At 36.6% G+C, this 136,300-nt stretch overlaps 5 protein-coding genes and 1 long non-coding RNA gene across 13 annotated transcripts; 4 read left to right on the top strand and 2 right to left on the bottom strand.

The window, feature by feature from the left end:
* Positions 1-32,868: 32,868 nt before the first annotated feature.
* LOC132151634 (protein CFAP20DC-like) lies at positions 32,869-59,489 on the top strand. 2 transcript variants are annotated; one of them, XM_059559890.1, is made up of 17 exons: positions 33,060-33,306; positions 33,417-33,506; positions 34,249-34,342; positions 34,594-34,666; positions 34,959-35,073; positions 35,229-35,382; positions 36,264-36,401; positions 42,859-43,038; positions 43,181-43,294; positions 43,981-44,112; positions 47,954-48,267; positions 51,719-52,054; positions 53,764-53,919; positions 54,454-54,525; positions 55,933-55,994; positions 58,675-58,766; positions 59,228-59,489. In XM_059559890.1, the coding sequence occupies exons 1-17, from the start codon at positions 33,286-33,288 to the stop codon at positions 59,338-59,340; spliced, it is 2,256 nt and encodes a 751-aa protein (XP_059415873.1). In that variant the 5' UTR covers positions 33,060-33,285; the 3' UTR covers positions 59,341-59,489. The 2 variants fall into 2 exon arrangements, with proteins under 2 accessions (XP_059415874.1, XP_059415873.1); XM_059559891.1 differs by lacking the exons at positions 58,675-58,766; positions 59,228-59,489 and adding an exon at positions 58,288-58,596 and having other exon boundaries at positions 32,869-33,306.
* Positions 59,490-59,977: 488 nt separating this feature from the next.
* LOC132151247 (protein FAM3D-like) lies at positions 59,978-63,414 on the top strand. 2 transcript variants are annotated; one of them, XM_059559358.1, is made up of 10 exons: positions 59,978-60,349; positions 60,433-60,485; positions 60,559-60,651; positions 60,767-60,805; positions 60,911-61,034; positions 62,263-62,321; positions 62,490-62,540; positions 62,640-62,724; positions 62,829-62,955; positions 63,088-63,414. In XM_059559358.1, the coding sequence occupies exons 2-10, from the start codon at positions 60,473-60,475 to the stop codon at positions 63,181-63,183; spliced, it is 687 nt and encodes a 228-aa protein (XP_059415341.1). In that variant the 5' UTR covers positions 59,978-60,349; positions 60,433-60,472; the 3' UTR covers positions 63,184-63,414. The 2 variants fall into 2 exon arrangements, with proteins under 2 accessions (XP_059415341.1, XP_059415339.1); XM_059559356.1 differs by having other exon boundaries at positions 59,988-60,349; positions 60,559-60,663.
* Positions 63,415-71,733: 8,319 nt separating this feature from the next.
* On the bottom strand, positions 71,734-73,027 carry LOC132151633 (uncharacterized). The gene is made up of 2 exons (XR_009436432.1): positions 72,903-73,027; positions 71,734-72,868 (listed from the first exon to the last, which is right to left on the bottom strand). It is a non-coding gene; the product is annotated as an uncharacterized LOC132151633 (long non-coding RNA).
* A 1,419-nt stretch (positions 73,028-74,446) lies between these two features.
* On the bottom strand, positions 74,447-96,371 carry LOC132151632 (calcium/calmodulin-dependent protein kinase type 1-like). The gene is made up of 12 exons (XM_059559889.1): positions 96,170-96,371; positions 94,333-94,443; positions 81,451-81,582; positions 80,029-80,103; positions 79,750-79,888; positions 78,767-78,893; positions 78,481-78,556; positions 77,840-77,952; positions 77,537-77,615; positions 77,347-77,434; positions 76,063-76,234; positions 74,447-74,856 (listed from the first exon to the last, which is right to left on the bottom strand). The coding sequence occupies exons 2-12, from the start codon at positions 94,416-94,418 to the stop codon at positions 74,765-74,767; spliced, it is 1,179 nt and encodes a 392-aa protein (XP_059415872.1). The 5' UTR covers positions 94,419-94,443; positions 96,170-96,371; the 3' UTR covers positions 74,447-74,764.
* An 830-nt stretch (positions 96,372-97,201) lies between these two features.
* Positions 97,202-114,898, top strand: LOC132151631 (protein polybromo-1-like). 5 transcript variants are annotated; one of them, XM_059559886.1, is made up of 30 exons: positions 97,202-97,353; positions 98,199-98,344; positions 98,470-98,567; positions 99,349-99,496; positions 99,693-99,845; positions 99,993-100,109; positions 100,746-100,814; positions 101,084-101,182; positions 101,274-101,359; positions 101,433-101,524; positions 101,689-101,896; positions 101,988-102,129; positions 102,258-102,340; positions 102,445-102,724; positions 103,417-103,522; positions 103,631-104,294; positions 105,194-105,405; positions 105,563-105,757; positions 105,862-106,019; positions 106,142-106,384; positions 106,471-106,616; positions 106,740-106,897; positions 107,392-107,575; positions 107,769-107,976; positions 108,297-108,495; positions 109,330-109,410; positions 109,948-110,112; positions 113,313-113,380; positions 113,471-113,672; positions 114,554-114,898. In XM_059559886.1, exons 2-30 carry the CDS (start codon positions 98,210-98,212, stop codon positions 114,715-114,717), a joined length of 4,863 nt encoding a protein of 1,620 aa, XP_059415869.1. In that variant the 5' UTR covers positions 97,202-97,353; positions 98,199-98,209; the 3' UTR covers positions 114,718-114,898. The 5 variants fall into 5 exon arrangements, with proteins under 5 accessions (XP_059415869.1, XP_059415867.1, XP_059415871.1 ...); XM_059559884.1 differs by having other exon boundaries at positions 109,330-109,494; XM_059559885.1 differs by lacking the exon at positions 97,202-97,353 and adding an exon at positions 97,406-97,564 and having other exon boundaries at positions 109,330-109,494.
* Positions 114,899-115,561: 663 nt separating this feature from the next.
* Positions 115,562-130,185, top strand: LOC132151630 (double-stranded RNA-binding protein Staufen homolog 1-like). 2 transcript variants are annotated; one of them, XM_059559882.1, is made up of 15 exons: positions 115,562-115,750; positions 117,276-117,620; positions 120,745-120,866; positions 120,958-121,114; positions 122,802-122,952; positions 123,085-123,256; positions 125,038-125,133; positions 125,298-125,510; positions 125,767-125,910; positions 126,102-126,248; positions 127,734-127,809; positions 127,926-128,248; positions 128,338-128,460; positions 129,007-129,086; positions 129,253-130,185. In XM_059559882.1, the coding sequence occupies exons 2-15, from the start codon at positions 117,431-117,433 to the stop codon at positions 129,338-129,340; spliced, it is 2,082 nt and encodes a 693-aa protein (XP_059415865.1). In that variant the 5' UTR covers positions 115,562-115,750; positions 117,276-117,430; the 3' UTR covers positions 129,341-130,185. The 2 variants fall into 2 exon arrangements, with proteins under 2 accessions (XP_059415865.1, XP_059415864.1); XM_059559881.1 differs by having other exon boundaries at positions 120,958-121,138.
* The last annotated feature ends 6,115 nt before the right edge of the window (positions 130,186-136,300 follow it).

Here is a 136,300-nt window from a genome sequence, read left to right as displayed (position 1 = left end):
ATATAGTTCAGAATGCGGATGCCCTGCATACGGAGGGATACCAGAGCCGCATCTACACATTTCGTGAACGTGCGGGGTGAGAGTGCGAGGCCAAAGGGAAGTACTCAGTATTGGTAGGCTTTGCCCCCAAAAGCGAACCTCAGAAACTTCCTGTGTTGTGGAAGGATGGATATGGAAGTATGCGTCTTGAGATCTATTGTGACAAACCAGTCCTCGGATCTGATTTGAGCTACAATCTGTTTGACAGTGAGCATTTTGAACTTCAGTGACATTACTGAGAGGTTTAGATGACATAAGTCTAAGATCGAACGCAACTCCCCATCCTTCTTTGGAACTATGAAATACCGGCTATAAAACCCGGACTCCCTGACTAGAGGAGGGACCACCTCGATGGCCTCCTTCCTAAAAAGGGTATTCACTTTTTTGTTCCATAACCAGAGCCTGCAGGAGGCCGACTATTGTCTTTCCACTGTGCGCAGGACCCATTGAGATACATTGGCAGTAGTTTCCACGCTGCTAGCTAATGTACTAAGGGAATCAGTCTCTCGAGACTGATCTCTGGAGTAAGAGGCCCCCGAAGGGGAGGCGAGCATCCCAGCTCCGCTACGCTCACGGGCGGAAATAACTGAGTAGTGCTCGCTGGAGGCCGCTGCACCCTGAAACTCCGGCAGGGTTGGCAGACCCACCTCCCGAGGGCACTGAGGTGAGCCGGGCACCGTGTAATGAGGTGGACACCGCTCTACCCCAGTAGGGGCTGCCCTCTGTAGTCGTGACTGTTTGTACGCGGAGGGGGCTGCTCCCGCCCAGCAGTCCCTCCAGTACATCTAACTTCATGAGTCAAATAACTGTCATTATATTCCTCAGAATTTAATGAAATCAAGCAATCAGACAAGTAAATACGGTCTGGATTGTGATACAATACACATTGAAGTGATATATTGAACTTCTCGAAGTTAGATAACAGTCGTTAGATTCCTCAGAATCTAATGCAATCCAAATTCCTCAGAATTTAGTGAAATCAAACAATCAGGCAAGTAAACACGGTCTAGATTGTGATAAGGTACACATATAGTGATATATTGACTTCTCAGAGTCATATTCCTCAGAATTTAAAAATAATTAAACAATCAGACAAGTAAACACGGTCTAGATTGTGATAAAGTACACATTGAAGTGCTAGAACCAACTCCTGCTTATTAAATGGAGTTAAAATAACCAGACACGCGGTCGGGTATGGAAAAATTCACATCAAAACTGAAAATGATGTAATACACGCGTTGCCTCGACGGCGCGCGAATAGCTTAGTCACACAAACAATATTAATCCCCTTGGAGATTAAATAGCTGCTCACTAACGCTGCCCGTATAATGACACTGTTTGTTTTATACTGTGCTTATGCAACTTTGTTTGTGCAACTACAAGCTCGCCGACGCTCTCCGTGTCAATCTCCCCGGAGAAAGAAAGGCGGAGCGTCAAGCCCGACGCTCGGGGGGAAGAGCCGAAGCTCGGGCTTCCAAACCCCGGAATCAGGCAGATCTGGTGGAAACGTAGGAGATAAGGACGTGCCCGTCTCCATACCTTCCAGCAGATCGAGCTGCGAAACCCAACGAATGCCGGCGCGGCTTCGCCTCGGCGAAAGCGGAACCGGCATCGCGAGGAACGCTTGCGAAGGCTCACTTCTCGAAGAGAGCCCTGCGGGATCGCCCTTCATATGTTAGGTCTTTTGCTTTTGTTTTGGCATATTAAGCTGTTTTAGCGATCTTTTAATGGCTAAGGGACAGACAACAATAAATAGGACCAACAGGACAGACTTTGACATGCACACACAGAGCGCTTGCTGACAGATTCGAAGCTGAAGCCAGCTGCACGGCACGTGCTTTTATAGCTTCCTGGTCGCTACGTCACCCCGCCCGTGACGTCACGCCTTTCCGATGGACTGATTGCACACGATATTCAGAGTCGGTCTCGTCAGGGACGTTCCCCAAAAGCGTTTCGACGCAGCTCGAGTTCCTGAAAAGGAACTTTACTTTCTTAGACGTGGAGCCACAGTGAAAAGGCCTATTGCAGAAGATTGTTTCCCAGCTCTTCTGTGTCAAATATATATCAACAAGTGGAAACGAGACTGCAATATGGTTATTGAATGCCTCACTGTGCACTTTTCTTCACATTGGATGCTTATTTATGATGACTGATCACAGACCATATGTCTCAGCTCTTAATGATCTGTAAAATGCATGCAGACAGAATATTATGACATAACGTCTAGATCTGTGAAATCTGGAACTGTAATTGGGATTGTGTAAGGAGAGGTTGTGCATCCCAGTGGTCATATTAACACACGGAGTATAAATTACTTTAACAAGCTTCACAAATAACTACCATTTTAAAATGGGTCAAAGAACAAAGTGTTTGATGTAAAAATAACAGTTCAGGATGAGGAGCTCATTAAAACAGGTGTGCTGATAAATTACAGTTATGCCTTTTTCGATATCCAGCACATTAAGCAAGGTAATACACGAGACACTTTCCCCACCTTGGGTTTATTCCAAAATACCCTTAAAATATGAATGTGTGGAGGTAATATAAGAGGTTAGTTTCCATTTTGTAATGAGAACAAGATCATCATGAATATATAATATTGCTAGATTTAAAGCAAAAATAATAGATGTGCAAACATTGGTGCTTTTTACCCATCATTAATCCTGGTAAAGCAATACTTTTGTAAAGTGATGATGCTTATGGGTTATCTTTCACAGACAAACTATACATCTACCATCTTCAAGAATATCCTGGTTGTTTGATAAAAGTGAAAGGCCACTAGGACTGCAAAGCTCTAAAAATCACAAGGAATGCATCATGAAACGAGTAAAAAATGAAAAAAATGCTGGGAAATGCTGGGAAAAAAATGAAAGGACTCTAATTACCGGAATGACCATGAGCTGTGTGAACTTTGTGTTAAAGCCGATCAAATGATTTGGTCAAGAAATCCAAAGGCAGTATATGGGTCATCGGAAAAACAATTAGAGTGTGAAAAAGCACCTGAAAACATACAGTACAAAGACTGTTGATCCTGTTCTCACAGAGCTGCATTCCCAAACCAAGGTCAGGGGCGGATTTAGTGAATTGGGGGCCTCAGGCTAAATATAGGAATGGGGCCTATACGTTTGCACACATATACCTAGATCAACCTTGAGGTTCCTTTTTTGTTGTGATGCTTGCTGCTGCACAATGGTGCCCCCCATAGCTGTGTCTATGTTTTTAATGTACATGTTGTAATGGCTTTCTTTCATGTTGTAGGCTACGAAATAGCAACTGATTTACAGTTGAGATACAGGTTTTCACAAAAACTAAATAAATCAACTGAGCTATAAGGGTTTCTCTACATAATCCATTCACAATTTGAGCTGTGCATTAAATGACTCAGACTAAATTCAGCAGCAACAAGTCTGTCTGAAGTTTTTTAAATAAATGTAAAATATTTATAAATATATACGTATAAATCAAAATATTTAATGCATTATTATTTAATTGTTATACCATTAATAATTAACTTATTTAATTTGTAGTTAACTAAGTACTTAAATAATTAACCCTTCTAATTTGTTTGTGTCTTGGCTTATTTATTTACTTACCTATATATGCACCACAACATCAAATGACACTTCACTGGAAGATTATGAGCTGTATTATCTTTATGTGGAAGTTCTAAAAAATGCTCCGTACATAAGGTCAATTGTATTTACCTTTGAAAACAAACAAAGCTGGTAAAAGACATGAGGTTTTGAGGAGAAAAACGAGAGATCCTTCTTGCATTCCAGCGAATTGTTAATGATATATATCGTAAATGAAATCGGGAGAACAGACCACAAATGTGCAGTATTTGTTGTCCTTTTCATACAATGACAGCAGAATGTAAAGGGCAAAAAGAAAATAATCAAGAGGAAAAGAATGCAGTGACTGAAAAGAGTTCTTGCCATATATATTCTTATTATAACATGTCATGGTTAAGTACCATGCATTACATTATTCTCACAATGTCTGAAAAGGGAAAATTGACAGCTCATTCAGTCAAACAGATGGATGAGCTTTATTTGAAGGGCAACCTTATGATTTGAAATGATTTGTTTCAGTCTTTATGAATGGAAGTTCTCCAAACCGGAAGTGCCACCCATAATTCAAAATGCAGTAGGCTTGTTATAAATAGGGTGGATATGAAAAGCATTTTAGGGGGCCCTTCACTTTTGATGATTTACTCATGTTGCTCCAAACTTGTGTGACTTACTTTCTTCTGTGGAACACAAAAGAGTATTTTCCACATAGTTACACTAAATAGGGACTGAGGCTTTCAAGGTTCAGAAAAAAAAAAGATGCAAAAGCACCATAATATTATCACAAGTGGCCATACAAGTAATCTGAACCCATAGAGAAACAGACACAGATAACAATTTGTGAAAAAAGACCTGAAATTAGTAAATAACTAACAGAATTCTCCTTTTAGGGTGAACTATTCTGTTAGTTTGTACTTTACTAATTTAAAGTGACTTAAAGTATGCAGTACATATTCCCCCAGTTTCACAGACAAGGCTCAAGCCTAGTCCTAGACAAATCTGAGTTGTTTCAACTGAAAGAAACTTGCACTAACTGATCTTAAAACAGGCCAGTGCCTTTGCTTTGTCTTAAGATGAACACTAGTAATGCTTATTTCAAAGGCATGTTTATAAAAATTGCTTAAATGTCCTAATTGAACTATGGCTTAATCCTAGGCTTAGGCTAAGCCCTGTCTATGAAACCAGGCCATAATATATAAAATTACATTACTGGATACAATCTGATCTGGATCTGATCCAGTGACTCCAACTTCTGCACAGATTTTACAATAAGCCTCAGAGAGAATACTGTTAATTGTTCGTTAATCTTGTTCAGTCTGTTTCCATATTCCTGTGACGCTAACAATGGAGGACAGGAGGCAGATGCAAGTAAAGGTAGTTTATTGACAGGAGTTGTGATGGATGAATGCTGGTGAGTGACGCAGGAACCACGATGGCAGCACAGACAGGTGGGTAGGTGATTTGAGTGCGTTGGTAGAGATGACGGTGGTGGTAGATCGGTGATCCGTGGTGATAATCCGTGAGTGACTGTGATAATCCAAAGTAGACCGAACAGGAAACAGGGCAAGGACAGGAACACAGGAGCACGAACAGACATCAACACATGGACCTCAAACAACGATCTGACAAACAGGAGACGAAAGACAGGGCGTTATATAGGCGGTTGGAATGAGATGCACCTGCCGCTGATCAGGCGATCAGTGGCCACACCCACATGAACCAATCAACATGACATAACATGACTACAGCTGGAGACGGTGCGTTCACGAACCGTGACAGTACCCCTCCTCCTAAGGACGCCTCCTGGCGTCCCCAGAATCTCTTACCTGTCGATTGTAATCATCGATAAGGGAGTGATCCAGGATGTCCCTGGCAGGTACCCAACTTCTCTCCTCCGGACCGTAACCCTCCCAGTCCACCAAGTACTGAAATCCGCGTCCCCTCCTTCTAGAGTCCAGAATACGATTTACCAAATAGGTGGTCTCCCCATCTACGAGACGCGGCGGGGGAGGGACCGGGGTAGGCGGATTAATGGGAGAATGAAATACGGGCTTAATTTTGGACACATGAAAGGCGGGATGACTTCTCCTGTACGTAGGAGGGAGTTTAAGGCGGACTGCCACCGGACTAATGATTTTGGTGACAGTAAACGGGCCAATAAATTTGGGAGCCAATTTATTAGATACGGACCGGAGAGGAATATTCTTGGTTGAAAGCCACACCTTTTGACCCACGACGTATACGGGAGGCCTAGACCGGTGGCGATCGGCCTTGGCCTTGGTGCGCGCCCCCGCTTGGAGTAGAGTCTCACGGGCTCTGGTCCAAGTGCGGTGGCACCTCTGGACGAAGGCGTGAGCGGAGGGGACCGCAACTTCGGATTCCATACTGGGAAAAATAGGTGGCTGGTAACCTACACTACACTCAAAAGGAGATAGGCCCGTAGCTGATACTGGTAAGGTATTGTGGGCGTACTCCACCATAGACAATTGTTGGCTCCAGGAGGAAGGATTCTTGGAGACCAAACATCGCAACACCCTTTCCAAATCTTGGTTGGCTCTCTCGGTTTGACCATTGCTCTGGGGGTGAAACCCTGAGGACAGACTTACAGTCGCTCCCAGTAGTCTACAGAATTCTTGCCAAAATTTAGCCACAAATTGGGGTCCCCTGTCGGAAACCACGTCTATCGGGAGGCCATGTAAACGAAAGACGTGGTCTACGACGGTCAACGCTGTCTCCTTGGCTGAGGGTAATTTGGGCAAGGGAATAAAGTGGGCCGCCTTCGAGAACCGGTCCACCACGGTTAAAACTACCGTGTTTCCCTGGGAGGGTGGGAGGGCGGTAATAAAATCTAGAGCGATGTGGGACCAGGGTCTCGAAGGAACCGGCAGCGGTTGGAGTAACCCATCAGGGGGCCGATTGGAAGTCTTACCAGTGGCACAAACCGAGCAAGCCAAAACAAAACTGTGAATGTCGCGAGCCATAAGTGGCCACCAGAATCGTTGCTTGACTAAAAATCTAGTACGGTTAACCCCTGGATGGCAAGCTACATTCGAGCAATGTCCCCACTGGATAACGTTGGACCTTAATCCCTCCGGCACAAATAAACGGTTCGGTGGGCACCCGGGCGGAGGCGTTACCCCTTCTAAGGCCGTTCTGACCTTCGATTCGATCTCCCATGTGAGAGTGGAGACCACTAATGTCTCAGGAAAAATACACTCGGGAGTGGACGGGCGTTCGGAATGGTCAAAAATACGCGACAAAGAATCGGGTTTGATATTTTTGGAACCCGGGCGGTACGAGATAGTAAAGTCAAAACGTCCGAAAAAAAGTGCCCACCGAGCCTGCCTGGAGTTCAACCTCTTGGCGGTGCTAATGTACTCTAAATTCTTGTGGTCAGTCCATACTATAAAAGGAACCCCCGATCCCTCTAACCAGTGTCGCCATTCCTCTAATGCCATCTTAACTGCCAACAATTCTCGGTTACCAATATCATAATTTCGTTCTGCCGGAGATAAACGATATGAAAAATACGCGCAAGGGTGGACCTTGTCGTCTAAGGGAGAACGTTGAGATAACACCGCTCCTACCCCCACCTCTGATGCGTCGACCTTCACCACGAACTGACGTGTAGGGTCAGGGGTAATCAGAATAGGGGCTGAAATGAAACGGCTCTTCTGTTTGGCAAACACAGCCTCAGCTGTGTCCGACCACCTGAACGCAGTCTTGGCGGAGGTCAAGGCGGTCAGAGGTGCGGCTAGTTGGCTGAAGTTGCGAATAAAACGCCGGTAGAAGTTAGCGAACCCCAGAAACCTCTGTAGGGCCTTACGGGAATCTGGGCTTGGCCATTCTACCACAGCCTTAACCTTCTCGGGATCCATGCGTATTCCCTCAGTCGACACGATATACCCCAAAAATGGAATTGACTGTGCATGAAATTCGCATTTCTCCGCCTTGACAAAAAGCCCATTCTCTAGCAACCTCTGAAGCACTCGTTGGACGTGCTGCACATGTTCCTGGAGAGAAGAAGAAAAAATCAATATGTCGTCCAGGTAGACATAAATGAACTGATCGATCATATCTCGCAGCACGTCGTTGACAAGTGCCTGGAAGACCGCTGGGGAGTTGGAGAGCCCAAAGGGCATAACCAAGTATTCAAAGTGCCCTCTGGGGGTGTTAAAAGCGGTCTTCCATTCATCCCCCTCCCTGATCCGAACCAAATGATACGCATTGCGTAAGTCCAGTTTTGTGAAAATTGACGCTCCCTGCAACCTCTCGAAGGCCGAAGACATCAACGGCAAAGGATAAGTATTCTTTACCGTGATGTTGTTCAGTCCCCGGTAATCAATACAAGGTCGCAGAGATCCGTCCTTCTTTCCCACAAAAAAGAACCCCGCCCCCGCAGGAGAAGAGGAAGGGCGGATGAATTTAGAAGCTAGAGAATCAGAAATATATTTCTCCATAGCCTCCCTCTCTGGAACAGAAAGTGAATAGAGTTTGCCCTTAGGCGGAGACTTACCTGATAGTAAATCTATGGCACAGTCGTAAGGACGATGCGGAGGAAGAGAAGCAGCCCGAGACTTACTGAACACTTCCTTCAGATGGAGGTACTCAGCGGGCACGTTAGACAAATCCACCGCCTCCTCCTGCAACACAGACACAGACGGACAGGCAGACACTAGACAAGACTCATGACATCTTTTACACCAAGACAAAACGGAGTTAGAGAGCCAGTCAATGCTAGGGTTGTGGAGGAGGAGCCAAGGGTGTCCGAGGACAATGGGTGCCAGGGGAGAGTCAAGGATGTGAAAAGAGATGGTCTCAGAGTGATTGCCAGAGGTGATGAGTGTAATGTCTTCAGTGATGTATGATATGGTGGGAAGTTGCTGACCAGTGAGGGCGTGAACCGTGATGTGGTGCGGAAGAGGTCTGAGGGGAATGTGGAGCTTGTGGGCTAATGTGCTGTCCATGAAGTTACCCTCAGCCCCGGAATCCAGTAGTGCCTGACAGTGATGTGTCTGTGCTGACCACCGCAGCCATACCGGGAGGAGCGTAGAAGATGATGGTGATGATGATGATGATGATGATGAGGTCTTCTCGGCGGAGATCCCACCCGATAGTAGCCTCATGCGTACTACCGGGCCTGGCCCTTTTACCGGACAGGCGTGGGCTTGATGTCCGGCTCCCCCGCAGTAAAGGCAAAGGCCCAGGGACCTCCGCCTCTCCTTCTCCTCCCGGGAAAGCCGAGCTCGCCCTACCTGCATGGGCTCGTGATCGTAGACGGGGCTGGCCACGTCCCCGCCGCTGAACCGCACGTCTGCCGGTCCCCTGGATGGGGTGTTGAGTAGCCCCCTCCTCTCCATCCGTGCCAGACGTGCATCGACCCGAAGGGCCAGCTCAATAAGTCCATTGAACGACGGGGGAAGGTCCAGGGCGTAGATCTCCCTCTGGACGCGGTCAGCCAGCCCATGCAGGAACATGTCCCACTGCGCCTCCTCGTTCCAATGGCACTCCGCCGCCAGGGTCCGGAACTCGATGGAATAGTCCGAAACGGATCTCTCGTGCTGGCGTAACTCCGCCAGCCTCCTGGCCGCCTCCCGTCCTGCGGCGGCCCGATCAAAGACCCGTCTCATCTCGGCGGAGAGCGCCTGGAACGAGGCGCAGCAAGGGTCCTGGTTCTCCCACACCGCTGTTCCCCACAATGCCGCCCTCCCAGAGAGCAGGGTCAGAACGAAGGCCACCTTGGCCCTCTCACTGGCGAAGGTTCTAGGCTGGAGGGCAAAATGCATATCACAATGGTTAAGGAAAGCTCTACAATAGTCGGGCTCACCCGAGTACGCTTCCGGAATCGGGAGGCGTGGTTCCGGCTGGGAGGGGACCTCCGATGGGGCTGGTGGAGCAGGCGGTGTGAGTGGCGCAGTGGGAGCTCGTAATAGCTGGAACTGTTGGGTGAGCTCGGACACCTGCGTCACTAAAGCCTGAACCGCGCGACCAGTGTCGTTAAGAGTCCGCTCCTGGGAGTCCATCCTCCGAACACTGGCGCTGAGGAAAACTTCGAGGGAGGAAGGTTGATTACTCGCTGCCTCCATGTTGGTCAGATCGTTCTGTGACGCTAACAATGGAGGACAGGAGGCAGGTGCAAGTAAAGGTAGTTTATTGACAGGAGTTGTGATGGATGAATGCTGGTGAGTGACGCAGGAACCACGATGGCAGCACAGACAGGTGGGTAGGTGATTTGAGTGCGTTGGTAGAGATGACGGTGGTGGTAGATCGGTGATCCGTGGTGATAATCCGTGAGTGAGTGTGATAATCCAAAGTAGACCGAACAGGAAACAGGGCAAGGACAGGAACACAGGAGCACGAACAGACATCAACACATGGACCTCAAACAACGATCTGACAAACAGGAGACGAAAGACAGGGCGTTACATAGGCGGTTGGAATGAGATGCACCTGCCGCTGATCAGGCGATCAGTGGCCACACCCACATGAACCAATCAACATGACATAACATGACTACAGCTGGAGACGGTGCGTTCACGAACCGTGACAATTCCAGTCTGAGTTGTCTTATGCAAGTCTGGCATAGAGTGTTAGGCCTTGAATTTAGAGCATTATCTCTTTGGGTGCATACAAACGGCAAGGAAATATTGAAATGTTTTCAAAAGACAAAATATTGCGAGAATAAATCACAGGTTCACTGAGATTCACATACCGCTCAAAATAAAGCAAATGAGTGACATAATGAGACCATCAATAATATATCTGGCAGCAGTAAACACACTGACCTATATATATATCGCTTTTTGAAAAGTGATAAGGCAGAGACGGAAATAACAGACCATGAACATCTCATTCCCTGGAGCTCCATGAGATTGAATTTGCATTTCAAAATGTCACTTTATAAAATCTATCACACCTCAGCAGCAAGTCTGCAATAAAACATTGCCAACAAGACCATGGAAGAGAAATATGGATGTATAAATGGCACCAAATGCAAGATTATGCCAAGCATTGTCTGTGAAGGCTATGCAGAAATCAAAGAAACAAATTTTCCCTAATAGCTGCTACAGGAGGCCAGAAGTCAAATGGACTGAAATGTTGCTGTGGTGGCATCAAGTCAAGCAGCTGGCTTGAACAGAAGTAACTGAGGTCAGAAACAATTTGTTCTTACATTTCTGCTTAAACATAACCACAAAACTCTGGTATGCATCCTCTACACTGGAAGCACTGGGTCAGTTGCATTATCCATATTCAGATTTAATTAGAACAACCCCCCTCGCTGTGGCGCAGATTTATTATTGGCCATTGACTGATGTAATGGGCCTATCTGAATGCAGCTTCTCCGGGATTCTACACATTCTACACCATCTCAAATGGACTGATGGGATGTTTTAGAGCCTGAAGGGATAGCTCATAAAATCCAATTAAGGCCATGCCTTAAGGAGGCGGGGCGGGGGAGTGGTGGTCACGCTCCAATCACTTTCAGTCGCTTAATGTGTGTTTTTCTAGAATAAATGTCTGCAGGTGCTGAGACAAGACTTCCCTTGTGTTTAGTGAAAATGGCGAGGTTGGTTCAAGCACACCCATGGGCTAATATGCAACAATTCATTTTTAAGCAAAGAAAAAAAAAATGCTGCCGATCCAAATAACATGGAGACTTCAACCGCATTCATTGTTTGTTATATTCACAAATCTTCACCTGCTGAAATATGTCCGAACTGATCAAATATGACAGTTTTAAACTGATTTAAAGTTGGATGATGAAGTTAGAACTGTGAGATATAAACTCACAACTGCAAAAAAAAAAAAATAATAATAATAAAACTTTGAGAATTCTGTATATATCAGTATATATAGTTCATATCTAGCAATTGTTACTCTTTTTCTCAGAATTCTGAGAAAGTCTTGAGATAAAACGTCCTTATGATCTTTTGAATTTCTTTTTAATTATATAGATATTTTTTTATCCTGTGTTGGAAACAGGCTTCCACAGGTTGCACAGTGTTTTTATTAATATTATTAATTAATTCATTAATTTAGTTTTTAGTTAAATCAATAATGATTAATAGGCAACAATTTATTTAAAAGCTAAGCAAAAAATACTGCTGATGGCAACATCACGAAGACTTTGCCTACATTTTTTGTTAGGTGCATTCATAAATGGTTACCTGTAACCTAAGAATCAGCATATTCAAATGAGCTGCTTCGCCTCCTAGCAACAACACTTTTTAGAAGCATACAGCTGCATACTGATTGGCCCCCTGTGCTGCGCTTACCCTAGGTGAGTGTTCATTTGAGAGGCGATTTGCATGTGCGGGCCATCCTCAGCCGGACTCTAAAGACAGGTGCTCCACTGACTGCTTTTCTATTACTACAACAATATAGCACTCCCCCATGGTGTCAGCTTCTGAAGACTATTCATCTGTGCCTTACAACCCTGCATTTTGTTAACAACACTTAGCAGTCAGCTCCCAAAGGTCTTTCTAGAATCAAGCTATTATTAATCTTGTTTTTGTTTTTTTCACTCCCTTACTGGTACCACTGACACTTAATTCCCAGAGGTCCCTGCGATCTATGGATCAGTGTAATCAATGATTTATCTACATGCAGTTGGTGATTGTGACCCATGTAGGACATGCAACAGAGGGCTGCACTGCTGTCCTTTAGCTCTAATGGGTTCCTTGTTGTCTGTGATCCTTGTAACATTCAAAATGAAAGTAAAGAATAAAGTCCTGGGCAGATTACTTACAAATTGTAGTCCATTACTGATTACAAATTACAAGACAAAATCTGTAGTTTCAACAAAATCCATTACATTATACATTTCATTTCATTTCATTTAATCAGACTACTGTTTGATTACTTTTTAAGTAGGACAATCGATATAAAAATACAAGATTGATGTAAAATACAATAAGAAAGAAAATATATTCCATTCATTGTTGTTAAAAACATGACATTACATTTATAACAATAAAAATAAAACACTTTACCAAAAATATGAAATATTATACTTGCATCTCACATGATGTGAATAATATGTAATCAATGAAAAAGTAGCCGTAGTCTGATTATGTGTATTTTAGATTGTAATGTAATCTAATTACAAGCACTTTTGGAATTTTTGGAATCTGAAAACGCAATCCAGATTACATGTAATCAGGTATTACCTAGCACTGGTTATGAAATATGACTGAATTGATAAAATAAAAATAAATGTGATGGCTTTAAACGGACCACACAAAAGGTGAAAAACAAAGTAAGTATTAGGTATTTATTAAAACGTATAATTCATATTTCAAAAAGGCAGTTTTGTTGTTGTTTTTTCCTACTCAAATTCAGCCCTATCTATATAATATTTGATATTAACAAATTCTAAGAGTTCAATTCTGTTGTACACAGTCTTCTAAATGCCTTCTGATTGATAGTTTAAAAAAAGATATATTATTGGGAGACATAAAATGATATTCATGATCATCATATTTGATTAACTGATATTTATATGCATTTTATGCAAGTAGTCTGCTATACTATTATATAACATATTATAAGAACTCAGTAATTTACATCAGGATCTCATCTTAGTCTTTAGCCATAGAAATATCAGCAGCTGCACCAAATTGCATGTTTCTGCTCAGTTTGGGCCTCTGAATAAGAACAAGTGATTTTTTCCCCCTCGTTGGGTGTAAAGAAAAATCTCCTTATGTTTCTATAACATAGGGTCATAAAAGCCAGATGTCTCAAATATAATACTTGGCTCAATAAACTGCTCCTTTTCCAAAAAAATGATTTCAAAGTGAGACTTTAAAATCAAATCTGGCACACTGATGCTTAAAGTGTTTGGTATTTCTATAACTGACCAAAAGCTGCATATTTACATAATAACACATTGTGGACATTCTAAAGTGAACAGTTATTTTCTGGAATCAAATGCACTCTGATGTGAAACATTCTGAGACAACATGTTGCATGGCTGAATACGTGTCTTCATTTTTCCAGCATTCATTGCAACAAGAAAAGTAAGCTATACCTCAGCACATAATGCAGTCAGCGTTACCCACCCGTTGCTGTTGCCATTTGAATACACTGACTTAATTTAAATATATTTGAATAATACATTCCATGTACGCATTTGATTTGCTGCTTTTGCAGTGGTGGAAAAGAACAGAATCCACAAGCTCATGGATAAAATTGGTTTTCAAGTTCATTATAGTTTGCCTGTCACACCATTGTCAAATTAATAATGTGTATAATATAGTTTGCCTGTTGTTTATTATTCCGAACTGGCAAAAGTAACAATACACTAAGGAGGAAATTATAAAATGTGAGACAACAGGTTGATTAAACTTAATTTTACAGCTAACACAGAATGAAGATGTTATTCTAAGAGCATTTTTATGCACTAGAAAGGTTCAACGAAGCCTGAGCTAAAATGTGTGAAAAAACAAATACAGTATAATTCTCTGCAAGAATCAGACTTTGCATTATATTATTCAAATTGTTCCATATAAACATTCCTAGTGTCTTCAAAAAAAAAAGAAGAAAGAAATAAAAAAGACACCTTCCTGTAATTCCAAACCAGTATGACTTTCTTCATATGGAACACAAAATGAGATGTTTAGCTGGATGTTATGTTCGATGCAAACGATGGCTTCAATTTTGGGCATTTCTTCACACAAAGTTATGGGTTAAAATAAATAAATAGGATTTGCTGTATTGACTACTAATATGATGCTTCTATGATATTATAGACAGAACTTGATCACCATCTACTTTCACTGTTTGGCAAAGAAAAACTACCTGCCTGAAATCTTATGTTCAGTTCAACAAAATATATTGGTTTGACATCATACGAGGGTGTGTAAAGGATGGTAGGCTTTTAATTTTGGGGTGAACTATCCCTTTAAGTTAGGACTCCAACATGAAGTACACACTTAACTAATGTATGAAAACGACTGGCAATTATAATCAGCAGATTTCCTATTACAGTAATGTGCATATCATAAACAAACTGAATACTAATTGTAAACTCACAAGAGAGATACAAGCTATTGCAATGTTCCCATAAACTCTGCGTTTATTAATGTCTTTGAGTAAGTACTTCTAGTAAGGGCTTTAATCATAGTATTATGGGGTGAAGCAGTTTTGGTGGTCTGATCAGAACATGAAAAAAAAACACAATTATTACAATTATAAACAATTGTTTGGCCCCAGAGAGAGCTCTTGTGGATGTACATTTATGTTTTTGACAGATGCTGTCTTCTCAGCTTAATGATTTAATTGAAATGTAGAAATGCTGATAAGTTGTAGTGCTGCATACAAGTACTTCCAGTGAAACAAAAGCAATTAACAGGGATGTCATTATCTGTAATGGTCACTACCATCAAGAGGCCTTTTTATTAAAATCTAAATTGCAGAAAAGCAAAAGCAAAAAAACTCCAAAGGCGTGGATTTTCATGTCCTTCTGTTCTTAGTTTTTATTATAGACAATTATTGATAGAAATCTTAATTCTGAATTCAAATAATCAATATTTAAGAAATGTATTAACTACATGATATACAGATTAATTATTCAAATGATGATAATAATATTCATGACAACCAACAAATCACGATTTTGTGTCATTCTAGGTTGGGGAACATTCCTGGCTGACCCTATACCTCTTACTGGGCTGCTAAATAAAAACCAAAGGCTCGTTATCAATCTTCATTTAATTAGTCTCCACACAAAATCTGGCATGACAGATTGTGATGGGTAATTATGCATGCTGATGAACAAATATCACGCATGCCAAGAGACACACGAACATGTCTATGTATGAGACAACTCAATGAGTGAGCGACATGACACGGGGATCTCAATGGCCTGTTCTCACAGTTTGCTTCACGAGCACTCTGAACATTATTTTAAAGGAAAAAAAATAAGTCTTCATAAGCTTTCATCAAAAAATAATAACTTGCTGCACCTCTGAAAAGAGCTTCCATTTTAAAGATATCACCCAGGCCACATAATATAAAGAATAACGTTACATTAAACCAGCAAATAACAGCAGATGTGACATCATTGGGATACATCACAATGCTCAAGGGTGAATTTAAAAGTTAGGCTTGACACATCCATGACAAAAAGCCTTTTGCACCGGAACAAAATCGCTCCTCAAAGACATGTTTCAAAAATTAACTTTAAGGAAAAGTTATTTATTAAATGTCCACTCACACGAACCTGGCAGCTCCACACATCTTTATATGTTCTAAATGAAAAGGATATTAGAAATATCAAAAAAGCAAAACAAGGATATACATGAAACTGCGTTTATTCTTTCAAATTAATTCTCGCCCCGTTCCCACGGCTCTCTGCCCCGCCCCACTCGTCACAATCCACTATCTGTTAATTTATGTAGAATTGTTCTATATTCTACATACTATTTAATGCAATTAAATCAGAAGTAATTGTAGTTAAATTACAGGAAAAAATAAGAATAATCCCTTACTCTTACTCAAGGGAAAAGAAATTAAATTACAGTCATTAATTAGTAATGCATTACACCCAACACTATCACTGTATATGTGTGTGTAAATGTTTTTCTTTCGGGGATTTAAACTTGAATACACACTGACTCATGCAGGGGACTCATGTCACAGAGGTCCCCATGGGGAAATTTAAATCATACAGAAGGTTTTTTTTTTTTTTTTTTTTTTTTGAGAATGTAAAATGTCACGGACGAACTGCTTCTGCTCTCTCGGACAAATAAAGATTTCTCCCACTCTGCTGCTCTGTGTTTCACGGAAACTTGGCTGAATGACACCATACCGGACAGCGCGCTCCATCTGCCGGACTTTCAGCTGTTTAGAGCGGATCGCGACGCAGAATCAACGGGGAAATCGCGCGGCGGCGGGACATGCTTTTACATCAATGAACGGTGGTGTACAGATGTAACTGTGTTAAAGAAGACGTGCTGCTCAAATCTCGAAACGCTCTTCATTAACTGCAAGCCGTTCTATTCGCCGCGGGAGTTTCATTCGTTCATTCTGGTTAGTGTTTACATCCCTCCTCAAGCGCACGTGAGCTCAGCTTTACAGAAACTCGCTGAGCAGATCACAGAGACAGAACAACAACACCCAGACTCTGTTTTAATCATTCTTGGGGACTTTAATAAAGCCAATCTCTCCCGTGAACTGCCAAAATACAGACAGCATGTTACTTGTCCCACAAGAGACAGTAATATATTGGATCACTGTTACACAACAATAAAGGATGCATTTCACTCTGTTCCACGAGCAGCTTTGGGACATTCTGATCACCTTCTGGTTCATCTTATACCGACCTACAGGCAGAAACTAAAATCAGCTAAACCTGTATTAAGGACTGTAAAAAGATGGACTAATGAAGCAGAGCAGGATTTACAATCTTGTTTTGACCTCACTGACTGGAGTGTTTTTGAAGCTGCTGCCACCGATCTGGACGAACTCACAGAGACCGTAACATCATATATCAGTTTCTGTGAGGATATGTGTATTCCTACCAAGACTCAACTAAATTACAACAATGACAAACCGTGGTTCACTGCAAAACTCAGACAGCTCCGTCAGGCCAAAGAAGATGCTTACGTGAAGGGGGACAATGTCTTGTATAAACAGGCTAAATACACACTGGAAAAGGAGATCAAAGTGGCAAAGAGGAATTATTCTGAAAAAATAAGGACTCAGTTCACTTCGAACGACTCCGCATCAGTGTGGAAAAGCCTAAAGAAGATCACCAATTACAAGACACCACCCCCCAGCACTGTGGAAAATCAACGACTGGCAGACGATCTGAACGAGTTTTACTGCAGGTTTGAAAGAACACCCATCACCTGCCCTGAACACCTCTCCACACAACCGTTCACACCAATAACAACTCCTGCAACCAACCCTGAATGCCTCTCCAAACAAACGTTCACACCATTCACAGCTCCTGCAACCAACCCTGAATGCCTCTCCACACAACCGTTCACACCATTAACAGCTCCTGCAACCCATCCTGATCACCTCTCCAATCAACCGCTCTCACCATTCACAACTCCTGCAACCAACCCTGAATGCCTCTCCAAACAACTGTTCACACCACTCACAACTCCTGCAACCCACCCTGAACACCTCTCCAATCGAGCGCTCTCACCATTCACACCTCCTGCATCCCCCCTCTCCCCCACACCTGCAATACAGATCAGCGAGGATGCGGTGCGCCAGGTCTTCAGGAAGCAGAAAAGGAAAAAAGCACCAGGCCCAGATTGTGTTACACCAGCCTGTCTGAAATCCTGTGCTGACCAGCTGGCCCCCATCTTCACAAAGATCTTCAACAGATCGCTGGAGCTGTGCGAAGTCCCTTCATGCTTCAAACGCTCCACCATCATCCCCATCCCAAAGAAATCCAAAATTACAGGACTAAATGACTACAGGCCTGTGGCTCTAACGTCTGTAGTCATGAAGTCATTTGAAAAACTGGTGCTGGCCCACCTGAAGGACATCACTGGACCCTTGCTGGATCCTCTTCAGTTTGCCTACAGAGCAAACAGGTCTGTGGACGATGCAGTAAACATCGGACTGCATTATGTTCTGCAACACCTAGACAGACCGGGGACCTATGTGAGGATCCTGTTTGTGGACTTCAGCTCTGCCTTCAACACGATCATCCCAAACCTCCTCCTGCCCAAACTAACTCAGCTCTCCGTGCCCACCTCCGTCTGTCAGTGGATCAACAGCTTCCTGACAGACAGGCAGCAGCTAGTGAGGCTGGGAAAATACACATCCAGCACCCGTACAATCAGCACCGGAGCTCCCCAGGGCTGTGTTCTCTCCCCACTGCTCTTCTCCCTGTACACTAATGACTGCACATCTAAGGACCCCTCTGTCAAGCTCCTGAAGTTTGCAGATGACACCACACTCATCGGCCTCATTCAGGACGGTGACGAGTCTGCTTACAGACAGGAGGTTAAAGAGCTGGCTGTCTGGTGCAGTCTCAACAACCTGGAGCTTAACACACTCAAAACAGTGGAGATGATTGTGGACTTCAGGAGAAACCCCCCTGCACTCCCCCCACTCACCATCATGAACAGCACTGTGACTGCAGTGGAGTCATTCAGGTTCCTGGGCACCACTATCTCTCAGGACCTGAAGTGGGACATTCACATTGACTCCATTGTGAAAAAGGCCCAGCAGAGGTTGTACTTCCTTCGCCAGCTGAGGAAGTTTAACCTGCCACAGGATCTGCTGAAACAGTTCTACTCCACCATCATCGAATCCATCCTCTGCACTTCAGTAACTGTCTGGTTCAGCTCAGCTTCTAAATCGGACCTCAGAAGACTACAGAGGGTAGTCCGGACTGCTGAGCGAATTATCGGTACAACCCTCCCATCTATTCAAGAACTGTACTTATCCAGAGTGAGCAAAAGGGCTGTTAAAATCACTCTGGACCCCTCACATCCAGCACACTCCCTCTTTGAACTGTTGCCATCTGGTCGACGCTACAGAGCACTGAGCACCAGAACGACCAGACATAGGAACAGTTTCTTCCCTCAGGCAATCCATCTTATGAACAGCTGATAATAACTGTGGGACACACTACACTATTTATATTTATATACACTACACTTTTTATCCAACACACATACTTAGCGTACACGTAAATCTTTTGCACATAATATACATGTACATACATGGAACACACTATACTACTTATATTTATATTTATATACACATACACTTATTTATCCAAACACACATACTTAGCGTACAGTTACAATTTTTCCACATAATATACATGTACATACATAAATGCTCTTTTTAATATACCTGCCATACACTGTCAATTTGTATATTGTCAATCCTTACCCACCTATTTGTATTTTTTTGTATTTTTTATTCCTTATTGTGTTTTTTGTTCTGTCGCTGTTATGTTGCACTGCGGAGCTCTGTCACGAAAACAAATTCCTCGTATGTGTGAACATACCTGGCAATAAAGCTCATTCTGATTCTGATTCTGATTCTGATTCTGATTCTTCTTCTAAAAATAAGGATAGTAAAAAAAACTCATGCTCATGATAGTAAACCAGTGTGTGTGTGTGTGTGTGTGTGTGTGTGTGTGTGTGTGTGTGTGTGTGTGTGTGTGTGTAAATGTAAGTGCATGCAATCTCAATTCTCACTGAGAAAATAATGTGACATTTAAATGCTACGCGTACTGTTTGTTAATTGAAGCTTGTTAAAATGACACATAAGAAAAACACATGGATTAGGAAGTGAAAAGTACATTTGGTGATACCTGGCTTCCTTTTGTGAAAGCTGTTGATTTTCTTTGATGATATATTCCCTTAACAATAGGATTGTTTTGAATCTATCTGCAACACAAAGAGCTTTTTGTACAGCTAAATATTGGCTTTGCATTGAATTACATTATTGTTCTCCTAAATCACTGTCAATTAATGAAGAACACATAATAGCTATAAGCACGTTTTCTCAGCGTAAATGTTTTGCTTCAGCCCAATTTTGTAGCAACTGCATGAACAATCAACTGTGGCCTTCAAATGGCATTTAGAGCTGGCTTATATTTACCTCATGCATAAACAGTAATTACACTTCACCACTTTTTCAAACAACAGCGTGGGCGAAGATTCAATACCACTTCAAGTAAATAAATAAATATTATTAGATAAATAATAACTCTACCTTGGAATGAAACAGAATACTGAATAAAGAAAGGTATTATTAGCAAGTTTCAACATTTTAGTCAAACTAGCTCACAGAACTAATGTCTGCTTGTGCTTCTTCCGCCAATCATTTGGTCATATTATATTTTCTGTCCCGAAAAAGCAGGCATTAATCATGGATGGTGTGAATATGACAGAGGTGCACAGCATAGATGTATATAGGAGGACTTCACACAGCTTGTGTTTCAGCTGAGTGCTCAAAGTTGCCGACATGTTATTCATGAGATCTACAGCTCACAGTGTGCTGAACTGCGTGCACGGCAGCCTTGCGGCAGATGACTCTTATTGATAATGTAATCCTTTAGAGGTCAGAAACATGCATCATGGCTAAGAGAGCTGGTGTATCCATCAAGCCTGCTCCTCAGATAAATGATCTAAGAGTGAGGTGTGCTCTAATGACTGCTTTTAATGGGAGTTCCTTCTACAGAATAGTACATAGGTTGAATCTTAAATTTCAGGTACGTTTACAAAAACACAACTTTAAATGAATGTTTCAGGTTAAATGTGATTTTATTAGTAATCGCAGGTACCGTTTTCTATGTAAGCAAAGAGACTGAAACATGATTATGTTATATTATGTATTACCATATTGACTTTAGAGAAATTGTTTATGAAGGTTAATAGAATGTTTAATAATTGAAATGGATATGTTGATTTTACTTTATTTGAACATTTGGATGAAATGACCCACTTGTTTCGCTATAGTGAATAAATAAGCATTTTTTAAACAAACTGGTTTGGTGAATAATTCAACGACTCGCTCATTAAGATGGTCACTTGTTTCACTCTTGATTGAATCAGCATATTTTGAGTGAATCATTTGAATGAATGATTAAGAGATTCTAGTCACTTGTAAAGATTTTAACTTGCTGCCCCCTACTGGCATAGTAATGTAATCCGCAGAAGGAGATGCGGAAAAATCGGCCGATAATTAATGCGCATCTCGTCAGTTAAAGCCGGTTATCTAATCAGCGGTAAATTCCATCAGGTGCGTGCCTGTTACTACACAGAGCTGTTGTTAACTGACGAGCTGTGCAAATCCACGCCGATAATGCACGGCTCGGTGTAGTAATAGCTGCTTTATGTGAAATCAAGCTCCTGATGGAATTAGATAACCTGCTTTACTGACGAGATGCACATTAATTATTGGCTGATATTTATCGTGCACCCCTAACAACCTTCATAGAAGATGGACATCACAACAGAAATGTTATTCCCATTCCTTTTTGGAGACAAATAATTAAACACACTTTGTACTCCAAACTCCAAAGAAAGTTTTTGCATCTGACAAATGTTTTGTTTGCTTCTTCACCTTAATATTCCATCACCGACTTACTGGGAAAACACAAACGGAACTCATTAACTGCAAAGCCAAAGGTCCTCGAGCAGTCGGCACTCTCTTACTCTTCTGATTTGTACAGTAATCTAAAACTGTACAGTAATCCAGGGGAGTGGGAAAAGGTCAGTATATGAGGGGGAGCTGTCGCAAAGCCTGAGGCTCCAGACAGAGGGATTAGTCATTGCTATATGAGAGCAAAAGCGAGTGAGGGAAACAGATTCAGCAGCTTGTTTAAGATGAGTGGGGGAGTTCGGGAACAGGAGAGATAGCAGTGAGAGTGAGAAAGAGAATGAAAGAGAATTAGAGTGATGGACTTGCCAGCCTATTTAATTAAGGTGGACGAGTGCAGAGATATGATACAAGCCTCCAGCAAACTGAAATCCTATTTCACACAACTTACAAAACAATTCACTCACTTTTTCTTTACTTTACTTTTTTCTTTTTCTTTTTTGCATTAGTGCATTATTGAAAGACACTTTTCCATCTGTAACAAAAGCCACAGTTGAGATTGGTACATTTAATTTAGTTTCTTAAAAAACACAGATGAGTTTGGTACATTTAATTTAGTTTCTTAAAAAACACAGTTGAGTTTGGTACATTTAATTTACTTTCTTAATAAATGTTCCAGCACACATTGCCCACATTTAATCAGCGCTCATTATTCAGAAGAAAAAGATTTGTTTTAATAAGCTTTTAACATAATCTTTTGTTTTGGTGGTCCTAAGCAAGTGTTTATGTGGGGCCCCCCTCAGTGGAAATCACAAGCGTGGATTGTGTGGTGCCTAAACATGCTACTGCTAAGTTGTATTCTAAATTTCTAAAATCTATTAATAAACACTAAAACTATAAAAAGTATTTTGTTAATTGAAGTAAAACTGACATCAAAATATATAAATATTAGATGAAAATTGTACACATTTAAAAACTTAGAAATGTTGCCTTTCCAACTAACTGAAGTAAAATAAGTTTATGCAGAAAAATTGCTAAAACTGAAATAAATATAAATGAAAGCTAAATAGAAATGTTTAAAAAAAAAATACAAAAGAACACAAAATTACTAAAACGGAAACGGAAAATATAAAAACAAAAGGCAATTAAAATGTTTTAAAATACTAATAAATACATAATAATATATAAAAAACACTAAAATAACATTTTTCTGAAAACAGCTAAGACACTAAGATACTTTTACCCCCGGTTTCACAGACAAGGCTTAAGCCTAGTCCTAGACTAAAATGTAAATCTGAGCTGTTTTATCGAAAAGAAACTTGCACCGACTGATCTTAAAACATGTCAGTGCTTTTATTTTGTCTTAAGATGCACACCAGTAATACTTTTTTCGAAGGAATGTTTATAAAAATTACTTAAATGTCCTAATTGAACTATGGCCTAATCCTGGTTTAGGCTAAGCCCCGTCTATGAAACCGGGCCTTAGTTTAGTGCTCCCAAACAAAGTGAAAACTGGTTATAATTCTCTAGTTTATTCCCAAGTGCATTGGCAAATCAGGATCAATTATATTGTTAAAACACTGTATAATGATATCCTTGAGCAAATTCCACCGTTTATGCTCCCTCTGAGAGAACAGTGAGAGCTGTGTTTGTTACTGCAGCATATTTCATGTGAGTGAGCAAGAGTTTCAGTGTGCTCCTGGCCTGCCAAAAGGTCAGTTTAATTCTCCTTGAGAAATCTGTGATTAATGTCCTCTTCCCTGTATTGGTTTTTCAGCGACCTTTCCTGTCCTATTTTGGGAGCTTGCAAAATTAATCCTATATTTAGCGGCCTATTAATAAAGAACAATATCTTGCAACATTATGTGCTTTGGTAAAGTTACTCATGCTCATGACTGTTGTTTTAACCAATGGAAAATATATTTGCATTTTCTGTGCAACAACATGTTTGCATTGATTTTTCGATGGGAAGTAAATTAAGATGAATGATCATTATTAGAGGTTTGTGGGATGAAAAAATGACTTCAATCATTTGGTTAGACACTCAATACTGTACAGAGAGAGGTGCCTTCTTATGACTTTGCCGCTGCTTCTGTGTTTCCAAGAACCGTTGCGTGTGCAATTCAAATTGTCTAGTAGTGCCTACTGTGGATTTTATATACCATGTTAAATAATACATCAAATTCCTCTGAAGTAGAGAAACAGTCTTGTAGTTCCCATTCCGAAGGACAAGAGTTATTTTGGAATGCTACTATGAGATGAAAAATCTCAGTCCTAAACTGTTCCCTTTGTATTTATTGTGCTTTTCCCCCTTTTGCAAATAACTGTCTTCATAATTCTGAATTTTATAAATCCCATAATTTCTTGTAACAAAATGTTCTTCTATACAAGGTTTTTATGACACACTGCTTCTGAATCCACAGATATACTTAGATACCTGTATGTCTATTTATATAATGTATAAATATGCATAAACAAACTGCTGCAGCAGTGAATCATTACAAAAGCATAAAATAGAAACACATTAAAAAAATTACTTTTTTGCTTTAAATTTATATTACAGAAATGTAAAATAATAATAATAATAATAATAAATAAATAATTGCACACCAAAGATAAAATGTGGACTGGAGGTCCACTAGTACTATAACTCTCTAATAAATTTTTCAAAACAAGTATTAGCGCACAACTCCCCAATCTGTGTGCCAGGATCAGTCTCTGTGTTCCATTATCAACCACAGCTATGTGAACATCGCATACAGTTAAAATGTGAAGAGATTTTAATGCATCTAATGAATAGAAACAAACATAATGTCTATACTAAATGACTGTAAACTGAAGTGGAAGCTGTTTATTGATTTTCTGTGCTTGGCAGGCCATGCTAACACCAAGGCAATCCAGAGCATTTTACTCCACTGGGTGAAACACTGCATGGGCACTTAATAGATTCCAGGTAAAACTCTTCTAAAATTTACATTTTTAGGGTGTTTTAAAGGTGTTCAATAGCAAATGTTATTTATTAATCTCTTGTCATTTCTCCGAAAACACCTGAGAAACCATGCAGAAACATGCTGAAAAGCCTCTCAAAACACCTTAGTAACTGCATAGCAATGCCCTGTAAAATAAAATGCCATAGTCCTATTTGTTATTTTGGATATACTGAATATATTCATATTCATTAAAGCAATCCATCAGTCTTGAACATTCCTTAGGCTGTGTAAAAGACATTCATAGAAATATCAGAACACTTTTCCATTAGCCCTCCACAGCTCATGCTTTTGGACATGCGGTAATGGTATCGTCATAACAAAGAAATATCACACACTCACTCGGTGAGCAACAATGTCCATGACATGCGTCACAATTCATGGCAGGGCCACTAACATTGCATGCCAAGGCAGATTGCTTAGAGAGCTTTCTAATGTATTTTGGCCTCTGAGTTTCCCTCCACTCAACTGAACCTTTGACATTTGTAGAAAACTATAACTGCAGTTCCCTTACCAGTAGGCGCACTGACACATGCTCATATTTATTTAAAGAAGACCAAAAGGAAGGATATTACAAATTAATGGATTTTCACAATGCATTTTCTGCTGTAATATTAAAGCTTTTATCTTGTGCTTTGGATAAAAGTGTCTACTAAATGCATAAATGTAATATGAATTTAGAACAAGTCTAAATCAATATGAGCAAATCACATGCCATATTTCCTCTTTAACATGTCCAGACATAACTAGGTCGTTTATGATAAAGAGGAATCAAAAGAGATGTGATGTAGAACAACGTTTCATTAATACTAGTTAGCAGTCTTAAGATATGACCTTCTTTTATGACTTTCCAAATGAACTTCTATACTTAGAAACATATTACAGTAAAGGTGCGATTACATTTACCTTTGTAAAGCACATTTCCGCAGACAAAATGCAATCACATCAATATAAACCCACACAATTGGTAATTTTGTGTGACGGACATGTGACATGAAACTTTCCCCAAACACTTGCAAAATCATTAGCCTAATTAGGGATGGTCAAGATTCAGTTATAAAATCGTAAACATAAAATAAATAAATAAATAGCTTTTGTCCTGTTATCTTGATTGAACTCATTATTTTAAGGCAACCATGAAACTTTTTGGTAATTGTTAAACTAATTGTAACTGATCGAATTTAAATTAGAAATTTTACTTAAAGGTACAGGTTGTATGACCTGCCACGAGAGGGCGCACTACCAAAACAATGACAATCGCATGGTTTGATGACGCTAGGAAGGAGTGTGGAATGATGGGATTTGTTGTCTTCTACCCAGCCGCTGACGGACATCAATCAGACCGAAATATAAATCAAGGATTTTAACGGATGAGGTAAAGTTTTTTATAAATGTTGTGCTTGATGTCATAATTTTCAAACACGAGTTCAACGATTTGCAAGAGTAGATTACATACAAAATCGATGCAAAGACGTGATCATACTATGGATCAGACGTTGCCTCGCGCGGGTCTAGAGACGCGATGCCCCGCGTTTGGTCTGTATGCCCCATAATACTAATCTTGCTGGTCGTTATAATAGCATACGTTTTCTGTAAAGATACGAATCAAAACAACTCACCTGTCGAGTAAAACACAAGTTTACGGGAGCTGTCCTTGTCGACAGAACCAGCGATAGATGGTAAACAGTAATTATGTTCCATAAATAAGTAACACAATCCACCATAAAATGTGCAAGAAGAAGTAAATAAGGAACTGCTTGATACAAGCTAGTGGTTTGCTGGACGCTAGACACTACTTCCGCATTTGTCCATGACACTGTTGTCATGTGGTTTCTACGTCAGTAAAGGCGGTAACAAAGGGTCACTAACGTCACTGACAGGCGACTGCACTGCCCCGTGTCACTGTTTAGAATGGGAATTTTCTCATAATTTACAAGTAGTTGAAAACATTAGAGATATTGTTAGTAATCAGCTGGACAAAATATATAACACTAGCCCAGTGGTTTTTGGATATTTTACTGCAAATATCTTAAAAATTGTACCTTTAATCCTCTTGTTTAGAACAAAACAACGTTAAGTATTTTAGATTTTATATAACAGTTCAATAAAAAATAGTTTCATATTAAGTAACTTACATTACATACACAATATTTGTCTCAAAGCAAGGTTTAGTTCCTGAGCTTGTTTTTGAACTAATCGGTTGAGTGAATGTCATTCAAATACAGTAGATGACCTTTGTTCCTGAATGAATCAGTGTGTGGGAGCAAATCGGTTGAATTAATGGTTTAATGATTCACTCAAAAGCCCAGCAAGTAACCGTGTAACATCCAGAATGGTATGGTTGAGATAACTTAAATATCCAACTTTACTAAAGTTATTTAAACTCATCAGTCAAGCATGAACACTTACTTTTTAAAACATTTTTACTTATTCTAATGTTACATTTTAAGTTGTGACAAGTAATTGCAGCAATTTCTTTATTAATTTCTATAGTGCGAAGCTATACCGGGGCAGACAAATGAAATTGGAAACCAAAGTTATTCTGAATACAATTCAAAATTTATGAAAAATGAATGTGTTTTTTCTCCTTACAGGTCATAAAGCACAGATGTTTGAAATAAGTTTGTCATCATTTAATTAGAGGAAAACTTTTCACCTCAATCATAAAAACAAGACAGTCATTAATTGTTCAATGGGACTTGTTTCCCTGTTGAGCCACACTCCTATTGACTTTCTGTCTGTGAATAATTAGCTGTTTATTAGCAGGTTGTTTACATGTTTATGACACATGAAAAAAAAAAAACACTTTCTACACCAGCGACGGACAAACTAAAATATTTTTACAGTGCAATTATGTTCTGTATAATTGGTTTACTTACTTACATGGTTTCTTACATGTTTACTTGGAAAAATTGTTGCCACACATAGAAATCTTGAGGTTCCTGTCAAATTTCTTTGACAGTGAAATGATGGTTAGAAAGTCTATGGTTTATAAGTTAATTGCTGAGGCCATTCTCTCTAAAGCAAAGACAACATTTTTAAGGCAAATATTTTTATACAGTTTGCATCTCATGCAGCCAGCTGAACCTCAAGAGACATGTTTAAGTAGATACAAAGATAAAACAGAAGCTTATGTGCAAATTACTAGCAAAGAGACTGGATTCATCACCATTACAGTGAATGTGACATTTAAAGTTCATTGGTTATCTTTGCCTTCTGTGGTACTGAAAGTTCTATATTAATGGTAAACAATAATAACTCCAATATAGAAACATTGTGGCCTCCTTAGACATTTCAGTTTTATCAGAGTAATAAAATCAACCTTACACTGAACAGAGTAAATGTAACTGAAGCCTCTGTGCTCTCTGGAGGTTACATTTCTATAGATATGAATATATAGTGATAATAATGAACTTTATATAGTGATAATAATGAAAAATTTTGCATTGAAGTCAGTTTCTCTTATAATGGCTTATATTTAACATAGATTTATTGAATGCTTAACCAAAGGCATGCATTTGTTTAAAAAAAAAAAAAAAAAAAAAGAACCAAGTTATTTTTAAAGAAATAGTTCACCCTAAAATGAAATGATTTGAGTAATATTAGAGATATTAAAAAAAATCAATATTCAAAAATTAATTACAAATTAAACAACTCATCATTATGCAAACATGTCCACACCAAAACAAGCTCATAATGCTTTCATTTCATTGAAAGCGTAAATTTCATTTACTGTATGCACATATGCTGAAGTAAATTAACATTGGCAACAGCAGTAATTTTAAGTGCGGTATGCACTCAATAAAAATCTTAATATGAACTCTGCAAATGCATTAAGACAGAAGATGATGTAAATGTCTGTTTGCATCCATAGGGCTAAATAATGCATATCTGTTAGATCTGAAATGACAGCTCAGTGGGGATTACAGAAAACTGGGGTAATAATTCTCAGTATTCAACAAATTGCCTGCATTCATTATGAAATGGCACACTTTGTGGTTTCAAATATGTTGTTAGCTTATTGATAATATGAGTGTGTCTATTCAGGTATGTTCCAAGATGCCATCAAATTACATATTTGACCTTCAGTGACAATAGCCTTAATTTGCATTGCTTAGTAATAGACTTATTAAAAACCTTCCAAAATCCAATTTTGGGAGCAGTTTGCAGTTGCATCATTAGTATTGAAATGCATGTAAAGCTTCACCATCTGCTTTGTCACACAAACGCACGACACACTTCTCTTTCCAAATTATCATGGATAGGAACTCAACGGTTAATATATCATTTTTTTTTTTTTTTTTGCACATTGAACAATGAATACTAATTCTCTGTTGATGCCGCTCTCCCGAGTCACAAGGTAAAATACTAAAAGATTAATCTCTGACTTACAAAAACACATGGATTTGACATTCACCATTCAAAAACGATGAATGATTCACAATGCACTTACAGTTTTTCTCGATTGGTTTGGCTCATTTCTTGAAACCGAGATGACATTCTCAAAATAACATGGACAAATCTCCAAACCACCTTGCAATGGTTCACAACAGAATATCATTTTTCATTGGTTTTATCAAATTGCAAATGCTTTAGTACATGTCTCAAGTGACTCTGTGCTTTTTTTCAAATGATTATGTACAAGTAGCTACAGTTAGCACAATGAGCCCACATTTAGCACATTTTCCAAATAAATAGATCTTGCTGATCTAAACTGATTAGTTGATTTTTCAGTGAAATGGTTACTCTCTCCAAAACATATCAGCATGGTTTCATTGTGTAAGTCATCATATGCACAATTGTCTGTTCAACTGTCAAAATTAGTCAAAGATATAATACCATGAAAGAATTTCTTGGAACATTTGATAAATTTATGACAGTACTTGACAATCAATCAGGTGAAATTAGAACTAACGAAGGAGCAGTTTCCCACATCTCAGATGACCAATCAAACAGTTTGTTTAGTTACCTGACAGGTGTTGTCTATGATTATGACTGCTGCCAAAAGTATATAGACAGAGCTTGGCCCGGGGCCAGTTTCATTTGCAGTGTGAACATGGAAGCACCTCGCCAAGTACAACAGCAACTTCCTGCTCGAGGAAGAGGAGGAAGAAGAGGAAGAGGAGGAGTGAGAATGCGTGGAGGAATAGAGGGAAGAGGCCGAGGAGCACGGAGGCACCATGATGTCCCAGATGAAATCCGGGCCACCCTTATTGACCACGTTATAAACCATCGCCTCACAATGGCAGAGGCAGGTCGCCGAGTGCAGCCTAATGTGCCTCGGTCTACAGTCTCCTCCATCATCCAAACCTTTCGCAGGGAAAACAGGTACAGAACTATTCTATTGAACTATTCAGTGTTGGTGTGTGTGTAGGCCTAGAGTACTGTAATATCTTCATGTGATGTTATATGATACTATAAAAATGACAAAGAAAAAAAAATGGAGAAAATACTGTGAATAGTATTCAAGTCACTGTGCAGTGCATCACACTTTTAGTACCATAAAACAGCAGTACAATTACATTGGTAACTCATTTTGTAACAAATTTACAGTGTTGACCTTTGAGTTGTATGTCTAGGATTGGACGACAGCCTCAAGTGGGTGGCAGAAGAAAACTTCTAAATGAACAACAAGAACGAGAAATATGCAACATGGTCATTGCAAATAATGCCATCACACTGAGACAGATTCGTAATGCAATCCTTCTAGACAATGTAATGTTCCAAAATATAAACTCTAACAGCATCTCCACAATAGACCGGGTATTGAAGAAACATCAGATGACCATGAAACAGATTTACGGGGTACCATTTGAGAGAAACTCTGAAAGAGTGAAAGAGCTGCGGTACCAGTATGTGCATGTAAGTCAACTACTGGTTGTCTATCATTGTAACACTATTACAGTAAGACATGGTTACCACTTTTTTTTGTTTTGCTTTATCCTTTTTACCTTCAGAATCCAGCTTTGTGTGACTAGAGCATTTTGCCTAGAAATTGTCTTCAGTTTTTCACTCCCTCTTTTTACAGTACTTTAGATCCTCCCTGCAGTATCTGTCTCTACTTGACTGATTAGATTTATTTTTATTCTATTGTAGAGAATAATGGCATTAGAAGGCAACGAAACCTCTCACATCCTAGTGTTCGTTGATGAAGCTGGCTTCAACCTGGCCAAAGGTCGAAGGCGTGGCCGTAACATCATTGGCCACCGAGCCACTGTGGATGTCCCAGGCCAGCGAGGAGCAAATATAACAATGTGTGCCGCTATATCAGAAAGAGGTGTGGCCACACACATTCCCAGTTTAGGGCCCTACAATACACAAAAGCTCCTCAATTTTTTGGACCACCTTTATACTGATCTGATCCCGGAAAATGAGAGAGGTGAAGAAGGACCTCAGCTACCACATTATGTCATTGTGTGGGATAATGTGAACTTCCACCGTGGCCCACGCATCAGAACCTTGTTCACCACCCATCCCCGGATGCTAATGGAGTTTCTTCCACCTTACTCTCCTTTCCTAAATCCAATTGAGGAGTTTTTTTCAGCTTGGAGGTGGAGGGTGTATGAGCATCAGGCTCAAGACCAGAGGCCCCTGCTGCATGCAATGGATGCTGCATGTGAGGACATCACAGGGGATCAATGTAGGGGATGGTTGAGACATTCACACCGTTTCTTCCCTCGCTGCATCACAAGAGAAAATATCTGTTGCGATGTGGATGAGAATTTATGGCCTAACAGAGAGCAGCGCGTCGATGGCCAGGAGGATGAGGATTGTGGCCAGGAAAGAGAGGGTGACAATGGCGACCACTGAAAATATTACTGTACTATAGTTCTGAAACTTTATTTACAGTATGGTAGGATAGAGTTTTTTTTGTTTGTGTTTATAACTGTTCACATTTACAGAATCCTGTATATGTTTTCTTTTCACAGTATGTTCTCTAATGTTAACATTTCTTTGTACGAATAAAAAGGTTTACAGTTTCCTTGAGTATGAGTGGTTTATTGGAGGCTGATTTTACTGTAAAATCTTTTAGTTTTATTCATAGTGGTATTCTGTTGCTAGACCTGTGCCTCAGTGACAAAACGTCTAAGCATTTTGACTTGCAGTGCTTAAACAATGCCAAAGGTATAATGCATTTTGGGGGCATTGACTATTTATATGAGAAGGATATTTAGTTTTGACACATGGATAAACTGTTTTGGGAGAGATATGAGCTTTTGCAGGGGATCCATGGTGTTGTGCTAAACCATCCAGGTTATTTTGACAAAAGCACTAAATGAATGCACATGTGCCAAGGCAATTGAGAAGGATCTGTGCTATTTTGACTGTACTGACCTTTTATATGGGAAAGGAATCTGCTTTTGAAGCATGGAAGAAGAGTTTGGGGAAAGATATTTGATTTTGCTAGTGAGCTATAATGTTGAGCAGAACTGTAAGACTGTTTGGCCAAATGACCTTATGGTTTTGAGAATGTCATCTCGGTTTCAAGAAATGAGCCAAACCAATCGAGAAAAACTGTAAAACAGCGGGTCTAAGGTGTTGCAAGACTTTGAGGAAGATGTTATTACTAACACATGCAATTGCACAGTCATTCAAAATGCACTATAGTCCACTTTCTGTGTCTACAATATTAAGACATTCTGCATGAGTGAAGAGAGGCATATTCACCATGACACAGAGTAGTTCAGATAAAATCAAGTTAATTAACAATTAGCACAGGCCATGATACCATGGCATAATGTCAAGGTATTTTTATTTAGGCCTACCTTGGAGTACACTATAAATACCATGGTACATGAATATGGTAAACATTCAGTATTATAATAGAATATACTTTAAGGCAGTTCTAATATATAATATATATAATATATATAGAAATATATATCATTACATACAGTATAATATATATAGTATAATAGTATAATACATACAGTGTATATACCAGTATATATGCATAAACATTTCATTAATTGAGCTGAATTCTTTTATATTATACAATAGCATATATTTAAGCAATATAATTAAAATCAAAAGTAGTATTCAAAATATTCTATTCACATACATCAGAGTAATTTTTATTAGTCAAACTGAAGTTCAGCAACAAAACATTCATATTTTATTTGTCTCTCACATTTCTAAATAGATAGATAGATATATAGACAGACAGACAGACAGACAGACAGACAGATAGATAGATAGATAGATAGATAGATAGATAGATAGATAGATAAACAAACTACACATAGCAATACATATATGAATTTCTTTGAATTTCATTCCGTTTCAGTTTAACTTCCGATTTATTTAAATTCGCTTTACATTTTGCATAAACTGGAATTAAATTAAATTCAGACTGCCACTGCCAAGGTGATAGCGTCCCGTTGTCATAGCAACGACCTACCGCCGCGTCTTGCCAATGTTATAGCTTAACAGCTACCAACTGTTTTAATTAATTACAGCTAATAAATGAACAAACGAACCGAGACGTGGTTAAAATATGTTTTGCGCTAGTCAGTTACAATTACCATTAGCAACTGCTGCAGTATAAGTTAGCTTAGTTCTGTATTATGAATCAGCTTTTGTTCTTTTCGAATTCGACAGAGTAACGTGAAGCAGCCATCATATTTCAGTCTTTTTTCATATCTCAATCGTTTGGAAGCATGTTCAGGAACGATTATCAGGTAATGTGAGCATTAAACATTCGCTAAGTATCTGCGGTTCGTTTCAGTGGTTCTCATTGAGCGTGTGTGTGTGTGTGTGTGTGTGTGTGTGTGTGTGTGTGTGTGTGAAGGGTGGCCTCGCGGTGGATATCTTCAGTGCACAAGGAAAAGATCCCGTGGCAAAATGGAAACTATATGGCAGGAAATCTTCAATATCTAAAGTATGTTTCAGTAATGACAGATTTTAGCATAATGAAAGAGGGATTGTTGTTTTTAAAATTGTTGTTTTTAGCTGATCTTAGAAAAAAAAAGATTCTATATAAATTTCCATACCTGTTTCACAATATTTTTACTTTGAATTTAGCTTAAAAGACTACTATAGACAATTTAATCAAGGCCTCCAATTTGACAGCTTACCTCATACAGTGTCACAATATGTCTCACTAATGGGGCATGTTGTCACAAATTCAGCATGTTCAATGAACTGTATCTTTTTTTTCTGGGCAATAATGGTGAAACTGTTCAATTGCTTTTTTTGTAGCCAAGACTGGCATGTCAAAAAAGAAGTTGGCCTTCAAAAATTCATGTAAAAAGAAAAGAAAAACATTACAAGTAATAATAATAATAAAAAAAACTTGGAAATACAGTATTCACTGGCATAATACAGAACACATATTCTTAGAGACAGTTTGTGTAGCACTGTAAATAATCTCAAATAGAACTGGACGAAGGGTTATTATTTTACTTTCTCAACTGAAACAATTCAACTAGCAGCAAAAACTAATTAAACCAATACCCCGAATCCAGCCCAAATAGCTTAACACAACAGAATGTGCATAAATCCATGCAATGGTTTTTTTTTTTTTCTGTGGGTAGCATATATATTAAGAGTAATACTTCTGAGGAGGAATATTTGAAGCATTTCTGTCTTTTCATTGATTTTATTTTCTCTTTTTTTAACAGGTGTTTGATAAAGAAGTGAAGGGCTTTGTATACAGTCTTGAAGGCAGCAGTCAAACACATAAGATGCAATTACCTAAGGATAGCAAGATGACTCGTAAGTGCTAACAAAACCAGAAGAAATCCCATATTACAAAAAATATTTTATATGTCTATAACACGTGAACATATATCTGAATACAAATCTACTATATTACAACATATTACCAAATTTAAGGTTACTGAATCATTATAAATCTAAGTTTGAGCTCAAGTTGGCTATTCCATCACTATTTGCATTTAGCCATAGCCCTGTGCTTGTGCGTATCTCTTTCACATCTTCTAATCTCACGTTTCTTGTCCCTACAGTTGGTCTGGTTCAGAAGTTTCTGATCCTACAGGTCAACGTTCCTTTGGGAAAAGATTTTTCCACTGAGATTTTGTAAGTCTGGGCTTTTCTTTTTTAAAATTCATTTCAAATTTAGTGTCATTGTTAACAGGTTCCTTACGACATCTATTTTCAATCTACTGAAAACAGTCTTGTTGTGCTACTTTGATATAGTTGAAATTCAGAGAAAGTGTGGAGGGTTTATTTGTGAATTAATTCACACTTTCACACATGCAGATTCCACTCCTACACATTCTTCTACACACACACACACACTGGAAAATGGTTTAAGATCTTTCCATGTGCTACATAGAGCAAGCGGTTTCTTTTCAATGCTATCTTCCAGAGTGACTGATGAAGAGCATCTAAAGAAGAGACTCTACTTGTCTACTGTGCATAAGGAGCTCTCAGCAACCCCTTTGCATGCGAGAATACCTCTATCGTGTCTCAAACGCAATACAGTAAGTCCCAACTGCTGCATTCTCCACGACTGTCTACAGATGATCAGTCAAATCAGTTGATCTTAACTTAGTGAGATTCTTTGTAACATGACCACAGAAATGTCCTGAAAAATGTTCTTGAGCTAGTATGATAAGGTAGCCCTGTCTGTGTGCAGTGGTGTAATCTGTGTATCGATCTGGACTCTCTCACCGCTGAGATATTCAGAGGGACGCGCTTCCTGTCTCTGGATGGCATCATCATCTCTGCCTGCTGTAAGGTCCGCCGCATCTTCACGATGAAGAATGAACCTGCAGGCTGCATGGATGGAGGTTAGAAGAAAATGCATCCTGTGCTTTACTTCATGTATACCATTTTGTGGCCCAATTTTGAGTTCACTTTGCTGTCCAAGTACTTTAATTAGAGCATTAGAGTCACAGACTGTTTTAATGAGATATTTGGATATGTTAGATTATCTATTATCTAATTATGATAAATGTAATGCTTAGCTGTGTTCCACATTTTGTTCCACAAACCTGCTAGTGCATGATTTTCCTCTTAATATAAATATATATGAATATTATATATTATATATATATTTAAAGAAATGTGACTAATATAGCTTGTAAATACAGACAAATAAAGTTTAGCAATAACAAAAAAAGCAGCTAGTTTGTCCCTAGCTTAATTTATGCTACATTTGCAATATAATAATAATAATAATAATAATTTATTCAATAATAAATTAAATTAACATTATAAATTATTTTAAAATACGTATTTAAAATCATTTTTATATTATATTACTATTAATTTTACAATGAATGTTAATAATATTTAAACAATTTAGTTAATAAGCTAAGCAATTAATTAAAAAAATTAATTTTAAAAAATCAGAGTTAAACTGTATTCAAACATTCATAAACTCAAACTCACACAACAGAGTTGCAAAAAACTGCAAAATACAATAGCGTATGAAATACAGCGTTTGACCTTGGTTGAAAGTCTGAAAGTTAAGCACATCTTTTCACTGACCATTTGTTGAAAAGGATAAATAATTCACGGAAAGTGCCCAATGCTTCGCCTTAATATTCTATTTTTTACATTTTAGCCTAGATCTGTTTCTTAACTTGGTGAAGCATCTTCACAACATTGTTTACTCATTCCCTGAAAACATTCGACTTTAAAAAAAAAAAAATTATTCAATGTTTAGAAATAAGTTATGGTCCAAAAGAAGAGATTCCGAGGAACTGTCAGTTTCCTAGTGAAGTTCAGAACGTTGTCCAGCTGGTGAACATGAAGACATTGGGACAGAGTGATTTAAAGAGTGGACCAACAAACTCAGATGCAGGTCAGTTCCACAAGCAAAAAATCCATTCTTTACTTACCTTTTATTTGTAGTTTTGTGTGATTTCCTCCTGTTCTTTGCTAAACAGAAGGTCAGACCCTCTGCAGAACTCTCCTGCTATTTGCTGTCTGTTAGTTTGCTGACAAGAGACACCTCTTGCCAAGAGAGCTCTAATCATCTCTGTTTAGTCACATACCTGTCCACTCTGCCAGCCCAGTGAAACCTTCATAGCTGTTCTAACAGTTTTTATTCATTCAGACATCTGTTGGCCTCACAGTGCCAGACTACTGTCATCTCACCTTTAATTTTTCGAAAAAGACTCAAGTAATGCCCTAGCAAGTTATTAATATAACAGTAGTTCAGTCTCTAACAAGAGGTGTTGGACTGTAAAGCTATCATATAAAATGTTTCTACATGTACAAATATTGCAACAAAAGACCACAATCTCTTGTTCTATATTTTTTCCCGGTTTCATCACTTAGCAACAACGTATCAAAACACTGTGGGCCTCGTGTATAAAATCGTGTAGTCGTAGCTAACAGCCTTGGATCCGGAGCTGGCTGTTATATTGAAATGACAAATGGCAGTATTTTGTGTTTTGTTGCCGGGTTGCCATGACCTTAACGCTGCTTTTTCTTGCAGCACTGTGCTAAATAACAATTGAAAATATGCCAATTCCAAACCAACAGATGGCAAGGGCCTCACCATTACAAGGATTAGGAATATGAAAACAGTCTATTGTTATAGAGGATGTTGTGATATTGTTAGTCTAAATACAAACAATATTACATTATCTACTTTAATACATCATCACTTTGCTTGAATGGCAGATGCTTGAATACTCAGGGATTCAATATTTTTTTTTTGGAGCTTCATATTTGATACATCAAGTATTTATGGCTCATATTGTATACTCAAGGAGGAAAAATATATATATTTTTAAATATGACGTTTGGTGCAGTTGCTGATGTTAATATGGGCAAAAAGTGAGATAAAATTCTGATAACTTGCATTATAAATTGATGAGATCTTTAATAGCAGACTACTATAAGAGTATAGCAGACTACTTACATAAAATGTATGTAAATATTAGTTTCCACTCTATATCTCCCTATTGTAACGACTGGGTGAAGGAGTGGCAGGAAGCAAGTGCGAGATTAATGATATTTAATGAAGACAATGATACAGACAGTACTTGAGACACAAACAACGCTGGGAGGAATGCACAGTCCAAGATGGTGGTGATGAGTGACGAATCCGGAAGGCGGAGGTGAGTAGGCAGCAGGAGAGGGTGACACAGGAACTGCGGGGAAGCGAGCCGAAGGTAAGTGGTGTTGCTTGGTGGTGGGTTGCGCAGAGTGGACGGGGTTCCGGGGAGAGACGGACATCCAACGCAGAAACACACAAGAAAGCAAAGCATAGGTCATAAACATGAAACAACGCTCTCACAAACACAAGACGCTAGACAAGCCAATATATAGGGATGAGTAATGAGTGACAGCTGTTGCTGATGACAATTAACGGAGACGCCCACAAACTAATCAGTGCTGATGCATAACACACAGACTTCACCCACAAAGTGCAAAACCCAGAGATCACAGTTTACCAACCGTGACAGTACCCCCCCCCCCCCCCCTCTAAGAATGACTCCTGGAGTTCCCAGAAGGGCCTACCTGCTGATTGTAATCATCAATAAGGGAGTGATCCAGTATGTCCCTAGCAGGTACCCAACTCAGGTACCCTAGCAGGTAACCTTCCCAGTCCACCAAGTACTGGTATCCTCGTCCCCTCCGTCTCGAGTCCAGAATACGATTAACCGAATAGGTCGGTTCCCCATCTACGAGACGTGGCGGCGGGGGAACCGGGGTAGGCGGATTAATACGTGAATAAGACACGGGTTTAATTTTGGACACATGAAAGGCGGGATGTATTCTCCTGTACGCTGGAGGTAGTTTGAGGTGGACTGTCACCGGACTAATGATCTTGGTGACAGTAAACGGGCCAATGAATTTGGGAGCTAATTTGTTAGAAACGGAACGGAGAGGAATATTGTTAGTACAAAGCCACACTTTTTGACCCACGACCTAAACGGGAGGCTTTGACCGGTGGTGATCGGCCTTGGCCTTAGTGCGCTCCCTCATCCGGAGCAGAGTCTCGCGGGCTCTGTTCCAGGTGCGGTGGCACCTCTGGACAAATGCGTGAGCGGAGGGGACCGCGACTTCAGATTCCGGACTAGGAAAAGCTGGTGGCTGGTAACCTACGCTGCACTGAAATTGTTATTGTTATTGAACTATTGGCTTCAGGAAGAAGGATTCTTGGAGACCAAACATCGCAACGTTGTCTCTAAATCTTGTTTGGCTCGCTCAGACTGCCCGTTACTCTGGGGATGATAACCCGAAGACAGACTAACCGTCGCTCCTAGCAATTTACAAAATTCCTTCCAAAATTTGGATATGAATTGGGATCCCCTGTCAGAAACCACGTCTACCGGGAGGCCATGTAACCGAAAGACGTGATCTAGGGCAGTGACGGCTGTCTCCTTGGCTGTAGGTAATTTGGGCAAGGGAATGAAATGTGCCTCCTTCGAGAACCGGTCCACTACGGTCAAAATGACCGTCATGCCATTAGAGGGCGGGAGGGCGGTAACAAAATCTAGTGCGATATGTGACCAGGGTCTCGAAGGGACAGACAGCGGTTGAAGAAGCCCATTAGGAGGCCGGTTAGACGACTTACCACTGGTGCAAACTGAGCAAGCCAAAACAAAATCGTGGACGTCACGATAAGTGGCCACCAGAATCGTTGTTTAACTAGCCCCCTTGGTTCCGCTTATCCCTGGATGACAAGCAAAATTAGAGCAGTGACCCCAATGAATAACTTCGGACCGTAACTCTTCCGGCACAAATAAACGATTCGGTGGGCAACCGGGCGGAGGCGTTACCCCTTCTAAGGCCGTCTTGACCTTCGATTCAACCTCCCCTATGAGTGCTGAGACGACTATTTTCTCAGGTAAAATACACTCGGGAGTCACCGGGCGGGCGGAGGGATCAAAAAGACGTGACAAAGAATCGGGTTTGACATTTTTGGAACCCGGGCGGTACGAAATCAAAGTAAAATAAAATCGACCGAAAAAAGTGCCCACCGAGCCTGCCTGGAATTGAGTCTTTTGGCAGTTCTAATGTACTCTAAATTCTTGTGATCGGTCCAAACAATGAAGGGTACCCCTGACCCTTCCAACCAGTGACGCCACTACTCTAAAGCTAATTTGACGGCCAACAATTCTCTGTTATCAATGTCATAATTGCGTTCAGCAGGAGATAAACGATGTGAGAAAAACGCGCAGGGATGCATCTTATCGTCCGAGGCAGCACGTTGGGAAAGAACTGCTCCTACCCCCACCTCTGATGCGTCGACCTCCACCATGAACTGCCGTGTGGGATCAGGAGCTACAAGGATGGGAGCCTAAACGAAGCGGCTCTTGAGGTTGGTAAATGCAGATTCGGCTGCATCCGACCACCTGAATGGAGTACTGGGGGAGGTCAAGGCCGTCAGAGATGAGACTAGTTGGCTGAAATTACGAATGAAACGTCGATAAAAATTGGTGAACCCCAGAAACCGCTGTATGGCCTTACGGGAATCTGGAGATGGCCAATCTATCACAGCCTTAACCTTGTCAGGATCCATACGTATTCCCTCGGACGAGACGATATACCCTAGGAAGGGGACAGACTGTGCATGGAATACGCATTTCTCCGCCTTGACAAAAAGCCCATTCTCGAGTAACCTCTGGAGCACTCGTCTGACGTGTTGAACATGTTCCTGGAGAGATGAAGAAAAAATCAGTATGTCATCCAGGTAAACATATATAAACTGATCTACCATGTCTCTCAACACGTCATTAACGGGTGCTTGGAAAACCCCTGGTGAGTTGGAGAGCCCGAACGGCATCACCAAATATTCAAAGTGCCCTCTAGGGGTGTTAAAGGTGGTTTTCCATTCATCCCCCTTCCTGATGCGGACCAAATGATAAGCGTTACGTAAATCCAATTTTGTGAATACAGATGCTCCCTGTAACCTCTCGAAAGCTAAAGACATCAATGGTAATGGATAGGTGTTCTATATCGTGATGTTGTTCAGCTCTCGGTAGTCAATACAGGGTCGCAGAGAACCATCCTTCTTACCCACAAAAAAGAATCCCGCCCCCGCTGGAGAAGAGGAAGGGCGGATGAACCTCGATGCCAAGGAATCAGAAATGTATTTCTCCATGGCCTCCCTCTCCGGAATAGAAAGAGTAAAGATTGCCTTTAGGCGGAGACTTACCTGGCACTAAATCTATAGCACAGTCATAGGGACGATGCGGAGGAAGAGAAGCAGCACGGGACTTACTAAACACCTCCTTCAGGTCCAAGTACTCTGCGGGCACGTTTGATAACACCATGGTCTCTTTCTGAAAGACAGAAACAGGCACAACAGGACAAGCAGAAACCAGACAAGACTCATGACAACTTTCACTCCACAAGGTGACTGTGTTGGAACCCCAATCCACTCGTGGATTATGTTTGATTAACCAGGGGTGACCTAAAACAATGGGAGTTACAGGGGAGTCCATGAGGTAAAAGGATATGGTTTCACTGTGGTTGCCTGACGTGAGCAGAGTTATGGGTTCAGTGTAGTGGGTGACGTGTGGCAGTTCCTGACCATTGAGTGCGGTGACATGGATGGGATGAGACACAGGAAGGACTGGAAGCTTCAAGTGACGTGCAAGGAGAGAGTCAATGAAATTACCTTCGGCCCCAGAGTCCTGAAGGGCGTGACAGTCGTGAGTGTGGTTTTCCCACCGCAGTTTCACCGGAAGGAGAGTCGATGATGTGGTTGAAGACTTCCCGGCGGAGATCCCACCCGATAGTAGCCTCGTTCCACTGGCACGCGGCCGCCAGGGTGCATAACTGAATGAAATAGTCCGCCACCGATGATTCTCATTGTTTGAGGTCCGAGAGCTGGTGAGCGGCCTCCCTGCTGGACGCGGCTCAATCGAACACCCGTTACATCTCTTCGGAGAGGGCGTGGAACGAGGCGCAACACGGATGTTGATTCTCCGCCGTCCCCCATAAGGTGGCCCTGCCAGAGAGTAGGGTAAGAGCAAACGCAACCATGGACTCCTCTGTCGCGAAGGTGCGGGGCTGCAATGCAAAATGCATGGAACATTTGTTAAGGACAGTCTTGCAAAAGTTTGGCTCACCGGAGTAACTCTCTGGCGCCGGAAGTCGCGGCTCTGGCCGGAAGTGGTCCTGGGAGGTCTCCCGGGGGACGGGCGGCGAAGGGGCAGTGGGAGAGGTGAGTTGATGAATCCGCTGGATGAGCTCGGACACCTGTGTCACCAGCGCTTGGATCGCGCGTCCGGTGTTCATGATGCTCTCTTGCTGATCCATGCGGTTGACGCTGTGGTGAATGAATTCAGACAGTGAAGTGGTGCTCGCTGCTTCCATGTTTGGTGAGAGCGTTCTGTAACGACGATGTTAATATGGACAAAAAGTGAGATAAAATTCTGATAACTTGCATTATAAATCGATGATCTTTAATAGTAGACTACTATAAGAATATAGCAGACTACTTACATAAAATGTATGTAAATATTAGTTTCCACTCTATATCTCCCGCTTGTAACGACTGGGTGAAGGAGTGGCAGGAAGCAAGTTCGAGAAATGCAGTCCAAGATGGTGGTGATGAGTGACGAATCCGGAAGGCGGAGGTGAGTAGGCAGCAGGAGAGGGTGAAACAGGTACTGCGGGGAAGCGAGCCGAGGGTAAGTGGTGGGTTGCGTAGAGTGGAAGGGGTTCCGGGGAGAGACGGACATCCAACGCAGAAACACACAAGAAAGCAAAGCATAGGTCATAAACATGAAACAACGCTCTCACAAACACAAGACGCTAGACAAGCCAATATATAGGGATGAGTAATGAGTGACAGCTGTTGCTGATGACAATTAACGGAGACGCCCATAAACTAATCAGTGCTGACGCGTAACACACAGACTTCACCCACAAAGTGCAAAACCCAGAGATCACGGTTTACCAACCGTGACACCGATAAAATGTTTTAGTTATATGATATTTAAATGCTTAGTTTTATAATCAAAGTTCTGTAGTTTTTATTGTTGGGGGGAATCATATAATGCAATACAATACAATGATGATTGAGAGATTTGTAAACGCCTCCAAAACCTGATATATCATGTACAATATGATATTCACATTTTAATATTTTTCTAAATGATGTATGGATAATCAAATTAGGTCACTTCAGTCCAGTAAGTGAAATATTACTTACAATATAAATATATTTTATTATATTTCATATCATTTAGAGGTCTTAGAAATGTGCATATCAAATATGAAGGTAGGCTTTATAGGATTAAGTACTCATCGATGCTTTGGTAAGTGTTTTGTGCATGACTGTTTACTAGAAGAGACAGGTGGTGTCAAAGAATCCATCACAAGGGGTCCTACACCGCGGGACTCCTCCCATATTGCTTTCGGTTCAAAAGTTATCGGACCCCCTCCGCTCACCGCCAGGAAGAGCAGCACATCTGCAAACAGGAAAGAAGAAAGAGCGAAGTCAGAACTGAGCCTCAATATACCGTCAGGCAAATACACTTTCATTTGTTTTCTTGACACATAACATTATCTAGTATACTGTGGAGTTAATGAAAATTTTGGTAGAAAAATTTGATTTTACTAATAACAATGTGGTTTGTTATTATACACTTATTGTGTTTCTAAATATAGACAGAACTGAAAATGTACAGCCACGACCACCACTTGAAAGGCCATCTGCTGAGAAAATAGGCTCTAGGAGACCACAGAGAATCCAATATGTGAGGAGAGGAAAATCAAACACAGGTGAGATTATTAAATACACCGTATATATTAAATATATACAGTATATACACTATTCTTCAAAAGTTTGGTGTCAGTAAGAGTTTTAAAATGTTTTTGAAAGTCTCTTATGCTCACCAATGCTGCATTTACAATAACACAGTAATATTGTGAAATATTATTAGTATTTTAAATAATTAGTTTACAGCAGCCATTACTGCAGTGATCAGTGTAATATGATCCTTCAGAAATCATTCTAATATGCTGATTTAGTACTCAATCAACATTTCTTATTGCTTAATAAAGTTGTGCAGTTCTTAGAATTTTTATGGAAACCGTGATACATTTTCAGGATTCTTTGATGTACAAAGAACAGCATTTATTTGAAATAGAAAACTTTTGTAGCATTTAAAATGTATTTACCATCACCTTTATTCTTTAGTTATTATTTATTTATTTAGTTATTTAAAAATGTTGATTAAAACATGATTTTTCATGTTCTCAGTACTGATATTTTGCATTTGGCCATCAAAATCAGCACTTTTTTTATTATTTTTAAATGTAAATTTTAAATGTTAAACAGACAGATGATTTTTCCCTAGAGATTCATGCCATTAGTTCTCTTGAAATTAATTCCATGTTGACCTTTGAAGTCTGCTGCTACAACAATGTCACTGTATTTTATTTTGGTCTCATATGTTCTCTCAAAGATAAAGAAGGTGGCAAAATTAGCCTGAACCCAGAGGGACCTGAGCTTCAAGGAAAAATTGCATCATCCTCACTTCAGACTCTGGGCTCTGACTTACCAGTAGAAGATAAATTAACCGATCCAGTTCTACGGGGTGAGTAATTATGTTCCTTACATGTTATAGTGGGGAATCTTAAACTGCTGGTTTGACCTGACATCCAACTTGGATGTATAAGACTAACGGGTGGTTCTCACTATGGCAACCACCACTATTATTATTACCGTACTCATATCAGTGAAGAAAATGCTAACTGTTTTTATTAAGTAACTCGACCCACACCATTTGTTTTGCTACTGTAAAAGAAACTCAAATTGTGTGGCATGTGCTGTGGTCTGTTTATTTTTTAATTATTAATGACATTTTTTAAGTGATGTGGTTTTCACCTGATGGGTGATACAATCAGATGAGAACAAAACTGAATTAGGCTAAAAATAACACTTTTGTCTTCTGTAGGGATACTTTATTGAATCAAATTCATTCACGACTGACAAATTTTGTAACATTGAACTGACTCGAGTTGAATAACATTACTACTGTTTTCACCTGAGCTGCTTATCAATAATTTTAACTTGTTTCATAATTGATTAATTTAACATTGTCTTGTTAGAGCTGCTTAATAGCAGAAATTGAATATTTTATGAAGTTTGGATCATTGATTCTTTTACTTTTCTGTTTCATTTTGTGAGTAAGGCTACTTTAAAACAATCTCTATCATAAAAAGCATTATATAAATAAAGGTGACTTGACCAAAGGTCTAGCAAACCAAACATACTGGAATCTGTCTTGATGCCGACAGAGAACACGAGCAGTTGTTCCACGTTAACAATCCTTTCCCACGGAGTAGGTCTAACTGGAACTTCCCTTTAGCAGAGGAAAGAGAGTTCATTAGTGGTAATGGGACATTAAATACACTGTGTAGGTCAGAAAGAAGTCTCCGGGGTTCAGGCAAGCTTGCAGCGTGGGCAATTAGAAAAGGTGATTACAATATAAGCTTGTTCAAAAACGTGCCAGGAATCGAAATATGCTTAACCCTTCGGAATGGAAAGAGCGAAGGCAACTCTTGAGAGGTGCTCTGTGAGCGTGCATGCTTTAATTAGATGAAACACTACTCTGTGAAGAGCTTAATAGAGCCTTTACATCACTTTATCTGACATGGCTACTAAGTTGTTGTATCATATTTCATTTTAATATGTAATCAGTTGTTTTGTCGATAATGTCTTTATGATCCATGCATGTGAGCAAAACAAACAATAAAACACAGGTGGTTCAAAACAACCAGTAAGAAAGGAAATCACAAATGAGATCTCTGTATCTCAGTTGGACAGCAATGAGACTAAATAGAGAAAAAAAATGTAGACAGGTAAAGAATCTAGCTTTTGATGAGAAAAAGTGATCTCAGAAAATCATCCACAAATAAAAATGTGCTAAAACTCACCCTTAGGCCATAATTGTTTCTTCATTGGAACAGATATGGAAAACATTTAGCAATACATAACTTGCTCAATGGATCTGCTGCAGTGAATGGGTGCTGTCAGAATGAGAGTCCAAAAAGCTGATAAAAACATCACAATAATCCACAAGTAATCAACAACATTAAAATCTTGTGAAGCAAAAAGGTGCGTGTTTGTAGTAAACAAATCCATCATAAAGATGCTTTTAACTTAAAATAAGAGTCTTCTATCCATAACACTGCTTTCTCCTTAAATGACAGTTTAAATTTAAAACCTCTAATTATAGATTTCTTTCATCCAAACACACAGCTGACGTCACCCATTCACTGCAAAGGAGACATTGGTGAGCAAGTTATGTAATGCTACATTTTTCTAAATCTGCTCCAATATAGAAACAAACTCCTCTACATCTTGGATGGCCTGAAGGTGAGTAATGTTTTAGCAAACTGTCATTTCTGGGTGAACTATCTCTTTAAATGAAACCTAGCTGGGAAGTCTTAGTTATGAGCTACAAAAGAGCAACCACTGAGCAATAAAAAAATATTTGCTGTAATATTACAACATTAATCTAAATACGTTCCTCTAATAGTCCACATGACGTTATGGGAAATGTAGAGTTATCAAAATGACCTGTGCGTTTGTGGACAATGACAGTTATGAGCCAGAGTAATTTAAAGCGCAAAACAATTCGTTCGGCTCTCCACTGCCCTTTCTTTGTCCTTGTCTCAAGTTACAAGAAGTACAGCTTAGGTTCACAGTTCACACAACTTCCCAGCGGTTTAGACTTTTTGCTGCTGTGCATTTTGCTGAAGTAGATCAAAGCGCTGTACGCTCACATGGCAAATTCATCACTTGGTCTCTGTGGTGTCTTTTGCTCCCTGCTCTCTGGGTGTCTTCTCTTTAGTATGAGAGCATGTGGACCCCACAGGCGCACATCGCCTTATCTGAATTATGATCTTACTGTACCATTGCTCCCTATCTACTAATGATGCTGTTTTTGTGTAAGTGGGAAACCCAGAAGTGGCTCTGTTCTCCATTCCCTATCCACACACACACATACTGTACACAGCAAGTTAATGCTATTTTTCCATTATTCTCTTAGGACCGCAGATGTAAATTTCTGCCATCTACATCTTTAAAATATTGTTTCAGTGAGTCTCCCCCATTTATGTATATTTTAAGGCATAATTAAAGCATAATGCCGCAGTTATCAAATGAAAACGCTGGTAAGCGTAGATGAATTCATCTCAATCTTCAAGGCATATGCTCATTAAAATGAATGCAGGCAAGAAACACGAGTGCTGCTATAAAAAAATGGAAGACGAAACATTATGTTTAGTAATTAGATCTCTATTATTGATCTTTATAGAAACAGTAAGTCAGTCGAAGAAAGAGAAACAGGCAGAAATTGTTTTCTCTGCATTATTTCCACCAGGCATTGTTTTCAACACAGCTTTTTTTCACAGAAATGGTGCACTTTGGCAAATAAACAAAAGCAAAATCTCTCTCTTTAAATGATTGTATGTATCGTCTCTACTGTTATAAATATATATATATATATATATGTTTTTAAAAGAAGTCACTTTTGCTCACCTCGGCTGCTTTTATTTGATCAAAGTTCAAATAAAACAATATTATTATGATATATTATTTAATATTTGAACATATTTTAAAATGTAATTTATTCTAGTGATAACAAAGCTGAATTTTCAGCATCATTACTCCAGTCTTCGGTGTCACATGATCCTTCGGAAATCATGAAAATATGCTGATATGCTGCTTAAGTAACACTTCTTATCATTATCAATGTAGAAAACATTCGTGCCGCTTAATATTTTTGTGGAAATTTATATTATTTATTTATTATTAAAAAAAAAATTTAATACAAATGTGAACGTCTTTACTCTTACTCTACTCTTTTTAATGTGTCCTAACTCATTAAAAGAAGTATTTTATTATTATTATTATTACTAACCCCTAAACTTTTGAATGGTAGTGAATACAGTTGTACTGGGACAATATTTGACACTTAGGCAAACAAATATATGAATTTCAGTGCATTATACTTGGTTTTACAACTAGAAAGTGTCCAAATAAATTTTGTCTTATTTTCAAACAATATATATCTATTGTTTTATCATTAAAATGTATATTTATAATATAAAATATTTGCTTAATTAAATACTGTAAATGGCACTTTGTGTTTTTTATATAATGCACAGATATTCATATATTTGTATGTGTGGCCTAAGGCATGTCAATCAGACAAAAAATAAAGCCAGACAGCATTTAAGAACGAGACTAAACACTAACATAAAGTACAGCATATTTAATATTGTAACAAATGGTAATATGACCTGTAAATCTCCCTGTCCCTTTTTACCCTTTAAGCTGCTAACTGTGTGATTGATGTAATCTTAATTTCGTTGTGTAGAGATATGCAATGACAATAAAAACTAAACTAAACTGTCATATTTCTGCAGACTGTGCTTCTAGTGCGGATACATCTGGGTCATCCTTCAAGCCTCCATGTGCTTCTTCACCTCCAGAATGTGTTCTGACTACAGATGATGCTGACCTTTGTGACACAGAAACTGAGCTCTCTCTCTGTGATGAGGAATATGAAGAGGAAATCTTCACTTTCTCCTCATGCCCTCACTCAGCCAGACGGAATCAGGCTAGCAGCAACCCTGTTGAGGATTTGACCTTTGGCCTTAAAGGTCACAAGCTGGTAACAGAAGGAGATCGCAAAGATGCACGTCTGGAGGATGATTTTGTCGGTAGTGAGAGTGAAGAGGTATGCATGCAGGCAGCACTCACTTTAACATGCAGAGACAGCAGTATGTTTATAGCTTTGACATAAATTGATTTTACACAGGACTTGAGACTTGCTTCTCACATACAACAGATTTGAGGACATTCAGAAACTTGCTAAAGTAATTTGAGCATTTAATCTATTGGGAAATCAAGTGGCTAGTAGAGCTGCAAAACATATATGTATAGCTAAACTGTGATAAGTTGTGTACAATATAGATATAAAAAAATTAAGTTTAAAATTAAAATTAAAAATTAAGTAAGCTCTTGATCAAGAAAAAAATGCATAATTTCTGACAGATTGGATAAGTCGATGGTATTCCTATTTAATTGGGAATTATAAATTGACGTAATTAAAGCATAATGCTGCAGTTATCAAATGAAAAAGATTGGATTAATTCATACTTGCCCTCAGTTGGCAAGCGTAGTTGAATTCTTCTTGATCTTCAAGAATTCTGCTTCTGCACTTATTTGCATATACTCATTAAAATGAACGCAGGCGAGAAACACATGTGCTGCTATAAAAAATGAAAGACAAAACATTATGTTTAGTAATTACAGTAGATATCCATTATTGATCTTTATAGAAACTATGAATCAGTGGAAGAAAGAAACAAACAGAAATGGTTTTCTCAACACTATTACCATTAGGCCTTGTTTTCTTTATTTTTTCTTTTTTAAGTTGGAATTTCATATTCTTAAAATTCATAAATATTCATTTAATTTAATAGTTGATACTACTACTACTACTACTACTACTACTAATAATAATACATTTAATTGAATTAATTTTAATTAAATTATATTTTATCCATCCATCTAACCATTTTTCAAACTGCTTATTCTATCTAGGTTCACAGTGATATTGAAGATTTTTTTTTTTTTTTTTCAAATAAAATCAAATAATTTTGTACAAAATATATTTTTGTCATTGTTTACTCATCCTTATGTTGTTCCAAACCAGCATGAATCTCTTTCTTCTGTGGAACATAAAACATTTTTTGAAAATGTCTTCTCAATGAAAGTAAAGATTAAATCAAATAAAAATGTCCTTACAATAAGTAATTTTTAAGCAAATAAAATAAAATCCAATTAAATAATCAAAGTTTATATCCAAAGGTACTTTAAAATTGGTTAATACTTTAATTTTGTTAAACTTATACACTTTTGTTGAAACCCTCCTTAATCGCCACAGATGCATGTACTGTAGACATATTCAAACACAACTTAACACATGTTGCTTGCATTGTTTTTCTTCCAAGTTCCCTCTCAAGGAAATACGATCTAGTGGAGTCACCTGTTAATGATACACACAGAACCTGACTGAGCCCCCCAGGGGCCCTCCCTTTCAGCTAAATCCATGAAGAAAACCATCAGTTTTCTTCAGTTCAGTTCATTTCTGATGAGACGGCATTGAGCTCCATGGTGCTCTCAGGTTCTGCGTCCACTGAGAGGAACATCGTTCATTTATTCGCAGTCTGTTTCGTCTCCTACTGGGAAATCAGTCTCATCTTTGGCATATATGTTCTGCTGCACTTAATTAGAGATTTTTGATTGATACCGCTGACAGTTTTATTAGTTGTTTATTTCCACTTCTGTCCCCGTCCTTGATAAATATCTTTTTCATGTTTTTTTTTTTTTCTTTGATTCTTTGTTTTTCATCTGCATTCTCTTTAGTGGCAAATATCTGCATTTGTCTTCTTATTACTAATGGGAGATGACAAAAAAATAAATAATGACTTCTGAACATTATGTTTATGTTGTACCTCAATAACTTGCACCTATGTAAATCATTTCCACTAGAAGCAGAGGTGATTATATTTGCCTAATGACTTTCATTAATGCCACAGAGTTGTCATCAGAAGATAGATGAATCAGTAATATATTTAAATTCATCTGTAACACAGCTTAATAACCACCGAACACATTCAGTTTCATAGATAACCTGCCCAGTTTAAATAAATTCACTGCAAATAGATATAGGGCCGTGCCAGACTTATGTGTGTTTACCAAATGTCAGCATTTCTCATAGTGAGAGATGACACTTTTTTTAATCCAAAAAACCCCTGATATATTAAAACTGGTCCCTTCAGGGGATATGAGGATGGAAAGAAAAGAGAGAAAAACTCTGATCTGATGGTTCGGCTGGTCGTGCCCTTTTAGTGAGGTTGTCATCATTAGTGTGAAGCTTGCGGTTTAAGACCATTAGTGTAGATCAAAGCCTCACTAGTTTAAAGACCTTAACTTTTCCAAAACAGAGCAAAGATGGACAACTTTCCGTGCACAGTGTCGCCCTGATTAATTACAGGTAACTCTGATGTTACTCTGCACGTGCCAGACTGTCTCACATCATGGCTATTAATGCGTTTCATCTGTGACAGCGTTGGCGTCCGAGATCCTTGCCAGAGATTTCATCATTTTCTTTATGACTCTATCAAAAGTTTGTTGATAAAGTTAATATTTGTGTTTTTAGGGAAGATTTGATTTAATAATGCATTTCCTTCCTTGTGTTAACAACCCAGGCAGAAAGAAAATAATTGAGTGTTGTGGCGTTTTTCATTTCAATATGTCATAATTAGTGATGCTTGCTACAGAAGTTTATTTGAAAAATGAAAGACAGACAGACAAGCTATTCCTTAAAGGAATAGTGCATCCAAAAATGTTCATTTACTGAAAATGTACTCACCCTCAGGCCATTCAAGATGTAGATGACTTTGTTTATTCATCAAAACAGATTTGGAAAAATTCAGCATTCCATCACTTGCTCACCTCTGCAGTGAATGGGTGCCGTCAGAATGAGAGCAGATAAAAACATCAAAATGATCCACAAGTAATCCACATGATTTGTTTCTTACAAATCCATCACATTTGTTTCTTAAAAACATGGAGCTTTTCACTTCAAAAGATATTAACTGATGGCCTGGAGTTGTATGGATTACTTGTGAATTATGGTGATGTTTTTGGACTCATTCTGATGGCACCCATTCACTGCAGAGGATCCATTAGTGAGCAAGTGATGTAATGCTAAATTCTCTAAATCTGTTCTGATGATGAAACAAACTCATCTATTTCTACATTTTTAGCAAATTTTCATTTTTGTGTGAACCATTCCTTTAAAAGTCCTTTGTGTTACAGCCACGAGGACAGGTGTGCTATTTAATGATTTTTACATGTTACATGATAAAACAAGCAGAAAATCCCAAAGATTTACGTTAAAGGTGACTAGAATATCATTAAGAATTAGGGCCAGTAAGCAACCACCTAGTAACCACACTAGCAACTGAATAGCAACATGCTAAAAACACCTTGTAGCAATGAACTGGCAACAACCCCAACAACATCAACCATTTCATGACTTTCTTCAAAAAATTTTTTAACTTTAGTTATTTCATGCAAACTATTTCTAACACCAATTAATTATTTTTGCTTCACAGGATGAAATGCATACAGATTTCCTTCATAGATGTGCAGTACATTTCATTACTGCTCCCCCACCACCACCTTCAATACAAAAATACACAGTCCTACCCAAGTTCTCTTCGGAGTCAATTACGACTCAGGCCTCCACAGCCCAACATGTCTCTGAAGGACCAAAGCGGCATGAACCCATGCGAATTGCACCAACCCGCTGCCTCTCACCCAGTACCAGACAAGGGAGCAGACTGGATCGGTCCGAAGCTGGTAGAGCATTGCCTGATGGAGATACCAGGATATCTATCAACAGAGCATCTGTGCGAGAGATTTCACTGAAGAATTCTGGCCTCCAAAAGGTGAGCCTGTTTACCTTTGAAAGGATAAAAAAAGGGAAAAAAAGAATGGAAATTAAATTATCATTTAATTACCCTCCTGTCATTTCAAGCCTGTATGCATTTCTCCCGTGGAAGTTATTTTGAAGATTGTCTTAGTGTTTTTGTCTATACGATAGAAGTCAAATAAATAATAAAAAAATGGCAAAATAAAATAAAATCGACATAAATCAACACAAAAGAAGATTTATATAATTATCTATTTATACTGTCTATACAGTGAAAGTCAATGGGGTCATATGTTATTTGCTATAAACTATACCTTCGAGGAATCAACACAAAGTTTCAAGCATAATTTATGTATGACAGAGAATTGACCTTCAAAATATAGCAACGACTTGGGTTTTGTGGAGTGAACCCACACAAATCACATGGCCTTGTGTTCTTGTGGATGATTTTTTTTTTACCATAGCAAGCATGCAGGGTGAGAGGGGATCAAATCAAGCACATACTTCAGCAGAATTGGTGCACTCCAGCAGAGTGGCTTGTTTATGAGGGCCTCTGTTCTTATTGTAATTTCAGAACTGGTGTGGTTCTTATCTTCCCCAAAAGCTGGATATTTTAATCAGAATCCATTCAGATTGAGGGGACTGGGTTGTGCACTTGCATACACTGATGCATTTGGAAATTGTCCTGCAAATGACTTGGATATAGAGTTCTTTTGTCTTTGTGATTTATAAAAATATTTTCTGCGGTTCTGAAATCCAAGCAGAATTTTTTTTTCTTTTTTTTAACAGAGGTCATTCTTCCTTAGCTTAGTAGTTGCATTACTATAAAATTACTTTGTTTTGTACATTTGTCCTTTATAGATTAGATAATTCTTCAAACAAAGTAAAAACCTTGGTGTCTTCAACCATATGAATATATTTAAACACTAATGATGATTTCATAAGGCAAAGAAAATGGAAGTTGTTTAATTCAGCGTGTTAGTTGAATTTTCTTTGTAATTCTTTGTGAAATTTAATAATTTCTAATAAAAAAAATTTTTTTGTTAAAGAGATAATTCACCCCAAAATGAAAATGTACCTTTAATAATTTACTCACCTTATATGTTCTTCCCAAGCTACTAAATTTCTTTCTTCTGCAAAACACAAAAAGAAGGTATTCTGAGAAATTAAAGAATATTTGAATATCAAAATGACAGAATTTTTCAAGACTTCAGCAAAGTCTCCATTTCATCTCATTGTTGCCTAGAAGAAACAACTGGGATATCAAAGTGAACTCAGTGTTCTTTCCTCTCTTAGACGATGGAACATATTTGTTAAACAAACTAAAACTGGTCCAAGCATTTAGCACAACTACCACAGACTCTCACCTCAGGTCTTAAGTGGTGATGAACTAAATGTTTTAAATAGAGTATGATGTGGTAATTGCTGAGGATCATTACAGATGCCTCATAACACTACTTTTCCCCCATTTAAACATGGCATAGATCTTTGATGCTGTTGAAGTTTGCTAAGCTTATGAGGAAGGTCGCTCATAGATCCAGGTAGGACTTCATATAAGTGGATTTCTATGCAGCAGGCAGCCATCCCTGCTGATGTCTTGGCCTTAATGGGGGTGCCAATTAGCTTGCATGTTTGATTGATTGCTTACTAATTAGCATACCCAGTAATGATCGTACTCATTACATACTGGCACTGATGAAGTAATGAGATTTTTGGGATTTACAGGTGAGTTTCGATGAGAGGGTTCAACCTCTGGGTTCCAGCACGTGTGATCTGAGGAGAAGTCAAGACGAAGAGGATGAGCTACGAATGTTGGCTAGTTTGAAGAGAGAGCAGGAGGAAGAAGGAAACGTTGGTGGCCCGGGCCTTAGTGCATCACAAGTAAGAAATTCATATATTCATATTTCAACCTAAAACCAAAACAGGAAAGCACATAAAAAATTATATACAGCTATATTATATACACACACACACACACACACACACACACACACATACACACAATGCATATTTTAATATACACACTACTTTTTCAATAGTTTGGGGTCAGTAGGGTTTTTTTTTTAAGAAATTAATACTTTTATTCAGTAATAAAAGCAATACAAGTTTGACCAAAACTGACAGTAAAGAAATTTTTGACCTTACAAAAGATTTAAATGTCAAATAAATTTCGGCCTTTTTAACTTTCTATTCTTTTAAGAAATCCTTAAAAGATTTTAATAAGGAGAATGTTTCTTGAGCACCAAATAAGCTTATTAATAATGATGTCTGAAGGATCATGTGACACTAAAGAGTAATTGAGCAGCACAACTATTTTCAACATATATTTCTGACTTGAATTGATCCATATGACACACATGCTCTTCCTAAGTGTTGTGTTCGTCACAAGACAACCACTATTTTCTCTTCTGTCAGGTTCACCACTGCAACATAAGTCTGAGTGCAAGCAGCGATGACACCTCTACCTGGACTCAGTGTATTCCTTTGGTGGGCTTACAAACCACACACTAATACACTATACAGACATTTAGGGCAGCTAGAATTACAGAAGTCAAATTCATTGCCACACTGATGGGTATTCCTGAATTCCTTCTTCATTATTATGCTCCTCGGTTCTACAGAGTGCTTTGTATGGATGAATTGTACCTAGTAGGCAAATAATAGAGTGAATATTAAAACTATTTTCCTATTAAGAAGGACAATCAAGCAGTTTATATAAAAAACCCACTAATTAGAACTAAATAAACTCCCATGGCATTTCAATATCAGACCTTATCCATCATTTGTTGATGCTGTTGTTGTCTGTTGATTGGAAAGATATGCTGCAACTGCTAATCATGCCTGGAGCGCCTGGAATTGAAAAACCGCTAACTAGTGGACTGTAAGATAACAAGAAAAAATAGCAATACTGCCCCCATTCGGCGAGAAGAACATGCTGAATAGCTACTCACAGCAAGTGGTGGAACAACACTAACCGATCATTTAACATACAGAAGTAACCAAACAAACAAAAACTGCTCAACATTATTTTCAAAGAAATAGTTTAAAAGAATCATTATACTTCTAAAATAACAGAATCAACACCACAACTACAACAGTAGGAACGATATCAGTGGAATCGATTTTTTTTCAACTGATGAACGATAAAAAACATTGACAGCCAATCAAAATCCATTCTGGTTTAAAGCGCGAGAATTTAAAGGGGCAGATGACAGAACTGCAGCATGCACTTATAATAAACAGAATGCTATTGTGCGTTGATGTGGATGCTCATAATGTCATTGTTACACTGTAGTTATCGTTCTTGATGTGAACACATGGAACAACATTAGTACTAGACTGCAAACCTGCAGCTCAGTTGTAAGCTGCTCCAAACTGTAAAGGCTTATCTAGTGCTGTCAAACAATTAATCACGATTAATTGCATCCAAAATAAAAGATTTTGTGTACATAATATATGTGTGTGTACTATGTAAATTTATTATGTGTATATAAATACACACATGCATGTATATTTATAAAAAAATATGTAATATTTTTATATTAAATATATTTATATATAATATAAATTAAAACACATGTAAAAACATGTAAATGTTTATAAATATTAAATAAATAAAATATGAATACATTTTTCAAAGTATATACTATGTGTATTTATATATACATAATAAATATACACAGTAAACACAGATATATTATGTAAACAAAAACTTTTATTTTGGATGATTAATCATGATTAATCATTTGACAGCAATACTTATATCATTGTTTTACAGCAAGGAATGCAATTACCCGGAACATATTATATACTAGACTGGAGCTAATAGTGAGCAGATATGGACCCTGAATCAGATTATAAATATACAATACTTGTTCTTTCTGTGCTTCACAGCCAGTGGATCAAGGCCAGCACTATCAGAAAGAAATGAACCCTCTTCTTCACTCTAATCCCAGGTAAGTAAAAATACAGTATTTTTAGCCTCTCTAAGTCGGTAAGGTATTATGCTAAGCCTGTCAGTATCTTAAATGTTGAGGCTCAGATGTGAATGAGTCATTTCAGAACTTTATCATGCGAGCTCTTGTCAGCCCTCAGGCTCATGCACGTTCAATAATTTGGACTTTCTGAGAATTGGTAACAAAATGTGTCAGGGATAGCTTTTTGTGCACTGAACATTTTGAAGTTTTTATTGACAATTTTATTCAATGGTTCCAGGATACTAAAAAGAACTTTTGAACATCAAAGCATAAAAAAGAGAGCAGGTGGTGTGCTCCACAAAATGTTATGCCAGCCTTCAAAAGATGATGACAAAACTGCCAGACTGTCGACATAACAAAGCGCTTAAACTCTTTGTCTCCTCGTTATTTTCCTTAGTTTTATATATATATATATATATATATATATATATAAATATATATATATATATATATATATAAATATATATATATATATATATATATATATATATATATATATATATATATATATAATTTGTTAATACTCATAACTATTTTGTTTATATCTATCTATCTATCTATCTATCTATCTATATATATATATATATATATATATATATATATATATTACTGCTGTGGTATTATAATAATATTATTGTATTAGTAGTGGTATATAAATATTATATAAAACATAATTATAGCTATACCATATATATAATATATGATATATAATATAATAATGATAATTTATTATTAATTAACTTATGTTTTTATTATTATTATTATTATTATTATTATTAGTATTATAGTAGAAGTAATATTTAATGAATTACATCAACAGAATTATTATTAAACGTACAGTATGGGATTTTTGGCCACCAAGGGTCACTCAATCAAAATAATAACATAAGACGTACTTTGATGACGTCGGGTAAGAGCGTGGGCTCATGGGAGTTGTTGTCATTGGAACACACGCTCTATCGCTCCCCACATTCTGCACTCATTCTAAATTAGTATTTTGACAATCACATCTTTTCGAACGGAGAGATATATGAATTATCAGACCCCTATCAAATCAATATTCCATCTAGCTAGTAGTAATATATGTTAAAAAACACGGTCGCCTTTCGTTAATAATTATAATTACGTTTATACTATGATATCGAACAAGATAGTGAACTGCATTTGAAGCTACTTTATCCAGCTAGATATAGAACAAATGTGGATTTACATTATACTCTACATGAGAGCTAGTCCGTCTGCGTTTTACACAAGACATCATCGTTTCACAAAATATACGGATAGATATAGTTAGCTGAATGGATGCATATCTGTTTATTAGAATGCAAGCGAGTTCGGCATCTCTCTGTAGTTTCAGCTTGTCAGGAAGCTCTCTCCATCTTGGAAATGCAGCTCCAATATTTACCCATGTCTTGTTTCTTCTCTTGTCCCAAAACCTTCTCGGGTCATTTATTTCACCCGTACGTTTGCGCTTCACAGAACGTACAGGCAAAGCATAATCATGATCCATAACTAAGTTATTGATTGAGGTATAAATACTAATATAAACAATATAAATATAAAATATAATAGTCTCGATCAAGGCTAGCTACTACTTTTTCTTTTTCGTCTCTTCTTTGCTTCTGTTCACCTTTGTATTTGGCGTTCCACAGGAAGTTAGATAAACTAGAGGGGTCAAAGTTTATATGACGCCATAGACGGGCGACAAAACGGAAATAAAGAAACGTGCCGTGTCTTCTAATTAAACTATAATTTTCTCCGAATTTGAAAGTTTGTGGAAACTGTTGGGATAATGTAAGTACACAACTAAAAAATATATATAACGTAGATATAGTGATTTCTGCTATTTTTAAAGCAGAAAAATTACATATTGTGCCTTTAATTATTATTATTAATATTAGTTGTAGTAGTAGTAGAAGTAATATTTAAATAAATAAAAAGAAAGAAAGAAAGAAAATCTACACTATAATAATTAAATTAAATATTGTTTAGGAAGAAAATGATTCTGCATACTGACTGTTTATAAGTAGACTTTTAAATATAAATTAGCCAATCAAAAATCATTTATAGAACTGTGTTAATATGTTAATATTTTTTACACACCATTTACAATCCCAAAGCATAAGTATGTCTAATTTCCTACGCAGAACTTTTCCTATCAAGAGAAGCTGCTCACATTGCCACGCCTCAGTGATTAATTAAGCATGGTTGTCGGGGACAATGAATAAGCAGGAGTTCTGCATGTGCTCAGAGGCTTGCATGTGTCACCTAGCTGTCACCGCTGCAGCAGAGCTTGCTGGGAGGTCATCATCCACTTCCCTTCCGTCTCACCAGGGAACCTGTCCATCAGCACCACATGGTGCCTTGAAAAGTGTCATGAAAATGAGAGAATATGAAAGAGAGAGACATGCAGAAGGGGGGTCTTTCATTCACAACAAGAGATAACATGTAAGCGACAGAGCAGGAATTTCGAAAATGGGCTTTGATACAGCTTCATATGATTCCAAAAGCTTCAGTATAATCAAACTATATATCATAGGTCAAGTCAGAAGAAAAGCATATTTTAAGGACCATTAAGAGACCTCTGCTCCCAATTTTAAAATACTAAAAAAAGATAATTATACACTAAATTTGATTAAATGGTTTAACCCTCTTGTAGAGAATGGATGGATGTCCTCAGCCCTCCAATAGTTCATCCAAATCAACAGACGGCAGATGGGAAAGAAGACCAAGGCAAGGTCTCACCCGGAGGTAAAAAAAAAAAAAAAAATCCCAATCCTGGGGTCATATTCTCAACCCCTGTGTTGCTAAAAATAAGTCATGATCTAGATTTCTCTTGGACAGAGAAGAACGGGTACAATTACATTCATGATTGATTTTTCCTTCCGATTGATCTAAAACCCAGAGTGATATTTGTGTGACAAGACTCTTAAACTGTTGTGAGACAGGGGCAAGTTATCAGGTTTTTCAGGATATTGAGTATTTCTAAAAGCAGGTTTATTTTTGAAAGTCAGTTTATGTCTTTTTTTTTTTTAGAAAACATATTAACTGTTACTGCCCAGGAGGAAAACATTTTATGACGAGTTAATACATTATATAGGGTAAATTATGTGAAATGCAAACCTTCTGTTAAATTGCCTGTTAGAAGCTTCTGAATGGCTTCTACTGAAATTAGTTTTGAAACACAACTATTTTCTCTATGCTATCCACAGGGGCTATGTTACACAACAACAGTGGAGAGGAAGAGTTTCTTAATTTAATGTATGATTCCTGCCTCAACTGTTACTTTGATCCACAATCTTGCAAATATTATGAACTGCTTTGATCCCGAGATGAGCTACATCTGCAACCATGTTTTTCAATCCTGCTATTTATATGAATGGATTGGTTGAAGCATGTTGTCTTTCACAAAATGTAATGGTTTTAATGGAAATTGTAGATTTAAAGTGTATTTTTGTAACTGTTTCTAATATAATATAAGTTTTCAGTAATAAATTCGCATTCATGCATGTTTGAGCTCATAACATAAGTTTTCAGTAAGCAAGAAATAAACTGATATTGTTGAAACCATTTGTTTTTATCAGCCCTAGTTATTTTATTCAAACTTATATAATCATTCATAGACATTTTTACGTAAAACGAACTAAATAATCATTGCCAATTTGTCCTTTTTAAGTGTCAAAATAAACTTAGACTTCTTTTATTCCAGTTATGTAACATATAGATATTCAGAGCTGCGACAAATTGAAGATGAAAATGAAGCACGAGAAGAAGATGAAGGTTCAGATGAGGTTAGTATGTGTTAGTATTAGTGTGCTAAAACCTCCTACGTGAAACAGCTGTGGGGAAGCGGTTCAGAAATATTAAGATACTCATTACTATGATTTATTTGCAGGCAGATGACTTATGAAATGAGCTGTTATGGTTGTCAGTTGTGGTGACCATTGCTTAAAACTTGGTCAATACTTGGAACTATTTTTTAAAGAAGAACTTATTTATTCTGTATCTTTATATTTTTATATGTTTGCACCTTCTTTTCTGACACTGAACTACTGACTACTTTTAAAATAGTTTATTTAACTGAGAAGGAATACAATTATAATCATGAATATTCCTTGCATGTTTGATGAATATACTTACATTTCTCGCCACAAGAGGGCAGCACACAACTGTAAAATCGTTTTGCATGGCCTAACATACCTGTCTTGTTGACAAGTTAGGCTAGAGGAAGTTAGTCTTGTTTGAATTTAAGGATGCAAATTTACCACACCTTAAGGTAGAGCCTGTCAGGTCAGGTTTCAGACACCACCAGATTCCAGAGGAGTTTCAAACAGGTAAAAACTCAAAAGTAAGAAGGGGGGAAAATATTGCTATTCTATGCAGTTGCATTTTAAATAATTTTATTATATCCCATCAGGCATGTGATAATTGCAGAAGATTATTTTGGGATATCAAAAATGAGACTTGAAGGTAAAGAAAACACTTTTCAGCATTACTGATTAATTTGTGTGTATAATGAGCATATATTAATTGTGTTTTCCAGATTGTGTGTATGTTCTTACAACAGTGGTGATCATCTTAATATGGTATTCCTCTATCAACTGGTCAAAACTCCAAGAGTTTGCCAAACAGTCATGTAATGTACATGGTGATCACATATGACAGCTTGTTAATCTGTGACATTATTAAAATCTTTTTTTATTGCTGTTATGTTTAAGTTTGGCTAAGACTGGGGTTGTTTTATATTCCAGATGAAGTTAGTGATTTTGTGACAGACTGTGAGAATCCAGGTAAGCTTAATTTTTAAGGAGAGGAGATGAAAATGAGTTTAAGAAAAGTTGATTAGGGTGCAGTACTGTATTTTCTTCAGGCAGCTTGTTAATTTCTTTGGGCAGGTCTGTTTCAGTCTCATTTTGGTTGCTGTCCACATAAACAATGCCCTGTCAATCACTTCCCCTTCCACCTTCACAGCGGAGTAGCCGATGTGGTGGCTGCAAAAATCTGCTTTAACAATACAATGTAAGACCTGTTACAACTTATTCAAGACAGACTAACACAGTGTTATTTAGATTAATTCTATAGAATTCTGCCATCATTTACTCACCCATATTGGAACGCAAAATGAGAATGAGATATTCATCAAAACATTCATGCTGCTTGTCCATACTTTAAAGCTTACAGTGAGATTGCTTGCACATTTGAATATTTTCAGTGAATAGCAACAAATCTCTGTCCCGTTTTGGATAACTTAGATTACTTTCAGACTTTTTGTGTGATCAGTATACATCTGTTCATTATGAAAACAATTACATTAAATCAAACTATAAAAATTGTGGAAAGCAAGATTATTATTATTTTTTTTTTTTCCTTTTTTTAATGTGTCAAGATTAAAACTAATCAGATTTGTTGATGCTAATATGGTTATGTGGAAAATGGAACAACACCATGTTGATTTTCATGGTTTCATATCAGGACACAATAGAAAAAATAATCTGGTCCTTGGCAGGGCTTAAAATGTGGAAAATAACACCTCAGATGAATAAAAACACATGATATATCTCACACCAGGTCACAATAATAAAATATATATCAAAAATAAATTCAATATGGAAAAGCCAAGTGTGACAAATTCATCACACCCTATGATTCAGTTATGATTCATTCCACGTTTAGCAGCAATAACTTGAAGTAATCGTTTTCTGCATGACTTTACCAGTCTCTCACATTGTTCTGGAGGAGTTTTGGCTCACTCTTCTTTAAAACGTTGCTTAAAGAACAGTGCTCCAGTTAATTGAGGTTTGTGGGCATTTGTTTATGCACAGCTCTCACCACAGCATTTCAGTTAGGTGAGGTCTGGATTTTGACTGGACTGCTGCAAAACCTCGATTCTTTTATTTTCAGCCGTTCTGTTGTAGATTTGCTGGTGTGCTTGGGATCATTGTCTAAATTTTAAGACCTGCAAAGGACCAGATTATTTTTTTATTATATCCTGATATGGAAAACCATGGAATTCAACAGGGTGTCCTTTCTTTTTCACTACTGTACAGTATTTACAAACCTGGTTAAAACTCAGTTCATTACTACTATACCAGAAATCTCTTATTACTTGTTTCATTTATGCATGACTGAAAAAATATGCACCATTTTTAACTTGTATTGAGATAAATGATGGCAATATAAATATGGAAAATATTTCATTAAATGGTATTTAAAGATGCTAAATGAGCACAAATGTTCTTCTCTACAGCATCATGGGTGGCATCAGAAGTAATGCAGGACGAGGGCTAAATATTGTGGTAGCAAACGGTTCGTTTATTAAAAATAATAAATAAATAAAAAAAAATTATTCAAAAACATAAATAATAATTTAATATTTACTTATGTTTAAAATATTTGACTATTTTTGCAAGTACTAATATTTATTAATATATGCAAACAAAATTCAGTTTGATTAATTGACTCTTCTTTTCATAGGTGAAACCGGTCAGGTTTTAAGAAATAAGAACTTTAATCTGGAATCTAAAGGTAGGTCTCTTAGTGAAATTGTGCATGCAAAAAAATTAATCTAACAAGATGTGAAGTAAAACTGTCCTGATATATGGAACCACTTGTTTGTCCTTCAAGATCCCAAGGAATTACTTGCCTATCTAAAGAATCTAAAGCCAGGAAATATAGTGCTTGTGGCCTCATACATTGACCCTACACCAAAGTAAAAATGTGACAGCCCTCACACACCATCAACATGATTAACTTGGCTTTAGAGTTGAATTATTCATACTTGTCTCACTTCCACTGCCACCGTCTCTTTTCCAGGCTGACTGATGAGATTAGAGATATATTCAGTGCACTGGGCAGCACGATGGTCAAATCCCTGAAGCCCAGAGATAGCTGGGTATTCGCAGGCGCCTATGGAATAAAGAGAGCTAGTCCATTTGAAAAGGTTGGAACATCTTTTTAAGTTGAAGGTTTTCGTCCAATATTTATATTTTACTTTGGTTTAATTCCAGTGAGTGAAAATGAGTTTTCAGTGTGTTTTTAGTTTTAAGTTGGTGGTTTTCTCTGTTATGTTTAGTTAATCCAAAATGATATGAGGAACAACGCATATGAAGACTGGCCAGAGATGGGGGAGGTCATTGGCTGCTTTCCCAGAATATCTGAGAATGATTAAACCACAGTAGCCAACTTCATATTGCCACGTTTGGGACATTAGAAAATAGGACATTAACAGCACAGCACCTTTTTTTTTTTGCTCTCTTCCCTCCTTAAGCAACTAAAACTGGAGGAATAGTTTACTCTCGTATTGCTCCAAATCCATATTGACTCCTTCAATGGAACACAAAGGTGAAATGTTGCATGTGTTTATACTGCTCTTTTTCATAGCAACATTCTATAAGTACATTTGAAAGATAATGGAATCATGGGTGTGACCCACGGAACAAAAGTAATGATATTTTTATCCAGTTTGAAGAACCTGTTTGTTGCTACTTTAGGAGTGTAAGTCATACACCTTCTCTAAAGCACTGACAAATGGATGATTGTATATGGACGTTATTCAAAAGTGTTGTAAGCTTAAAGCTGCAGTCCGTAACTTTTGACGCTCTAGCGGTTAATAAACAGAACTGCTTGCGTCTTGTTGAAGAACATTGTAGCCGGAGCTACTTCTCTCTGTTTATGTCTATGAAGAATCACAAAGGTACCGGGTTACTCCGCCGCGGTACCCCCGAAGCAATCTAAAATAGTCTGAATATAAACACTTATTATAGATGTACCCTAGTGATTCAGGACAGGCTAAAAACACGGTTTGGAAAATGGATTCATGGTGTACTCGCTTATTATATACAATTTGTAAATCTTGAACACAAAAAAAGTTACGGACCGCAGCTCTGATTGGTTGCTTCTTACCGGGAGCGGTGAATTTCTGCAAATAGAATCACTGGGAGGAGCCAGAGGAGCTTGATTTTTTCTAAGATTATCTGTCTCCTATTCTACTGTCAGGACATAATGACAGGTTTCACAAATACATTTTTACAAAAGTTACCTACTTCAGCTTTAAAATGCTTGAATTTATGAGGTGAGATTGTTTCTTTTGTTTGATGCTATTTTCCTGTTTGTGTGACTTCAAATCAATGTTTGATCATGAAATAATCATTCTAAAATTAAATATACTTATGTATATGTATATACTTAAAAGCGCACATTAAATGATGAGTTGAGTGTCTTTTAAGTTAATTTAGTTTCAGTTATTAGAAATATGTGTGAAATCAAGGTGCATCAGCAGTGTTGTTTTAGTATTATTTACATACAATATAGTTTTTATTAATTCGAATGAGCTCAAATTTTTTTTGTCATTTTGTTATGTGCCTTTGATATTATAATAATTTATTATATTTTAAATTAAAGTTTAATATATTTTTATTTTAGTTTACTTTCAGTTTAGGTTTCATTTATTTCAAGTTAGTAATGTTAGTGTTTCAACATTTCTTTGCCGGTTTTTCATCTAATATTTATAGTTTTATGTATTTTATCATTTTTGTATCATTTTATTTATATTGCAGCTTTATTTCAGTTAACAAAAAAATTTTTTTTAAATAGTTTTGGTTTAGTTAAAAATAAAACTATATTTTTATAATGCATATTTTATAAATATATGGTTATTAAAAATAACCCTGTATTATAAAAACTAAACTTACATTCTTCTCAACTCTAGACGTCTCAGTCTGTAGCTTTCATACCTTTTGAATTCTTTCAGTGTAAAAAAAAAAAAAAGTATATTTAGTTGCAATTTGTGACATTAACCTCATTTGGATACTTCCTTTCTGATTTTCTTTCCCATGGTGATTTAGTCCAAGGACTCCTCGTGACTTTCCTGACACAATCACATTCTAGAAAGCATACAGATTATGAAGGGTAGATGGAGAGTTTGTTTGGGAGGGCCAGTAATGAGGTGGCTAAATGCCAGCTGGTCCCAAAACGATTTTAGTCCAATATGATCAACCCAGCATGGTGTTAATGTGTGCACACACACACACAGACAGACACACACACACACACACACACACACACACACACTCACACTCAATGCCTCCCTTGTGTTAGTTTAAATATCTCTAAACACACAGGGCTATTGTCCTCTTCATCAAGAGCTTTGGAGATTTTGTTTGGATGGATGGGTGGAAACAATAATAGTGATATTATGGTTTTTGTAAACTATTATGATGGTAATATGTTAATCATATACAGTACCATGGTAATATGCTGTCACTATATAGCACGTCACTATGAAAAGCAGAGGAAAAATGCTAAAGTAAAATAAAGATTTTGTTTTAAGATTAGTTTCTTGTATTTTGCATGTTTTGAAAATACAATGACTCGTATCCATTTCCTTTCACAGGCAGATCATAATCATCAAAGTAATAATTCCACTTGTGGTCAGCCAGTTATTGGACCCGGTGAATCAGGTTTTCTATGTTCCTTTCATATTATTTGATGTAGTTACATTGATTAATTGTGCTTTTCATTATTATTACTCATGCTTTTTTGAACAAAGGTGCATCTGTTGCTACAGTCATGTGAGGTGTCCTATTATTTTTCTATGAATGAACTTCCTGGTGGATGCTATTATCTGTTTTTATGTTTTAAGTCCACCAAAGATTTAAATTTGCTGAAAGATTCACCCCCAGGCCATCAAATAAGTTTGTTTTCTTCACTGAAAGAGATTTGGAGCATTATATCACTTGCTCACAAATGGATCCTCTGCAGTGAATGGGTGCCCTTGTCAGTTGAAGTGAAATTTTATATCCAGTGAAAAACGAAACCTTGTCTGAAACAGGAGAGAAATATGCACAGATCAAGCACAATTTATAAGCAAAAACTGTTTTTTTGATTTTTCAGATTTTAAAGTCTACAGGGACTATACATTTTCACTGGAGGAAGCATCATTATGGATTATGGACTGGTATTTTGGTCAAAAGTGATTCATTATAGAATTTTTCAATACAAACATGCTTCCTTTTGCTTCACAAGATATTAATTGATGGACTGGAGTCGTGTGTGTTTTTTTTTTTGTTGTTGTTGTTGTTTTATCAGTTGTTTGGAATCTTCTGACAAATTTTTTTTTTTTTTTCCTTTAATAGAATGCTCTCTCTTGCTCTTTTCCATTTCTTAGATTCAGTCTCTGATCTTGGATCTGTGATAGACCCTGAGCAGAGAAGAGGATTTAGACCAGAGCAAGCTGCTTCCTGGGTAAACGGACAGCGGTTACTATGAAGAACTCATCCGGCCTAAAAAGCTCCACAATCCCATCAAAACATCCAAGAGCCAACGGGAACTCCAGAGAGAGCTGACTATTAAACACAAAAGGTGCACACTGGCACAGAATTTGAGTTTGAAACAATTTTAAACCACGAACAAGCTTAGTTGCAGCCTTAATTTACCACCTGACCCAATTCCTAATCTCACTTCAAACGTACACACAGCGCGACTACGGTTTAAATCTCCATTGTATGTACAAGTTTTGTCCAACAGATGGCAGTAAAGCCAAAGTTGTGTATTCAGATTGTATAAAGCCTCTGGCGGAGTTTGCCTCTTGTGGAACCATTAAATAATAATAATAATAATAATAATAATAATAATAATAATAATAATAATAATAATAATAATAAAAGCCCCAATATATTTTCTTATAAATTATCTGTAGATATGATGTTTTTGAAGTGAAACAACTGAAATCAAAATCTACCCTATTTGCTTTCGTAAATACACTCTCCTTGTAATGAACGATCCATCAATGCATATGGTTAAAACACACACACACACACAAGTGGGGACATCCCATAGGCGTGATGGTTTTTATACTGTACAAACTGCATATTCTGTGGCCCTACATCAACCCTACACCTAAACCTAACCCTCACAGGAAACTTTTTGCATTTTTACTTTCTCAAAAAAACTTATTCTGTATGATTTATAAGCGTTTTGAAAAATGGGGACATGGGTTATGTCCTCATAAATCACCCTCTCCTTGTAATACCTGTGTCATACCCATGTCATTATACAAAGTTGTGTCCTGATATGTCACAAAAACATGCCCCCACACACACACACACACACACACAATTTTTATTATATGTGATATGTGACAATGACACTTATCTCATCTATCAGAGGAACAGTGCTGGAGGAGAAGCCAGAGCTGCAGAGAGTTCTGCAACAGAGAAACAGATCTCAAGCTCTGAAACAAGACAGAAAACAGGACGAGGAGAAATCACCACTGGAGCAGGAGTTGCTGAAGAGACAGATGAGGTTAGAGAAGGTAAAACCTGACATACCTTTCCTTAAACTATATAGAAATTAATATTTATATACAATGTCAGTGTTGGATGGACAATATTGTTTTATTGTTCAAATTACACAGAATGCTCCCTTATTTTGGTTATTTTTACATCTTAAGACCAGAACACATTGATCTTGGGTTCAAAAAAATGTGCCGTCAACCATAATGTAGGGAAGATCAGGGGCTCTTGTAACATTTTTTACATTTTCCTTCATAACTCACAGACTACTTGAGATTCTATCATCTTTTGATACAAGAAACAAATATAGGTTCACTAATGAATAATAGAATTTTCACTAATAAAGATAAAACTATTTAATTGAATGCATTAAGTCAGATTGTTACAACTGCCCCTTGGTGGGGGCGATTGTAACACTGTTTGAGGGCAACTGTACCACTGAAAAATAAGTCTTATTAACCCACTATTTCTCAAGGAAAAGCCTATACTCAGTAATCACTGCTGTGGCAGCCTATCTAATGTTACTTAAGTGCTTTTTTTTTAAGATGTCGTCATATATGTTCAAAAAGCAAAAGTCTGTACATCCGAAAAGTTACTTTCATACCTCAAAACCAGTATTTTGTAATAAACTTCTGCCGAGTTGAAATGATTGTGCTCCTTTTTCACAGGCAGATAGAGAATCCTGCTGAGCGTGTGTAGATTTAGAGTTATCATTTGCCTCCGGTCTCTTCTGCACACTAGGTACTATAACCAATAAACCAACACCTCCATTCAGAACTGATTTAGCCCTAATAATTTCTTTTTATATTTCTTTTTCTTTTTCTTTTATCACCTTTATTTATATAGCGCTTTAAACAAAATACATTGCGTCAAAGCAACTGAACAACATTCATTAGGAAAACAGCGTGTCAATAATGCAAAATGATAGTTAAAGGCAGTTCATCATTGAATTCAGTGATGTCATCTCTGTTCAGTTAAATAGTGTCTGTGCATTTATTTGCAATCAAGTCAACGATATCGCTGTAGATGAAGTGACCCCAACTAAGCAAGCCAGAGGCGACAGCGGCAAGGAAACGAAACTCCATCGGTGACAGAATGGAGAAAAAACCTTGGAAGAAACCAGGCTCAGTTGGGGGGCCAGTTCTCCTCTGACCAGACGAAACCAGTAGTTCAATTCCAGGCTGCAGCAAAGTCAGATTGTGCAGAAGAATCCTCTGTTTCCTGTGGTCTTGTCCTGGTGCTCCTCTGAGACAAGGTCTTTACAGGGGATCTGTATCTGGGGCTCTAGTTGTCCTGGTCTCCGCTGTCTTTCAGGGCAGTAGAGGTCCTTTCTAGGTGCTGATCCACCATCTGGTCTGGATACGTACTGGATCCGGGTGACTGCAGTGACCCTCTGATCTGGATACAGACTGGATCTGGTGGCTACGGTGACCTCGGAATAAGAGAGAAACAGACAAATATTAGCGTAGATGCCATTCTTCTAATGATGTAGCAAGTACATAGGGTGTTATGGGAAGTGTTCCCAGTTCCGGTTTACCTAATTAATGCAGCCTAAAAATCCTTTTACGGATTTGGATATTAAAAGCATATTAGTATGTTATGTCTAAGCCAGGTTAAAGAGATGGGTCTTTAATCTAGATTTAAACTGCGAGAGTGTGTCTGCCTCCCCAACAATGTTAGGTAGGTTATTCCAGATTTTAGGCGCCAAATAGGAAAAGGATCTGCCGCCCGCAGTTGATTTTGATATTCTAGGTATTATCAAATTGCCTGAGTTTTGAGAACATAGCGGACATAGAGGATTATAATGTAAAAGGAGCTCATTCAAATACTGAGGTGCTAAACCATTCAGGGCTTTATAAGTAATAAGCAATATTTTAAAATCTATGCGATGTTTGATAGGGAGCCAGTGCAGTGTTGACTGGACCGGGCTAATATGGTCATACTTCCTGGTTCTAGTAAGAACTCTTGCTGCTGCATTTTGGACTAGCTGTAGTTTGTTTACTAAGCGTGCAAAACAACCACCCAATGAAGCATTACAATAATCTAACCTTGAGGTCATAAATGCATGGATTAACATTTCTGCATTTGACATTGAGAGCATAGGCCGTAATTTAGATATATTTTTGAGATGGAAAAATGCAGTTTTACAAATGCTAGAAACTTGGCTTTCTAAGGAAAGATTGCCATCAAATAGCACACCTAGGTTCCTAACTGATGACGAAGAATTGACAGAGCAACCATCAAGTCTTAGACAGTGTTCTAGGTTATTAAAAGCAGAGTTTTTAGGTCCTATAATTAACACCTCTGTTTTTTAAGAATTTAGCAGTAAGAAATTACTCGTCATCCAGTTTTTTATATCGACTATGCATTCCATTAGTTTTTCAAATTGGTGTGTTTCACCGGGCTGCGAAGAAATATAGAGCTGAGTATCATCAGCATAAGAGTGAAAGCTAACACCATGTTTCCTGATGATATCTCCCAAGGGTAACATATAAAGCAAGAAGAGTAGCGGCCCTAGTACTGAGCCTTGAGGTACTCCATACTGCATTTGTGATCGATATGATACATCTTCATTAACTGCTACAAACTGATGGCGGTCATAGAAGTACGATTTAAACCATGCTAATGCACTTCCATTAATGCCAACAAAGTGTTCAAGTCTATGCAAAAGAATGTTGTGGTCAATTGTGTCAAACGCAGCACTAAGATCCAATAAAACTAATAGAAAGATACACCCACGATCAGATGATAAGAGCAGATAATTTGTAACTCTAAGGAGAGCAGTCTCAGTACTATGATACGTTCTTAATCCTAACTGGAAATCCTCACATATACAATTTTTCTCTAAGAAGGAATATAATTGTGAGGATACCACCTTTTCTAGTATCTTGGACAGAAAAGGGAGATTCGAGATTGGTCTATAATTAACTAGTTCTTTGGGGTCAAGTTGTGGTTTTTTGATGAGAGGCTTAATAACAGCCAGTTTGAAGATTTTGGGGACATATCCTAATGACAATGAGGAATTAATAATAGTCAGAAGAGGATCTATGACTTCTGGAAGCACCTCTTTTAGGAGCTTAGATGGTATAGGGTCTAATATACATGTTGTTGGTTTAGATGATTTAACAAGTTCAATTCTTCCTCTCCTATAGTAGAGAATGAGTGGAACTGTTCCTCAGGGGGTCTATAGTGCACTGTCTGATGCGATACTGTAGCTGACGGCTGAATGGTTGCAATTTTATCTCTAATAGTATCGATTTTAGAAGTAAAGTAGTTCATAAAGTCATTACTGCTGTGGTGTTGGGAAATGACAACACTTGTTGAGGCTTTATTTTTCGTTAATTTAGCCACTGTATTGAATAAATACTTGGGGTTATGTTTGTTTTCTTCTAAAAGAGAAGAAAAGTAATCGGATCTAGCAGTTTTTAATGCTTTTCTGTAGGATAGGTTACTTTCCCGCCAAGCAATACGAAATACCTCTAGTTTTGTTTTCCTCCAGCTGCGCTCCATTTTTCGGGCTGCTCTCTTTAGGGTGCGAGTATGCTCATTATACCATGGTGTCAAACTGTTTTCCTTAACCTTCCTTAAGCGTAAAGGAGCAACTGTATTTAAAGTGCTCGAAAAGAGAGAGTCCATAGTTTCAGTTACATCATCAAGTTGTTCTGAGGTTTTGGATATGCTAATGAATTTGGATACATCAGGAAAATAACTTAAAAAGCAATCTTTTGTGGTAGAAGTGATGGTTCTACCATACTTGTAACAAGAAGTAGAATTTACAATTTTGGCTATATGAAGTTTACACAAAACTAAATAATGATCTGAGATATCATCACTTGGCTGCATAATTTCAACACTATCAACATCAATTCCATGTGACAGTATTAAATCTAGATTAGTCCTCACCACTCCAGTCCATCAATTAACATCTGGTGAAGTGAAAAGCTGCATGTTCTAATAAACAAATCCACCATTAAAGAGTTTTAACTTAAAACAGACATGTGGATTACTTATGGATTATTGTTACTGTTTGGACTCTCATTCTGATGGCACCCATTCACTGCAGAGGATCCATTGGTGAGCAAGTGATGTAATGCTAAATATTTTTTCAAATCTGTTCTGATGAAGAAACAATCTATGTCTTGGATGACCTGACGGTGAGTACATTTCTGCCAGTTTACATTTTTGAGTGAACTATTCCTTTAAGAGCATTTCCACTTATACAATGTTAACATAATGAATTTGATCTCATATTTCAGCTAACAACACAGCTTAGTGTTTTGTAAATATGTTTTGTACATAAAGGTATGTTGACATGTTTGACAGTTTAGAGTATATAATTTGAAAATACCAACCACAGTCTGCCTTTGCATAGCACTCTGATGTGAACTTTATTTGCACTGTACACAAAGATTTTACTGAACACACAATGCATAGACAAGGAGTGTTTATTCATAACGTGCTACTACCTGTATATTTGAAGGGTATAAATCATTGGCTCTTCATAACTTCATTGATTACACATGATGCATTGCATCCATACATTTGTAGCTTTTACAAAAAAGATATACAATATATGTATACATCATGTTTATGTATAATACACATACTGTATTCGTGTCTCCTCTTCACTTTCTGAAGTGTGCGCATTTCCATGTGAAAAAAAAATGTCATAATTGATTTAACTACTACTAAAGGGAGGAAATAACTACCCAAAACAGAGGTGTAACTTCCTATAGTACTTTTCAAAGCCAAAGTAAGTCATAGATGACTCCTAATGATATCGAATCTGACCTTCTGAGGCAGTTTGCATAATTACCATAATGAACTGATTGCTGAACTGCTCGTTAGACTGTTGCATTTTTATACGAATTACATCGTTGATTGCACTTGGGTTTGACTCAGTTCTAAAATTAAATATTTTAATTATATATATGTACTTAATATTTTTGAATTTTATTTAATTTAATATATATATCAAATAAAAAAAATATTTTTACATAAAAAATGAAAATGCCGTTACATTGACCACACTTATAAATAAATGATAAATAATCAATACATAATCAAGACACAAGACTAATCGTTCATATGTTTAAAAGGAAAAAGTCTTTAGTATTAGGGGTCCATTAGCAAAACAAAATACTTGATTGATTGATATATATTTATATATATTGTTGGCTTCAAGTAAGCAATGTGCTCAAATTGGCACGGATATGATATACTGATGAACAAGGTGATAAATGTTCTTGCATTGTTCTTTTTGCAATAATCCAATTTTAAAGTAAGGCCAGTATTGAGTTCTCAGCAATCAGCAATTTTGACTTAAAACATAACATGTATAATTTATAAAGAAAAAGAAAAAGAAACAGATTAATTGTCAAAATTTCTTGTGCCTCCGATCTCACAATGACATTTTGACAGAATTTGTAATTAGTATTGTAGTAAAGATATGAATTTGATCATCGCTCTTGTAAACATATTTTTACGAGGTCATGCAAACATTAGACGTCTTCTGCACAGAAGAACAGTACAGATTATGGCCAGCGACCCAAACAAAAGAATCTTAACATCAGATTAAGATTATCAGATTATTAACATTAATAATCAACCAATCAGCTCACACAACATGCACAACATGAAAAAACAGTTTTTTTTTCGGTTGCAAAACTTAACCAGTGTTGTGACAAAAATGAGTTAATCAGCATTTGTTCCAGTAACCTTCCAAGGCAGACTCCTAATCTCAGAATTATCTGTGGTTCCAAACAAATAATGCCTCTCATGTGAAGCACATACGACACTCGGCTCCCAATTGATTGCAACAGAATTTGATGCAGGCATACTCGAAAAAGCATAAATCTAAATAGCTCACACAAATATTGGGTTAAATAGTCAGTATTTTTTCTAATACTTTTTAATATTTAGATAAATATATTTACTAAACTTGTTGCACTGCATCATGAGATTGCTTTCAAAGCAAAGGATACACTCTGCCATATATTTTTGGCCAAAATAAGGTGTCTTAAAAAGCGGCATGATGTTGCAGAATAACAGGAGTGTGCCTTCTCACTACACTTAGGCCGAAATTTAAGGTTTATATATTTGAATTGCTCATAATATTTCCATCAATTTGGATTACACAGTTTTAGTATAAACAAAGTAAACTTAATGTGATGCATATTTGTCTGTCACGCTAAATGAAACGTAAGATTTTGCATTGAATTACATATTTTATTGTTAACTATTTGCATCTATGGGATTTCATTTAAATATAATCACATAATCAAAATGCATTTACTTAAACTGCTTGGAAACAGCATAAATCTGCTAATTGTGAAAACAAGCAAATTTATTCAGCTAAAAACAAAAGTATGAACGGTTAAAATATGGCTAGCTGTGGAGCAGGCAATATTCATTTAAATGTATGAGACTGAAACAAATTGGATTTATTGAGGATAAATATATAAACTGGTTATTGTGTATATAAAACACATTTAGTTTATTAGTAATATTGCAGAAATCTTCCCTGTTTCATTAATTCATGATGGTATGACTGACAAATGTGCATTACGTTAACTTATTAGTTTGTTCATTTTAAAACTGTAATTCAAATGGCTGAATATTTTATATGCAATTCGAATATATACATCTTATTATATACAGTAGCTATAGACTACTTTTGCCACATAAATTCTAAAACTAGAAACTTTATTTAAAACGGAGATTATCTAGGTTTGATATTGCATTTAATCTGGATGTAAAAAAAAAAAAAAAAGCATTGGATTGTGTCTCAAATCTCTTAACCTCATCAGTCACATGCTTCAAATGATGGTTTACACCCACAACGAGATCATGTGATCTCTGTAACAGCTTGGAGATACTCTTCAGTAAGCTCACTCCTGCAGTTTATACCTGTCTTAACCAGATCACAAAATCAACAACATGGACATTTACCAAACAGAACAAAGCTACAATGGATTAAGGCCTGAAAATGTCTTAAAGATATGACCATCTTGTTTCATCATGAATTTATTGCCTGAGCAAGTGGGGCTTAAGACATTAATATTTATTAAGACATTGTATAACTAGTGGCTTTCTGAGACCAAATTGCTACGGGGTACACACCTGAATGTTTTCTTTAAAAATAAATAATAAAAGAAATGAATAAACCTTACATAAAAGTACAAATTAAACATACTGTCATCTTTGGTTGGGGTACAGAAATATTAATCAGACAAAATTAAATGATAGAGAAGTTACATATCTGTCAATGATATACCCAAGTCTGAACGTTTGGAACAATGATGCTCTCCTTCTCACGTCCGTCCCACCAGCAGCACTAGCTCCATCTAGTGCATGTTACCAGGAAAGCTCTGTGTTCCGGGTCAGACTGGTACGGTGGACGTGCATGTGTGGGTTCCCCTGGGTTCCTCTAGGTTCTGCTGGGCTCAGAGTTCTGCTTCAGATCCTGCTGGTTGGTCGGCAGCAGTAAGCACAGCTTCTGAGACTGTCCCGATCAGCACTGCCTCGACGGCCGTCCCCACTCGGGGAACCTATAAGTATAAAAAATATAAGAAATATTATTTGCACAAAGATTAGAAATGTAGCCTCACCTAGTAAAAAAAGAACATATATATATATATATATTTAAAATAATTTATTTCATACTAAGTATAGTTAAAATCGATTAAAATATTTACTGACATATCGCTTGAGACTTATTGATATAAAATGTATAATTAAACTTTTTTTTTTAGTACTAATTATGCACAATGCACATTTTGTAATATTGAGCCTTAATGCCAATATTGAGAAGTACTGTATGATCTTTGAATAATATTGGTCTTTAAATGCAAGATATTTAAAGTGTAACTAAAGTAAACTTGTAATAGTTCCACTTTAGCACAATCAAATTTACTTCAGATTATCTATGGTTGGACTTTGGTCTAGTATACTAAAAAGTTTAGTATACTAAAAGTACAATTGCAGCGTATTTTTATCAAGTACATAAATATGTTAATGTATTTGTTTTGTACTTAGCATGAAATAAATGTATTATAAGTTTAAGTACTAAAATGACTAAAACCAGAAAAAAAAAAAATTAAGCTAAAACTTCTAAAAATAACTGATAATTAAAAATATGAATAAATACTCATAAATAAAAACACATGCCAAATCTTTTACTGTATATTAAAAGCTGTAAGTAATTTGGGTTTTTTTCTTCATGTTTATGTGTGTGTGTGTGTGTGTGTGTGTGTGTGTGTGTGTGTGTGTTGTGCCACATGTGATGAACATCAAAGCCATCAAAATTGTAATGGAACTATCAAAGAATTTTAAAATAAGAATCATGCTCTAGACAAATTTTTATAATAAAACTTTACAACATTGCAATTAAAAATATATGAGAAATTTCCATTTTTATATTTATCAATTATTCTTTACAAAACGACTAAACATTCTAAATAAATAAATGAACAAACGAACAAACATTGAAATCTGAACCGAAATCTAGACAGTCCAGTAAAAAATGCTTCAAACACGTTACTTTACTCATTACCTCATCAACTCATTAGGTTCATACATTTAATACATGCTTACAACAACAATAACAAAAAGTCTAATGAAATCCATCACAAACTCCTTCATGCTCATGCTTTCTTAATGGGTTGTCTGAACTAAAATAAGGATCCTAATAATTCCTGCATTGTATTTAGGATGGATAATATGTAACTTTCAATTGAGAATGTTCTTAGACATACTGTTGTCATCTTCCTCCTCGTCCTCGTCCTCCTCGTGGTCCAGCTCTTTGGCGGGCAGGAGCAGGTGTCTGTGGTAGGGGCTGGTGCTGGTGATTTGGCTCGGACCCTCAAGGCTGGTGCTCAGCTGCAGTCTCCGCATGTGTCTGACCACTGCTGTCGCATTGAATGCTTGCTACAGGGACGAGAACAAGAAATAACATGCCTCTAAAATATGTTTACAAGCATCTTTGGGAACATTTCTGAGATTAATGAGAAAACCCTATAACAATTCTAAAATGTCTCTCTCTCTCTCATATATATATATATATATTAGTGGTAGGCCGTTATCGGCGTTAACGTGCTGTGTTAACGTGAGACTCTTATCGGGCGATAAAAAAAAATATTGCCGTTAATCTAATCTCAAAGTTAGGTTGGGAGCTGGGTCTATACTAGGTGAGCTATGATGACTTTCACCTTGATATTTTAGTGCGGATGTATGCCTAACCGAATTGCAATGTAGGGGCGAGAACGAGTCTTCGAACCTGTCTGTATGCCTACTGTGAAATTACCACAGCAAACGTGACGTTCTAACATGGATGCAGCTGAAGCCACCGGTTTTGCTTTTTTTTTTTAAGAAGCTTCCCAATGGAAACCTCGACAAGACGCATGCCTGTTTCACACATACTCCGTCTGCAGTGCGTATGCAGTCCGTGTGCGTTACGTATGTGGTGCAGAAGCAGCATGGACTCATAATCATTGTGCTTTCACACAGGACACTCCTGGAATGCACTGACGGACCACAACCGCATGAACGCTGGAATCCGTTAACATGGGTGCAAAAAAAAATACAAAATGCATACACACTGCAGACGGAGTATTTGTGAAACAGCCTAAGGTTGTTTGCACCTTGTGCAATGTGGAATTTGTTTACAGCTTTCTCAAGCAGTTTGTGATGCATTTTGGAAACAGGAGATGAGCCCCTGGTCTAATGCACCACCTGTCTTGAGAAACCTGTTCTCAAAGACTTACTTTTAGTCATTATTTTATTTGGGTAGCACACATATTCTGAATGCCTTTGGCAGAATTCAAATGAACCATTTTAATCGAGATTAATCTAGATTAATTCCAAGATTACAGTGAGATTAATCTAGATAAAAGAAATTAATCTTAATTAAACGTATACATGTATGTATATATGTATATAGCAAGTTGTTCGTGACAAAAAAAGTAAGTCATATTTGAAGAACTTCACGCAGATCTGCAAAATGTGAAAAAACAAAAAGGATGATGTAATGGGATTCTCACCTTCCATTTACTTTTAGCAAAGTTCTTCTTGATCTGAGCGCTGACAGACTCATGAATGTTCCTGTCGAGAGCCGTGTCTCCAGAAATCCTTCAAAATCAGAGATGGGTGACGAGTTACTAATACAATTTTGGTCAAAAGAAGAACAGGATATTACGATCATAGGATCACTTATTTTTAGGTAACCCCTACCATGGATGCTGTAAAGCCTGCTCACATGTGTATCTCAGAGACGGATCTTTCTCCATCAAGTGACTGATGAAATCCTTGGCTAGGAAGGGATGTGGTCCACAATATGTTTGTCAAACAATATTCAAGCATTAAGAAAATATAAATGCCCAGGATAGAGCTCATCAGTAGTTTTGTGAAGGTTTTTATTCACTGCACTCCTACTAAGAGACAAGTCACATTATATAAACATGAACTTAGCTCAACACTGAAACATCACTCAACAGGTGTGGTCTTTTGTATCAAGAACATCTAAAAATGATCTACCTGAGTCAGAGATGTCATCCCAGTATGGAGAGTCAAACTCATACTCTGCTTTGAGAATCTGCTCGAACAGCTTGGAATCATTTTCATCGTAAAACGGAGGGTAGCCACATAGACTGCAAAAGACAGCTTTGTAATAACCAACTGACTGTTATTTATCCCTCTTATTATTCGGTTCAATGAACAAGCAAACAAACAAATAAATAAAATATTGATTTTACTAATTTTAACTATTTTAAATAATGCATTTTTTAACAATCCTATAAGAATTGACCATAAACAAACAAATAATATAACAAAAAAACTAAAAAACAATTGAGAATTAACCATAAAAATAATAATAATTAAAAAAATCCTATAAAAAACTGACAAACATAAATAAATATGCACAAAAAAACCAAATATTTGACATGACAAATAAATGAATGAATATTAAATGTTGATTTAGATTGAAATAATGATTTCTGTTGATTCATTCATATATATATATATATATATTTGTGTGTGTGTGTGTGTGTGTGTGTGTATATATATATATATATATATATATATATATATAAATTGAGAGTGAATTAATAAATAAATAATTAAAATTAAATATGCACAATTTGTGATATGACAGATGCAGATCAAGGAATACTTACAGAATATAAGAAATCACTCCTATGGACCAACAGTCTACAGCTTTACTGTATGGTTTTTGTGCCAAGACCTCTGGAGCTGATTGAGAGAGCGAGAAGCTTTCAGCGTTTCTTTTTTTCTGTTTAGTTCACTTTCCTTTGAGCTTTGTAGAGAATGAGGGCAGCATCAAAGAGGCACTTTAAAGAAGCTAACACTTGACACTGTGCAACATTTCAAACGACTGAGAGCCTCTAAAAACCTACACATTACTGACCATAGACGGTGGGGAAAAATAGTCCTCATTCATACCTACGTATCCAGGTGTTCCACAGGCAGTTGACATTACACTTCCTGAGTCCTCGATCTTAGACAGGCCAAAGTCGCTGATCATGATATTGGAGTCCTCCTCCATACTGTAGTACAACAGATTCTCTGGCTGCACAGAAAGAGAATAAATTAACATCCCCTCAGTCACATTAAATCAAGTCATATCTTGCTACATTTTATGGACAGCCATTGGTGAACTTTCTTCATATGTGAAACACCATGTTGTAATCAGATCTGACAAATGTTTTTCTCATGACAATCCATGACAAATAGCATGCAACAGGGCATTTTATTGGTCACTTGGGCTATGTCTGGAATAGAATACTACTATAAAACTCCAAAATGTGCAATATACACAAAAGTTTAGGGTCAGCAAATTTTTTAAAGATATTAATACTTTGGCAAGGATGCATTAAATCGATCAAAAGTCAGAGTTAAGACATTTAAAATGTCGCAAAAATTATATTTCAAATAAACGCGCTTCTTTTGAAGTTTCTATTTATCAAAGAATCCTGAATTGAAAAATGTATCACGGTTTCTGCAAAAATCTTAAGAAAAACAACTATTTTTAACAGTAAAGTCTGTGCAAAGCTATATTTAATGTTTTCTGAGTTTGTCACACCACAGAAAAATGTGTTATTAACTACCAAGCCAATTTTGAAAGAAAAAAAAAATATATATATTAGAAAAACAGGCATTAGTATACTGTGCAGCATGCAGTACTATAAGTAATACACTTGTATTCTATTCCAAACACAGCCTATTTCTGTCAAGTTATGTAGCATTGGTCTGATTTTCAGTGCCACAGAGCTGAGTATTAAACATTAAATATTTTTGTCAATGATTTTGTCCTTTCGTGGCAGCATTTGGCTTTCAGTGAGGACAGAAAAAAGATTGCACGCTGAATAATTTGTCACATTATGCCTGGTTAGAAAGGAAGAGCATAATTATAGGGAAGAGCATACCTTCAGGTCTCTGTGCACAATGCCCATATCATGCAGATACTTCACCGCATCTAAAATCTGCCGAATGAGTTTGCTGGCATCTCTCTCGGTGTAGAAGCCCTTTTCTACAATCCTGTCAAAGAGCTCTCCCCCCGATACGCTGGGAAGACCCATACAAACAATCTACAATTAACACTTCTACTACAACAACACAAGAATTTAATTGACACTGCAAATTCGCAAAATCATTAGCCAGTATCTCAGTAAAGTATGTTGTTGTGAGTGCTGAGAAAAACTCACAGCTGCATGACCAAATACAAATGCGACTGACTTTCGAAGATGTCTTCCAGTGAAACAATATTCTCATGTTTTATTCTGAAAAAAAAAAAATAACACCAATGATTAGATCATAAATTGGCTATTGGTTAGGGTTATTATTTCTGACTTATTATTTCCGCTGAAGCACAGTAAAATAACCTTACATTATCTAGGGACCAGAACATCAGAAAGTTTTTCTTGTAGGATTCAACTTGCACATGCTGCAATTCATACTTTACATTGTGTGTATGTTGTTTTAGTTTACTATAAGGCAGTAACTGTACAAATATTTTAAATTAGTTTTAGTAATTTTTTATATGCATTTGTTTTGTTTATTTTTTATATTTCTATGTAATTATTTTATTTCATTAGCAATTTTAGTACTTCAGCTTATTTATTTCATTTCTATTTTTCATTTCAAGTCTTTTAAATGTAAATTTTTGGATAATTAAATTTAATGAATGAATGAGTTTTATTTCCCAAGTGTGCACAAACATTACATTTCATTACATTAATTAAAAACAATAAAAAAAATTGTTTTACTTTAATTTTTGCTAACAATAACTAGACTGCTGTAAGGAAATGTAATATGAGTGTTAACGCTATTGCATTGCTCTAAAGCTCTTTTCATGCTCGATTCACGATGGCTTTCCTTCCTTCTTTCCTATTTTTAATGCACTTTCTCAGTCTGTACACCAGCTATACTCAAATCAAACATTAAGAACATTTTGCTCCATCTCCATTTGACTTCCACTCTTTTGGTTTCCTGCTTTGCATTTGATTACAGTTGTGGGATTCTCTCTCTCTATATTCTATTCCTATTCCTCCTCTTTGGTCCCTTCCTTCCTCACTTTCACAATACTGCTACAGGGAACCTCCATACCATCTCAGCCTCTGTGTGTGTGTGCTGTTGCCCAGGCAACAGAGACACTAAAAATAGGCCGATCTCCAGTACTCTTGACATTTCCGGTGCACACTTCTACAATTTCTAAAGCTATAGCACATTTTTATGGCACAGATAGCATTTACAAGAGCTTTTCTTCTCTCAAAGAGCAATCTGGTTTTCAAGAGGAAAAGGAAGAGAGCTTTCAGCATCTTGACTTGGCTCTCAGCAGCACACGTCCTATATCTGAACACAAATCATGATATGGTTTCGCTTGATCTCAAACAGTGTCATCTGTTATTGGTCCTGTAATCAAGCAGTTCAGTACCCTGCACACTAGGTTTCCTCTGTTTGGCTTTCTCCATGAAAAATATATCCTGTCCTGTATAAAAAATTAACAGCTTAATCCAGCCTAAGGCCAAGTTGGTCCTTAGCTGGTTTAGATGGTTGAATCCGCTGGCTGTCCATCCTGACTAGCCAGTTTAGACAGTATTTTTTATCATTAGAGAGTCAGTTCTGACCTGTGTAGCACAGCAATCTCATTCTCAATGCTGTTTTCCTTGCCCTCCAATGCTTTCTTAGGGATGCATTTGATGGCCACGAGTCGCTGGGTCTTCTTCTCCTCAGCCAGGAACACCTCAGAGAACGCCCCCCTGGAGGAGAGGAAAGACAGAGTTAGTGCTATACTGGATATTTAACTTCCACCCTTTTGCTTAGACATTAACCAATATATTGACCAGACCTGGATTTCCCCAAAGTAAATGCACCCACCATCTCTATGACCTACTTAGGCTAATTAATTGACCACTAACTTAAGATAATTAACATCAGCCAGAAAGCATATTCAATTGTAATTAAAAAAAATAAAAAATAAATATATATATATATATATATATATATATATATATATATATATATATATATATATATATATATATATATTGATAATGGTAATTATAAATAAATATTAATGATATTAATTTCATTTAAATGTTTTAAATATTTATTGTAAATATTACATGATAAAAACTGCAGTTGTAATTAATATTTGTGTTACGTTTGCCACCAATATATGATATTATTTTGGGGTTTGCCAGAAATATTTATATCCAGTTTAAAATAACAACCAGGAACATGCTACCTTTCAAAAGTTTGTAAAAGATCTGTAAGATGTTTTTCAAAGAAGTTTCCTATTATTGCTTATTAAGGCTTCATTTATTTGATTATATATATACATATATACATATATATATATATATATATATATATATATATATATATATATATATATATATATATATATATATATATATATATATAAATATACACACACACACATTACATAAACAGTGACACCTTTTCAAGAGTATTTTTCTTTTTGTGCAATAGAAATATTGTGAACGGCTGATATTTTATCAGGTCAGGCTTGTCAGGTAGGGAAAGATGAAACAGTGTGCTGCAAGTCTGCACCCTCGAAGCGACACGGGTAGAGCCAGAAAAAGACAAACAGCACAAGCTGTTTATTCATCCAAGAAATGTTTCCATGTGTTTAGGCATATGGGTGTCTGTTTGTCCTATTTCCAGCATCCTTTCAGGTTTTTACAGGTTTGTAGAAAAAACATTAATTCTCGTTCTCTTTCTTAAACACGAAGCCTGTGTGTTAACATGAGCACTGTCATGTATAATCTAGCTGTCCCAAACACACACATTCCCTAAACTGCCTTCTTAATCACAGAGGGAGCAATTAAAAACATACAATTTGCCACTAAGGAAAAGAGAAATAAACAAGTCAGAGAATAAATGACATTAGAGGAAATTTATTTTCCTTACATCCGAGACTAAATTTCTTATAGTGTTAAAAGGCTAATTATCATTTCAAACACTTCATTCTACTTTTAGATATGTCTTAAACTATTTAAAAATAACATTTAAATATGAATACAGCTACAGAAAAAGAACATTTTGTACCCATTAAGCTATGGAAATGTTATTTCTGAGGTTCTTTGTACATTCAAAAAGTCCTATTTTAAAAAAAATAAAAAAAATAAAAAATAAATCTTGGTTGAATGAATGTTAAAGGCATATTCCATTAAATCATTTCACAAACATAATTGGAATATTACTCTGAACGTTCAGAAATGAGTAGAAACATAAAAAAACTGAAAGACAAACATCAAAATGAAACATATCAGAAAATAAGTTCCATGAATGATGTATAAATAACATTTTTGTTGTAATGTTTTGAGAACATTATAACTTTGAATGACATTCTAATCATGTTACTGGAAGAACATTCACTGGTAAAAATGATGTGTTGGATTTACTTACAATATATATGCACCATTTTTGCAACACACTTTTTAAGTAAACCTAACTTGGAACAATTTTACTTAAACAAGATAATCTTTGTTATATGAACTTAATTATTTGAGTTGACTCAATGTTCTTTACTTAAAATATTCAACATTATATAATCTACCAAGTAATTTCAAGTTGTGTTAACTTAACATTTAAGCTCATTTATATTTAAAAAATTGAGTTGAACCAACTTAACATTTAAACTGATTTTAGATCTTCAGCTATTGGTCTGCTTAGTCATCACATCTTAAATAAATTAAACAAGCAAATTACACAAAATAAAGCATTTCAGTTTATTTTTTTGACAGGCTGCAATGCGGTGAAGGTGAATGTACAACAAAATGTGACAAATATACAAATGGAACTTCACTTCCAACATGTTATTTTCTTGATTTTTCACCCTTTGCAACACTTCTTAAAGGGTTTACATTTTTCAAACATTTACTTTTGTACAAAATTCCTAATAAAATTAGAAAAAAAAAGTATTTTCTTTCTTTCTTTTATGTTTTGTTTGTAACACAGAGATTGCAAACTTCACAATAGATCACTTTTTTTCAACCTTTGCAACAATTTTTCTAACATTTACTTTTGGAACACGCGACAAACATCCTAAGAATAAATCAAGAATTTAATCGAACAGTTGCAGACAAACATTGCACATTGAGCTCTTTGGGGTAACTCAGATTAATTGCATAAATTAGGCCAAGCAGAAAAACATAAGCCTTTGCAACACCTTCCAATCCCATCATCACCTCTATGCCTTCCAGCACTAGTCTGTAATGGATCATCTGTTGAGCCACCTTTCATGATGATTTTAAGTGTGAGCAGTTCCAGTTTCTCCTTATTCCCATGAGTATCTTTAAAAAACAAAACAAAGCAAATGTCTATTTACTTACAACACCACTTGATATTTTTTCTGATTGTTTCTCAGTGCAAAAAAAATACATTGCAATGAAATAACACAAAAAAAATAAGATTTTGAAATAGATATTTATATTTTAAAATTAAATAAGTGATTTACAGCCATTCATTTTATTTCTATCTATGTTGGTTGAATTTAATTAACTGCCTTTATATAGCCTAAGTTAAGCCGAGTTCAGACTGCACGATTTTCAAAGTAGTCGGGTCACTGTTCTTTTCACACTGCATGACTATCTTGGCCAGCATTCAGTCACTGCTGTGTTCACACTGCACGATGGATCGGCGACAGAAGGTTTCACACTGCATGACTTTACAATAGGAAGAATCGCCTGACAGCTCTGTCTGGCACGCAAACTATGTTCCACAACCAAACACACGCGAGATGTGACAAGGAAACAACGCGATATCACACGTGCAAGACCTGAGTTTTCACGTGAGACTGGGATAGCTCAGATGAAACGTCAAACAGACATGGGTGCTCCTGCTAAATTAATACTAATTTATCTTCCATTTCATGGGTCCAAATAGACCGAGAAGAAAGCCTTTTTCTGAAATGAAGCCATACTTGCTGATATTGTGGTCTATAACTCCCCGCTGCTCTGTATCTTTCTCTCATTGACTGTCGGTCATTGCCGATGTCGTTTTCAGTCAGAACACTTTTCAGACAGCATGATTTTGAATCGCCGACAGGTCCAGATATTTAGCATGCCAAATATCCCACGGGCATCGGCGACTCATCGGCGATTCTCTCAGGTCGCGTCTTTGCTCATTCACACTGCGTGATTGTCACTCGCGTGAACGAGCTCAGATTTGCCTGTGATTTCGGGCATTTGTCGGCGATTTCTCAAAACATGTCGGTGAGCCAAAAACTGGGCTAAAATCGTGCAGTCTGAACGCGGCTTTATTTAGTTTTGGAGAGTAACTTGGTTTTTGATCGATTTCAGATGCTCACCTGATGGTGCTTGATGAGATTCTCAGAGAGGCAGATAGTTAAGCATAGAATTACAACTTCTTTACGTTATTCCACAGGGCTGGTCTAAAAAGTAAAACACAATGCGGCTTGTTATGCTGCATACACACAAAATCACAACTATACAGTGACTCCATAGAGTTTGTAAATCAAGGCATTATTTAACCAACTCATCTCTAATGACGGTGAAACTGCTGATGGAAATGAAGTTGAAAGGAAAATGAATTTTGAAAGAGAAAATAAAAATCTATACACAACAATGATCTGAAATTTCTACAGTGAAGATTTAGTTTTTTAAGCTAATTGGAGAATGGCCGAGTCAGTCAGTTGATTCACACAAAATGTTTTCATTATTTACTCATCCTCACACTGATCCTGATTAATGACTTTCTTTAGATAAACAGATAAACAGAAATAGATTTTCAATCCTGATCCTGAAGAGTCACCGCTCTGCACATTTTGTATCTACCTTATCCATTAATGGCACCCTCTTCGTAAACACAGGTTTAAATTTACAGTTGTGATCATAATTTATAAGGTTTACTAGACAGAGGAATCGTTGTCATTTAGAAATAAGTTTGCATGTCTGAATCGAGATCACCATTATTTAATTATCATGCATACATATTGACATGTAGCATATATTTTACAATGTAATATAAACCAAACCTCAAAATTAACCTGTGCCCAGGCCCAGACTGCCACTTATAGAGAACATGAGAACAATCATTATTATTATTATTATTATTATTATTATTATTATTATTATGGCTCACAGTCAAATACTTAAAATGTTATGCTATATTTACTTAATTTTAACATAATTGTACTAGTAGTTGTCATGACTTATTTTCTTTTGTTGTATTTATGCATACACTTAAGTTCACTTTGTAACTTATATTTTTATGTTACATGTACTATATATGTTAAAGGAGCCGTATGTAGGGTTGTGGCCAAAACTGGTATTGCAATCACTATAAAAATACTGTAGAGCGGTGTATCCCCTATTGCCCCTACCCCCTGACTCGAGGTTGCCAGATAAGCTGCAGGATTCAGCAGAAACGTAGGCTGCTTCAATGAGCTTCCAATGGCAAGTGACGAACAGACGTACACAGTAAGTTTGTTTTTCTGTTAATTATGTTTATGCTTCATGAGAGATACTTTGATAAGTAATTATGTATTTAAAAAATGTACTAATTGTCATTAGTTAACTATAATAGTAAAGATTTATGCTCGTATGTGACAAAACAAAACAAAAAACATATAAACAACAATTTAAAAATTACTTATTTTTCAATAAGAAAAAAAAAATTGATTTACAAGTACTAAAGTTTTTGTCATAAGTAGGCTAACAAATAACCGAAACATTTGCCACAGCAATTATAACGCAGGACAAATTCAATATCACCAATGGCTATCACAGGGTTGTTTTCAGTTCCATCAGAAAATATTGTTAGAGTAACTAAATTACATTAGCAATGGCCATACAGGTCAACTTGCAGCATGTGTAACTTAGTCCACGATATACGTGAAGTACAAATGATGAATCATTTTTACTGAGGTAACATTAGACTACTGTCTCAATTATGTTTCAAATTGCCATAATGGGCGTGCTAATGTTGTTTTCCTCAGCGTCTCAGCATAATGACAGAGAAACGGGCTTCTATAATGCATTGCTAATGTTAGCATACGTCCATGTGAGCTAACGTTATGTTACTTTGCACAAACATGCATAACTTTGTTCGACTGTCATGAATATATGAAATGTCCTTTGACATCAAGTACAAGTTAGCCAAGCATAGATGAATCTTACCTGTCCAGGAGAAAATTAGCAACATTGGCGTCTGAGTTCAAATTCTTCTCCGTTTTCAGCCGTCTCCATCTTTCAAAAGCATCTCCAATACAAATTCTGGTTTTATTTCGGACTTTGTCACGATGAATTTAAGTAATGCTTGTTCAGACAACGAATCGTTTTTTTCAGTGTTGGTTCATAACTTTGAGAGAACATTTTTGAAAAAATGTAATATTCAAATTTGACTTAATATTTAAAACTCTTTCAAAATATGTGTCAAACAAGTGAACATGCAAGTAGAGAATAACAGGAAATTTGGGCTCAGCCATTATGTTTTGTATACAATTTTCTGAAATCAAAGAAGGCAGTTTTTTATATATATATATATTCTTGCAAGCATGTCTGTTTGCATGAGGACGATTTCAATTAAAATGACCTTATGATATGTTGTTGTTGAGATAATAATAATGAAACAGAAATCTCCAATGACCTGGAAGCCATGCTAGTGAGTCATGATCACAGCAGGGTTGTTTAGTGAGAGAGAACAGCTCATACAGCGCTGCAGCTGTCAACAAACTTTCTTCTGGACTCGTATCACAGAATAAAGGCACAGACTGCCTTAAGTGGAAAGGGGGAGGTGCGGGGGGCAAAATGGAGGTCGGGAGGAAAGAATGAAGGAAAGAAAGAGTGACTGAGAGGAAATGAAGAGAGCAAGAGCTGTGCTGTTGCCGTGAGACGTGGTGTAATTAAGGCCTCCCATGGCTTCCTGTGGGTAAAGGAGGAGGAAGAGGGAAGAGAGAATGGAGATTAGGAAATGATACAAGACAGCCATGTGGGTGTTTGGGTCTGTAAATAAGAAAATTGTTTCGCAGAGACATATTACAAGGCCAATCATTTCCCAACAGCAGCTCTGTGTACTTAAATCGATTAACAAAATGCTCATGGTGTGTTTCTCTAGCGAGGGGTTCAGAATCAATATGACAGAAAAAGTTGCAAACATATACATTCATGTTTATATTACATTACACTGTTTATGTTACATAAAATGTTTAAATGTCGTACAATAGTGCTTAGAGACTTTTACTGGGCTCTGAAAGCATTTTTAGATTAGCTAAAAATATTTACATTTTACCTAATATTTATTTAAAACTCAAAATATGTATAAAATCATGAGGAGGGACAATAAATGAACATGCAAGTGTATTTTGAGAATCATAGGAAATTTGTTTGAATGTGTGGGCCTGGTCATTATGTCAATTTTCTGATATTATAAAAGATAAAGTATTTAAAAAATATTTTTGCTGTTGCATTATACTTACTGTTAATTCACTGTTTTAATAACTTAATAAGTAATTTAACTCTAATTTAATGAACAAAAGCTTAAGATTCTCTCTCTCTCATACACACACACACACACATATACACACACATCTTTTAGAATGTGTAGCAGAGTTGTTCAAGTAATACTGATTCTGTATTTCATTTAACCAATGTACCTGACCAGGAAAATAATCGGTGGAGCAATAATCCAATCATTTCAAAGATTTAGTGCTGGAACACTAGACATCTCTCATTATTATTTTGATAGCAGAAACAAATAAACTTTTATCTATTATGCTTTCATCTGTCACAATGAATTATCAGTTTATTTTATATATTAAATTTATAAAACAAAATACATATATATTGATCAAATTGATTGATATAATTTGTCAAAAGCCCTTTAAAAACCTGCTCTGAATCACACAGACTCACTCTAACAAGCTGTGATTAATAATTGAACAATAATGCAGCATGAGTGGCCCTGATTTATTTTTTTATTGATGTCTTTTAAAAGGCTATCTTGTTTGGGGAGTTTTTCTGTCATTTCAAAACACCTTTCTCATTTTGTTTAGGAAGGTTGGGAGTTTAAATCAACAAAAAAAGAAGCTTCCAGACAAAAACAGCTCAGCAGGCTCATTCATCTTACTTTTGTGACACTCACATAAACATAAACTTTCGTCTAAAAATAAAATATCATGTCGCCATAGCAACCAGTCCACTTTGACCTCAAAACAGTAAAGTCAAAATGTTGTTTGAATTCTGTAAGATTTGAAAGAGCACAAATATAAACAGTCCATGTTGTTTCCTAAATATCACCATTTTTAAAACAGCAACGATAAAACAAAATACTGAAACACAATCACAAATTTCAAATACTAACCTCTTGTCTTACAAAAACAGACCTTCTTCTTCTTACAGAAACAAGATAAGCAAACTGTTATTTGTATATATTAGTAATCGTAATGATTTAAGCATTTACATATAACATTTCATAACAAATTCTCCAAAGTACCACCGGTTCCTCATTATGTTAACAGCCATGTACTTTTGTATAAACTGTATAAATTGCGATATGGAAAGCAAGCAGGATAATGAATAATGCTTACAGTCACAAATAACTGTTAGCACAACTCGTATATCTTTTTAGAGCTACGAACTCAAACATTAGATACAGTCTCTCAATATACCGTAACAAATCCTACAGTTTGCTAAAATTTAAAACTCCCTAGTGTCCAATTGTGAACCATTATCCAGGTTCTAGGTTTTTAATCAAAATCCAGGTCTGCAGCTAGATAAGCCGGAGTAGGTACAATTTCCCCAGAATAAATCAATTGACTCCACTCAAAGAATTCACAGATAAACAAATTCTATAATCTACTTGAGAAAAGAGGCTTTCTGTCAACATATACATTTAAATCCTCTGAACAACGCCTTACTGGCAAACTAGTCAAAACCGCATCACACTGTGAAAACAAAGGTTATAGATTTGCCTTTATGCAGAGAAACCGTTCCATTTTCTGTCTATAGTTGCATTAATGTGAGATTAATTGAGCAGAACAGACACAGACCCCTTTTTGATTTATGACCATACAGTATGTGGGCTACGAGTACAGAATAACAGAAATATTTTGAGCCATCTTTCTAAAGATTAGCAGGCTAACTTTTTACATAATATTAACAGATTGCTTCTGCATTGCTAATGGTACAACATAGAACTTCCTTGAGGTTTTGGACTTTTGCCATGATTTATGACTCTCTTACTCTCTGGTTATTTCTGCTGATGGGGCAGCAATCTTGCCTACTACACAGTGTGCTACAGTTCATTCAGCTCTCTGTAGAATTCATGTTTGCTGACAAAAGAAAACAAGCATGGCCCGTGCCTCTCAGCACAAAGCTAAAATTGCTCATTGAAATTGATAGTTCTATTGTAGCACTTACAATTAACTGAACTGTTCCAGTCCAAAGCAGGATATTTAATACAATTATAGTTATGTATGTGTATATATATATATATATATATATATATATATATATATATATACATACATACATACATATATATATATATATATATATATATATATATATATATACATACATATATATATATATATATATATACATACATACATATATATATAGTGTCCAGTGTTCACTGAACATGAATGGATGTGACAAGCAAGTGTCTGCCAAATGTTTAAATATAAATGTCTTGTACAGTAATGCTATACAACTTATCAGTTCACCAAGAAACAATGTTTGCAAGGTACAACAGGCTTCATTTATGAAATGAATTGTGTAAACCCATTCTACCATAAATTGTCACATTCAATTCTACGCAACACTTTATGTAACACCATGTCTACATTAGAAGTGAAGGACATCACATTGCTTAAAACTGTCAGCACTAGAAATGTCGAAGCATACTGTACATTAAATGGATAGATCACACAAAAATGTAAATTCTATCATAATTTACTCACCCAAAACTGTCCAAACCTGTGTAAATGTCTTTCTTCTGCTGAACACAAATTAAAATATTTTAAAGAATGTGTGTAAACAAACAGTTTATGGTTACACTTCCCCAAAGTCAAATAAATGAATGAATTTCTTTCAAGGAAAAAATCTCACTGACCCCAAACTTTTTAACAGTGTGTTTACAATTCATAGAAATCAATCCAGGATATTTGTATATAAAGTAAAAAAAAAAGAAATATGTATATATATATATATATATATATATATATAGAGGTGGAAACATTAAACATTAAATTGCAATGCACCTTTATTCGACGGATCCAACTTTTCTATTTTTGATACAGTTTTTTCCTTCCACTTTATTTTCCCTTTTAAGATGAATATATATATGTGTGTGTGTGGGTCAAAGATGTTAAGATGTCCGCATCAAAAGAAATGTAAAGTGGTTTTGTGTCCATAGAAAGCACATTAAATGTAAGTAAAATGTCTACTTTTAAGGTTTCAAATAAGTTTTTGGAGAATAAAATGTCAAAATGTGGTTGAAATAATGTTACATTGTCATTCAGCGTAACACAATATTTATGCAAAAATTCAAACAACATGCTTATTCTGACGTGTACATATTAAAATATCTAAAAGAATAATGAAGCATACTAAATTTTATTGTGTTTTAAATTAGTAAAAAAATTCTTACTGACAAATGGGCAAAGCCAAGGATAGTGGCAAATGTAAAAAATTTAAAATTACAACTGATTAGTATTTGGGGTGAAAGTAATTAGTCTTTTAATATGTCATATATTGATTTTTGTTGTAAATATGCCTGACAAGATTGTTACACTGAATGACATTTTACTCGGTGTCTCCTGTAAATCAGGGGAAAATGTATGATATTTATTAAAATTGCAATTAAATAAAACTATTTTTTATTTAACAATTGCAATTTTGGGGGGGGGGGGGGGGTTACAACAGTTTACAACAGTACAACAGTTTAAAGCAGTATTACACTGTTTAATGCTTAAACACTTTTTTGTCTTTGACCCATGTATGTATGTATGTATGTGTGTATATAACTGTTCCAGTCCAAAGCAGGATATTTAATACAATTATAGTTCTGCTGTCTAATATATTTGATGAATAAAAGGTTAAAAAGAACTGCATTTATTCAAAATAAAAAAAAATCCAATAATATATATTCTAATAATATATTTTCTTTACTATCACTTTTTATCAATTTAACACATCCTTGCTGAATAAAAGTATTGATTTTATTTTAAAAAAGAAAGAAAAAAAATTACTGACCCCAAATTACTGATCAGTAGTGTATATTGTTATATTGTTATAAATATAAATATTTATATTTTAAAAACATAGCTTTTTTTTTTTTTTTACTTTTTATTCATCAAAGTATCCTAAAAAAGTATCACATGTTCTGAAAAAATATTAAGCAGCAGAACTGTTTCCAACTTTGATAATGAATCATCATATTAGAATAATTTCTAAAGGATCATGTGATAATGATCCTAAAAATTCAGCTTTGCATCACAGAAATTTAATGTAAAAACATTTATTTTAAATTGTAATAACATATCACAATATTACATTTTTTTTCTGTATTTTTGATCAAATAAATGCAGGCTTGATGAGCAGAAGAAACTTCTTTCAAAACATTAAAAATAGTAATGTTTCCAAACTTTTGGTCTGTACTATATATATATATATATATACACACACACACACACACACATATATATATATATATATATATATATATATATATACACACACACACACACACACACACACACACATATATATATTCATGTTAAAAGAGAAAATAAAGTGGAAGGAAAAAACTGTTTCAAAAATAGAACAGTTGGATCCGTCAAATAAAGGTGCATTGCAATTTATTGTAATGTATCCACCTCTAAACAAAACATTAAAATAAAGAGAACTGTACTTGGCTGCACTTTATATATCATTAAAATGGTCTCTTTCTGTTAAAGTAGACATTTTTATGCCAGAACAAGCTGCAAAATGGTCCAAACTTTATGCTGACAGTCACACACAAAGATATTAAGGACTGAAGTTTGGTACAGCAAAGGTCAAGATTGACAATTGCTCCACAGTGATGCTAAGAATGTATCTCTGGTGATTGTGTAGCATGCACAGCTCCAAAGAAGGGGATTTAACATGAGGCTGGCCATGTGAACTCAAGCTGAAGTAAGCATGCCCAAATGATTATGTTATGCCATCTGAAATAGCAGTCATTCTGGCTGCAGGAGGGGAGAGACACTCGTAACAACCCCCTGATGAATATTATATGCTTGTGTATGTGTCTATGTGTGTGCGTGACTGAAGGTTTCATCACAGCTCTACACTAGTGACTTTCCCCTCAGCAGTGCCTTGGAGGATGGTGATGTGCTTCCCAACCAGCATTCACTGTCCTCCTTCTCACATGCAAGATTTTGTTTCAGTGTGGCTAATATTCGGCATGGCAGATCAGTCTGTCCATCTGTTTATCCCTCTCTCTGGCCCTCGTCCTCAGCCATGTCACCCAAAATGCGAAGAACGTGACAATCAAATGTACACACTCTGCCCACGCACTATAAATATATCTGCAGCATAAAAAGGCTATTGCACTTAGGCTGTTGACGAACGCTCTCTTGTCCTCTACTACGACTGAGTCCATGAATAATAGAAGCATTGCCAGGTCTACAAGCCTTCAAAACAAACTGAAATTTTGTTGTTGTTTTTGTAAGAAAATATCTGAAAATGTACTAATTCCCAGTATTGACTGATAATGAAAGCCATGCTGCGTGCCACACTGAGGTGTCATTAATCACACCCGGCAAAGTGAGAAAAAGAGGCAACTGCTCCAACAGAAAATGGATGAGATCTGTTTCTGACACCACTCAGTGCCAATATATTCTGAATATTGTTTTCATTATGCCAACATGACATATTGTTATTCATCTAAAACAAATGATGGTGATCTACAGAGCTACAGAAGAAGATTATGAAGAAGAACACTTGTTGATACGATAGTTGCAGGTGTGATTCATTGGTCTGTTTTCTATGCAGTGCAAAACACTGTAAAGACCTGATTTTCCTCTCATCATGAGTTCTGTGAGGTTTTGATGTCCTTTTATTAGAGAAGGTATGAAATCTTTCAAACCATTATTATTACTGTTAGATAAAATTAAAGATATAAAAAATGTTTGTTAATTGAAATAAATTATTAGATGAAAAAAACAATTGCTTTAGCAATAAACCCGGAATAGGTTTAAGTTGAAGCACAAAAAATACTAACTGAAAATTAATAAAAACTGAAACTGAAAGAAGAATAAATTAACCCTAAATATTAATAACATTTATATAAAATATAATAAAAATGCAAAAAGCACATAAAAAATATTATTATTATTATTATTATTATAGTATATAAATAATACTTAAATAACACTTGACTCAAACTCAATTAATAAATAAATCTGAGATTAATCAAACAATGCTCTGCCCACTTTCATTGTAAATCAAGCAATTCATTTATCAAACACTCACGTCCCCAAGACCTCCTTGAAATCATAATTTTCCTTGATATCTGTTGTCTTCTTTTTCCATCCATTTTCATCCTCTCCTAAAGGCATTGTATAGTTGATTTCCACTCAGGAACTAAACAAGACATAATTAGAGGTCAATGAATAAGTCAATGATAAAGAAAGTGTATCACTTTAATAAAAAATTTGACATAGACACAAAACAGAGAAAACTCATTTGCAACAAAGAAAACTGTTTGTATTGAAGAACAGTGTTTTCAGTTATTTGGCTATGATTAAACTGCAATAATGTCATTGTTCAAGTGTGCATTACCACACCACACCGCTACTGAAGCCTGCATGTGCAAATGCCGTCATCATGTTACTCTTTTCAGTGCAGAGGAAGATGGGCAAAACCAATAGTTTGTGGTGGCATAAGGCATTGTATTTAGCCTAGGCATCTGCAGGGGCTTGAGCACATTGTCATTTGTAAGCCAGTGACCAGTTTTGATATTTATAGATTTTAGGATTACATTTTTATAGGCAAACTCTAATGACTGTTATCAAGATGATTAAAAAAAGGAAATAAAGTAATGCATATTCACATATTCATAAAAACATTGAAACTCTTTTGTCATGTAAAATATTTATTTAAAACTAAAGTATCCACCGTACTTAACTCCATAAATCCTTTAGTCCTCAAGAACTAAAGAGAGGATCAGTGTGATTTGCATCACTATTAATGCACATCACTATTATACACTCATATAATGACATTGCAGGACTACTGGACTACACACTCATTTTAACATAATATATTGGATTGATCTTCATCACACATTTTCAGTGGAAACTGTTACTCCGTTCAAAAAATAAATACAAAAATACAAAAATCTTCTCAATTTGATTACACAAATTTAAAGTTATTAAATATATTATCAAATAAATATTTTTAAAGGTTATGCAACCTGTTATTATATTGTTAGAATCTTTCTAAAGAGTATTTGAGAGTAATAAATTGATTAAAAAAATGACACTTTTACATTATATTAATTCTTATTAGAAAGCCCCTAAATTTTGTTTTGTAATTTTGATTAGTAATATATTTTTATTTTATATGGCAGAATTATAATTTTTCATTATTATTATTTATTATATATCTATTATTGTTATAAAGAATTTTTTTTTTTAGATCTGTGCAACGAAGTACAAAAAGTACTTTTATTATATTCCTTTTGGACCATGGCAATGCCATAGTGTTTCAACACCAGTATCAAATTCCATATTATATATACCATGGAATATGAATGTGATAATCATTCAGTACCATGCTATAAGATCAGTATACCATAGTAGTACCCCATTATTTTTAGCAAAAGATTACACATAGGCTACAACAAAGCAATAAATATTACGATCTTAGAAGAACTGCAGTTCAGAAAAATTGTAAACATGCAATGCTCAAAACCTCTTACCACTATCTGAAAGTGTTCTGCATCTCAAGTCATTGAACAAGCAATGCACTATGTCAGTGGACGCATATTGTTCGTGTATAAGTGTGCGTGTGTATTCAGACACTGCGCATAGATGCGCATTCAGGAGTCTGTTGCCACCTGCACTAACAATCCTCTAGGAACAGACAACGAAGCATTAACATGAATTGACTGAAAACAGATAAAATTTTTGTTTTTAATCGACGTAATCTTACATAGACTCCTACTATGCAACATGGACTACAGGTTATCGCCCATATCATGCATGAAAGCTTGCAGTGGCATTGTAGAAGATTTTCCTACTACATTTAAATCAGTTTATACACTTCATCCGCTGACTTCGAGGGAAACTTAAAATAAATGCAATACCTGATCGTCTGCTCCTACGGACGGATGGTCCTCTTCTGCCTCTTTATCTATCCGCAATTCCCTTTCTATGCAATAATTGCGGGATCTACCCTGACGTCAAGAAGCGACTGGAGGAGGCGTCCTTCATTTGACAATAATGATACAGTCTGGATACTATGATACTATTCCCGAGTGCCATTCACAGAGCCCTATAGATTTAAATAAGATATTACGTTTTGTAAGTAGACCACCATTCCAAATGACAGGGCATGAACAATTTAAAATTAATAGATTAAACAAATAAATAATTATCCCTCGATACAATCCTAAATATTTTATTTTAAATATTTGTTTGACCTTTTTGCACTTTTAATTTTGTATGTAGTGATTTGCTCTTATTTGCTATGTTATGTTTTTTTTTAAGTTAGTGTAATTATTTTTTATCTTTTTTTAATTAATTACTTCATGTATTATTAATTACGCAGCATGTTCATTTTGTGGCCTAAAACCCGGAAGAGAATTTGCGTTTTCAAGCAAATAATGGGCTCCCTTGATCATTTCCAATAAGCTTTTAGTATGTAGCATCTTATTACAGTCTTTTAAAATTATAGTTATTTTTATTTGAAGATTAAAAAAAATAGTTGTGCTCTTTTTTTAATGTAATTTTGTTGTAATAATATGTAAAATGTAATAGTATGTTAATTTTAAGTCGTGGCAGTATATTTATGTAAATTAAAAAGTATATATTTTTAATTATATTATTAATATTATTATTATATCTGTTATTTTTTTAGATTTGTATTTATTTATTCGGATCGATTACTTTGCTTTTATATCTATATTTTGTCATTACTTAATTCATTGTAATCTTTGTCGTCTTTAAATACCTTTAAAACAGATAACGTTAGGCCGTTGTTGGAACCCTAAAATAAAACATTTAATCTGTTGTAAATATTTATCTTATCTCGAATGCCGTTTGTTGTCATTTTCAGTAAGGAGAAGAGAATATTCAGTATTTAATTTTTTATATTTCTACATTTTTCGGAAGTAAGGAGGGGCTACTTAAATGTACTTCCGGTTTAGTATGAGAAAGGAGGCGAGACTTTGTTAGCCATCAACTCTACTTGCTGGTTAACAGTTTGCAGCTCTGTTGTTACTGAAAGATAATTACTAACTCCGCCAGTGAAGTCGCGGTTTAAATACGGGTAGGTCAGCATATTTATAAAACCCTTTGCTTCCGAATACGTTTATAAACCTCAGCAAGATTAATATAAGAAACAGAAGTGTGCTTATCAAGAGAAGTGAGTGAGCACGAGAGCACGCCGCGAGACCGCTCTTTTGTTTGACTAAAACACGGAGCATCGATTGGCTATTGGCGTTTAGGGATTGTTTACCGGAAGATTAGCACGCGGCTAAGTATGCTATTCCACATAACACTGTAGATGCATATAGTCAAAGACTATAGAATACACTATAAGGACTTTGATATAGTCCAATGAATAATCGCTTCTGTTATAAGCTTATTTCAAAGCTGGTGTATATGGGTGTTGATCTAATGTCAAAACGTTCCTTTGTTCTCCATTAAGCAGGTCAGCAGTAACTTAGTTTGTTAATAACTAGTAGCTCATATAGATATTGTAAACAACATTTAATGGTATATGGTAATCCACAAAATCTACATTCTTGTGATACATTTGCTTATTGTCAAATATTGTCATGAAAATATTTGATCGTTATTGCAGGACTTCCTTATAATGTAACGTTACTACTCTAAAATATTCCACTTTCTCTTGAGCAATTCGTAGTTTTGCATTCAGGTATAATGAAGACGTTTTTGATCTAACTGCTTATATTTGTTTAGTAAAAAGTATAAGAATGCAAATGTATAGATATTAAGGATTGTTACATAACATGCCAATGTTATTTATCTACACTAAATGATTCCTGAGAATCCACATTATTTTATCATATCCACTAGAAAACTTGTGACAATTAATTAGTCAAAAGTGCCAGAAGCCATGTGTCAAAAAGGATGTTTGTTGGTCAACAGGTACCATTTCAATGGGCTCCAAGAGAAGACGAGCCACCTCTCCTTCCAGCAGTGCCAGCGGAGGAGACTTTGATGATGCTGCCTCATCCACCCCAGTCAGTGGATGGAAGAGGAGGAGAGCTTCCACCGCTCCTTCTGCTGATCAAGTGAGTACATGGGGTTCAGTATATCCAAAAGACTTGCTTTAGCTCATAAATTGGTCATATATCAGTTTAGATCATAACACTAATGTTATCTCATCAGTTGACTTTGTCTTTTTTCTTGTCTTTAGATTGCCGTGTGCCATGAATTGTACAACACTGTCAGAGATTACAAAGATGACCAAGGCAGACAGATCTGTGAGCTCTTTGTTCGTGCACCAAAGAGGAGGTATGAGTATATTCCTTGTCTTTTAATGAACACTGTCAGTCAAATGTTTCGACACACCTGCATTGTTTTTCTAAAAAATGTTTATTACATAGCTATTTTACACTTTACTAAATGGAGAAAAGCCATAAAACTGAAATGCTGGACAGTCACTGTCTGCTTTTACTTTATTGTCTAGTCCCGCTCAGGGTTATTGTAGTCAACTACAACTAAAACCATAAAATGTTCTTTACCTGTAATAAAATAAACTTTAATGGAAATAAAGAAGAGTGTAAAAAATGATTGATTAATTAAAAATGATACTTGTATTACATCAGTTATTACAATTATATTTATTTTTATTAGAAAATAATTTTCTTTAATTTTATTAATAGTCTAATATATAAAAACTAAATCATAAGCATTTTTGTTACATGAAATAAAATAAACTTTAACTATAATAAAATAGAATGTAAAAAGACAACATTTATTAACAATAAATGTTATTTAACATATATAAAAAAAAAAACTAATCAAAATGGGAAAAATAAATAAAATAAAAATAATAATAGTATCTCACTGATACTTAAATATCACTTGCTCAACTCATCCATCTTATAAAGTAATGCTTGCAGAAAAGTAAAAGTAATATTCACACTTGTTGTTTTTTTTAAAGCAATTCATTCTGTGTATTTCTTTTTTTAAATGAATCTCACCATGTGATGAAATAAACCATACAGAGTTTAATGCATGCAATAGACACTAACCTTTACATCAACCTCTGTTCTTCTTTTTCTTGTTTTAGGAATCAGCCTGAATATTATGAAGTGGTGAGCCAGCCCATAGACATGACAAAAATGCAGCAGAAGCTCAGAGCAGAGGAATACCAGGATGTAGAGCAATTCTCAGCTGACTTTCATCTGCTTATTAATAATGCCAAAGCATACTATCAAGTGAGTTTGCATTTACACATTTAAATTAATTTAACACTGAAGTTTCTGGCACATGAATCAGCTCAGTCTGCCCGTTATTTTAAACTACTGGTTAGATGCATAGATTCAGTCAACGTAGCTTTTGCACAATCAAAACTGTTCAGCATCACAGCCACTGTCTACTCAGAAATTCACTCCTGTGGGTCTCTTACAACAGGCTGACAGTGCAGAGTACAGAGCTGCCTGTAGGCTTTTGAACGTCTTCCTGACTACCAAGAATGAACTACTACAGGGAGCCGAAGGAGAGGAGGCTGAGGATGATGAGGAAGGTGAAGATGCAGAAAACCCAAGTGCTTCCATGGAGGAGGAGGTAGGGAGTTTTTTTTTTCTGTTTATGTTTAAGGAGGTTTAGTAGTTTTTTTTTTTATTATTGTTTATTATTATATATTTTTATTATTATTAATATGCACATCCAGAATGATATCATTTTTCTCTTCTGTACACCTTTGTCCAACAGAGACCTCCAAGCTATCTAAAAGCCATACTGGAGCAGCTCTTGGAGGCCATGGTATCATGCACTGATTCCTCAGGGAGGCTTGTTAGCGAGCTATTCCAAAAACTTCCCTCCAAATTGGTGAGACCCACATTTGTGTAGTCACATATGGCGCTTTTCCACTTCGTGGTACAACTCTGCTCGGTTCAGTATGGCATGGCTTGCCTTGCTTAGAGTAGGTGGGATTATTCACATGTTTTTATTGTTGCACAGCCGTAACTCGTGAAAAACTTTCATTATGCGTCGCCCCATGAAGTTCTCGCTTGTTCCGCACCTCTGCTATCAACTAGAGGAACATCTGTACTTCCTCAACAGACAATGAAAACCCCATTTTTGGGTTGTTAAAAAAGGTGCACTCATTCAAAACTGTTGCGTTCGCTCCTTCGCTGGCTGTGTTGATTTAAATCTAGCGGTTCTTTTGTGTTTGAGTCACAAGTTCAATGATGCAGGTAGTGAGTGACGATTCTCTCTGGCTAGTCGGTGATCAGCAGAGTTTCCACGTCATGTTCTCGTAACAGTATGGTTCACTTGGAACCTCATCCGAGGTGGTAGTAAAAAAAGTACCAGGTACTGTACCCAGTGGAAAACCCCCCTAAAATGAACCGTACCGAATTGTCCCTTGCTGTACCATGCAGAGGAAATGTGCCATTAGTGTGGATAATAATGTCAGACTAGTTTGTTAATCAAAACTGACTTTTCCCATTCCTTCCTTTCCAGCATTATCCAGACTATTATGCTGTAATAAAAGACCCAATAGATCTGCGCACTGTGGCTCAGAGGATACAGGTATGTGGTGCTTTGAAAATATGCTAGCGGACTATAGCAATCAAAGTGTGCAATGGTGTGTATTTAGAGCTGTTATAATAATTTCAGCTGTGACAAGGATGTCATATATATATATACACACACACACTTATTTTTTTAAATGAGCAAAATCAGAAACACACGTAGTTTTACCATGTACTGCACTTTGTTACTCTTCTAGATATTTACACAGTGAATCAGAAATCTCTAATATTGACATGAAATGGCTTACTTCCTGTGTTCTGTTTTAGGCTGGACATTACAAATCCATCAGTGCCATGACCAAGGACATTGATCTTTTGACAAAAAACGCCAAAACGTACAATGAGCCAGGGTCACAAGTTTTCAAGGTTTGTACTCTAAGTTTATATACACTTGCTGTCTATTCATCAACTATAACTCCTTGTATATAACACAAATATAATTTTTGTCTTTTTAAAGGATGCAAACACAATTAAGAAGGTATTTGCCCAGAGAAGGACTGAGATTGAGCAGGCTGAACCCACTAAATCTAGCCTCCGCATCAGGTATGTCATCTTTTCCTCATCTGGTTGCTTTGAATATGCATGTTTTCATCAGTAACATGCTGTGTTTTGCTAGAAATCGGAGGTCTGCTCAGGGTGACCGGCTGTCTGCCATCACTATGGCTCTTCAAGCTGGATCTGAAAGTGATGAAGACTCCATTCTCACAGGTACATATATATATTCCCTATGTCTAGGATTCGTCTGTAGCAATCCATTTAAGAGAGTCTGCCAACTCTACTTATTCAAAAATACATTGGCAAGGTCTGCAACTTAATATATCCGAAGGATTGTTCTTTGAAGTAACTTTGTCTATCCTTAAACTTTGTCTCAGGCACTGTACGTTATGACACTGGAGAATCGGAGGGCGATTGCGGTCTCAGTGCAGGTGACCCAATCTTCTTGTTGTACCAGTCAGTGCGAGGAGCCCGAAGTGTTCAGGGGCTGCTTCTCGCTGAACCCTTCCTCCAGCTGCCCGCACGAAAGGAATACCCGGACTACTACCATCAGATCAAAAACCCCATTTCGCTACAACAGATCAGGTGTGGATAACCCACATGATAAATCAGCTGATTTGAATCGCAGAGTTTGAAAACATTTACACCCTCTTTTCATTTTTTTGATTCTTTATAGGGATAAAATGAAGAATGGGGATTATGAAGGAGTCGAGCAGATTGAAGCTGACCTCACGTTAATGTTTGAGAATGCTAAACGCTACAACATGCCCAACTCCACCATATACAAACGTGCTCAGAGGTTACAGCAAATAATGCAGGTCAGTCTGCTTTAAGAACTAAAGCTCTTCTCCAAAACCTAGTGGGGAAACCTATTGCAGGAATGTCCTAGTGTTTCAGGGAAATGAGAGAAAGAGGCTTATTTTGTTTGGTTGAATATGTGTTCTAGCAAAAGAAAAGAGAGCGCCGAGATGACGATGAAGGAGACACCTCTACAGCAAATTCAGATGTGGGAAGTGTTAAAAGGAAAAGGTGATTTTTAAATCACTCGCATAATTTTTTCAACCATATGCAATCAGAATTTTTTTTTTTTTTTACATTCTTTTCTTTTTCCTACCATAATCTGGTTCTTAAAGCCACAAAAAGAACACCAAGAAAAACCGAATGAAGATGCTGTATGCCGCAGTGACTGAGGCACGTGAGGCAGGCACTGGACGGCGCCTCTGTGATCTCTTCATGGTGAAGCCCTCTAAGAAGGATTACCCAGACTACTACCAGATCATCCAAGATCCAATGGACCTGCGTACCATCGAGAACAATATCCGCACTGAGCGTTATAACAATGAGGAAGCACTTATGGATGACATGAAACTTATGTTTCGCAATGCCCGCCACTATAATGAAGAAGGATCTCAGGTGGGCATCATAACTTTACTCATACCGAATGCTAAATTATAATACACTACTTTGGGGTCCAGTTCTTTTGAATTTTCAAAGTGAAAGTGACGTGACACAGCCAAGTATGGTGACCCATACTCGGAATGCGTGCTCTGTTTTTAACCCATCCAAAGGGCACACACACAGCAGTGAACACACACACCCGGAGCAAAAAAGATTGTTCGTTTTATTCATCAAAAAAAAATAAAAAAAGTGATGGTTTCCACAGAAATTTAAGCAACAAAAATATTTTTTAATGCTGATAATAATAAATGTTCCTTGAGCAGCAAATTTAGCATATTAGAATGATTTCTGAAGTATCATGTGTCAATGAAGACTGGAGTAATGAGGCTGAAAATTCAGCTTTGCATCACAGGAATAAGTTGCATCTTAAAATATGTTAAAAATATAAAAAAAGTTATTTAAATTGTAATAATAATTCACAATATAAGTTTTTTTTCACATTGTTTTGATGAAAATGCTTTAAAGTATACACGAATGTATATGATTAGAATGAGATTTACAGCATTTTTAAAGGAACAGTCCATCCAGAAAAGATTGCTTCGTTTAATTGTGTGAGTCCAAACCAGAATGGGGTTTCTAAGATTGAATAGACATAACAGAGTCTAATTTGAAATTTATGCTTGGCATTTCATTTTTTTTAATTGCAGGTTTATAATGATGCAAACATCTTGGAGAAGATAGTTAAGGATAAACATAAGGAACTCGGCCCTCCCCCCGAGGATGATGACATGGGCTCTCCCAAACTCAAGCTTCGTATGTTTTTGGCTAAAATTGGACACCTTAATGCACTAATTAAGAAGAATATATACATTTTATATTTAACAGTTTATTATTTTACTAAATTCCTTTCTTTATTTCTAGGCCGTAGTGGAGTTGCTGCCTCCCCTAAAAAGGCCCGCACCCAGACCACACCACTCCAGCAAAAGCTTTCTGATCTCTACGAAGCTGTGCGCAACTTCACAGACAATCGTGGGCGACGTCTCAGCACCGTCTTCCAGCGGCTGCCTTCACGTTCTGAGCTGCCTGACTATTATGCTGCCATTAAACGTCCTATTGACATGGAGCGTATACGCAGCTACATGGTGCAGGGACGCTACCAAGACGTCGACTCGCTAGCAGAGGATTTCATCCTTATGTTCAACAACGCCTGCACCTACAACGAGCCAGAGTCTTTAATATACCGAGATGCACTGCTGCTCCATCGAGCCTTTCTGGAAGCCCGTCGACAGATGGAGGATGAAGAGGATGGAGATGAAGTTGTACTGGGTGGTTTGTCAGTTGCCTCTCTCGTACATGAGCTTATCCGGAACCTCTTTGTTTCGATGATGGGGCACCAGGATGACGAAGGCCGCTGCTATAGTGACTCTTTGGCGGAGGTTCCCGCCATTGACCCTGCTAACCCAGAGGACCCGCCCCTCACTTTAGAGATTATTCGTAATAATGTGGATCGTGGTCGCTATCGGAGACTGGATGTGTTCCAGGAGCATGTGTTTGAGGTGCTGGAGAAAGCAAGACGTCTCAACAGGTAAACAAGGAAGAGTGTGAAAATCAGCTATTCTTGTCATCATTAAAGAAACTGGACTTCAAAAGATGCCACTTTCTATAAAATGAACAGGAATGGCGTTAGGCTTTAAAAACAACAGGAAAAAAACACCATAAAAGTATTTCTTGCTCTATGTGCCAATGTTTTCTCTTCCCTTCATTGTGTCTTTCTCAAACCTCATTCTTCAATTTAGTATATGAGTGAGTCATGTAGGACCACTTTTATGGTACATTTATTGTGCCTATTATTATCCATATTTCATTATGTAAGAGTTCCTATGCAGTATGGAAAAATAGGACCTTAGATTTTAGTCATTTCTAGGTCAGGATAAGTATAGTAAAAAAAAAACAAAAAAGTGTTTTCTAAAATATAAAATAGGGAATTTTCCTAAAAAAAAACAAATAAAAGCAAATTCTACCAGAAGAGTATTTTTCATGATGTTTAGAGTAGGTATAGTAAAAGTATAGTGATCGTTTAACATGTATATTCAATACACAAATTATTTCCATTATTTGAAAATATTTTCCAAATGTGGTCAGTGACAATATTATTTTAAAACTTGAAATATGACTTTCAAATATTTAAAATGTATGCAGCCTGTGAATGTTTATCAAAGGTAATCCTGTAGTTTAGCTTTTCAGTTTTAATAAAATGCTTTGCATTGAACAATGGCATATTTGGCAACATAATGGCAATAGATCCATGGAAGAAAGAATTTTGGAACGACAAGTGAGTGAATGATGAGAAAATCTTCATGAATAATTCCATTGAGCGCCATAAAAGTCCAACAGAGTGAAGTTTGATGGTAGAGTCATCATGAATGGAAGCCAAGTTTAGAAACCGTAATCTCAGAATTCATTACAGCTGTTGTGCGCTTTCAGGACCGATTCTGAGATCTTTGAGGATTCTGTGGAGCTACAGCATTTCTTTGTGAAGATCCGCGACGAGCTGTGCAAGAATGGTGAAATCTTGCTGACCCCAGCACTGAGCTACACATCCAAACATCTGCATGCTGACATAGATCAAGAGAAGCGAGAGAAACTGCCCCAGGAAATTGAGGAAGATCTGCTGAAACGGGAGGAAGACAAAAAAGGTTTTTTGCGCTTGAGGTTTTCAGAAATTGTTTTGCTGTTGCTTCTAGCATTTTTAAAGTTACGTAACACCTTGGGATACCCTTCAAAGTCTTGCTGCTCTAATGACTGTCTGTTATAGAAGTGTAATAATGTGCACTTTGCTTTTATGATTAATAGCTCTTCCAGAAGATGACAAAGCAGAGGGTGCTGCAGGAAGCCAGTGGCCGTCTGGTCCTCAAAGCTCATACAGTCAGGACTGCAACTTTGAGAACAACACTTACAGTGTGGGAGATTGTGTGTATGTTCAGCCTTCAGAAGCAAATTTGCAGCCTCACATTGTCTGCATTGAGAAACTCTGGAAGGACGAGGCTGGTGTGCACATTCTCACTTTTTCTTTATTGCTGTTGCTTAGTTTTCTATTGCTTTTTGCTGACATATCACCTTCATTTGTCCACATTTTCTTGTATTGACTGCAGGCGAGCAGTGGATGTACGGATGTTGGTTTTATCGTCCAGGGGAAACTTTCCATCTGGCAACGCGTAAGTTTCTGGAGAAGGAAGTATTCAAGAGCGACTACTTTAACCGTGTGCCTTTCAGCAAGATTTTGGGGAAATGCGTTGTGTTGTTTGTAAAGGTGAGTAAGTATGATGTTAAGTATGTATGTATATATTTTCATTCTTTACTTTCAATATGTTCCTCACAAGCTCTTTATGTATGTTTCATTTAATTCTCTTGAGCATGGGATTATTGTTTTAGGAATATTTTAAGTCGCAACCGGAAGGCTTTAGACCCGAAGACGTTTATGTCTGTGAATCCCGCTACACTGCCAGGACCAAAACCTTCAAGAAGATCAAAGTATGGTCCATGCCGCCAAGCTCTGTCAAACTAGTCCCTCGGGAGGTTCTCTTACCCGTAGTCAGAGTTGCCTCCATGTTTGTCAGTGCTAAAGACAAAGTGTCTGATCTTCCTGATGGAGAGAACGGGAGCTTCATCGAGAAGGTATGAAGGAAATTATTGATTTTGAGCACTTTTGTTTTTTTTCTTAAATTAATCATATAACACTATTTTGCACCTACTCTCCATAGGAGCGAGAAGACGTTCCAGTTGAAGTTGCCAATGGGGAGCCTGGATGCCAGTACTATGAACAGCTCCGCTACAATGACATGTGGCTTAAATTGGGTGACTGTGTCTACATACGCTCCCACAGGCTGGTGCGACCTCGAGTTGGCAGGTGGGCAAGATCATGCTTATTTTACAGACATAACTCATTATAAAAGTACACATTGATCACAAAGATTGGACTGTAATATATGCCTACAGCAATAGTCTGAGTTGTTTTGGTTGATATGGACAGAATCGAGAAGATGTGGATGCGGGATGGAGCAGCATTCTTCTTTGGACCCATCTTCATCCACCCTGAGGAAACAGAACATGAGCCAACAAAGATGTTCTACAAACGTGAGGTGTTCCTCAGCAGCCTGGAGGAGACCTGTCCTATGACCTGCATCTTAGGTATGGGCACTGGGTGAATTAAGTTATTTGTAATGAAATCCTAGTTTCATATCAGTTTGCTGTCCATCCACAACTCACAGCCAGCCAATTTTATCAATAGCTGTGATAAAGAAATTTTGCCAACCATTCTTGTCACATGGTGGTGCCTTTGGGATCATTAACATGCTGAGAGACTTTTCATTTCACAAAGACACTGGAAATAGAATTAAGCAGTGATTTTATAGTATAAAACTAGCCCCCTCAGAACCCTGAATGCATAATTGAATAAAAAAAAAGCAGCCAAGTGATATAAATGATTGCAGATCCAGTTGCAAATTTCTCATGTTGAAACTCATAAGACTGTATTTCCACAAATGGGATTTATACAGTGGATTAAGTACTTGGACATTTTCTGTTCTCTTCTTTGTTTCCCTACCTTGTATTTGAAAAAACTCTGACTCTGTCTGAAAACTTACCATAGGCCAAATTGTAAGTCCTTCTCTTTCTTTTCACAGGGAAATGTGTGGTCTCCTCTTTTAAGGACTTCCTGTCCTGCAGACCAACTGAGTATCCAGAGGAAGACATGCTCTTGTTTGAAAGTCGCTACATTGAGAGTGAAAAGCAGATGAAGAAGTTTAAAGCTCTTAAACGCTTCTCCCTCTCAGCCAAAGTGGTTGATGATGAGATCTTCTACTTTAGGTGCTTTTTACTGTCCTGTATTGCTCTTTGTGGGCAGTATGTGTTACATCCAGAGTGTGTTTATGTGAATATGTTAAGAGGCTATTCAAAAACGTATTGCTGTTATTAATAATTAATGTGCCAGACTTCAAACTTATGCTAGAAATGGTTGATTGCGTTTAGCAACTAATTGATGCTCTAAATTAATTTTCAGAAAACCCATAGTGCCCCAGAAGGTGCCGTCCCCCCTGCTGGATAAGAAGATTGAGGAGCTAGAGGCTAAATTTGCAGACATGGAGGATCTGGATGAAGATATGGATGATCTGGACGAAGATGACGACGAAGCAGTAGCGACGCCCTCAATGCCACCCAGTCAGGCATCCACAACCAGTGATGTGGATATGCCTTATACACCACCACAGGTACTCCAATCTCCAGAGAAATCAGACATTACCCATCCTGTCCAGATTTACGTGCACAAACATATTCAGATATTAATCATTTTACAATTATGCGTACATCATAACTAGTGAATTTTAGAAAATATGAATAAATATGAACTTGTATTGTGGACATGGACATAGTTATTATCAGAAATCTATTGTTTTCTGGTAGCTAGTTGTCATATTCAATATACAATCATTTACACATCATCAAATCTTCAACTGTTTAGTTTTAATTTAATTTGATCAGCTTCTATATTCCTGACATTTTCTTTAACATCCCTGTTTGCTATGCACAGTCCACACCAAAGATTAAGGGTATGTCCAAAAAGGAAGGAGCCAAGCGCAAGATCAACATGAGTGGCTACATCCTGTTTAGCAGTGAAGTGAGGGCTATTATAAAAGCTCGTCACCCTGATTTCTCTTTTGGAGAGCTGAGTCGACTGGTGGGCACAGAATGGAGGAACTTGGAAACTTCTAAGAAGGCAGAATATGAAGGTACGTTCTCAAACTTTCACATGATCCAAGATGTAGATGAGAATGAGATTGTTTTTTTCATTGGGACAGATTTGGAGAAAATTAGCTCCACCAGTTGATCCCTCTGAATGGGTGTCATCAGAATGAGAGTCCAAACAGCTGATAGAAACATCACCATAATCCACATGACATCAATTAACAAATTTTGAAGTGAAAAGCTTTGTATTTGTAATAAATCCAACATTAAGATGTTTTTAACTTCAAACCATTGCTTTTGGCTTAAATACGAGTCCACTATCCATAACATTGCTTTCTCTAATGGAAAAGTAATCTCATCCGACAGGGATATCCACACAGGTCAAGTGCCATTTACAAGCGAAAATAGTTCTAAACAAATATTTAGGTGGATTTTGATATGAGAGGACAATAGGGGATGGACTGTAGGAAACATTATTAAGGTATTTTGGCTGGAATTGATGGTTTGAAGTTAAAATGGGTTTGTTTCTTGCGAGCACACAGCTTTTCACTTTACGAGACAATAACTGATGTCGATTTGTTGTTGATTACAGTGATGTTTTGTGATGTACTGTGATGATCAGCTGTTTGAACTCTCATTCTGATGGAACCTGTCGCTAAATTTAGCCAAATCGGTTTTGAAAGAAGAAAAATCCTCATTTTCATTTTAAGGTAAAATATTCCATTAAGATAAATATCCAGTCATACTCGAATAAAGCAAAACATTTTTACAAGACACTGCTATGAACAGAACCAATTCATTTGTTTGGGTTGAATTGGTTTGTTTGGGATCTCACATCTGATTGTCTGCTTGTCCGTTATCATGTAATGTTTTCACAGAACGGGCAGCTAAACTGGTAGAGCAGCAAGAACGGGAGAGGGTCCTTCAGCAGCAGCAGCAGCAGGCTTCCCCAAGAGCAGGTACCCCAGTCAGCTCAATGATGGGGGTGGTTCCTCCCCCAAGCGCTATGGGGATGCTAAACCAGGCCATGCCACCTGTGCCAGGTAACGCCAAATTGCCCCCACCCATGCTGAAAGAGACAGATGCAGAATCCGGGCACCCTCCAACAATCTATTTAAACCATCTAAAACCTCAACTCATCAATCATGTCTCTATCTTCCCTGTACCAAAAGTGTGCCCCATTAGTGATGATTCATTCTTTTGACTAAATACCTTTTGTTTGTTTGTAAACTTTTTGGTCTTGTCTTGTGTTTTTAAATATTGCCATATTCTTTGTTTCACATTTACCATGTTCTTTTTGCATGACAACCTTTATTTTTTTTATGAACTCTTTAATATGTAGAGCTCTTTTTTTAACATGACTGGATTAACCCGGTTTAAAAATTCACACTTTCTTTGACATTGATATGACTATTATCTTGTAGTTGCATGACTTTTTAGACAACTGCATGTCATCAATGCATGGATCTTTTTGTGCTATCTCCTCCTCACCCAAGGCATTATGGGAAATTATGGCCTGCCCTACATGCCTATGCAGGGTCCTTCTGAGGGCATGATGGGCATGGGTGGCACACCACCTCATCCCATGGGGGTGCCCCAGCTGCCTTCCCAGCACTACCTTCTACCAGGCATGGCCGGGTACCCTGGTATGCCCCATCTGGGTAAGAAGCACCCCGATCAGACAGAAACCACACCTGAAGATCTTCTGACCAGCTCCGATCCAAAAAAAAAAAAATATATATATATATATATTACTGCTGTCAACGTTAACGCGTTAACGCATGCGATTAATTTTCGTCTGGTTTAACGTGTCAAAATATTTAACGCAATTAACGCAGCATCGGTATTTTCTGCCATCCGTTGGCTAGCTTTACATTATATGATCACGCTCTTATTCATTTAAATGCTTTTAAACATTTCAAGCGTGGCAAGACAAAAGAGAATGCGCTGTCTGTGAATGCCCTTATGTGACACATACTGTACACACGTACACACACACACACACACACAATGCATAGACAGGGCGCCAGAATCCAGTTCTCTTAAGCGCTTGAACTAACAATAAACATCCCAAAGTGCCAGTTTTGTCGATTATCCTCATAAGAGCAATCTTAAATGATTTATATAAAGTCTAAAATGAAGTATATATGACAGTATATAAACGGTGAGATCCGTGTGTCTGTCTGCTCTTAAAGGGACAGCAGCCAATAAAGCTTCCTGTCAGTAAAGTTAAAGAACAAAGGGAACAGAGAAAATGACTCGCTGCTCTTGACTAAATAACTTTTGTAGCTTTAATAAGGATTAACTATTTAATTTATAGTTTATGCAGTGCAGACTGGATATAACTTTGATAACTTTATTAAATTTCTGTATATTTCCTAACTGTTAAGACAGGAAGGGCAGGAGTAAACATGACATTTATTATGTTAGCATTGTTTTAAGTTTACTTAAATTAAAAACTGTTATATTTTTGAAGCCTAATAATAAATGTAAAAAATAAAAAAAAAATCAGTAGCTGTATTAATATCAGTAATACTGGCCTTCATTCATAAAAAGATGCCATTTAAACAAGTATTTAAAATATACTGTCTTTATGTTGTTTCTACATTAATTTGATTGACTGTGAAATTATTACATTAAAAAATATATTAAAAACGTACAAAAACATTTCTTTTTTTATTGCGATTAATCACAGAAAAAATGTGTGATTAATCTAGTTAAAGTTTTTAATCGATTGACAGCACTAAAATATATATATATATATATATATATAGTCGTGGCCAAAAGTTTTGAGAATTACATAAATATTGGCAAATGGAAAAGTTGCTGCTTAAGTTTTAATAATAGCAATTTGCATATACTCCAGAATGTTATGAAGTGATCCGATGAATTGTATAGTCCCTCTGTGCCATGAAAATGAACTTAATCCCAAAAAAACCTTTCCACTGCATTTCATTGCTGTCATTAAAGGACCTGCTGAAATCATTTCAGTAATCGTCTTGTTAACTCAGGTGAGAATGTTGACGAGCACAAGGCTGGAGATCATTATGTCAGGCTGATTGGGTTAGAATGGCAGACTTGACATGTTAAAAGGAGGGTGATGCTTGAAATCATTGTTCTTCCATTGATAACCATGGTGACCTGCAAAGAAACGCGTGCAGCCATCATTGTGTTGCATAAAAATGGCTTCACAGAAAAGTCCAGAAAGTCCAGCAAGCGCCAGGATCATCTCCTAAAGAGGATTCAGCTGCGGGATCGGAGTGCCACCAGTGCAGAGCTTGCTCAGGAATGGCAGCAGGCAGGTGTGAGCGCATCTACACGCACAGTGAGGCCAAGACTTTTGAAAGATGGCCTGGTGTCAAGAAGGGCAGCAAAGAAGCCACTCCTCTCCAAAAAAAAACATCAGGGACCGATTGATCTTCTGCAGAAAGTATAGTGAATGGACTGCTGAGGACTGGGCAAAGTCATATTCTCCGATGAAGCCCCTTTCCGATTGTTTGGGGCATCTGGAAAAAGGCTTGTCCAGAGAAGAAAAGGTGAGCGCTACCATCAGTCCTGTGTCATGCCGACAGTAAAGCATCCTGACACCATTCATGTGTGGGGTTGCTTCTCGTCCAAGGGAGTGGGCTCACTCACAATTCTGCCCAAAAACACAGCCATGAATAAAGAATGGTACCAAAACACCCTCCAACAGCAACTTCTTCCAGCAATCCAACAACAGTTTGGTGAAGAACAATGCATTTTCCAGCACGATGGAGCACCGTGCCATAAGGCAAAAGTGATAACTAAGTGGCTCGGGGACCAGAATGTTGAAATTTTGGGTCCATGGCCTGGAAACTCCCCAGATCTTAATCCCATTGAGAACTTGTGGTCAATCCTCAAGAGGCGGGTGGACAAACAAAAACCCACTAATTCTGACAAACTCCAAGAAGTGATTATGAAAGAATGGGTTGCTATCAGTCTGGGTTTGGCCCAGAAGTTGATTGAGAGCATGCCCAGTCGAATTGCAGAGGTCCTGAAAAAGAAGGGCCAACACTGCAAATACTGACTCTTTGCATAAATGTCATGTAATTGTCGATAAAAGCCTTTGAAATGTATGAAGTGCTTGTAATTATATTTCAGTACATCACAGAAACAACTGTAACAAAGATCTAAAAGCAGTTTAGCAGCAAACTTTTTGAAAACTAATGTTTATGTAATTCTTAAAAACTTTTGGCCACAACTGTGTGTGTGTGTGTGTGTGTGTGTGTGTGTGTGTATACATACACACACACACACGCATATATATATATATATATATATATATATATATATATATATATATATATATATATATATATATATATATATATATATATATTATTTTATTTTTTTATTTTTTTTCCTTGGTTTAAAATCAGGGATTTGTTCCAAAATCTAGTGTTCTGCCTGGACAGCAAAGGCAGCTTATTTGGTTTTGAAACAGTCTGTTCTTGTTTGTACATTGTTTTAGTGAATAAAGAAATGCTTTTTATCACTAGATAATATCTGTATTTCTGCATAGTCTAATTTTAGTTGTATCTGAATCATTGAGTGGGAATATTCAAACAAAACCACTAACATGCTAATGTTTTTTTTTGTTTTTTTCCTAAATGTCTCACTTCACACTTTCTTAATCTAATTTCTACACATGATGTGTCACCTCCACTTTTCCACGGACTTACTGCACTGAATCTTTAACACAAACAATATTTTCTTTTGGAAAGTGTAACTCATAGAAACAATATTTTTTCAATCTTTGTATAATATTTGCAGGCTTATTTATTGGTGTTAAGTGTTAGACTTAACTCAAGATTTAAACTATTTTTATGTCCCTACTCAGGTGTGATGGGCCCAGGAATGAACGGTATGGCTGGAAGTCCTGGTCCTGGAAACCATTATGGCATGCAGGTGAAGTACATGTTCATGCAGCTTTCGCCAGTGACGCTAAAGCAGAATCAGGTTGTCATCTCTTACTTTTCTCTTTCTTTGTCCTCTCAGATGGGTGGATATGGGCCGGGACAAGCTCCTCCACCATATCCAGGTCAAGGCCAGCCAGGCCAGCAGCAGCTAGCTCCGCCTATTTTTGTTGCCCCACCTCCAAAACCTCAGCGTCTTCTGCATTCAGAAGCTTATTTGAAGTACATCGAGGGCCTCAGTGCTGAATCCTCCACTATTAGCAAGTGGGACCAGAGCCTTAAGGGTAAAGATGATTTGCAAGTGAATGGCATATGAGAGTTTTTTTATGTATTCCTTTTGAAGTTATGTACAGTTACACTACTGTTCACAAGTTTGAGGTCATTAAGATTAAAGATTAAAATTAATACTTTATTCCGCAAGGATGCATTAGATTGATCAAAAGTGACAGTAAAGACATAACATAAAAAAATTCAAATAAATACTATACTTTTGAACTTGGGAAAAAAATGTATCATGGTTTTTATGAATTTATTAAATGGCACAGATATTTTCAACATTGATTATAGTAAGAAATGTTTCTTGAGCTCAAAATCAGCATATTAGAATGATTTCTGAAGGATCATGTGACACTAAAGCCTGGAGGAATGGCTGCTGAGATTTCAGCTTTGCCCTCAGATTAACAAATTACATTTTAAAATGTTAAATTAGAAAAAATTGTTAGTTTAAATTGCAATAATATTTTACTGTATTACTATTTTTACTGTATGTTTGGTCAAATAAATGCAGCCTTGAATTAAGAGACTTGTTTCAAAAACATTAAGAAGTGTTACCGACACCAAACTTTTGAATAGTAGCGTTTACTAAATAATTGCTAAATTATTTTTTATTGTTAAAGCAGTTGTTTTCTGATATTTCCTTATACCACTATTTTGTAGCACTTTTTCTTGTATAGTGTAATATAGAGTGGATGATATTATAACACAATGTTATACATGGTGGCATAATAAACTTTAATAATTTAGTAATTTAAATGAAATTTTTTCATGAATTCTTCTGTGAAGTTACAGCCAATGAATGACCCATTTTTGATGCTCCGTTTTAGTTGCCTTGTCCCAAATTATACATGTTTTAACAATGTTTTCTTTCTTATTTTCATTCCTTCAGCACAAAGAAAAGACTGTCGGCTCACCAGGGAGCAGGAGAGCCGTCTCCCTTCTCACTGGCTGAAAAGCAAGGGTGCTCACACCACGATGGCTGACGCATTATGGAGACTCCGAGACCTGATGATGAAAGACACGCTCAATATCCGACAGGCATACAACCTTTAAACCTTTGTTTTACCCCCGACTCTCAGGACTCTAATTTATGCAAGCCTTCTCCTACCAAATCTGTCCTATCACAGTGTGATAAAGTATTATGTACTGTTGGAAATGCTTCAGCAATAATCTCCTAGTTGTGTGTATATGTGTGTGTGAGAAATAAAGGTTTTAGCCACATTTAGGTACACAAGACGCACTGGAATTAAGTCAATCATGCATCAATTTATAACTACTGACATGGATTTGAAATATGTTACTTTAGATGGATTTTGGTTGAGTTTATGATGTTGAACCACATTATTTTTATATTGCTAATTACATCACCTCAGATGATGACATCAGTCCTCACAAAGTTCTCTGGATATGGCCACTCTTTACAAAAAGACTTCAAATGGGCAAAAGTTTTAACTTACACCGTAGCATTTTATAAATCTATTTTCCTTTTTATACATAGGCAAAATAAGCTGAGTTCTTTTTTCCCCCATTTTTTTTAAATGATAATGTAATTTTTGTTTTTTCATTGTCTACATAAAGAAAATGCTTGAACACAGTTGCATTAAAAATAAAAATGTCTCAATTACACCAATAAACAGCATTTCAAAAGGATAAAGTGTGCTTCAAGTATGTGCAAAACATGTTTGTGAGAGGATTGGGTTTCCAGCCCCTCCACCCAACAACCACTGTAACAAGGCCTGCCAAACCAGGCCACTAACCTCTGCAGATGCAGATTAAATTATCAATGCAACTAGTTAAAAAGTTGAATATTAAATGAATGTATGAATCAATTACTAAAAAAACATTTTTCATCGTTTTTACCCCACAAATTACTGGCGTGATGTCATTTCCTGGCAGGGGCGGAAAATATCGGGCTATTCTCTTTAGTGTTTGCCCTGTCTACACTCACCCTCACTCTACCTCTTCCCCGTGTTTTCATACTAAACCAGTACAAAACCCCCTTTAAACAGGACGAAACCGAACAGACACTATAGTTTAACATCGTAACTCATGGAGTAAATCACAACCGGGGAGAAATAAACCTGAGGTGAGCTTTATTGAGCCGGCGTTTGTGTTACGTTAGATGCACGAGCTGCTAGTGTGTTAGCTCAAGCCATTCATTTTGATCTCTGGATCTTATTGCATACTGCTATAGCATCTTTTCCCAAGAAAACGCATAATATTATATAAACAGGCCTGATTTGCTTATGTCGTGCTTTTATGTGTATAGTATTTGTATGTGTATATCGCAGGTTTTGATACTTGTGCAAGGGTAGGAGGAGGAGTCTTGACCGCTGATATTTATTTTTCTGTGCATATTTCCAACTTTAAGTTCGCTTAAAACAAATACAGTTGACAGAGCATGTTAAAGTGCAGTAGGTCAAATAATATTGTACATACTATTTATTTTCAAGCTGTGCACGTTAATTCATAAAACAACCAGTTTAATGTTAGTGACAGTGCCTCACAGTGTAATGTTAATGCATAATTTATTTTGTAACAACTTTTTTGAAAGGGCGATGTCTTTTAATCTTTTGCTCTTAATCAGGTTTCCAGGAATTGTTAGCCAATAAGAACTTGTTGCCATGTTACTGTAATATGATGTTTTTCCTTCTTGACGTTTGGCATCATTGCATTAACCCCGTAAAGCCTGCAGGCTTTATTATTTCTAAGGCTTTTGAATGATCGATATGATCAAAACCTTACTGGAGGGAAAACTGTTGTGTACAATCTACTCCCTGCCTTCAGTCGTCTGATTGATAGGCTAGTTCATATTTTTTTAAGCAATCAAAAATAATTATAAAAAGCATTTTATAATTTTAAAAAATGCCTTCAGTTCAAACGTAAGAATAACTTTTTAAAATATTTTAAGTCAAACATTTACTGGACTAAAGCAGCTTAGGTTTACTTGATTATCCATACATAATTGGAAAATGTAAGTCAAAAATTTTGCCATCCACAATCAAAACTAGTACAGAGCTTTGATTATAAAACCATACTAAATAAGACCTATTATTAGGAGAGATATATTGGGAGTTTTTTTCCTCCTCAAATGTGAATTACATATTCTCCTATATCATACTATTTGAGCAGTAAAAAAAACACATTTTTGTTCAATATCTGTTTTTAATTTAAAACAATTGCACTTTTTTTTTAAGTTAACCCTAATCCTTTACAGGTTTAACTTGAATAACTCAAAATATTTGTGAATCATCTAAATTTAAAAGTTGCTATGTTTGAAAATCTTTTATTTACTCTGCTGATCACCATTCAATATTGTGGCAACAGTTCTGGAGTCACTGTTATGTTGTAATACTGATCCTGAATGTCACGGCAGTATTACATCACTGGAAGTTCTTCTGAGTTTTTGTTGTTTTGTTAATGAGTGAAAAAGAATGATTTCTTCACTCCAAACAAATCTAAGCTTACCAAATTCTTTATTAATATTATTATTTTGCTTTAGCACTGGTCTTCTTTTTTGGAAATGCAAATGTAGATTAATCTTTTGGTTACTTAAGCACAACATAGCTATGATAACTAATCATAATCCTTTTCATTTTTCTTCTCTTCAGGTTGAGCTTTGCAGTCATCCTTCATTCTACAATCTCACACTGTGTCAATCTCTTTCTTTCACATACAACCCTTCTTTGTGAAGTTCTCTTCCTCCCTGACTGCAAAGTCTTTACCTGCTCATTTAAACAACCCACCTTCCTACCAGCCAATCAGAATGTCACAGCTTCAGTTCCAGGCACCTGCCAACCCTGCACCCAGTGCTGCCCCTCTACAGCTGGCCCCGCCCCAACCTGGGTTCAGCATTCCCTGCGGCGCCGCTCCTTTACCCTCAGAGAGTGCCAGTCACCCGCTTCGAAACTCCGCCCTGCCTTCCGCCTCTGCCACGCCCTTCTGCAACCCAACAGGTGGGTGGAACTTTGCTCTGATCATTTTAGACAAAAAGCATCATCTAGGAGGTGACAATTTGTGCATTCAAATTATTGGGTTATGCCCATTACCCTATAGAAATCTAATATAGAAAGTTATTAATAACATAAAATCTGATAACAATTGTATAAAATCTCAGAACATGCTGAAAAAAATACCATACCATTCAAAATGTGTGGTCGTTAAGATACATGACGGTAAATGCAAAATATTTATGTATTTCAACTAGAGCCCGACCGATATGGATTTTTTGGGGCCGATGCCGATATTAACTCGAAAAGAGCCGATTTATAAGCCGATATTTTGATTTTAAAAATAAACTGGATATTAGACCCATTTCCTATAAACTGCACTTACACAACATTCAATAGCAAAATATCTGCCTGTTCTATGTATGTGGGCTTTATAAACCATTTTCCAGAAGGGATTATGTTAAAAAAAAGCCTTAGATTACAGTCTCAATGAATAAACAATTGCACATCAAAAGTATATATATTTTTAATGATCAAAAAACAGTCTGGTTTTAAACATTTAACACTTTTACTTTCTTCCAGTTGAAGCTGGTTTTAACAGTCTGTGTGTGTACTGTAAATAAATTATAATACTAAAGTTAAAGTATTTGCAGAAGTAGTCCCACACTTTGCTGCTACAGCATTCACCTTTTTTAGCCATCTGTAGGCAGAAAGAGAGACAGAGAAAGAATAAGCATGTGTATTAATAATATCACTATGTATCATTACTCATGTCATCATTAGAATTATAATAATAATAAACAGGGATCTCCTACATAGGCAAAAATTTGAAATATATATATTTTTTTATTTTTCAAGCAATAGGTATGACCTATTACCTACTTATATTTAACAATATTATTACAACATTTTCCTGTTATGTCTGTAAAGTTGCTTTGAAACAATATGTAAAAAAGAAAAAAAGCGCTTGTTCAGCTCACATTTATTTACATGTCCCCTCTTGTTTAATCATTTCTGACGCAGCTACTGTAGTTACTGTAACTACACTATTTGCTCTCACAGACACATTCACAACGGACCCGTACATCTTCTCTTCTCTTTGTGCAGTCTGAATCAAAACATCGTCATGCGCTGGCGAATGTAAAGTTAGCCTACTGTTACCGGAAGATTACGGAATCAATTCGAAGTTGAATGGTTAACGTTAGTGTCATGAACACACCGCTGTCAATTTTGAGAAGAACCACCTTCAAACAAGTTAATACCAAGTATTTAAGGGGCTTGCTAAAAAAGGAAGCTATATTAGCGTTAGAGTAACGTAACAGTTGTTGTTTTTTCGAGGCACGCTGTACATAACTTCTAGTCATTGACTACACGCGGCCACCTGCCACAGTTACGCGGTCATTATGTGCAGATATATTTAGATATATTATCTGCTAGGGATGGGATGATAACCGGTTTTATCGATAACCGTGATAAAATGTGCTGAAGGTTAGTAATATCGTTTAAAAATGAATTATCATTAAAACCGTGTTTGATTATCGCGGTTTTAATAACTCGCTATTAAATCATGTCCAGCCAGCAACAGTCTGACGCAAGCGCAGCGCACAATGTTTTTTTGTTTTTTTTTTCGAGAAGGAATGGCGAAAGTCAGTGACTTTTCTATGCTTTTCTATGCTTCTACACTTTTTATTGTAAGGAAGGAAATGCCACAGAATTTAATCTTTCTTTAAATTAAGTGCATAGAGTTGCTTGTTTTATTAGTTGTTTGTTGATTATTAAATATAAAACTTGCTGAAATGTTTTCAGTGTGAGCATCAACTATTTTTGAACACTTTCATCTCGTTTCAACAAAACCGTGATAATATTGATAATCGTGATAATTTTAGTCACTATAATTGTGATATTAAATTTTCATACCATCCCATCCCTATTATCTGCAGATATATTTAGAATAAGTTAAACACTAACGTTATAGTTTGACCTCTTATTAACGTTCGCGCTCTTCCACTGATAAACATGGTATTAGCTTTGTTGCTAATCTAATATAGCAATGCATTAGCGGCTGTAAGTGATGTTACAGAATATTTAGAAGTGATAATGATAGGACCGTTAGCTAGAACTACCACACTGTTTTTATATACAGTGTATGAACTTAATCTACAATCATTTCACATGACGAACGACAGACTCACCGTCAAAAGAGCGCACCTCCTGTGGCTTGGCTGATAGCTTTCTTCTGTAGTGGATTGCTGGCGCTGTTGTCAACTGGGGAGTTGCAGAGCTCCCTCTGGTGGGCAAACTATGCAACACTCATAACATGAGTGAAGCATGAGACTCTGTTTCTCATGTTTCATCGGCCGTTATAAACGCCGATGCCGATTTAAATGCAATTAGCTCATATCGGCCGATAATATCGGTCGGGCTCTAATTTCGACTTCCTCCCTATTCACCAAAAATATTGAGCAGCACAACTGTTGTCAATATCAGTAACAATAAATTATCAGTAGCAATAAAATCTGATAACAGTGGTATAAAAATGTTCTTTTTATATTAAACAAACTGAACAAATTTATGATTAAAATTAAAACTTTTATTCAGCCAGGATGCATAATATTAATCTTATTGCAAAATATTTATATTTTAAATAAATGCTGTTCTTTTTAACTTAATTTTCACTAAAAATATTTAGCAGCACACCTATTATCAACATGAATGATAATAAGAAAATTGTTTTTTAAGCAGCAAATCCGAATATTAGAATGATTTCTGAAGGATCATGTTACACTGATGATGGTAACTGTGACTGTGAGTAATGATGCTAGAAATTCAGCTTTGCATCTCAGCAATAAATTACATTTTCAAATATATTAAAATAGAAAATAGTTATTTTAAACCGTAATAATATTTCACAGTGTTACTGTTTTACTAAAATAAATTATCAAATAAATGCAGCCTTGGTGAGCATTAGAGTTTTTTTCAAAAACATAAAAAATAAATAAATACATTTACTGACTCCAAACTTTTGAATAATCTGGGCCTAGTTAGGCCCTGATAAGAAAAATAATTTCTTGGATTGTAAAAGTTGTCAAATATTTCCTTCTTGATTTAACCTTTCAATGTTGTCATCTAGAATCTAACATGGCAAACCCTAAAGAGAAGACCCCTATGTGTCTGGTAAATGAGTTAGCCCGTTACAATAAGATCCAACCTGAATACAAGCTACTCAGTGAACAAGGACCAGCCCACTCCAAGGTAAGACTTGGCGCTTTACTATATACGCAAACACACAAAACCATCTCATCCCACCTTCCTGAACTTTCTGATGTTGTGATGTGTTGGTCAGATTTTCTCAGTGCGGTTAACTCTGGGGGATCAGCACTGGGATGCAGAGGGGACCAGTATCAAAAAAGCCCAGCACTCAGCAGCAACATGTGCTCTCACCCAAACTAATCTCCCCAAACCTAATCACAGAAGCCCCCGCCACCCAGGCAAGAACCCAGGTGGGATCTACAAGGGCTCAGAGTGTATGTCCAATTTTTCCCTTTATCTTCTTAATTGAACATTTTCTCATCCTCACATATGTTCCTTTAGCTCAATTGGTAGAACATTGAGCTATCAAGCGCAATGTTGGGAGTTTGATTCCCCGGGAACACATGATAGGGTAAAAATTGATAGCCTGAAAGTCGATTTGGATAAAAGCGTCTGCTAAATGCATACATTTGTTTAAATTTAATTTATTTGTCTAAACTTGAATTGTATGAAAACGTGTTTCCGCCACAGAATAAACTAATAAAAAAGGTAAACTCACAATTCAGATTTGTTTCCTCAGAGTTGCAAGTCTGTATCTTACAATTCTGACTTTTTTGAGTTGAGCTCCAACCCTAATCAAACACAAATGACAATGGTGTTAAGGATACTTTAATGATAATTACTGGCAGGTGTTTTGGAGCAGGGTTAGAACTGAACTGTCCAGTAACAGCGTTTGCTTCATCTGTTACACGTACAGTCAGATTAACTACTCACCACGTATGAAAGTAGTTAATCGGACTGTACGTTTAACAGATGAAGCAAACGCTGTTACTGGGCAGTTCAGTTCTAGATTAGATTTTTACATTTTGGGTTTTATTTTATCCTTGAGGACATCCATTTGGTTTAATTTGTCTTTATTATGTGGTGTACAGTATATCATAGTTTTTGTGCATTTACAGTACCATACAAAATAGGTCAGTAAGATAAAAAATAATATTAAATAAATAATGAATGAATGAAATAAAATACAAAGTAAATATTTTTATTCATCAAGGACACAATGAATTTGTCAAAAGCTATATTTAAGACATTTACAGTGTTACAGGATTTTTAGGTTACACTTTACGTTAAGGTTATACTTTACACTAAAGTAAATTTTTTTACTTTAATAATTTCATTAGTAAACATGAACTAACAATGAAAAATACTTTTAAAGCATTTAAGGTTACACTTTACAATAAGGTGCCATTTGTTAACATTAGTTAATGTGTTAACTAACATGCACAAACAATGAACAATACATTTGTTACAATATTTATAAATCTTTGTTAATGTTAATGACAACAGTTATTCATTGTTTGTTCATTTTAGTCCACTCTGCATTAACTAATGTTGACATACATCTTTTGATTTTAATAATGTATTAGTATCCTTAATGTTCAAATATATTTACTAAGATCAATTAATGCTATAGAAGTGTAGTTCATGCTTAGTTCATGTTACCTAATGCAGTTAACTAATGAACCTTATTGTAAAGTGTTACCGTATTTATTAATCTTAATGTTAATTTCAACATTTACTACTAAATTATTGAAATCAAAATGTGTACATTGTTATTATTATATAATGTAATAAATACAAATGTTTTGCTCAGTGTTAACATTAAGCAATGCATTAACATTGATAATAAGAGGAAATGTTTCTTGAGCAGCAAATCATAATATTAGAATGATTTCTGAAGGATCAAGTGGCACTGAAGACTGGAGTTGCAAAGATAAAATTTACAGTGATAAATTAGTTTTAAATATATTAAAATGGAAAAAGGCTGTCTTAAACTGCAATAATATTTTACAAAAATAATGTTTTTACTGTAATAAGTTGAGCCTTGTGAATGTTAGCAGTGCAAGCAGCTGTTTGACTTGCTTCTCTCTCATTCAGATAATGTAACCCACACTGTGGAGCTTAATGCACTTTGTATGAAGTTGGGCAAGAAGCCCATCTACAAACCTATAGATGCCTACCAGGGGATGAGACCAGCATTCAACTACAACATCAGAGCACCAGGCCCTTATGCACGCCCCATGCAGCAGTATGCACTCTCTGTTTATTCCTATTTTATCCATTCTTTTTGCTTACTGAATTATGCACAATATATTTTGTTTTATATGATAGCCTTTTGTGATTGATTATATACTGTTTTGTTTAATTTTCTCTTGATCAGTTATTACTACCCATTTCCTCCTGTGGGGCCAGTACTGTACCATATGGAGCTGTCTATCGGTGGACAACAGTTCCACGGCAAGGGCCGCACACGTCAAGCAGCCAAACATGATGCTGCGGCTAAAGCTATCAAATATCTGCAGAAAGAGCCAGTAATGCAGCAAATAGCTGAGGTGAGAGTTCATGCTACTAATGCCGCGTTTCCACCGAAATTACCCGGAACATTTGTACCAGGAACTTTTTTTTCCCAGGAACTTTTTTCCCCCCCAGACCTGTTGCTTTCTGCGTTTCCACCGCGGTCTAAAGTACTGGGAGGATTAGGCAAATAGACTCGTGACGTAGGTCTGCGCGCGTTTCTCAATACAAAGTACGCTGATTTTGGACGTGCATCCTCGGTAGTTCAGACTTTGTGCATTCGACTCGGGAGTGTGATGACGCAAGTCCGGTAAATCTGCAAACAGCAGCTTACTTTATAACTTTAGTCAGCTGACCATTGCTACTGCAATTTTCCTCTCTGTATATTTACAATAAAACGAAATAGGATATCAAATACCACTTCCTCCTTTCGTTTTCATTTAAACATAATGAATGAGCTGCAGAAATGTACTTAGTTCAGGGATATGTGTATATATACTGTATACAGCCATTACAATGAAACGAAATATTATATAAATTTGCCTTTTTTATTTTCATTTTAACATATAGATAAATTGAATACAGACCAAAGATAACCTGTTAGATTTACCAAAAACGAATTATATTTTGTTTAATCACTAAAGAGACATCAGAGGCAGCGGCACACATCAGAAGGTCTAGCCGAGGTGAGGCTGCTCTCTGTGGATACATGAGCTCTGAGCTCTCGCTGATCGTGTGGAGCTCACCATCTCCGAGATCGGTGAAACTCATTTTAAAAATAGGCGCTCTCTTGATAAATAAACCACAGATTTGAGTTTTAAACAACTACATTCTCACCTGAAATACTTTTAAAATTACATTTCATGACACAATAACAGTAATATTTTGAAAATGATCCGAATAAATGATGGTTAACCCAAACAATGCTGCGTGAACTCAGCTCGCTTTGGCTACTGCAATTTTCCTCTTTGTATATTTAAAAATAAAACGAAATAGGATATCAAATACCACTGCCTCCTTTCATTTTCATTTTAACATAATAACAGCTGCAGAAATGTACTTAGTTCAGGGATATGTGTATATACAGTCATTACAATGAAACGAAATATTATATAAATTTGCCTTTTTTACTTTCATTTTAACATAGATAAACTGAATACAGACCAAAGATAACCTGTTAGATTTACCCAAAACGAATTATATTTTTTGTTTAACCACTAAAGAGACATCAAAGCCAGCGGCACATATCAGAAGGTCTAGCCGAGGTGAGGCTGCTCTCGGCCGATACATGAGGACTGAGATCGGCGAAACACATTTTTAAATAGGCTCTGTCTTTATAAATAAACCACAGATTTGAGTTTTAAACAACTACATTCTCGCCTGAAATACTTTTAAAATTACATTTCATGACACAATAACAGTAATATTTTGAAAATGATCCGAATAAATGGTGGTTGAACCCAAACAATGCTGCGTGAACTCAACCAATCTGGATGTTTAGTGCCCAAGTCCCGCCCCCGAAAGTTCCGGAACTTTGAAAAAGTACCACCTCGCCAGCAGGGACTTTCTGAGGGGCATTTTTAAGTTCCGGGTTCCTGCGGTGGAACCGCACCGAGTATCAGGCCAAAGTCCCTAGTTCCTAGGTAAAGTTCCTGCGGTGGAAACACGGCATAACATGATGAATGGGCTGTCAGTAATTTATTCTTGCAAAAGAGCTGTGAAATCTCGAACCTTATCTTGTAAATACAAGCAAAATACATTTATCTAATCTGTATTATTAAATTGTGAACTGAAAATGCATGTAACGTTCATCCTGTAGATGAAAGAAGAGCCAGTACAAGAAAACCTTAACAAATCAGAGATCAGCCAAGTGTTTGAGATTGCACTGAAGCGCAACATGCCTGTGAATTTTGAGGTATGCCATGATCCCATTATGCATAAGCTGCATATATATATATATATATATATATATATATATATATATATATATATATTGAAATTGCATGCTCCTGCATATAGATTTGTGATATCTCACAGTTATGCTGTTGACTTTTCTTTAACTGTCCTCACTATATACAGGTGCTTAAAGAGACTGGCTCTCCTCACTTGAAGAGTTTTGTGGTGCGGGTGACAGTGGGTGAGTTTTCAGGGGAGGGTGAGGGCAAAAGCAAGAAGATTGCCAAAAAACTAGCCGCCATTGCTGTCCTGGAGGAGCTCCACAAACTGCCTCAACTACCTGTCATCGACAAGATACCACTACGCATTAAAAAGAAAAGCAAGTCCATTATTAAGGTAGAAGATAACTTTGGCTGAGTTAGTTTGTTGGCTAGATTGTTGTGCTGATTTAGAACTCAGAAACGGATCACGTCTTTGCTAATAAATATTTAAAGTAATAGATTTTTAATAGTTTGGATTAAAATGTTACAACATTAATGTATTTAATAAAGTATCAAATTTAAGGTTTCTTTGTTTTGACAGTCCAAATGATCATTCATGTATGTGTATGTATGTTTATTTATGTATTTATGAATCTTTCACCCACTTTCAGCTGCAGACCAGTCCCGAGTACGGTCAGGGCATGAACCCCATCAGCAGACTGGCTCAGATCCAGCAGGCAAAGAAAGAAAAAGAACCCGAGTACACTTTAGTGACAGAGAGAGGACTGCCTCGACGCAGAGAGTTTGTCATGCAGGTACTCCATCAGAGAGAAGACTGTTCTCTGACTCAGCATTTTTATAACAGTTCAGTGCAGATTTTGTGTGAAGGTCATGTTCTTCTGGCTATCATTTTCTTCTACAGCCTACAAAATTGCTTCTTGTCAGAAGTGTTCCTGAGGAAGTTATGTATCCCCTATTACTTTCTGTGTTTTTTTTTCTTACTCAGGTGTCAGTTGCAGGTCAGAATGCGGAAGGAATGGGACCTAGTAAAAAAGTGGCCAAGAGAAATGCAGCCGAGAAGATGCTTGAGTTTCTGGGCTTCAAAGTGCCTCAGCCACAGCCACCCAAACCGGCTCTGAAAACCGATGAGAAGGTGAGTGCATGCTTATTAACAGCAGTTACTTTGTATTGAAAACATGGCTGAAGTAGTTTCATTGAGTTTTCAAACTGGGGTCCAGGGCTGATAAAGAGGGTTAATGAAAAGAAAAAAGATTTTACAAAATGTTTTTTTTAGGGCTGTCAAAGGTAAGGTGTGTACTTAATACATTAATGCAAGATGTGTAATGTAATGCTTTTTTAAACATTCACCAAATTTGATAATATGGGGCTGTCAAAGTTAAAGGGACAGTTCACCCCAAAATAAAAAATAACCCTATAATTTACTCACCCTCAAGCCATCCTAGGTGTATATGACTTTCTTCTTCCAGATGAAAATATGAACGGAGTTATATTTAAAAAATCTCCTGGCTCTTCCAAGCTTTAGCATGGCAGTGAATGGCTGATATTAAATAGTCCAGTTGAAGTCCAATAAACTGTGTCCATCCATCCATAAAAAGTTGCTCAAAATGTCTCCAGGGTTTAATGAAGGCCTCCTGAAGCGAATCTGTATTTAAAAAATTATAAACCTTAATCTCTAAGCGCGTTCACAAGAGAGTGGGGTTCCAGTAGTACTTAGGCGTAGTGTACTCCAGTGAGAAGTGATGAAAGTGGAAGTGCAGAAGAAAGAGCAAAACAAAACCCCGGTTACAAATTAGTTACAAAATGTCCTACATCATCTGCTAGAGTTAGAGATTATGTTTGATAAAGTTTTAAATAGGGATGCTTTTCTTATAAAATCTCATTGATTCACTTCAGGAGGCGTTTTGTAACCCCCCGAAACCCTGTGGAGCACTTTTCTTTTAATGATGGCTGGACGCCATTTATTGGACTATTGTTGGACTATTGAATATTCACCATTCACAGCCATAATAAAGCTTGGAAGAGTCAGGACATTTTTTACACCTTAAATGGCTTGATGGTGAGTAAAATATGGGGTAATTTTTGGGTGAACTATCCATTTAAGATGTGTACTTAATATATTAATGCAAGGTTTTTTTTTTTTTTACATTTGCCAATTTTGATATTACTATTTCAGCTTTGAAGATAGTGGTCAGTTATTTATAATTTTTTTTTACAGAACTAGTTTTTAACAATGAGCAAACACAATATAGTTTAGTGTTAAAAATATATTTTCTAGATAAGTTTAAAACTATTTGTTAAAAAAAAAATGTAGAAATATTTTGCATAACAATATAAAAACCTAGTATTTAATTTGTATTTTATAATATTGCACCTGATAATTTTATCACCCAGCAGAAATTATTCTGTTCTATTATATTCATTCATATCTATTTTTTTCATAAGGGGAACGTCATATTTTGGTTACTTTGGCATCAAAAATCTTTCACCGAAAAAGGAACATTAATTTTCATGTTACAGATCTTCTAAAACTTTCTTTCCAAGATACATTCCAAGAATTATTTCATGTTGAAGTCCTAGTGTAACTGTTAAACTACTTGTTTTATTTATCTTTGTAAAGACACCTGCTAAGAAGCCTGGAGATGGACGTAAAGTGACCTTCTTTGAGCCAGGCTCTGTGGGGAAGGCTGGTCTGGGTATGTGTCAGTTTTCATATTCAGCTGTCATAAATACTTGTATTGTATTAAAAGCTCATTGTTAATTTTAGTAAGTATTTCCTGCTTGCAATTGATTCTTATATTTCTCAAACCAGTCAATAAGGAGGAAGATTTCAGAATTCCCTTTCTCAGCCATCAGCAGCTTCCTGCTGGCATTTTACCCATGGTGCCTGAGGTGGCACAGGCGGTGGGTGCCAACCAGGGACCCCATGCCAAAGACTACAGTCGCACAGCTGCCCCCAACCCAGCCAAGACCACAGTAACTGCCATTATTGCCAATGAGCTGCTGTATGCTGGGACTTCCCCGACCGCGGAGGGTATACTGAAGACCAACAACGGCTTGGCACACAGACCCCACGGACCCCTTACCAGACCGTCTGAACAGCTCAGCTACCTGGCCACTGTACAGGGCTTACAGGTATTGAATATAACAATGAACACGCACTTATCTAACCCAATGATGTTGCTCAACCAATCTGTATCTTTTTTTTGCTTTTCTCTCTACAGGTTGAATACAAAGACTTTCCCAAAAATAACAAGAACGAGCTTGTGTCTCTGATCAACTGCTCCTCTCAGCCCCCTCTCATCAGCCACGGCATCGGCAAGGATGTGGAGTCCTGCCATGACATGGTAGGTACTATAATAATAATATTTAATATTAATATAAAAATAATGTCATATTATATATATATATATATATATAAGATTTTTTATTATTATTCAGCAAGAATGCATTAAATAGATTAAAAGTGATAGTGTTAATCAAAAGCCCCCCCCCCCCCCCCCAATTTCTTCTTTTCAGTTTTCACAAAAATATGAAGCAGTTTTCAACAATGATACTAAATTATTCTTATTAAAACAATACATTCTCGAAGGATTGTGCAGCTATTTTGGTGTCATTAATACACTACTAGTTTTTAATGTTTTAAATTAACTTATTTTTATTTTCTGCTTTAATTTTAATTTTAGTTACAATTGTATTTTTATTTTTGTGTAATTTTTTTGTTTTTAAATGTCTATTCGTTTTTTTTTTAGTACATTGTGTTAAACTTGGAAATTTTTTTTTTTAAATATCTTACTGATTCCAGACTTTTGAACGTTATGTGTTTGTATGTGTATATGTGTATCTATCTACTTTTACCTTGTTTACTGCAATGCATCTTTGTTTCATGACAGGCTGCTCTGAATATCCTGAAGCTCCTGTCAGAACTTGACCAGCAGTCTAATGAGCGAACAGCTAATGGACCAATGACAGGGTCAGTCTCAAATATTAAACAGTCTTATTGCTTTAAAATATTAGTTAGTTGTATAAATGTTGACATACAAGTGTCTGTTAATAAAGCACATAGCTAAAGATAGAGCTGATAAAAGAGTCTTTATTAACTGTATACATTGCAATAAATTTTGCACGTGTTTCCATAGGTGCAACAAACAAGACCTCGAGGGCGATGCATTATTACAACCGGCTAACTCAAGCACCATCAGAAAGACACTGGATGGCACAGTGTAAAATTGACTGCTTGATTGGTCGTTTTATTTGCGAAACACTAGAGAAATGTCAGAAGCAGAGTTTTGATTGGCTGCTCAAAAAGGCCTTTGAGTAATTCTTAATAGATCTTCGATCAAAAGAAGTTAAACTATTTAAAACAGTTAAACAAGGTCAAGAGATGTTGATGCTGTTAAACTGTTCACATGCAGTGATACATTTTTAAACGCTAAAGCTTTGGAAAAGTCGCCTCATCATATCCAGTGAAGTGGTGGTTTTGTTTTCGTTGTTAAATTGTAAAGCGATTATCGTGAAGTTTGACTCGAGTAGATTGGCTTTTCTTTGTTGCTCCAAGGAAGTCATGTTTTCAGTGTCATGATTTTGTTTGTTCTCGCTTTTATTTTTGCATTTATTTTTAACGTTGTATTATAGGAACCCAGCCATGTTGTTGTGTTAGCGCTGTTGTGAAGTGCATTATTAAACCCCACAAAGGATATGATGAAGTTTTCAGATACGTCTCTGCTGTGGTGGATTTTCTCCAGTGCTTTTTAGAGTTACAATGACGACCATTAACACTCTCACACACACACACACACACAAAATTACATTTCGTCTACATTTTCATGTAGGCCTGGGACAATGTTGTTGTGACTTCAGTGTAGAGTGTGTGGTGGTGTTTTTTGTTATGTGTATGGGAGCAAGTGAGTGAATGTGTTTCAAGCACGAATCTTCAGTCATGTCAGTTAAACTGATGCATTCTTCTGTCAGTGTTGACCCGGCCCATCCTCCTCCAGTTGCATCCTGTTTTCCTCATGGTATATGAGTAAAAATGATGTGCCTCTTGCACAAATAAAAACATGGTGTGTGTGTGTCTGCTGAAAAAATTATATTCTCAGGGATTCCAGTTATAGAAAACCTGTAAATATAAGGGAATTTTTAAATTGATTTAAAAGCCTAAAAAACTTTTTTAATTTTTTATTCTAGTAATTTTATTAATTAAATATTAAATATCAAAATAAAGATATTTAATAAATCTAAGAAATATTTTAGTTTTTATATATATATATATATATATATATATATATATATATATATATGTTATATTTTGTATAAATGTAATTAAGTGTAAATACAGATCTTTATATAATATAAATCATGTTTATATGTATATGTGTGTGTGTGTGTGTGTGTGTGTGTGTGTGTGTGTGTGTGTGTGTGTGTGTGTGTGTGTACACACACACACACACACACACACACGGATATCCTGTATAAATGCTTTGTTTTATAAACTATCAAATACAACAAACTCTTTTTCAGTGTAATGGGAAGCCAAGGAAAAACACATGCATATATATATATGTATATATTAGAAGATGTTCATGTAATTTCAAACATTGATTAACCCACACATCCATAGTAATATAAACTAAGCAACATTAAAAGAATATCACACATTAGTTGCTGCAGCTGTTTAGAAAAGACCAGTCAGATCTGTAGTGTTCCAGATAATTAAGCAGCCTTTCTGGCACCATTGGATGCTCTTTTCTTCCTCGTGCTCTCCGTGAATGAGTACATGGTTGTCTAAACACTGAAAGTGATATGTCACTGCACTGGATTCCCATGGAAACAGGCTGCAAAGACAACAAATATGTAATTTAAGTGAAATACTGATGAGTGGGGCATTAAGGTATGCTCTTTTAAAAATAACATGAATGTGTGGTGCCATAAATGAGGCAAAATTGTATTTACTGTGGTGCCGATGTGAATGGAAATAAGAGTGTAAGTCAAGCATGTTGATGTTGGTCTGTGCTCATGCTTATGCTGTGGTCAGGGGGAGGTAGGTCAGTCTGGGGATGCACACTAGCGGCTGGTCTCTGAGAATGGCATTTATGGCCTGTGTTAGGGCTCCAGTGGCGGCAGGATCAGTTCAGCCTCCTCCCTGCAGGAGTAGAAAAACAAGAGTCAAGTACTACAGGTCCTTCTCAAAAAAATTGCATATTGTGATAAAGTTCATTATTTTCCATAATGTAATGATAAAAATTAAACTTCCATATATTTTAGATTCATTGCACACCAACTGAAATATTTCAGGTCTTTTATTGTTTTAATACTGATGATTTTGGCATACAGCTCATGAAAACCCAAAATTCCTATCTAAAAAAATTAGCATATCATGAAAAGGTTCTCTAAACGAGCTATAAACCTAATCATCTGAATCAACTAATTAACTCTAAACCCCTGCAAAAGATTCCTGAGGCTTTTAAAAACTCCCAGTCTGGTTCATTACTCAAAACCACAATCATGGGTAAGACTGCTGACCTGCGAGAGGGTAAGACACAGAAAGAAATTTCTGAACGAATAGGCTGTTCCCAGAGTGCTGTATCAAGGCACCTCAGTGGGACGTCTGTGGGAAGGAAAAAGTGTGGCAAAAAATGCTGCACAACAAGAAGAGGTAACCGGACCCTGAGGAAGATTGTGGAGAAGGACCGATTCCAGACCTTGGGGGACCTGCGGAAGCAGTGGACTGAGTCTGGAGTAGAAACATCCAGAGCCACCGTGCACAGGCGTGTGCAGGAAATGGGCTACAGAGAAGCAGCACTGGACTGTTGCTCAGTGGTCCAAAGTACTTTTTTCGGATGAAAGCAAATTTTGCATGTCATTCGGAAATCAAGGTGCCAGAGTCTGGAGGAAGACTGGGGAGAAGGAAATGCCAAAATGCCTGAAGTCCAGTGTCAAGTACCCACAGTCAGTGATGGTCTGGGGTGCCATGTCAGCTGCTGGTGTTGGTCCACTGTGTTTTATCAAGGGCAGGGTCAATGCAGCTAGTTACAGGAGATTTTGGAGCACTTCATGCTTCCATCTGCTGAAAAGCTTTATGTAGATGAAGATTTCGTTTTTCAGCACGACCTGGCACCTGCTCACAGTGCCAAAACCACTGGTAAATGGTTTACTGACCATGGTATTACTGTGCTCAATTGGCCTGCCAACTCTCCTGACCTGAACCCCATAGAGAATCTGTGGGATATTGTGAAGAGAAAGTTGAGAGACGCAAGACCCAACACTCTGGATGAGCTTAAGGCCGCTATCGAAGCATCCTGGGCCTCCTATTAAAAACACTTTTCTTTTATTGGTCGGATGAAATATGCTAATTTTTTGAGATAGGAATTTTGGGTTTTCATGAGCTGTATGCCAAAATCATCAGTATTAAAACAATAAAAGACCTGAAATATTTCAGTTGGTGTGCAATGAATCTAAAATGTATGAAAGTTTAATTTTTATCATTACATTATGGAAAATAATGAACTTTATCACAATATGCTAATTTTTTGAGAAGGACCTGTATAAAGGGTTATTTACTGTAATGTTCACTTTCAGTGTAGTGATTTACCCTACACTTAATTATCTTAGTGTGACTTTACAATGCAATTAAAATACAATGCAATATATTTACTAAAAATTATATAAACGTAAGCATTACTGTTATATTTTTGCTATACTCTGCAATAAGCAACTAAGTAATAATGTTCAAAAGTTTGGAAAATCTTAAGGCTTTATTTTAAAATAAATGAATACTTTTATTCAGCATGGAAGCATTAGATACTATTATTAATGTTAATCAGCAAGGATGTTTAATGTGTTCATTAAATAAAGTTATATAAAGGTAAAAAATAGTTATATTTATGCTATGATTTATAAAATACACTACTGTTCAAAAGTTTGGGATTAATACCTTTAAAAATGCATTCAATTGATCAAAAGATTTCTATAAAAAGAAAGTTTTCTACACAAGATTTCAGTTTCAAATAAATGCTTTCATTTTCAACATTCTGTTCATCATAAAATATTTAAACAAATGTATAACAGTTTCCACCAAAATGGAAAAATCTGCAGAACTGTTTTCAAAAAAATGTTTCTTGAGCAGCAAATAAGCATATTAGAATGATTTCTGAAATATCATGTCACACTGAAGACTGGAGTGATGATGCTGAAAATTCAGCTTTGCATCAAGAATAAATTACATTTTAAAATGAATTAAAACAGAAAATGATTCATTAAAATTGTAATAACGTTTCACAATACTGTAGTTTTGATCACATAAATGCAACCTTTGTTGAGCATAAGAGACTTATTTCAAAAACATTAAAAAATCTTACCAACCCCAAACTTTTGAACATTAGTGTATATAGAAATTGTGGGAGTTTTCCTTATTTAAATTCCCTAACCTAGACCTACATCACCACCTCGGGTGTGCATTATTTAAATTCAACAGCCCGTCACCAATTATTCCTTACATATGGTACCTAATGGTTGTCCATGATGTATGTTTTTTCTAGTATGTTAAAGTTTTCTTAACAAAATTACAATTATAAAATACATTTTCAAATGCTCGAATGATAAATCAAAGGCTAACATGTAATTTCATGTCCTTATTTAGGGTAGCATTACTATAAGAAAAAGTAAGTTCAGCATAACCCTTAAAACTATACTTCAATATTCAAATGATAGATCAAATACTAGCACTGCCAATGGCATGGATTTGATTCTCTGGGATAAAAAGTAGATGTACTGTAAACTGTATTGTGTAAAAATGTCTGCCGCTTGAAGGCATCCAAATGCAAAGAACCATACTTACATCTTTCTTTCTTTCCTTTATTATACAGGTGGAAATGTATTTTTGGCTTCACAACTCATCAAAACAAGCATGGTACAATAGAAAACACTCCACACAACAACCCTAATAATGTAATGATGTAATGAAGAAACAAACTCATCTACATCTTGGAAGTTGGATGGACTGAGGATGAGTATCTTTTCAGCACATTTTTCACATTAAACTCTGCAGGACAGTGGCCCTCCAGGAGCAGGAATGGACACCCCTGTGACACCCCCTATATAAAAATACCTCACTAAAACTGTTTAACATTATTATTATTATTTTTTAACAATCATTATTGTTGATATACTGTGATTTTAAACTATACTCTGAAAAAGCCACACTAATACATAACTAAGTTCCCTAAACCACAAAAACAATCCATACACCCTAAAATTCCTCAAAGCCAGGTGGATCCCCATATATATGTGAAAAAAAAACAAGAAAGTTGTGACATTTGCCAAATATGGTTACCCATATTCAGAATTGGTGCTCTGCATTAAACCCATCCAAGCGCACACACACAGCATTGAGGAGCAGTGGGCAGATCCAGCACCCCGGGAGCAACTGCGGGTTCAGTGCCTTGCTCAAGGGCACTTCAGCCATGGGTACTGAAGGTGGAAAAGAGCACTGTTCATTCACTCCCTCCCATCTACAACTCCTGCCAGCACAGAGACTCGAGTCCAGCTCTTTAACCATTAGTCCACAGCTGCCCTGATATTCATGTGTACATGTATAAGTGTCACAAACAAAATCAAAACTCAGACACATCATGTGCCCATTTACCTCACAAAACTATTTAAGTCCCTGTCTTTGCATATGAGACATGGGAATGTGAATATATGAGGCCCTACAGCAGTGCATATGGTATTGTTCTTTCTGCATGAATAGCCTCTAGCTATACAGGAATTCATTTAATTCTCTCTTTTCATGTGTTTCAGCATCAATGGGCAATACTGGCCAGATAAGGAAACATTGACGAGGGTCCTCAACCATAAAAAAACTGCACTAACAACTGTATATGCAAAAAAAAAAAAAAATGCAATTTTATTGCATATAAATGCAAACTATTTTAAGTCAGTCATTACCTGCAATCTTTGTCATTTACACAGTCCATGATTTCTGAAGTCCCTATTCTTTGATTTTAGGTGAACTACTTTAACTTTGCTCCGATTTTTTAACTTTGAGTTCAACTCACCTTAAAGTGACTTGACATACAGCCAAGTTTGGTTACCAATACTCAGAATTCATGCTCTGCATTTAACCCATCCAAAGTGCACACACACAAACACACACACGGAGCAGTGGACAGCCATTTTTTTGGCACCTCAGTCGTGGTATTGCCAGCCCAAGTCTCGAACCCACAAACGCAATATAACATACGTTTTCAGAGGTGTATAAAGTCCTTACTTAAGGAAACGTTATGTTTTTATTACCTTAGATTGAGCGATTTTTATCTAACGTTACATAAACCGCGGGTCCCCTACATGGAAGTCGCCACTATGTTTCTACTGTAGCCCTAAATGGTCAAACTGCTCTACACCGTAGCTTCTCGGGAGGGGTGAGCGGTGGACTGGGCCGTTGGTTGCAATTCGCAACCTCACCGCTAGATGCCGCTAAAATTTACACACCGCACCTTTAAAGGAAAAGTTAAAGGAACATTTGCTGAAGTTTTACTCACCATCAGGCCATCCAAGATGTTGAAAAATTTGTTTCTTTATCAGAACAGATTTGGAGAAATTTAGCATTATCACTTGCTGTATCCTCTGCAGTAAATGGGTGCCAAACAGCTGATTAAAACATCACAAAAATCCACGTGACTCCAGTCCATCAATTAACATCATGTGAAGTGAAAAGCTGCATGTTTGTATACAAATCCATCAAGACGTTTTTAACTTCGAGTCGTTTCTTCCGACTAAAATATTCTGTCCATACTATTGCTGCAGTGAAAAAGCAGTGGTGTACAGTAATAAAGTATTTTTTTTTTGTTACAGATAAGTTACTTGAAAAACTCTTATTTCACTACATTCCAAAGATCGTACTTTTTAACATTACATAAAAACAACAACAACAACATACAGTTACTGCTTTGAAATGAAGAAATCATCACATGTCCCGAGACGCAAAAGCTGTGGTCGAGTCATGAACGAACTGATTATTTTTAATTAACCTGTTAACTTTGTTCACAAATCGCACCAAACGATTAATTCACAAATTCCACTGATCCGATCGCAGTTGTTCTCGAGTCAACAACTCACTGATTCAACTGATTCATTCAGAGCGAGTCTCTAATGTGTGAACTGGATTCACAAGTCTCTGAAAAGAGCCGC

The sequence above is a fragment of the Carassius carassius genome, chromosome 10, assembly GCF_963082965.1.
Source record: "Carassius carassius chromosome 10, fCarCar2.1, whole genome shotgun sequence".
In the NCBI taxonomy this organism is placed as follows: domain Eukaryota; kingdom Metazoa; phylum Chordata; class Actinopteri; order Cypriniformes; family Cyprinidae; genus Carassius; species Carassius carassius.
The sequence above is the reverse complement of the archived record's forward strand: the minus strand, read 5'-3'. Positions and strand labels throughout refer to the sequence as shown.

Excerpts from the sequence above, each read along its gene's own strand:
- LOC132151634 (XM_059559890.1), top strand. The coding sequence starts at position 33,286 with ATGTTCAGGAACGATTATCAG. Across the intron at positions 52,055-53,763 it reads AGAATTCTGGCCTCCAAAAG|GTGAGTTTCGATGAGAGGGT; the intron begins GTGAGCCTGTTT and ends TGGGATTTACAG. Across the intron at positions 54,526-55,932 it reads GGACTCAGTGTATTCCTTTG|CCAGTGGATCAAGGCCAGCA; the intron begins GTGGGCTTACAA and ends TGTGCTTCACAG.
- LOC132151631 (XM_059559884.1), top strand. The coding sequence starts at position 98,210 with ATGGGCTCCAAGAGAAGACGAGCCACCTCTCCTTCCAGCAGTGCCAGC. Across the intron at positions 109,495-109,947 it reads GGCCATGCCACCTGTGCCAG|GCATTATGGGAAATTATGGC; the intron begins GTAACGCCAAAT and ends TCCTCACCCAAG. Across the intron at positions 113,381-113,470 it reads GAAACCATTATGGCATGCAG|ATGGGTGGATATGGGCCGGG; the intron begins GTGAAGTACATG and ends TTGTCCTCTCAG.
- LOC132151632 (XM_059559889.1), bottom strand. The coding sequence starts at position 94,418 with ATGCCTTTAGGAGAGGATGAAAATGGATGGAAAAAGAAGACAACAGAT. Across the intron at positions 77,616-77,839 it reads GGATGACATCTCTGACTCAG|CCAAGGATTTCATCAGTCAC; the intron begins GTAGATCATTTT and ends ATCCCTTCCTAG. Across the intron at positions 74,857-76,062 it reads CGAGGAGGAAGATGACAACA|GTTCCCCGAGTGGGGACGGC; the intron begins GTATGTCTAAGA and ends TTATACTTATAG.
- LOC132151247 (XM_059559356.1), top strand. Across the intron at positions 60,664-60,766 it reads ACAGTCATGTAATGTACATG|ATGAAGTTAGTGATTTTGTG; the intron begins GTGATCACATAT and ends TTTATATTCCAG. Across the intron at positions 62,541-62,639 it reads CTTTAATCTGGAATCTAAAG|ATCCCAAGGAATTACTTGCC; the intron begins GTAGGTCTCTTA and ends TTGTCCTTCAAG.
- LOC132151630 (XM_059559881.1), top strand. The coding sequence starts at position 117,431 with ATGTCACAGCTTCAGTTCCAGGCACCTGCCAACCCTGCACCCAGTGCT. Across the intron at positions 120,867-120,957 it reads AAGGACCAGCCCACTCCAAG|ATTTTCTCAGTGCGGTTAAC; the intron begins GTAAGACTTGGC and ends TGTGTTGGTCAG. Across the intron at positions 126,249-127,733 it reads CTCTGAAAACCGATGAGAAG|ACACCTGCTAAGAAGCCTGG; the intron begins GTGAGTGCATGC and ends ATCTTTGTAAAG.